The sequence below is a fragment of the Notechis scutatus genome, chromosome 1 (genome assembly GCF_049901735.1).
Source record: "Notechis scutatus isolate UNSWTSFEM ecotype Mainland chromosome 1, rNotScu1.2, whole genome shotgun sequence".
Classification (NCBI taxonomy): Eukaryota; Metazoa; Chordata; class Lepidosauria; order Squamata; family Elapidae; genus Notechis; species Notechis scutatus.
Window position 1 is genome coordinate 48,857,092 of NC_142009.1, and position 144,179 is coordinate 49,001,270.

Sequence of the window (144,179 nt, forward strand, 5' to 3'; positions counted from 1 at the left end):
AGCGTATTCTTCAAGTATTTGTAATTATATTTTATTTTGCATTAGTCAGATATTATCTCAAAGACTTTGTCTAGATCTGGGATGACATTTTAAGGATTCAGACCAGGTGGAATAGTAAATAAAACAGCAAAGATAATAATGCATTTGTAAACTATGTGTAATGATTGCAACCTATGCATTTTTAACTCTGCGATACAATAGCCAACAGATGAAGGGAGTATCACAAATAAAATCCCAACATTAGGGAAAAAAAGAAGCATATTCTCAAGTTAGTTTAATTTCTATTGATTGAATTGCCAGAAATCTGAAGTTTTCTTTACAACAATAGTTATTTATTGGGCTTATATGTTGGTCCAATCATCACCGCCTTTGAGCAGTTTGCATGCCCGCTTCTGTAAAATAAGATAAGGAATTATTCATAAAGTTTAAATGAGCAATAACCAACTCAGAATTTCACACTGGTAACAATAAACAAGTACAGTTAACAGACCAGAACAATCACATTACAACAAAGTAAACCACAACACTACAATAAAATTAGTATTTTAGAATAATAAAAAAGTGGGAAAAAGATGAAAGATAAAATTGCAAAAATCAAAGAAAAATCAATATAAATTATTATTGATTATAAAGAAATTATTTCCAATTTTTTTACAGCAATTGTAAATATATGTTGGAAAGAAAATCTAGCACTTTTTTTTTATATATATCAGTAGCAAGGTTGCTATATGCCCAAAGATGGAAAGAGAAATATATATCGACAATAGTAGAATGGGTTCTGAAATTAATGGAGCTAGTCCAATGATGAAATTGACTATTTTGCTTAGAGATCATAACTTGACTATATTTCTTATTCTTAAGAGCCTTGGTGGCGCATAGAGTGCAGTACTGCAAACTACTACTTCTGACAGCCAGCTGCCTGCAATTTGGCAGATCGAATCCCACCAGGCTAAAGGTTGACTCAGCCTTCCATCCTTCTGAGATGGGTAAAATGAGGACCCAGATTGTTGGGGGCAATATGCTGACTCTGTAAACTGCTTAGAGAGGGCTGTAAAGCACTATAAAGTGGTATATATGTCTAAGTGCTATTGCTATTGCTATTCTTGTGACCTGGAGACCCCTATTAGATTGCTTACAAGACAAGGAGAAAAATCAGGTTTTGATTACAGGATTTGAGGATTAGATTGAACTAGAGAAATATTGTAGCTTTTCAAACATAAGGTTATTTACATTTGACTTACTATATGTTAAGATTAAAATTAAGAGAATATTTTATGAATATTGTTATTTTAGAAGGTTGATTATTAATATTTTGTTTTAAAGATTAGCATTGTTTGTGTAAAGCTAGACAAGTTGTACTGTTATTTCTGGACTAAAAGAAACTCAGAAATCATCTTTGTTATAAATTTGATATATTTTTGGTTACTTTGTTTTGCTGTTCCCTTTCCCTTTTCTGATATTTGACTGTGAAATTTAATAGATATTTAAAAAATAAGGGGTTTCCAAACATTATTAAACCTAAATAATATTTTATCTCTAATTAAAACCATTTGTCCATCTTGGCAAGTTCCATCTTTAGTATTGATTCCTCCATTATGGGTAAAGTTTATTTTTTCCACTTTTGTGCATTACATAGTCTCATTGCAGTTGTCATACATGAAAATAAATATGTTTTCCAGCTGCTTAAAAAACAATCCCAAAATCAAAGTCTCAGGTTTTAAACGCTTGAGTCTTTAGAATCTTTTGTATTATTATATGTAATTGATTCCAACATTTTACAAGTTCACCAAAACCATGATAAAATGTCCCTTCTTGTTGGTTTATAGTTCCAGCATAAGTTTGAAGAACATTTATACTTTCTGGACAGTTGTTCCAAGATATATGTACCAATAATACATTTTATAAAACTTATCTTTAAGACCATAACATAGTATAAATTTCAATCCTTTCAACCATATATATATTCTCCTACTGATCCATATGTGTATTGTAACCAAAGTTTTAGCCCATTTTACCATACATTTTCACTTCTTCGTTTCATATTTCAATAAAAATTGATACATTTTAGCAATAAAATCTTCATTTGTATACAATTCCATTTCAAATTTTGTCTTACATTGTTCAAAACCAACTTATTTTATCTAGTTTAAATCTTTCTAATAATTACCAGTAACATGAATATACTTCTACTGCCAACTCTCATTTTTATTTTACATTCTCCTTAACAAAAGTCTAATGTATCAAAGCAAGTCAACCATTTATGTCTAGTAATCATTTCTATTCTATAAAATGCTTCCTGTGCTGAGATTCACCAAGGCACAGCCTAGGTTTATATCTGTTTCGTATTGTGTGGAACATCTAACAAAATGAATCTTAAAATCTACATTCACCTTAGTTTTAAGGTATTTTAGATATCCATGCCACACAAATATCAAACCATTCCCTTATTCCCTTCTGTAACTCCAAGACAACATCCATTCTTTCATTTTAGACCAACCAGGCTTTAATGTCCTAAACCCCAGGAAAAAAAAAACTTCATATGGCTTTCTGGGGAATTCAGAGCGAAAGTCAAAAGTTTCATCTAGAATATTTTGTTTTGTCTTCCCAGACTACTTTTGCCATTCCTTTGGAGATCTTCTAGACAGGTAATATACATGGGCCCAATTCCGCTTAGTTTCAAAGCCTGAACAAGATCAGCCAGGAGTTGTTAACTGGTCAGACAAAACACCAAGTGCCAGATACAGAAAAATGGTTTCAGTTATGACATATGGAATGTTAGGAATAAAATCTGTTCCTAAATCAGTAGAAAAAAGTTTGGCAGCAGAACTACTTACCAAGAAAAGTGGTGTGTTCCCCTTATGGGGCTGAGTTCAAGCAGGTGGGCATCTGCCTGGGGTACTTTTGAGTTCCTACCCTGAACAGCAGTTGGATCCCATCCCAATGGATTCATTTCACACGTGCCTATCATTCAGCAACGTTGAAATTATAGGTACTCAGCCCAAAGGATACATGCTTAAGCATATCTTCAAAAACTCCAGGTTTTTTTTAAATGGCGGATTGTAACTATTTCCCTGTAACCCCATGGAGAGGATTCCCGCCGCCCCCCACAATGTTTCCGCCCCCCACTCTTTTCACCACTCCCGGGAATCTGAAAGGAAGGTTTCAATCCTCCTCTTCCCTTTTTCTTCGTGGCAATAATCCCAATCGTATCAAGTTCACGCCTAATAATTTAAAACAATGAAGCATAAAAATACAGGGTGACCAATGTTGAAGTAATGAAAGAATCGCCGGAACGAGAGAGGCCAAAGAACATCAATCCTCGCTCGCCAAAGGCACGCTCGAAGCGGCAGTGCAAGCTCAGTTTAACCCGGGAGCAAATCCTTCGATACGAGAGAAACCAACGTGCGCACGGGCGGGTCCACACGAGGGGTCCCGCCGAGCTGAAAGAAAGCAGCCTCGGCGCTCGGTTTCCGATAGGTGCGGAGGGACCGGGCCTGCCAACTCCGCGCGGCAGAAGACGAGCAGCAAAGCGCTGCCGCCTTCGCCGAACGTTCCCAACGTGTGAGGCTAGATCCGGCTAGGCTGCCGCGGAGGGATCCCAAATCCGTGGGCGGAGGAGACGAGTAAAGGGGGAGAGAAGGAAGGAGGCGCCGGCACCGCGGCGGCCCGAGCCGCGGGGGGGCGGGGGCACCAACATGGCGCCTCCATATTAACTTTTCCCCCCTTCGGCAGTGGCTGCCACCGCCGGTCGCCCCTCTCTTGGGTAGCCGTCATGCCGGGCATGATGGAGAAAGGAGCCGAGCTCCTGGTGGGCGCCAAGAGCAGGGCGGCCCCCAACGGCACCAAGAACGGCGGTGGCGGCAGCAGCCCCGGTTCCAACGGGAACTTTTTCGAGCCGGAAAGCGGCGGTGGCGGCGGCGGTGACAGCGGCGACGAGCACGGTGCGGGCTTTATCTTCCCCCACCCTTTTTCTCCCGAGCGGGTAGATTTGGGCCTAGTCCCGTCGCCCCTGTGTACTGGCTGGCTGGTGGCAACTGCACTGAGCTTCTATAGGTCTCTCTGTACTGGGGTATATGTGCACGCGCGCGCGTGCAAAACTGAGGTGCGCTCGTGATAGGGTCTACACAGGGTGCGGATAACGCGAGTATGGGGGGCGCGTACGTGTACACGCGCGCGTCCTCGATTTCGCGCGGCCGCGCTGTATGTGTGCCGGCTTGTCCGTCTGTCCATCATCTATCCCGTGGAGAGTGGGTGTGCATTTTCACAATGGGCACACGTGTATTGCAACCGCACTTCAGGCGCGGTACTGCACGGCATTTTACGTGTGTGTACAACTGTACACGTTTAGTGGCATATATCCTTGCAAACGAGTACGTGGTGGGTGTCTGGACTATGAAAAGATTGCCATGAAGAGTGGTGCACGCAGGTCTAGCTACGTGCAGCCCTTTCTGTCTTGTTTTTCTCTGCTAGAAATGCACTCGAGACATACACCCACGCAACGTTGTGCTGTATCAGCACAATAAAGTAAAGGGTCCGTTTCTGTTTCTCACTAAATTTAATTTAGCACAATTGTTGCCTTTCTGGAAATTAATCCCCACCTGGAATGTTAAAGGGAAGTAGGCATTTCTTTTTCCGGTGTATATGTGGTGGGGGGAGTTATCTCTTTTTTTCTTCTTTCTGTCTGTCTGTCTCTCCCTACTTGTTCAAGGCTTTGAGGCTATCAAAGCAGCAAGACTTGTGCTTATTGGTAATTGTCTATTGCATTGTCTGTGATGCTTCTAGATCACAATCTCCACATTTTAATTTGTAATGACTATACTTCAATCATTGAAGAGAAAGGCGTCCTTTCTCTTCCGCCCCTCTAAGAGATGCATTTATTTTTTCTTCCATTGCAGATGTAGGAATGAGGGTCGGAGCAGACTATCAAGCTCGCATCCCTGACTTTGATCCTGGTAAATATTTGTATATGTATATTTAAAATATATTTGTAACTTGATATCTCTATGCTGTTTTCAAAAATGGGAGTTTATTGCATGTGTTCATTATAATGAGAATGTAATTGAATGCATTCTGTTGAATATTATGTGAGAGTGAAAGGAGGAGAGTTGCTTTTGTGAAGGTTAAAGGTGTAGGATTTTCTTTGGCACCCCTCCCCCAAGGCTTTGTGCAGCTTGTTCCTGGTCACTGAAGGTTTGCAGAGCCAGCTTTTAATGTTTGGAAGTTGAAATAAGCAGGCCTTGTGTTTGGAGAAGGTAGCTCTTGTCTTCTAAGTAAGAAAGGAAGGGTTTTAAATTTTCAAAAACTTACCTATCTTGCGTCTACAGTAGTTTGAAAAGAGTATTTTATTCCAAGAATATTGAAAGACTATGCTTCCTTGATTTTCCAATATTTAAAAGTGAGGAGTAATGAAGATTTCAATATAATAAGTAATACTTCTGTTCACCATGTGATAGAATAGACAAACTTGCACTTCTTCATACTGATTTATCTCAGTCTTAATTTGCATGTACTATATTAGCAAGTCATTATTATCCAAACAGTCTTATTTCTAGCCAGATCTACAAGGAAACTCTTCTGTAGACCTGGACAATCTGTGTCAGTTGATTACTGCTGCTAATAATGGTGCCCTTCTATTGAAACTTATTATTTCACTCTAAGATGATTCTGAATCTTTTGTTTTAAAGAAGAAGCAAATTGATTATCTTTTTTAGAAATATTTTATTGTTGCTATTAAAATCTTATCAATTATAAATGTTTAATTTTATAGCTAGAAAACTGGTTTCAACAATAAAAAAGCTTTGGATTTAGTTTTGTTGTACCTGTCATATATACTATTAAAATATTGTCAGTGGTTGACAGAATTTGTGGCTGGATTCTTGATTTTTGCATATTTAATATAAATTAAATAATACTCTAAACAATGCTCGTAAAAGAAGAATTTGCAGTTGAAGTATTGTCCATTCTTGGTTTGTTGCATTTCTTCTTGTCCACAGAAGTTTCTTTGACATTTCATGTAGACATTTAACAAAAGTCACACCTTTTTTACAACCTATTTGCCACTTCATAGGTGTTACTGTTCCTCTATGATGATAAAGATCCCAGTATTTGGTATGATTGTACATAATTTAGGATTGTCATTTGTTTACAATTCATCCATTTGATCTCAATCAGTGATACAACTATAAGAGAAGCATAATCTATCAGATAGGTTGCTGAGGGCTAAAATGTGGAACACCATCTCATAATCACCTAACTTTGATTAATAATTTCGCAGAAGTGGGTATTTATAAGAAACAGCAGTAGATGACAACAACCTATCTTATAGCTTTTTCATTCTGACCAACTTAAGTTCCAGAATTATCATGTTTGTCATTTTAAAATACATGACAGAAATATTATATCTGGAATTTATCATTGATCTATCATGTAAAATGTGGTATAAGTGGTTTATACTATCACATCCAAATTTCCTCTCAATCTTTCAAATACCCACGGCTAGGATTAACATTTTGAGCTACCCACCCATGCTACAGTGCTTCTTAAGCAATGTTATTAAAGATTTATAGAACATCTTAAGGATGGATTGCCATTAGTATTTGGTGCCTATAGTGTACCAGATTATAAGAATTGTCTTGATTTCTCATGTAACCTCTTTTAAGTTTACTTTCATTTTTTTGCTCAATAGATTAAACCTATGGATTTGGTTTTCATATATTTTTCCTAGTTGTTTTCTTTAATTGAATTCTCCCCACTATTTAAATTTTACTTTCACCTTGTTTACTTTTCTTAGTAGAAAAGTATCAATTGAATAGCAGTAACAATAGCACTTAGACTTATATACAGCTTCATAGGGCTTTACAGCCCTCTCTAAGCAGCTTACAGAGTCAGCATGTTGCCCCCAACAATCTGTCTTCATGTTACCCACTCTGTTCAGCATTGAACTCCTGGCAGTGAGCAGAGTCAGCCTGCAATACTGCATTCTAATAACTGCACTACCACAGCTCTTATAGTATTTTATAATATATTTTTCATTTTTTCTGTTCAGTAGGGAATTTGAAGTACCAAAGTCTAAACATTTTCATATGTGAAATCACCCTGTTTGTGTTGGATGACATGTTACCTAAAGATATTTTCTTCATTTGCACTTCATTGGCAATCTTTTTTTTCTTCTCATGACATTGTGTTCATCTTGACCCATACCTGAGATAGTTAAGTTGCCCTCAGCTGTTCCTTGACAAAATAATATTTCCTCTTTAAGCAGACAACAAACTGTGGCAATTTTGCTGTGGAGTAAAATCTGATCTGTTCCATCAACTGAATTCTTTTGGTAGGACTATCAAAAGATAGTTATCAGCATGGCATCTATTGGGCACTTAGGGTGGTATGGAGTGTATGCCTTCTCTGTCTAGCTTTTGGTGTGATTTCAGAGCTATTCTATATTAGGCAGCAGGAAAGTGGCTATCAAATTGGGTCCTTCTCTGCATCCTTGGGTGGGGAGGACAGAACCCAGCTTCAAGGCTTGGATGAGTATAACTAGCAGCTGATCAGCAGTGGAAGCAGAAAAGTTGCAGAATGATGCAGGATAAGCAAGAAAGAGAGGTTCTCTGTGGTGCTTTATGGTAAAACTTCTCCAGTGCCTGTCAACTTTTGTTTGTGCTGCTCTTGAACATGAGTGTAGTGTTCAGGAAGAGTACTGAAGCCATGTCAAAAAGGAGACCAAGTATCAGTTGATAATCAAACTCCCTTTGAATGTGCTTATGGAAAATAATATGTGCAAAATCAGAGCAAATTTCAATAAAAGACTAAACTTACCATTCTTACTTTCCCCTTAAGGTCTAGCACCACGCCATGTTAAGGAGAGAATTTAGAAAATGCTTTCATGTCAACTGGAGATATAATGGAAGAGAAGGAAAAAGAACTTCTTTCGCTCTCCATTTTAAAATGTCCAACATGTCATAAAGAGAATTAAACTGTCCTTTCATTAAAAAATGGGAAATAGAAGTATTTTCTTTGGTGACTTATAAAAAGCCTTCACTAAGAAGGCTTGCAAAGAAGCTAAGGCTAGGTCAGTGATGATGAACCTTTTGGGTACTGAGTGCCCAAAGCATGCACATGCATACCCAAAATGCAAGGTGCGCCTGCGCCCTCGCATGTATGCATGCCCCTCATGAATGTGTGCCACACAAGTGCCCCCCTCACCCATGTGTGGCAGAGACCCGAAAGCCAGCTGGCTGGCCAGTGAAGCTGAGCTGGGGCAATGGTGCGCGTGTCCACAGAGAGGGCTCTGCTTTCCACCAGTGGCATGCGTGCCGTAGGTTCACCACCACTGAGCTAAGTGAAAGGAAAATCCTGGAAAGAACCCAGAAAATGTGGAAAATTAACTTTTCTCTTTTTTTACTGCTGCTGTTGCTGCTACTACAACTACTTTTTACACTGTTGTTTGTGTGTGGGGGAGTGTTTTTTGAAATAGTTGAAGAAATGGAAAGATCATTAATAAAATGTTTCCTAAAAAGTACTTTTCAAATTAAGATAAAAAATGTATTGTGCTTGGAAATATATCAAATCAACAAATATAGTATTAACATTGCTTAACATATTTATGAATAACATAATTAACAAATTAACAAACCATGAAAGGAGAGTGAAGTTCATTCCAGACAAAATACATTTATATGACATTCTAAAAGTTTTTAAAAGGCTCAGAAGTCAAATTGCTGGTAGTAGTTTAGATCAGGGGTCGCCAACCTTTTGGACTTCAGGGACCACCAAACTCATAATTTTAAATCCCAGGGACCACTAACCGGTTCTGTGGGCGTGACCTAATTTGTGGGTGTGGCCAGAGGTGCTATTCAGTAGGTTCTGACCACTTCTGAAGAACCGGTAGTGGAAATTTTGAGTAGTTCAGAGAACCGGCAAATACCACCTCTGACTGGAGATTTTACAGTATCCTTCCCCTGCCACACCCACCAAGCCACGCCCACAGAACCGGTAGTAAAAAGAAATTTGAATCCCACCATTGGGTGTGGCTTGGTGGTCATGTGACTGACTGAGCATGGCTTGTATGTAAATATTATAAATATTGATATAAATGTTGATTTTTTTATAAAAAAGCAACTTTTATCCAAAATCAGGCAAAGCAGACAGACAGGCAGATTAAGTTGCTCACAGAATCATTTCGTGATCATCGGCTAGCTCAGTATCTCAAATTTGCTTGCCATGAGTCTGCACTGAATAATAGAATCTTCAGTCCTAAGGGAGATTCGGCTTTGCTTGAACCGTAACCCTAACCATTTCCTGCTTCCTAGCTAATCTAAATCTCCCAGCACAGCAGAAAAGATGATGGTCAGAAAAAGGAAAAATAGCAATTTAGCAGGCATGTTTGCCGGGTAAGGAGTGGGCGGGGAGGGTTCCTGTGGGCTATGTGGGCGATGCAGCCTTGTGTTTCTGCACAGCCTGGATTAATTGCTTTGGGGGGGGGGTGCTCTGGGGGTGAGATTTCTCTGCGGACCGCCAAAATTTTCTCATGGGCCACCAGTGGGCCACTGCTCGTTTAGATTCAGAAAAACTGGAATGATTAGCTATCACTTTATATAGCAAATATTCCCCCTTTTCTTAGCTTGTTTTGCCTTTGAAATAAATACTTTTTGTATCAGTGTTATAATAGGAAACAAAGTCCACAGTATATAACATTTTTCTTTTAGTGTTTCAATTCCTTGTTTTCAGTTGGTGTCTTTTTTCTGCAACTTGCAATAATAAAATATCCTAAATTCCTGGAACTGCTAGTTGTAACAAAAAATTTAAAAATGTAAAGGTATATTAAATCAATAAATATATAATTACTGCATGATTCAATTATATTTTTTAGTTTTATTTACTAAGGATATTCTACCTATTTTGCAAAGAGTGACTTTATAACTAAAGAATTCTTCCAAACTATTTTTTCCTCAAATTGGAGAAAAAGTTGTTGCTTTGAAATTTCTGGAAATGTATTCCTAGATTAATCCTATGCAATATTTTATCTCCAACATTACCTTATATAATTTTTAGTATCGTATAAAATGTTCTTGAATTTTTAATACTGATATTAAAGTTTTTATAATAAAAATAAAAGTATAATAATTCTGCAGGGTGGTGGTTTCATAATGTTATAGAATAATTTTCCTTCTATTAAGACCAAATTTTATTTTTATTTGTTACCCTCTTTTTGTAATGGCTATAATTTGCCAATGCCGAGAACCCAGCTGGGTGCTTTATCATGTCTTCTCTTTTAGTAATTATCTTCAACGATATTATTTTAATTCCTCAGCTAGAATACAGGTAGGTAGTCCTTGGGCTACATCAGCAGTTGGAACTAGAATTTGTGTCACTGTGACATGGTCAAAAGGGCAATTTCACGTGACCACACTGTTTAGCTGTGGCAATTCCCGCCATCCTGGTGGCTGCCAGTAAGCAAGGACCGCTCATGACTGCGATTTCCAACTTCCTGACAGTATTCCCATTGATTTTGCTTGTGGGAAGCCAGCTGGAAATGTTAGAAATTGTGAACATGACATTTCAACAGCTGGAACTACAAGGATCCATCATAGGTACATTCATTCAGTGCCATCATAAGTTTGAACAGTTACTGAACAAATGCTTGTATTCCAAGGATTGTGGAAGGATTTGTGTCCTGGTTTTCTTCATTGATCTTGTGACCATTTTATTTACTGTCTTGCCAAGTATGGTAATTTTTAGATACCTCTGCAGAAATGATTCTGTGTCACACTTAGATTTCTGTTGTATACCAACTATTTAGTCATTATTAAATGTATAAATAAATGTATATTATTACAGTACAATACATTTATTTATTGCAGTTTATATGGCTGCCATCTCAAATTCATAATTGGGCAGCTAATAAAAATAAAAAATTAATTACAACTTTAATAAATGTTTCCTTTATGTTTTCTGTAGTTATGGTGGTTCTAGATTTTATCTCAGTTTGAAGATATTAGTGCTTGTGATTCTTTATTTCCTTGTTTTGAAAACATTCTTAGGCTCTTTGCTACAAGTTGGTTTCAGAGTTAATCATACTAAAATAGATTCATTTAAATCAACAAGTCATGCCACATCCTTCTGATTTCAGTTGATCTCCTCTGAATGTGATTCCTTCTATATCCAGCAACGCATATATGAGATATTATCTCTATACCCGTGCTTCGTTACGAAACTATGTGATCGGGCTTAGTTTTTGGGGAGGAAAATAAGGGGGGAAGTGTGCTTCTGCCTACCAGCATCCATCAGTGTTCATCTGGCTAGCGTCCTGTCAGTATGTGAGAGAATTGAGGGCTGTTTGGAAACTGAAGCAGTATTTGCTGTGTGAGCAAGAAGGAGACAGCAAGGAGCCTGGGCATGGCTTAGCTCAACTGTTCTGTACTAAAGCTGGTTGCTGCTGTGAAACTGAAACTCCTCTGCTTGTGTTTGCATTTGGAACAGGTTGCTTTTCAGGTGGGGAGGAGGAATAGAACTCCTTAGCATCAACGCGTGTTAATAATAATATACAAAATACTAATGCTCTGATGGTCATTTCGAAAAATCCTTTCTTAGTGAGCACCTAGAAGCCAAGAAGAACATACATGCCAAATTTCAAGTTTGTAGGCTTTACGCTTCTGGAGATTTTGTGATGATGCATGAGTGGTATTTCGCTTTTATATATATATATATCGATTTGTGCTCCAGTGGGGAAAGATTAATCACTGTTCTCACAATCCATGATATCTGCACTTGCGATGGAAGCAGATTTCATCTTTGGTTACCTAATAATACTCATGTTTATACAGTATAACATCCCAAATGCTTGGACTTTTATTGCTGACTGCATTCCACCCCTATTAGATTAGGTGCATGCCACTGAGGCTGAGGTTGACAATCTATTGCCCATGTCTTGTTGACTACATATCCTATCTTAGGCATGATAAGTTTGTTTTTGCTGTTTTTTCATCTGTCTCTTTTGCCTTGGGAGACTTCTTCAGCTTTTCTTCTAGTCACATTTCCACATCATGCTTATATAGATTTATTATTAAGAATAGAATAGAATTTTTTATTGGCCTTGTGATTGGATACACAAGGAATTTGTCTTGGTGCAATGACTGCTAGTCCTTTCCCTGAGTGAATATGGCAAATAAGCTATCTCTGGTATTTTTGCCCTAGGTGGCATGATGTAGGAACACAGGGCTATGATTTCATTTGGTTTCATTAAACCGTAGAATCATTTTTCTTAACTTTCTATGGCTTCATTATCAGGCTTCTAGTTTAATGATGCAACAGTCCAATATTTATGTATCATGCCCAAATGAACTATAGTCAGCATTTTAATCATGCATATAGGAGAAACAGACAGACAAATTTAATGCATAATCATGAACTTGGATAAACAATGTGCAAATCTACCCTTTTTCCCCTATAAGGGACTACTTGATCAGGAACAGTTGTAATTTCTTCTGTCATTTTTTAAAAAATACCTTAAATACGTAACTCTGGACAGCAAACAATAAAAAATCTGTATAAAACTGTATAATAAATCCAAAGCAAAGAAAACCTGAGGCATTATAATTGCACAAAAATAGACAAATGTATGTTGAGCTTGAACTCCACTAACATAACCCTAATGACCTAAGGGGGAAAAAACCCCAGCCCTAACCCCCTAGTTCCTCACAGCCTTTCAGAAGATACCGAGGGTCAAGGTCTTCTGAATCTGAGATGTGTGATAAGGCATGCCTGCTTAGTCCCACAAGATGGCACTATTTAGTAGTGGGAACCTAAGTATGCCCATTTTCTTTGCCCAGTCTCTGCTTTTGCCAGTTACCTGGTGTGAGAACATTTATTTAGTGAATAATATGAGTGACCAAAAAAAAAATTCCTTCTCCCATGAGTGTGGTCACAAAGCTTCCTATTCCCAGTTGGACAATTTTCTTTTCACCTCATAATAGGATAAATTTGGAGTTAGTGGTAATCTTCAGCTCTAACCCTTCACAGCATTTCTATTAATGATGTGGAAAACCAATAGCAGTTCTTCAGGGCGGGTTGAATAGTCTTAAGAGTTGGAAAATTTTGCTTTAAGCAAAGTTTTTTCAGGACATTTTTCATAGCATTTAGTGATGTGAATTAGCATTGATTCCTGGTGACTTCATAAAGTTCTTATTGTTTTCTTGATATCAGTAGAGAAGTGATTTGCTGTTGCCATTTTCTGGGATATTTTTGACTTTCCAATCTAATCTAAAGCTCTGGGTGGTTTTTCTGGTGGTTTCCTATCCAAGTAGTAACCAGAGGTGATGCTTATAGATTTTCAAGATAATCTAGAACAGGGGTCGCCAACCTTTTGGATCCCAGGGACCACCAAATTCATACTTTTAAATCCCGAGGACCACTAATACGATTTTTTAAAAAAAGCTAATATATTTAATATAAAAATATAAAAAAATTACACACACACACACTTATTTAATTATAACAAAAATGTAAATGCTTAATGATAACAAAATAAAAGGTTCCAGACTGAAAGCTTCCCCCCACCTGCACCTTCCAAAGAGACAGAAGAGCCTTTCAGATGCCAGGTGGAGGATTGAGAGAGCTCAGATCTGCAGCCGAGGAAAAGCTGGGGGAGGGAGGTGGCTCTTCCAGCCTCACTTGGAGACAGGCAAGGAAAGGTGTCCCTGAGGGCACTTTGCTCGCTTTAGCATTTTGCTGCCAAACCCAGCCACAGCCAGTGATTATTTGGGGGAGGGGGAGGAGGGAGAGAGAGAGAGAGAGAAAGCATCTCTCGCATTACCAGGGGAGGGAAGGAGGTGAAACAAAATTCAACTCTTTCACCGAGACCTACAAAATGCCAATCTACCGCATTCCAGGAGATCTTAAAAACCACCAAACGCTCCCACTTGCAGTTCCCGCGCCTCCCTGCTCAGGTCCCTGAGATGTACGCTCCCACATGCAATGGCGGCAACAACAGTCCCCTCCCACAGCGCCCGCTGTCAGCTCTCCCCATTAGTTCTCTAGCTTTGAATTGCTCCCAGCTCTCTTTCCTCCCCCATGCCCACGTGCAGGTAGGAAAGGAAAGGGAGACGGAGCTGTGCGCAGCTCTCCGCTTTTCCAGCCCTTGCTGCCTCTCCCAACATCAAAGTCTCGGAAACGCAGGCAAAGCCGCCACAGTGGTAGCGCCTTGAGTTGCTTGCTTCTCCACTACTGCCTCCTCCTTCTCCTCCTCCAGCACCTCTTTCTCTGGGTAGGGCGATTCTTAACTAACCGAGCATGCTAAGGCAACTCAGGATGCTACCACTGCGATGGTTTTGCCTGTGTCTCCGAGGCTTCAATGTTGGGAGAGGCAGCGAGGGCTGGAAAAGCAGAGAGCTGCACTCTGTCTCCCTTTCCTTTCCTGCCTGCACGTGGGGGAGAGGGGGAAGGAAAGAGAGGAGGAAGCAATTCAAAGCTAGAGATCTAATAGGGAAAGCTAACAGTGGGCGCTGGGGGTGGGGACTGTTGTTGCTGCCACCACCGCCGCATGTGGGAGCTGGTTGGTGCATGCATCTCAGGGACCTGACTCTCGGGTCCCTAGAAGAGCCAGGAGGCGAGAGAACTGTGTGGCCCAGATTAATTGCTTTTGGGGGCCATTTCTTCTGCAGCCCAGCAAAAAATTTCCACGGCCCACCGGTTGGCGACCGCTGATCTAGAAGGTGCTACATGCTACAACAATAGTTTGAGAAGCAGTTTCTTATGAATGTAAATAATGCAATATATTCCACAACCTCATAGGACAATAAGTAAGAGGTTCCGTTTGTATTTCAGATTTATTTTTTTTCTTTCACCTCTCTTGTTAATTATTTTGCAAAGATAGATGATAATAGCTATCTCCCATGCACATTAGCTATACCTTCCCTGACATGGTGTTAAGAGCTTTACCTTAAGGTAACTTTTTCCTAATAGGGATAAGAACTAAATTTATTATTCTAAATGCTCAGCATATGAAATTATTGTAGTTGTATCAAGATTGGTTACTTCTGAAAGCAAAGTTCTCATTGGAGTGAATTCCAGCCTATGCTACTTGAACAAGTTTCCATTGTTTCTGTTTCATTACTTACAAGGTGAAAAATACAGGATAGTTTTGTCTAATTGCATATTAGCAATAAAATATTAGATTATACTTCCTTTGACTTAATAAATTTTAATGCTTTTATTATCTGATTAACTGTTATTTGAAGTACTGAATATATTACTTGTCTTTCAGGAGCTACAAAATACACAGATAAAGACAATGGAGGAATGCTTGTGTGGTCTCCTTATCATAGTATTTCTGATGCCAAATGTAAGTTTGATAAACTGCATTAAATAGAATCCTAGGAATTAATATGTATAAGGATTACATCACAGATTATAAGTCACAACTTATAAAACATTTCATTGCACAAATTAATGCGAAACTGATATGCAGGTGATACAAACATAGTTTATATATACATACACACACACACACACACACACACACACACACACACACAATCAGTCAACAATCAAATTACCTCTGTGGATATTGTATTGATTTCTATTTGAAAATGCTACTTGGAATTTTATAATGTGCAGAGCATCACTTGCTAAAAAGAACATCAGTTTTTTTAATGTTAAAATATTTTTTAAAAGGTACATCTTGAGTGCTATTACTATTTTGTGTTTTGACCTCAGTGCAATTAATAAATTAAATTTTCAGAATGTAATTGACCTGTCGAGCAAAAATTATCCAATCTGGTAAAATATTGAATATATATCCCTGCATTTCATATGTATACACTTTCAATCTAGAAGACATATGTTGTGATATAAAATCAGGCATAATGACGAGCAATAAAATAATCTGCAGTAGCATACTGTGAACATGAAGCATCCTGTAACAGTAAACCAAATATATATGTGCTCAGTATTTGGATGCTTATGAATCTGGAGTTTTAGATGAGGCATTGATTGGTTGCAGTGTATGCTGCTGAATTATAATCAATTAATAACAAAATAATTTTGTTCTAATGGTTTAGAACAAAATAAAGTAAAATCACTATCAAAATAAACTGAAGTACCGTATATACTCGAGTATAAGTCAACCCGAATATAAGCCGAGGCACCTAATTTTACCACAAAAAACTGGGAAAACTTATTGACTCGAGTATAAGCCTAGGGTGGGAAATGCAGCAGCTACTGGTAAATTTCAAAAATAAAAATAGATACCAATAAAAACTTTCAATAGGACAGTTGAGAATAAGTTTGATGTTCACAATTTCCTCTTTGAAAGAGACCAGTAAATAGGGAACAAGAAGATGAAGAAAAAGAAGTGTGTTTTTTCACACTTTTCACACTGCAGTGAACAAAAATGGCATCGTAGGAACAGGCTTATTCTCAGTCCAAAGTTTTTTTTGTGATTTCTTCCCTGATTTAAGGGAAATTTGGGAAACGATATCACTATCATGAAAGGTTTAATTGATTCACTAACCCAAAGAAGATGATGATGACAGTGGGAGGCAGGAGTCACTCTCTCCCTTGCAAGAAAAAAGCAAGAGCCGTTCTTATGATCTCTCTCTCTCTCTCTCCCCCGTAATACAGTCAAGCCCTTTCCAGCACGCGATCTGCCGCCGCAGCTTTGTACCTTGCAAATGCAAAATCCGGGGTTTTTGCATTTGCAAGGTGCAAAGCGGCGGGCAGATCGCGCATGCTGAAAGGGCTTGACTGTATTACGGGAGAGAGAGAGATCATAAACGGCTCTTGCTTTTTTGCAAGGGAGAGTGACCCTGCCTCCCACTGTCATCAACATCTTCTTCTTTTGGTTAGTGAATCGATTAATTTGGGAAATGATCTCACTATCATGAAAGTCAGTGTTCTCTGCCCATGGGCGTTTGGAAGAAAACACCCGGCATATCCACGCGTGTGTAAGGGGAATCAGAAATCCCGCGTTCAACGCCTAGTACGCAGCTGTGAGCAAACTGGGAAAACCTGATTGATCAGAAGGAAGGAGGCAAAAGAGGGAGGGGTGGTGGTGGACGGAGGTCCCACTGGTATTTGTGAAACACTTGGTCGGCAGCGCTTAAAGTCAATGTCCTGGCTCCCACCCACCCACCCACCCAAAGCCACGAAGTCCCCCAATCGCGCAGCCCAGAATGCCCTCCACTCAGGGGCAGCAACGACGCCCGGTGTTTCCCGAGACAAGAAGCTCCGCCGTGCAATGAAAGCACCCTGGCTCTAGGCTCGCAGGTTCAGAAAACAACGCGAGCCGAGGTCGCTTTGGCTCCGCTCAGCTTCGTTTCCTCAGCCCCAGCTGCTTTCAGTCCGCTCGGGAGGAGGAGGAGGAAGCGAAGCTGAGCGGGCAGGCGACCTCGGCTCACGTTGTTTTCTGAGCCCTAGAGCCTAGAGCTCAGAAAACAACGCGAGCCGCCGCCACCACCTCCTCCCGAGAGGACTGTAAGCAGCTGAGGCTGAGGAAATGAAGCTGAGCGGAGCCGGCGACCTCGGCTCGCGTTGTTTTCTGAGCCCGCGAGCCTAGAGCCAGGGCGCTTTCATTGCACGGCGGAGTTTCTTGTCTCGGGAAACACCGGGCGTCCTTGCTGCCCCTGAGGGAGGGCGATTCTGGGCTGCGCGATTGGGGACTTCGTGGCTTTGGGTGGGTGGGAGTGAGGACGGACGGAGTCCGTGAAGTGGGGCTTGCCTGCCCTTGCTGGCTGCCTCTGCTTCCTTAGGGGCGGGGAAGGGGGCTCATCTGGACCAAGGGTGAGTCTCCCCCTCAGTTTCCCCTGCAGGATCTTCCGTCGCTTTTGCCTTCTCCCTACATCTTCCCTCTGTTAAAAATCCCCACACACACACACACACTTATTTTCGGGCGGATAGATTTCGTGTCTGATCATTCTCACATGGCGGTGGGTCTTTCCCCCCTCCTAAAAACAGTTAGAAAAAGAAAAAAACAATATATCTTCATGCAAGAACTTTTCTGCTTCCGATTACCCCCATGCTTAAAAGTTGCAAAGGAAACACGGAAGCAGGGAAGCGGCTGCCCAGCTCCGGAGCTCCACACCATTTTTTTTTCAGAGGGGAATCTGACTCGAGTATAAGCCGAGGGGGTTTTTTTCAGCACAAAAAATGTGCTGAAAAACTTGGCTTATACTCAAGTATATACGGTAAATAAAACATCCTAATAGATAATTACCAAATAAATTTTATTCCAGGTGGCACTCAATCAGTTCCCAGGGGTTCTTTGAAAGGAAATAGCCTATATTAGCTTCCAGAATAAATAAATGTATTAATCCAAGATAAATATACATGTACCAGAGATGGTATTCAGCAGGTTCTGACCAGTTCTGGAGAACCAGTAGTGGAAATTTTGAGTAATTCAGAGAACCGGCAAATACCACCTCTGACTGGAGATTTTACAGTATCCTGCCATGCCCACCAAGCCACGTCTACAGAATCGGTAGTAAAAAAAATTGAATCTCACCACTGATGTGTACATACTGTTATCATCTAGATACTTAGAATTTTTATGCAGTTTATGTCTGCCATGGTAACTTAAGAGTACTCTTTTGGTCAGAGGTTCATATATCTAGTATGGTGTCCTTGCATGTTACTGTGTATAGCCAATTCTATATATTGCATGATTGGCTTATGGATTCATGAATCTCTGTTCAACAGTTCCTTGCTTCAAAAAAAACAACTTATAGTTTCATGAATCCATGTTGCTATATTTTTCAGTTACCAAAAAAGGGCGTTGGTACTTACCTGATACGCCCGTTCTCTGTGAGCTGTGAAGAGCATCCAGAAGTGGAGGTGCTTCAGTCTCTTCTGGAAAGGCTGGGCTTAAAACTCTGGGACGCTCCTCCTCCTCCACGGGACACCTCCTCAGCGTCCCCCAGTTTTGCGAAGACTGAGTGCCAAAGTCCGGGACTCATCACCTAATCTAGATCCCTGACTGGAACGGAACCCCACCAGATGGAAAGAAATGGGTGGGGCTGGATGCTCTTCACAGCTCACAGAGAACGGGCGTATCAGGTAAGTACCAATGCCCTTTCTCCCATGAGCTGTTCAGAGCATCCAGAAGTGGGATGTACCAAAGTTTGGCCTGTCCTTAGGGAGGGACTCCGTCTGGATCGAAATCCACTCCTAAATTCTGTGGACCCTCTGCAGGACTCTTCTGCCAAATGAAGTGTCCGCTGAGGCATAGACATCAATTTTATAATTTCTGACAAAGGGAGATGGTGAAGCCCAAGTTGCCACTCTGCAAATTTCGTCTATGGAAGCCCGTGTGGCCCGTGCTGCTGATGTTGCCGCACTCCTTGTTGAGTGGGCTGTAATGCCTTTAGGAACTGAGATGGACTGGCATTCGTAACTTTTAGCTATGGTGGCTCTCAACCATCTACCGATGGTCTTCAACGACACCTTTGGCCCTAAAGTGGACGGGTTGAAGGATAGGAATAGAGCCTCAGATTTTCGAAATGCCGCCATGCGGTCTAGATAAATGCTTAAGGCCCTTCGAACGTCAAGTCGATGCCATTGATGCTCCAGTCTATGAGATGGTTTCGGACAAAAATTTGGAAGCACCAACTCCTGCGCTCTGTGGAAGGCTGAATTTACTTTAGGAGTGAACGATGGATCCAATAGGAGAATCACTCTGTCCGCATGAAACACGCACCAGTCCTTTCTCATTAACAGTGCCGCCAATTCGGAAATCCTCCTTGCTGATGTGATTGCAATTAGGAAATCCACCTTATATGTCAGGAATTTAAGACTAGCGGTTCTTAAAGGCTCGAACTGGCCAGTTGTAAGTGCAGTTAACACCTTGTTGAGGTCCCAGGTGGGATAGCGGTGAATTACAGGAGGTCGTAAGCACCCTTAAGAAAGCTGCGGACATGTGGATAGTGCGCTATGGAACGGAGGTCACCCCAGGCTATCACCGAGGCTAAAGCCACCACCTTTCTGTGTAAAGTATTTGGAGATAGGCCCTTGGTCAACCCCTCCTGTAAAAAGGCCAATAATTGTCCTATTGATGGGGCAGTTGGGTCGATGTTAGACCCCTGGCACCAGCGACAGAAGGCAGACCACGTGGCCTCCTATATACGATTTGTTGAGGACCGTCTGGATGCTTGAATGGTGGCAATAGCATCCTCTGAAATCTCTTGGGCCTTTAAACGGCTCCTCTCAACCTCCATATGGCTAGACTGAGCCATTGTGAGTTCGGGTGAAGTATTGGCCCTTGGGAGAGGGAAACCTTTGACGGTGGAATTTTCCAAGGTTGTTCTCTTGACAGGTCCTGTAAATCTGTGAACCACGTTCGCCTGGGCCAGTAAAGGGCGACCAATATCAATTCCGCTTGTTCCTCCAATAACTTCTGGATCAACCTGGGTATTACCGGGAGTGGAGGAAACGCATATAGAGGCCACTGACATCGCAGGGCATTGACGGCCTCCGCCGCCTGAGTCGGGTACCTTGAAATATACGGGGTAATTGGGCATTGCGGGGAGAGGCAAATAGATCGATCACCGGTTTCCCAAACCTCCGCACTGCTTCCTGGAAGACAGACGGGTGTAGGCGCCACTATACCTGATCTATCGTGGCCCTGCTGAGCCAGTCTGCTTGTGTGTTTAAGGCCCCTGCTATGTGTTCTGCCTTGAGCGAAAACAGATTGGCCTTGGCCCACTTGAACAACTTGGCCATCTCCAGCATCAGAAGTTTGGAGTGGGTACCCCCCTGTCTGTTTACGTGGGCCTTGGTTGTGATATTGCCTGTCAAGACCAGAACATGGCGTGATTGGAAAAGGGGTATAAAACTGCGTAACACCAGATGAACTGCTCGCAGCTCCAACAGGTTGATGCTTTGTGATTGTTCGGAAATAGTCCAAATTCCCTGTGCAGTGTGGGATTGGAAGTGAGCTCCCCATCCTACCAGGCTGGCATTGGTTGTGATTGTTGCCCTGTAAGGTTCCTTGAAAGGACACCCCTTGTTTATTGTTTTTTCCGACCACCAGCGGAGCGATCGGAGAACATTGTGTGGTACCTTTATCCGGATGTTGGAAGTGGCTCTTCCGGATCACTGGAAAGGTATCAGGAACCATTGTAGCTCTCTAGAATGGTATCGAGCCCAAGGCACAATGGAAATACAAGAAATCAGTTTCCCTAACAGTTGAGACAGCACTGCCAGGGAAACCCTCTTTAAGGCTCTGATCTCTCTGGCCAAAGACTGGATACTGTTTAACCTGTCCTGAGAGAGAAAGACCTTGCCCTCCACGGTATCTATCACTGCCCCTAAATGAACTAACCTAGTTGTAGGGATCAAATGGCTTTTATCCCAATTTATGGAAAAGCCGTGACCTTGAAGGGTCTCCAGAGTAATCTTGGTATCCAATTTTGCTTGATGTCTGGAAGATGACAAAATTAAAATATCATCCAGATAACATTGTAAGCGAATAGATTTGATCCTGAGTGTGGCAGCCAAAGCCGCGAGGACCTTGGTAAAAGTCCTAGGGGCCGAAGCCAGACCAAATGGTAGGGCGATATATTCGTAGTGCCGATCACAATAGCAAAATCTAAGATATTTGTAGTGAGCAGGTCTAATTGGTATATGTAGATAAGCCTCTGAGATCTATAGAGGTCAGGACATCGTTCTCTCTGATGCTGAGCAGAATGGACTGGAGAGTAGTCATCTTGAATTTTCGATAAACCAACGTTCAGACGTTTGAGGTCCAGAATTGCCCTCCAGCCCCCCGAACTCTTTGGGACCACAAACAATAGAGAGTAACAGCCTTGACCCCGCTGTTCAGATGGGTCCTCTCTAATGGCCCGAATATGTAGAAGATGATTGATAGCCTCCTGCATCAACGGGGGCCGTGGACCTAGGGCTCCTAATGAAAAAGTTTGGGGGGGGGGAGGATTGAAACTCTAGCACCAAACCAAACCTAATAGTGTTTTTGACCCACGCATCAGAGGTGGAGCTGTCCCATTGATCAGCAAACAATTTTAGCCGCCCTCCAATGGGAACTGCTGTCAAGGACTCACTTGGGGCGACAAAAAAATTGGCCTCCGGTGCCTCTGGGGTTTCTTCTGTTTTGGCCTCCCCGCTGACCTCTATCGGAAGATTCAGACCTATCCTGTCTAAAACGGCCTGTAGCCTGATGTTCCCTGAGATCTGGGAACTTATGGGCCTTAATAGTAGGGCCGAAAGGAACCCCTTCAAAACAACTGGGGCGTTCTTTTTTCAGACCTCCGAAAAAGAGGGGGAAGCACTTTTTTCTTGTTTCTATTCTCTATAAGGAGGGGCTCCAAGACACTGCCAAATAATTTATCCCCCAATATTGGGGCTGATGCCAACTTGCATTTATGCTTGGTATCCGCCTGCCAATGCCTGAGCCATAGCAGTCTCCGTGCTGATACGTGAGATGCTATGGCCCTAGACGAGAATTTGACTGCATTAAATGTGGCGTCGGCGGAGAATTCTACTGCTGCAATAATTTTAGCTATGTCCTGGTGGGCTCTGACATTTGACGCCGGCAATATATCCCTCAAGTGGAAGATCCATCGTAGGGAGGACCGTGTAAAAAAGGACGCTGCTGTAGCTGCCCTCATGGCCCAGGCGTCAGAAATGTGTGCCCTACGGAGTGCCAACTCTGCTCTCTTTTCTTCCGGTCTCAGGACTTCCTCGGCCTCGTTGGGAAAGGTTGAAGAAGAGGCCAGTGCCACAATGGGCTCATCCACCTCCGGCGTTTTGAGAAAATTTGAAAACTCTGGTGCCAAATTATAATATCGTTTATCGTACCCTGTTGGGGCTGGGTATGATACTGCTGATGCCCATTGATTTTGTACTAATTCAGCAAACATACGAGGGAGAGGAATGGTTTCCGCCTCATTAGCCGGTTGTGAGAATATTAGATCCCCGGATTCGTCCTGAGACCCTGTTGACAATGGATGAGGGTTTGATGTGCCTAGTTTAGCGGTGTTCTTTGCCTTGAACAATAAGGATTTAAAGAGGTGCGAGCGAAAAAGGCCAGAAAAGGTAGGTTGGTCTGGAATGAGGCCTTCGTCGTCCGACATTCCCCGTTCTAGTGGGTCAGCCTCTGACAACCCCAAGTCCATCTGATGGATCCATGGAAACATCCTGATCCTCAAATTCCACCTCCTCCCGAAGACCCTGGGCTGGTATGTTAGGAATATTGGGGAATACCTGAGTTTGATGTTGTCCCATATGCACAAAGGATCGAGCGGACAGGGATCCCTCATCCGAAGCGGCCGAGAAGTGTCATCCTGATGGATTGCTGAACTCCAGCCGCAGTGCCCCTTTGAATCGCCATCTCCATCCATTTCCTCATTTCGATGCGGATAGTCTCAGGTAGGCCGGCTACTGTAGGGGTGAAGGTTGCCTCTGGGATTAGCCAGGCAGTGCTCATTGGAGGAGATGTGCCTATGGGAGGTTGTCCAGAAACAGCCTGCCTGGGCTGGGTAGATAAGTCAAAGGGCCCCATCAATGGACTTGGGTCCTGATCAGATTGTTGTGTCATAGCCATCTTGTCTGCCTCCCTGGCTCGTTTCTGCAATTGCCTTTCCAAAGCTAGGTGCCATCTATGGGCATCCTTATCTGCCGCCTTAGAGGCCTTTTTGGGGCCCACTGGCTTATCTCGGGACTTATTTGACTTGGAGCGGAAAGAGTTGTCACCTTCCATTGTGGATGACTGATTCTCTTGCCTCTGACTTTAATTTTTAATTAATGTTTTTAAAATTATTATTATTATTATTATTATTATTATTATTATTATTATTATTATTATTATTATTATTATTATTATTATTATTATTATTTGTACTTTGGGGTGATGCCTTCCCCTGTGGTTGAAAGTAGAACGCTCCTCCAGGAGAGTAAGTCTATATATATCTATATATATACATGCCCATATACAGGTGCCTATATCTATATGTAAAACTGTGCATATGGTAAACAGTATCTAAGGGTCCCCAACAAGGGAAACCCCCAAGCGCTCCAAGCGAGAACTTTCTGGATCCCTGGTCCCCAACAAGGGAAACCAGCTATACAGGATCTGAGGTGGATTCTTTCCTGTCAAAACAAAACGTCCCGCTGTTTAAAATGGCACTTGGGGCTTCACTCCAAAGAAATGATCCAAAGGCAATTGCAAGGAAATTCCTGTTTAATGACTAGCCTGCTTATCCAACGTCAGCCAGACAAGGGAAAGCTAAACCCAGGGAGAACGAAGTGGGAAGGTACTGCCCCGGTCCCCAAAAAGGGAAACAGCGGGAAATGGCACCTGTGATATTTAGGCGCGAACTTGAACCAGCCATTGAAAAAGGCGGGAAGCCAGAATCTCCGCTGCTAATGTCTGAGAATTCTAACGAGCCGCTGCTGCTGAGGCTTTAACTTGCGAGTTAAATGCTCCTGTCAGACGAAACGGCAAGGCGAAGTGAGCCGTGGCTGCGAGCACTCCGCTACGATCGCAGAGAAGACGATCGGAAAGTTAGATAAGGTAATTGCCTGAGGCAGTCACCTCAGGCTGCCCACGGAGTGGCAGGCACCACTAGTTACAAAGAAACTGTTTTTAAACTGATCGAGGCAACCTAATAGAGGCACAAGCCTGAAAAAAGCCAAATTAAATGGGAAAGATTTTTACAAGCCGAAATAACCCAAGAGCAAACCTGAATCAGAAAACCGTTCCAGTCAGGGAGTGCACAACCTCTTACCACGAAGGCTGAGCTAAAACTGGGGGACGCTGAGGAGGTGTCCCGTGGAGGAGGAGGAGCGTCCCGGAGTTTTAAGCCCAGCCTTTCAAGAAGAGACTGAAGCACCTCCACTTCTGGATGCTCTGAACAACTTATGGGAGAAAGAAAGGATTCCTAATTGTATGACAGTAGGATTTAATTCTTTTAAGAATTAGATTAAGAGCAAAATGTTTTAAAAATGGGGGAAATGACAGTTGAAACCATTGCAGTTTTGTTCTAGATTGTTAAATATCTGCATCTCAATTCAGAAAATTAGTTGTTCCAATGTTTGAGAAATGGCATCAAATTAACAAATATATCACATTTTCATGTTGCATATTTCAGGGCTTAAATAAAATCTGCCCTTCTAAATGAAATATTCTTGCTCCCTGTTTTTTATCAGACTTTTTGAACATGTCACATTTATCTCTCCACATTAGTTTTATACTTCTAGCTCTCTTCATCTGATTCTTCTTCTCTTTCCTTACTACCTTTATTTAACCAAACAGAGATCTAACCTGTTTTTCAATAAAGATCAACAGTGCAAAAAAATAAACACTGCATTGAATCTCTTTGTATTGCACTCATATTTGAGTGTAATATTATTACATTGAAGCAGAAAAGAGGCTTGAAGGAAGAAAATTCAAAGTACCTATACAACTGATGAAAAGGTGTTACAAAGCTCTGGGGCAGTAATGAATTGGATTTTAGACTTTCCATAGATTATTTCAAGATGGGCATTTTTGTGCTTATTGTTGGATTATTATTTTTTTACTACACTTGAATCAATGTAGGATTGCAGTTTTGATCAATAGCTTTTTTCCATTTCTATAGAATGTTTTCGGTATATGCATGTTTAGAGATTGAATTGAGAAATGTATAATTGAAGCAGGATATAAAGATAAATAAAATAATACTTAACATGAGCACAAATATATATTTCAGTATTTAAATAAACCAGAATGAAATAATATGGGTGCAATGTAATCAAGAATCCAGGATCCTAAAATGTTTTTTTTTCTATGAATATATTAGAAAATAATTCTAGCATCCTTCTGTTACACAGTGGATGAATACATTGCTATAGCAAAGGAAAAACATGGATACAATGTGGAACAGGTAAGAATTTAAAAAGATTAATTAGTACAAGACAATTTAGCATTTTTCTTTGCAGGGCTTTGATCAGTAAAACTATACAATTATAAAATAGCGTGTATTGTTTGAGAAAACAGAGGAAATAAGGAATGTTTCATCTTTTGTTCCTTCTGAAGGAAGTAAAGGGGAAAAGAGGGCCCTTCAAATATCCCCAGGGAAGAGCTCTATAATAAAAGGGGTCACTGGTAAAAGTCTCACTTCTGATATCAGCTAACCTAACTTCCGAAATGAGTGGAAAGTAGTGTTAAACGTCAGGTTTGGTTTGGATATGAAAGGGAAGATCTTCAAATTACCTCAGTGTCAGCTTATTTAGAGAATGAATGAAGCCTGTGGCCCTCTGGACAATTAAAATGTCAACTCCCATTAGATCCAGCCAGAATTGTCAGAGATGATGGAGCTGAATATTTTAGTCCCAAATTATCGTTTTTATTTATTTAAACAAGTGTAGTTATTTCAGTGTAAATATTACTTGCATACTGTAGCATAACAGATACTGTTCAACAATGTACTTGAAACTTCTCCTTTGTGAGAATAATTCAATAATTTGGAAAAGGCAAAAATCCTTTTTTTTAAAAGTAAACTCTTTGAACTTGATTATAGTTCAGTGCAGGCTACAGAATACGGAATATAAGCAGAAGAAAGGGATTAAATGGCAGTTATGTTGTTGTTTGCAACAATATATTGTACAATGAGAAACTTTCCATTTCTTTTTTTTTTACATCAGAATATATAGTTTGTATTGGAGAAAGTATTAAAAACGTTAAATGTAGCTAGGTGGATAAAATGTGCCTTCTGACAAACCTGGATGTGCTCTTGCACATCATTAAGATAACATAAGAAAGTAAAAGGTCAATATGGCACATCATGAAACTTATACCTGTTTGGTTTTTTTTAAAAGGCACTTGGCATGTTGTTCTGGCATAAGCACAACATTGAGAAATCCCTTGCAGATCTCCCGAATTTTACTCCTTTTCCAGATGAATGGACGGTTGAAGATAAAGTCCTTTTTGAACAAGCATTCAGTTTCCATGGAAAAAGCTTTCACAGAATTCAACAAATGGTAAGGAAATAAATGGCTGCTCCACCCCCTTCAGAGTATTTCACAAGTGTCAAGAGAGTAAATGGTATATGATTGAAGACAGTGGCTAAGACAAACTACGCTAAGAATCATATTTTTCTTTCCCAGATAAAAATTTAATCTGTTTTATTTTGATCTAGAGGGCATATACAGAAACTACACCAAAGGGAAAAATTCAAATTCATTGAAATAATACAATAGCCATAGAAAAACAGTTCCCCCAAATTCAAGATTCTCCAGATAGAAGTTGAGAAATATTCAGAATAAGTGACGTAAAATATGGAAATTAATTTTAAAAATGTACAAATTTTAAAAGAAGTGTTTAAAAAATTACAAAATGGATGAAAAGATACAAAGTCATATTTCCTGTTGATTTTGTTTATAAGAGCATGAGAACAAAAGGTGTAGTGAAATAGTAAATAAGTTATTGTTAGGAAAATTCGCACACTAAAAGTACTTGTCTCTGTTCTGGAGAAAGGGAGCAGGATCATTGCACAAAGTTGTAAAATTCAAATTTTACAGATTAACAGAGTTGGAAGGAACCTTGTAGATCATCTAGTCCACCCCCCCGTCCACCCAAGCGGGAGACCCTACACCATTTCTGACAAATGGCAGCCCAATCTCTTCTTGAAAGTCTCAAGTGATGAAGCTCCCACAACTTCCAAAGCAAACTGTTCCATTTATTATCTTTTCCAGTATCTTCCCGGGTATTGAAGTTAGGCTGATTGGTCTGTAGTTTCCTGGGTCTGGTGTTTGTTTTTGTTTTTTGTTTTCCCTTTTTTGAAGATGGGAACCACACCAGCTCTTTTCCAGTCCTCTGGTGGTTCCCTGGTGCTCCTGGATTATTGAAAGATGCCAGTCTTTTATTAAAAGCAGCCATATGTGTGTGTATATATAGACAAATACACAGAGAGTGAGACAGATTATATTGATATATAATATTTCCAATGATTACTATATTTCCAATGATTAGTTATTGGTTAAATTGTGCATTTGGTGCTAATTAAAGCTGACCCTATACATAACTAATTAGTGGAATATATGTTGGTGTGTTATTTATTCTTGTTCATTTATAAAATTACACCTTATGATTTAAGTTATTTTCCACGCATACTAAACTATGTGCCAATATTTTCATAGTATTTATAACTAGTGTCTGCATACTCTTACCATGTTTCAGCTTCCAGACAAGACTATTGCAAGCCTTGTAAAATATTACTATTCCTGGAAGAAAACACGTTCTAGAACAAGTTTAATGGACCGCCAGGCTAGAAAACTAGCTAATAGAAATACTCAAGGTGATAGGTAAGCAATGCAATATGTGTTTTAAACAAGTAACTGTTTAGAGAGAGTAAGCGTTCTGTTTGTTTTCCTTTGACTGTTTCCAGTTTAAGGGAATAGGTTTTATGCCAGTTTGGTACTTTCAAGTTTGTTGAAATTGTAAGTCCCAGCACTGCAAACACTGAAAATCTGGGACTTTCCAATATTTCTGGAGCACATCCAGTTGGGGAAAACTGTTCTATTTATCTCTACCTGTTTTTGTTAAGCAGATGGGAAACCCACTTCTTTATATCAGAGCATAGAATTTGTTAAATTGTAGCCACATATATTTTTGTGTTATTATAACCAATGAAAATAAAATGACATGCCATATACAGCATTTTTGACCTGGTGATCTCACATATATAGTTCTTTTATTGTTAATAGCTGAACAGACATCTCTTAAAGTAGCGGGGGAGGGGGGGCGCTTGACTTTTTAAAATATTTAGATATTTCTAGATATCTTGCAAGATAGAGAAGGGTTCTTTAAGATTTTTTTACAGAGCCTATTTCTAAAATTATGTGGATTTGTTTTGGTCATTGATAAACAATATAATTTTTAAAAAAACCTTACACATGAAGACAATTCACATTTTCTTTCCAATGCATGCAAACAAGACCACAACAATCTATTGTGACTGTAGTGAATGTAGTCAACATTTCTGTTTCACACTAGACTTCATCTGTAACTGATTCAGATTTCTGAACAGATAAACATATCCATAGTTTAGGGAATACTGCTAATACAGATACTGATTTTTCCTTCAACCTATTTGTTAGTTTTGACAAGGCAAAAGTGAATGTTTTTTCCTATCCACCTCAATATTTCTGATTGCAGCAGGGCACATGACATTGTATTAGAAACTAAGTATTTCAACCATTTTTTAGCCATTCCAAAGCAGGTATTTTCGTAGGAAAATTATTAGATGATTGTGTGAAGTCTCTATTACGTTAGAGAAGGTATGCTTAATTGTAGATTTCTTATAAAATAAGTAGAGGTTTTTAACAGTCTTGCACATGGGACTAACACGCTTTAAATAGGATATGTTTTAATTTACTTAGTATGGATATATTGCTTAAAATTATTTTAAATCTTAATAAAGATATAAAATAAAGACATGAAATTTTAATAATTTGTAGTTGTGTATTTAAAAATAACTGAATTAGTTATATTTAAAATTAAAGTGACATTTTAACATGTAGAATACAATAAACACAAAGTTTATTTGAGCACTTAGGGCAGAAACTGAGTTGTGAAAGTAAATATTGACTAATCATTTTCAATCCTCAGCGATGATGAAGTTGAAGAACCTCACCCTATGGATGGAAATGATAGTGATTATGATCCCAAAAAGGAAAGTAAAAAAGAGGTAACACAAACTGAAGTTAAATTTGTCACCTGAATTAGAGGTCCAATTTAATTACTATATTTTGGTCTTCAGGTATTGCTATCAGTGATAAGGATATTATGACATCGTAAAGGAACTTTAGCAGGGATTTTCGTTCTCTCCCTCACCCTGCATTTATGAGCAGAATTTAAATTTTATGAGGTTGCTGAGTGTCAGATTTAATGTAATTAATTTCTTTTCCTGAAAACACATTGGAATTCATTCATTTAGAAGATGGATATCTGTATCATTGGTTTATTTAGAACATGAATAGCTATCATGAATATACATATCATATAAATATACATATCATGTAAATATACATTGATATTTACACTGTATTTAAAATGCATTTAAATAACACCTATAATTATACTTCCTGCCCACTTATAATGCAAATATAGTTATTCATACAGAAATCTGACAAACTACTTATCATTTTAGGGGGTCATGGCAATATAAAGTTTGAGAACTCCCAGCTTATCTGATTATATGTCATCCATGTGGCCTGTTTTTGCCAAGGAAAACCTATACAGCTGATTTTATTGCATTGTCTGATCATATGTGATATGAAAAGTATGTGTTAAGAAAGATTTTAGAAAATTTGAATAGTACTGTGATACAATTGTGATAATTTGTTTTTAAAGTACATGCTTAATTTAAAAAATCATGCTTAATTAAAAAAAAACTTTTCAAACATTGCAGGGGAATCATGAGCAGCCTGTGCAGTCCAGCAAAATAGGATTAGGTAGAAGAGAATATCAAAGTTTGCAACATCGTCATCATTCTCAGCGCTCTAAATGCCGTCCTCCAAAAGGCATGTACTTAACTCAAGAAGACGTGGTAGCAGTTTCATGTAGCCCCAACGCCGCCAATACACTTCTTAGGCAGCTGGATATGGAGTTGATCTCACTGAAGCGACAGGTATTTTAATTACCAGGTTTACTGGGGGGAGGTTGTGTTTTTAATATTTTAGGTTCTAGTAAACAGCAAAATCTGAAACATACCTATTAAAATGAAATGGTAGATTAAAAATACATTAAGTGTGTGAGTCTCTGCTTATTACAATAGATTAATGAGTTGAGACTTCAGCATAATTGTTGGTTTTCTCAAGACTATAAGTAATAGCAAGAGTATTTAGACATCCATATTACTTCACACTGCTTTACAACCCTCTATAAGCGATTTACAGAGTCAGCATACTACCCCCAACAATCTGGGCCCTCATTTTACCAACTTCAAAAGGATGGAAGGCTGAGTTAACTTTGAACTTATTAAGATCAAATTCCTAGGAGTGGGCAGAGTTAACCTGCAATATTGCATTCTAACCACCACGACTCTTATCCAAACTTATTGACTTCAGTAAAAGTAAATTCATTGTTTCAGTTTTACAGTGCGGTTTTATCAGTCTCTTAATCCTGTATTGAACTTTTAGGAGTTAAGGCAGCAGTCTAGAAACCAGAAGGTTTTGTGTTCTCGTCCCGCCTAAGCCATTAAAGTCAACTGGGTGAACTTGGGGCTGTGTGTGTGTGTCTCTCCCTCCCTCCATCTCTCCCTCCTGTGAAAAAGAGGAGGAAAGTGTTGGACTTGAGTTATTTATAAAAACAATAAAGGCAGGATATAAATAAATAAATAATTTTATATAGTAGAAGTTTCCAAATTTTCTTGGTTCATGGAATCTTTAGGGTTTTAGTAATTTTTTCACAGCACTCTTAGTCTTGTAGTATGCACAGTGTCTAACAAATGTCAAGTATCACTTTGTTATTCCACAGAACCCCTTTGAGTTTGCTGTGGTGTCCAGGAGTGTCATGCTAAAGTTTGGAACCATGTAGCCTTTTGATTTCTATTAGACTCAGTCCCTTTAAACTGGAAAAAATGGTCTAAAAAAGATAATAAATAAAAGTAAACTTGTTCTAATGCTTTCCCTATTTTCAGCAAGATAAATGTTTAAATGGAGTTTACGAAAATACAAAATAGCAAAGGATGGTAAAACCTGGAGAAAGAAAACAAGTGGTGATTCTATTCTGTATACTTATTCATGAGAACTTAATGAGGCTCCCCAATGGTTGAAATGAATAGCCCTGATTCTCAACTAGGTAAAAGCAGATAATAATGTTGGTCTCAGGTTTTACACCAGGAATTCAACATCTCATGTATATGCCACCTCAATTAATATAGATTCTAGATGGTACATCTACAGAAAATATAATCCTAAATATACATTGAAACAAACAATACTAATAATGTTTAGATAATCACACCCATTTTACTAACCAGGTTTATTTTTTGTGCATGGAAGCAGGTAATTGCTTTGCTCCTTGAAACAAGCTTCATCTCTTCAGAATTTTATTTCATTTCATTTCTGCTTAGGGCCTTTGGTTTTAATTTTCAAGTAATCACTTTGCAGGGGATATTTACTCTATTTTGTAGCAGCTAATTTTCATTCCTGTTTTATTCATTGGACAAGGTCCAGAATGCTAAACAAGTAAACAGTGCACTTAAGCAGAAAATTGAAGGTGGAATAGATGAATTCAAACCTCCTGAGGTGAGTCACTGAAATGTAGGTGAATTTTCAGTATCGTTATTCTGCTGGGAACTGAAGAGAATTCTGAAAGTATTTGCTTTAGTGGAAAAAACATCAATAGGAACCCTATATTTTAAAGCAAGTTTAAAAGTTTAAAATGTATCTAAAATATTTTACATGTTTTATTGAGTGACAACATTTCATTCAAAGCAAGTTCAAAAGCAAATTTCATACTGTCATAAAACAAAGATGTAAACAGAATTTAACACTTAATTACTTTTTGAAAGGATTGCTCCAATTGTACTTTCGCCCTAGATTGTAGTCATTAGTTGGCATACAAAAATCCAGTGAAATTTTCAGTGTACTTGCTAGTCTGTATCAGTGATTGTCTCATTTATTTCAACTCTGAAGTGGGCTAGACCAGACATGATATTCTTCCGATTAAAATTGGAATTCTGATTTTTTTGGGAATCGCCGCGAGCGGAGCCCAGGCAGGCGGTGCAAGCGGCGGGCGGTGCGAGCGGAGCCCGGGCGGGCGTGCGGGCTGTGGAGCGGAGCCCAGGCGGGCGGGCGGTGCGAATGGAGGCCGCTGAGCGGCAGGAAAAGGGAGCTGGGCAGCAATTTCTTGGCGCGCGGTGGGGGGTCTCTTTTGGCCGGCCCCGATTTTTTTTTCAGAGGGGAATATCATGCCTGGCTAGACCTACAAGATCTACTACATTAAAAAAGAATGGAGGCAGCACCTTCTTACAAGAAGGGCAAAATGTCCCTATCATTTTCATGTAAAAGTTTCAAAAAATTCTGGTTTAAACTTTGAAAAATCACTGCTAGCTTTGGATGTCAGCTGTTATTACTTTAGCTAGCATGCCCCCAGTAGCAAGAGTTTGTGGTTCAGAATATCTATAAAGCATCAGTTTGCCTATCCCAGAGTTAGACCAAGAATCTAATGTTTTAAAAGATATTTTTGTATTCCTAATTCAGTTCATGAATTCTGGGGAAAACATTAAACTACTGAAATTGGTAAATGTAAATCTAGGTAATTGAAAGGTGGCCTTGTGGCTGAAATTTTCACTGTTGTTTTCAGATATTTAATGGTTTGCTATGTGCTGTCATTCTTTATTTCTTAATAGACAAATCAAAAAATAAATGCCCGTTGGACAACAGAAGAACAACTTCTTGCAGTTCAAGGTAGTTTAGTGTTACGTATATTTTTTTTTTCAGGTTGTAATGCTTGACATTCTGAAAGCATTTTTAATGTGGCCATATATACATACTTGTGTTTGTTGGGGCAGGAAAGAGTAGCAAGTAAGGAAATTACATATGATACAAATACCACAAAAATACAAATATTTGCATTCAAATTTTTAATAAGGATGGACTTTGCACTGTGACATAATTTCATCATTTTAAAGTCAGAAAACATGGATAATGTGACTAATTTAAAATAGAATTAAGGAGGATTTTTGTATGCTGCTTATTAATACAAACACTTTTAAACCAGTCAGGCATTAAATTTTATTTAAAAAATGTAAATAAAATGAAAATAACAAGTTGAAAGATAAAATAGAGAGCATAGATTCAGAGCGACTCACCTATCACCCATTGTGAGAACCCTCTGCTTAAAAGGAGGTAGCCAACTGCAAAGAGACTTTCCCAGTGGAAAAGCTGGAAAAGTTGAGATGTAGACATTGTTTTGAGAAAGAATCTCATTAGAGAGCATTCTGTTAAAAAAATTGTCACTGAAAGCTTTAATCTTATTTTTAAAATACAATTTAAGCATATTTATCTGGAATATTAACTTTAATCTTATTTATTTATTCTTTTTAAGGTGTCCGCAAATATGGTAAAGATTTTCAAGCTATTGCTGATGTAATTGGCAATAAGACTGTTGGTCAAGTGAAGAACTTCTTTGTAAACTACAGGCGTCGTTTTAACTTAGAGGAGGTATTGCAGGAGTGGGAAGCAGAACAAGGAACCCTGGCTTCTAATGGTGATGCTTCTGCTTTAGGGGAGGACACAAAAAACACTAATGTGTCATCAGGAAAAAGTACAGATGAAGAAGATGAGGTGTGTTTCTGTTTACCAAATTTTAAATAAGCATGAGTTCGGAAATGGCATTTACATTTCCTATCACAAAATGTAATATTTAACTTAAAGTAGAATGCTCAATCAACAGCGTTGGAAGCTTAATGCCTCCTGATTTGTAGAGCTCTCTCATCATTGAGATTGTGTTAGCCAAACATTTCCAATCTGGGCTGCCTCTGGTTCTTCCCACACTTCTAGTGATACTACTGAACTGAATAATTCTTAGTATTATTCAATTTTCTTTTTTTACATTGAATATTTTATTTCCTTACATTGCTAAATAATTTAGAAATGGTTGTTTTCAAAAAAGGGTTTCTTAGCTACAAATATGGCCCACTAACAGTGTTTTCCTGTTTCTGGAGGTAGCAGCAACCAAACTGAGATAATGAAGAATGGCTGCTTTTACATATTTTATCACTTTATTTATAGGCCCAGATCCCACAGACTCCTCATTGTGTAGGGTCTTCTCCACCAGCCCAGGCATCTACTCCAACACCAGTAACCCCTGTAACAACTTTGAACCAGCCTCCTCCACTGCTTCGTCCCACCCTTCCGGCTGCTCCAGCTCTTCATCGTCAGCCTCCACCACTACAGCAACAAGCTCGATTTATTCAACCAAGGCCAACCCTAAACCAGCCCCCTCCACCACTCATCCGTCCAGCTAATTCCATGCCTCCTCGCCTAAACCCAAGACCAGCACTGTCCTCCACTGGCGGGCCACAGCCACCTTCACTTATTGGAATCCAGACAGAATCACAGTCACCGCTGCATTAAACAAATAGAACAGAACTATGGTAATTAAAGTAGTATCAGTGTTTATTCTCCTCAGCTAATGAAGAGGTGAAGGAAGGGAAAGCAAGCTTTCCACAATATTGAACTGTCACAAAGAAGAAGGTGGAAATGGATATGTAACATGTGAACGATCTTCTGAGTGAGAGAAACTTCAGTGCAGTAGATTATTACAAAGAAAACCATGTCTACAAAGTCAGCATTTTACAAAGCTAACTTCTTTTTAAAAAAGAAAAAGAAAAAAAAATTCACTGCACTATGACTTCAACTGATTTTTAGTCTATTTATTTTATAAAATCCTTTGTATTCAACTTCATGAAAGTAAACCATCTGGATAGTGTAAGAGTTTCAATTTAAGATTCAAACAGGGCTGTAAATGTGATAAACTGGGGAAATTATTTTTACATTTTCCTATGTTAGGAGCGCAAGTATTATTGATAAGCCATTCAGATTTTGACAGATACCACCACTTCTTACATTTTTCTAGGCTTGTATTTTCTATATTTCTTCATAAAGTACTTTTCTTCAATCTACTTGTTGGAAAAGTCTTGAAGAATGCAAAGCTAAGGTACTAAAGAGGTTCAACTATATATATGGTCTTCTGATACTGGAAACATGACTTGCTAATGCAAACTCTATGATAGACAGCAACTGAGCTACCATTTGCATCCAACACTAGTAGCCAAATGGCTAACAAAGTCACAGTTGTCTTCTTTTTAGTAAACTTTGTAGTACTACTTCTTACCTGAAATTTTATTCTATTAAGTTCTGGAAATAATTTAGCAAGGAGTGCTGAATTCCATACATATAGGGGCATAGTGAAACAGTCAAATATTAAGAATGTTTCCTGCTTCATTTCTTGGGATATCTCAGTCTCTTTTTGCTGTTCCTTGCCAGTGCATGTCCCCTCTTTTTTTTTCTTGGTATCAAAAAAGATGCCAACTCATGCTTAATCAGTTGGAGTTTAACTGTTTATCATCAAAGTGACATGCTTTTAATTTTGAGCAAGAAATACCAAGCAATGAAAATCTATTTTCTGAAAGATGTGCATCTCTTTAATACAGCTGACTTCCCCACTTCTTACTAAAGCAACAGTGTTTTAACTTTAAAAGTTAAAATTCGGGATGATTTCATGTATAGCAAAGCTGTACTGGTCTCATGTACTGCATTTTACAGCTCAAATATCAAAATTTTTAGACTAACACCTTATCATGATTAAGGTATTAAATAATTTGCCCATTTCATGGTCTTAATTTTTTAAAATTCTTAATTTAAATCAAATTTCATTTGTAGTATATTAAATAGAAATCTCTTCAATGGATGTCTCTTGTACATTATCTGTATCCAACCAGAGTGTTTGGTTTTTAATACTGGCTTTTCAGTGGGGGTGGGTGGAAGCATCACTATCCCTTGTCATAATTCTTGGTACTTCACTATATTTGACCTTTGGTTCCAATGTCAATATTAATCCACTGGAATTCTTCCAATCTGCCATAGTCCTGTTTGTGCATTTTGGCATAACTCTCTAAATACCAAACTATTAACAATGCATCTTCAATATTTAAATATGTAGATCAGGTTTCCCAGTGACTGTATTGTCTTTTTTTTTTTTTTTTGGCTAACTTTTGTCTTGTCTCTTGTTGCTAGAACTTCAGTATGCAGAAGATTGGGTGCTGCCATTTAAATGGCAATTTTAGACTATCGAAACTATAACTGGGCACTTGTGTGTTTGGGTATGATGGTATAGTATGTAGTATAATACTGCTTTACATACGCTATGCCACACAGTGACAAAATGTTTAGCATTTGTAGTACTGAATATGTACATAGCAAAATGTTGTCCTTTAAAAAATTGTGTGCTTTCCAGATTATGTGCATACAGCTTGCACGTCCTGTTTTGGGTAGGGGGTTGTGTTAAGCAGTGTTTTTGCCTGGAGGAGTGAAATGCTTGCTGCTTAATCAAAGAATTAAAGTTTCCAAGGAATCTGTGTCTATTTTTATGTACCTTGTAATGGTTTAAGATACTTAGGCCCTATACTGTGATTCTCTTCTAAATTCATTTATATTTTTTTAATGATTAGAAATAAAACTATACAATTTTTTTTCATTTCAAAGAAGTTTTCTTTTTGGGCAATATTATAAAAATCTAGTTTGACTTTGTACCATTTCTACAAACCATAATCTTCATCTTGGTTTATTTTTGTCACTTTATGAAATGTTAAAAAAATTTGCACTCCCTTTTAAGTTGGGCAAAAATTTATTTCTTACAGTGGTTATGACAAATGTAACTTTGCATCTTCTTTTTATGTACAGTTTTCAGTTACAATAAAGAAATATAAAAACTTTTAAATGAATGGCCATCTATAAGGCCTATGTGTATATTTGGAGAAAACATTTCTAGGCTGAATTATTACGTGGTTGGAAAAGAGGTTTGTGACTATATATGCAGACACCAGATACTTCAATTATAAATTAAAAATGATGGAACAGTAAATTCTTGATACTGCAGTTATAATATATTCTTAAACAGGAAAAACGTAATGCCTGTAAGACAGGTATATGGGACACACATTGTATAGCTTTTAGAATATAGGATTACATAATTTTGAAATGGTTAGATGTACTCTTTGATCCATTAATCTGTCACATCTGAATAACATATATAATAATAATAAAAATCAAAGATTATAGAAAAGTATAAACTATTCTGAGGTTAAGGTAATTGATAAAAGTTAAGAATACATTTAGAACAATCTTGAACGTTCCCAAAATATTTTTTGTCTAAGCATAGAAAGACTTCCATCAAATAGCTTTCTAATACTCCCGAGCAAATCATTCAAAGACTTGTGGCAATCTTGGGTTTACAAATTCATTTGCAGCACACATTTCTTTTTCATATTTTGCTTTCTATATTCTATCTTCTCTCAAAGATACTGAAGCTAACATGTATAATCTCTGATCATTATGCAAATAGATTTTAAAAAGAAGAGAAAATTGAAATAATAAAAAAATATTGTGTTATCAACATTTTCTTCCATATTTTTTCTTTACTTCTTTTCCAAGCCCAGTTATGAACATGGTAGATAACTGGTTGTTTATTCATGCATATTTATATTGTTTATACCCTGTCTTTTTATTGTTTTGTACAAATAAGGTGGCAAACATCCACCTCCTATTTTCCCCACAATTAACCTATTGGGTTGAGAGAGAGTGACTGGTCAAGATAATCCAGCTGACATTTATGGTTAAGACGGGACTGGAACTCACAGTCTCTTGCTGTCTAGTCCGATGCCTTAACCACCAGGCCAAATTATATTGCTTTTGTTAACAATAATTTGGCACTTTAGTGCTGAAATATTTATTTATTAAAGGTATATATCTTGCTATCCAAAGAGACTAGGTGGCTTGCAATAGGAGTATGAAACCCAGGAATGTCTTACCAAGTTCTTTTTGTATTAACCAACCATTTAATAATTTCCATAATCCAATCTAAATCAAGATTGGGAGCCTATATACCTTTGCATATTTATATTTCAGAAATCATGACAAATACATTACCTACCAATAATCTGGTTGAAAAACTCTGCATGTTTTCACTATGCCATAGAAAAAGGTTCCCTTTAGTTCATTTAGTTCTAGAAATCCATCTCGCACACATTATTATCCAAACAACACACACACACACAATACATATGCAGTAAAACAGTGAATCAAAGAAAATTTCTGGTACTTCAATCAAAATGACAAAAATAGAACTGAATGCAGCAGCAAACTCCACCCTTTTTGTATATGGGTGCGTATTCCATTGCTTTCAAAGTAAACTTGACCCTAAACTTCTATTTCCACTGCTTATGTGTCAGTGGTAAACAAATAAACTTGGACAATTGTCACATTAAAAGATTCTCCGTGAAGCTTATTTGACATCAGTTGATCATTAACCAAGTCTTTCATATATCCTTTGTTTCTATGGTGTTTCACAACACCATTGTGAAAAGTGATGCAGACAAATTTTTATAAAATATATGTCAAAAAATGGAAGGGAAAAACCCAACATGCTTTTAGAATAAGTTATGGTTCAAGAGGTAAAACCAAGGCTGAACGTTTTAGGCATAAAGCCTGGCGATTGAGCAAAGACTTTCAGCACCAGGTAAGGGCAGAGAAAGATGCCTGAATCATGAATACCAACAACTAGAGAAAACCAAGTAAAAGAAAAATTGTTTTTAAAAATACAGAACTCACTGATAAATTTACAGATAAGGTAGGAATACTTAAGCTCTACAAGAAAAACTTCTAATAATAGGCAAATGGCTACCCTTCAACTTACGACCACAATTGAGCCCAACATTTCTGTTCTTAAGTGAGACATTTGTTAAGTGAGCTTTGTCCCATTTTACCACATTTCTTGCCTCAGTTGTTAAGTGAATCACTGCAGTTGATATAAATTAGCAACCCCACTGTTCGGGCGCCCTAATCTGGCTGCCCTATTGACTTTGCTTATCAGAAGGTTGCAAAGGTGATCACATGACCTGGGACCCAGCACCGCGCGCCATAAGTATGAATCAATTGCCAAGCATCTGAATTTTGATCACATGATCATGGAGATGCTGCAAAGGTCCGAACTGAAAAACGGTCATAAGAGACTTCAGTGCTGTTGTAATTTTGAATGGTCACTAAAGGAACTGTTGTAAGTCAATGACTAGATGTACTAAAACTTCTGCACAGGAGACTGTAGGTTTGCAGAAACATTTTTAGAGATAATGCAAATATAGCATCTGATTCCATTTTAAAAATGACATACGAGAATCAATAGTGATCTCAGGCCAAGGCTGCTGTCTACACTGTATTTGCTTCCATGACTAGAACTATATAGATTTAAGTGTCCAGTGCAGGGATGGTCCACTGTCCATTCCTAACAGCATGTGGCAATGTAATCTTCACTGTTTGAAAACCTTAAGGCAGATGGAGTTTCCCACTCTTCTAGGCAGCCTATTCCTCTGCTTGGAAACTTTTAGTGTCAGGAGATTCCCCTCAATATTCACCCAGATCGACACACACACACAAATTTCAACTCTTGACTCTAGAGTGAAGGAATGTGTGTGTGTGTGTGTTTTATTTTTATAGTTATAATATACACTGAAGATGGCATTTAATTTCGTTGTAGGAGATGCAATGACAATAAAGTAAACTAAGTCTTTCTTTTGATCCTGTTCTCCCAGAGGAAAACACATCCGCTCTCTTCTGCACCTAAGAGCCTTTCAGATGCCTGCAGACCATTATGCTACTTGCTCTTAAATATTAACTTTTGCCAGCTATAAACACGCCCACGTCTTGCCATACAGTCAAGGTTTGCTTCAGGCAGAGATCTCCAAACTTGGCAGCTTTAAGACGTGTGGACTTCAACTCCCAGAATTCCTCAGCCAGCCAGCTGGAAGTTGAAGTCCACACGTCTTAAAGTTGCCAAGTCTGGGGACTCCTGACTTAAGGAAACCCGCTCCCTATCCCGACTGAGTAACCTAACCGGAGTCGCGCGTACACAGTACTGTACTTCGCCGCCCACAGAACCGAAGGCTGAACGCGGCCTCGCGCATGCTTACCTTCGGGAGTCAGTGAAGTAACTCTCAGTTCACACTTCTGAGAAAGAATGTCGCCGATTGGCTGAAACCGAAGTTTCGCTTGCTGCCTTTTTTTTTAAACCCACAAAAGGCTCCCAAGCTTCATGAGGAGGAGGAGGGGGGCCAGGAGGGGGAAAAAGGGGCATATTCGCGAGCCCGCCCTTTCCGACGCCTCTCATAGAGCGGCTGCGGGGGGGGAGGGGGAATCCCAAGTGCCTGGAGGCGCGCGTGCCTTTCGTTCAGTTTCTAAGCTGGGTCTCGCTTCGCTTTCCAAGGTTTACCTTCCAAGCGCGTCTCTGGCGGGACGCCTTGAAGGCTGCCGGGGTCGGCGGCCGCTACGGAAGCGAATGCGGGAGTTGTCGCTTCGGGACGCGCGCCGCAGGTAGGTAACCGAAGCGCGTTTTAGAGAGACTTTTAGCCCTGTCCAAGCCAGTTACGGCTCCCTTAACGTTGCGGCTCCTTCTCTTTTTTGGTGTTTTATAGTTGAGCTAGTGGCTTCACAAGGACGCGCGCGGAGCGTGGGGAAAAGGTGCTCAAGGCGTGGCTAATTCTACAGTTTTGTAGGCTGTTAAGTTTAAAATTTTAAAAAAAAAAAGCTTTGCAGGAAGAAAAATCCATCCGGTTCAATAGTTCCAAGCTGGGAGAAAGGCGCTGGGAATAAAATGAAGGCTGATTGGAAGGAAAGTTTTATTGATGAGCAGAACCACAAGCCTGCAGTTCTGGGACAGCTGACAAATTGGCTTGAGGAGTGCAAGGATTTTTCTGCGGTTTCTGAATCACTACATCAACCTGACTCTCTTCAGAGGATTACTTAGGTGTTGTTAGATTAGTGCAGTAAATTGACTTTGCTTGCATGAAAGTTGCTGCATTAGTGTAAAAAATATATATCAATGCAAAAGTAATGTTAAGTAAACTGGACACAATATTGCAGGTCCTCTTATGGTTCCAAATTGTCCTCAGTAATCTACATTTCTTTTTTTCCTTTTTAGATAAATACCATATTTTTTGGACTATAAGACAAACCGGACTATAAGACGCACCTAGCTTTTGGGGAGGAAAACAAGGGGAAAAAACTACCTCTGCCTCCCAGCAATTTGCCTCCTTGCAGCAAACAGCAAACATCCTGGTCAGCTTCAGCACCACCTGATTTAGCACAAGCAGCTGATTGGAGGTTATTCTGCCTCCAGGAATACCACCAATCAGCTGTCCCAGGCTGCTGGGATTGGCGCCACACATCACCACTGCAACCTATCACCTCTTCCGTGTGCCCCATTTTTGGCCTCCAGGTGTCTTATTTTCAGCCTGTTTCAGGCTGCCAGGGATTGCCACCTATCCCCGCTAGAATTAGGCTGTGCTGAAGCTGACCTTGCTGTTTGCTGCAAGGAGGCAAATTGCTGGGAGGCAGAGGCCAAAGGGTGGGGGCCAGCGGATAGGTGGGGCTTCAGCAACATTCGCTCTATAAGATGCACAGATATTTCCCCCCACTTTTGTGGGGGGAAGTGCGTCTTGTCCGAAAAATACAGTAGTTGATTTTTAAATTATAGATTTGATACTATACTAAATTAAAATTGAATAGTATTTTTTAGAGTTAGAAAAGGGAATGGAGAATAGCAATACATGAGGAAGATAGTTATATATGTTTACATATGTGGGTATTTGTACAATTTATACCCACAATTTATACAATTTTCTGTGCTGCATTATATGTTATACTTTTGTACATTTAAAATAATGTTTTTAATACTAAGTCTTGGATTAGTTATTAACTGTCTTTGTAATTCAAGTGATTTTGCTATGAGAAATCAATATTAATTACAAGCAGTTTCAGTATTATGAAAGAAGAATACAGTCTCTGGAGATGCATAACCAATTAAAATAAACTCCAAGAGGTATAGGGGAAAAGTCTTTTTTTTTTTTTTGCAAAACATAGCAAATTTTAATGCTGTTCTTAAACATTTTTGCAGTTGATTAATAAGGGAAAAGGAGCTTTGGTATGCATTCCTAATTCCAAAACAGTGATGTGCTTCTAGCTGCTCTGTTAAGCAAGAGATAGTCATTTAAATCAATTTATTTTTCCCAAAAGTCACTGCTTTACTTTCAAAATGCATGGGGCCTTTGGACCAACATGAACTAGTGTTGCAATAGTTACGTTTGAATCATTTTCTGCTTTAACTTTGCTTTACAAATAAAGTGAATCTCAATAGAACATACTGTGTTTTCCCAAAAATAAGACCCGCTCTTATATTTTTGGGGGCTCCAAAATAAGCACCAGGGCTTATTTTAGGGGGATGTCTTACAATGACATTTAGTACAAACAGCAGGGCATAGCCTGCGCATGGTGTGGAGACACACAACTTCGGAGCGTGGGGGCAGACCAACTAAGAAAGCTTGGGCGGGGATGCACACGTGCCTTTCCTGTGCCACGCCAGCTCCTGCACCCCAGGACGGCCATGCTGGGTAGGGGTGGAAAGAATGGCGAGGCGAGGGGGCAGCCAAGTGGAATTAACTTTTTTTTAACCTTTACCTGCATATCACATATCATATCATATATAGTCTGCTGCTCTTGTGCTTCCAGCATAGAACACAAATAGGAAAGAAATACAACAGCTCATGTGATTATGACATACTTTCCATGTGTCCAGATTAATTTCATCCAGTTCATTTTAACTTCTTGAGGATTTTCCTAGATTTCCTTAAACCAAAACTGTTAGGAGCCGTGGTACCACAGGGATTAGAATGCAATATTGCAGGCTAATTCTGCCGACTACCAGCAGTTAGATTTTGACCAGCTCAAGAATGACTCAGTGTTCCATCCGAGGTCAGTAAAATAACCCCTATTGTTGGGGGCAGATATGGTTTATATTGCTTTAATCACTATCACTTTAATTACTATGGTTCATATCACTTTAATAAACCACAACTGATTAATTGCACCAAACTCAAAACAGGAATGGAAAATCCTAAGCTCCAGTGTAGGCCCATGCTTCTTAACTTCAGCAACTTTAAGGTGCATGGATTTCAATTCCCAGAATTCCCCAGGCAGCATGAAGTCCCATCTTAAACTTGCCAAGATTGAAAAACACTGATCTACAGATAAAGATTTTTCCATTCCTCTTGTCCTGGTTCCTACTTTTATGAGCAATCATAATGCAAAATCCCCATTCCCAACTCACCCTACAGTAATGATCATGCAAAATCCCCATTCCCAACTCATCCCATAGTAATGATAATGCAAAATCCCCATTCCCAACTTGCCCTAGAGCACTGGTTTTGGGCCTGGAAGGCCGCCTGCACCACCCTGGAAGCCAAAACAGGGCGTGGGGGCTGCCCCCCGTGCCCCGTTTTGGACCTGGATGGCCTCTTACACCAACCTGGAAGCAAAATGGGACGCATGGGGGGAGGACTCCTGGGAGGGGTGGGGGGGTGGGGCCAATCTGACTAATGTGGAAGAATTGAGCGGGATAATTTATTTAACGAGGTCAGGCAAAGGTATTGGGTAGCTGAGTGCAGGACAGTTTTGTGATCATTCTGCCTTTTATTACACACACACACACACACACACACACACACTCCTCCACCTATCTTCTGATTACAGGTAGTCTTTAGCAATCGCACTTAGACTTATATATCACTTCATAATGCTTTACAGTCCTCTCTGAGCGGTTTACAGAGTCAGCATATTGCCCCCAACAATCTGGGTCCTCATTTTACTGACCTCGGAAGGATGGAAGTCTGAGTCAAACTTGAGCCAGTCAGGATCGAACTCTTGGCAGGGGCAGAGTTAGCCTGCAGTACTGTATTCTAACCATTGTGCCACCACAGCTCCTTGACTTAGGACCACATTTGGAACTAGAATGTTCTATTACTAACAAGATGGTTGTTAATTGAGTTATGTCTAATTTTACGATATTTTCTGCCATGATATAATCACTGTAGTTATTAAGTGAATCCGGAAGTTAAACATATCCAGCTTCCTATATTGTCTTGTCAGAAGCTGGCTGGGAAGTTTGAAGATGGAAATCACATGACCCCAGGATACTTCTAACCACCACAAATACATGCTAGTTGCCAAGTGCCCAAATCTTGAACACATGGCTATGGAGGTACTACAATCATCAAAAGGGTGTGAACCAGGCACTTTTTTCAATGCCATTGTAACTTTGAGCGTTTGTTAAATATCTGTATTACAATACCATTTGGCATAGCTCAGTATTTCTCAATGTCGGCAAGATTAAGATGGGTAGACTTCAATTCCCAGAATGACTCAGTCAGCTATGGTTGGCTTCTGGGAGTTAAAGTCCACCCAACTTAAATTTGCCAAGGTTGAGAAACACTAACCATATCTCATACAAATGGGTTTGCAACCAAAATAATCTGAATACTATAGAGAAACATCTGAAGCTGGGGAAATGCTTTAATTTAATTGACCTGATGTGAACCATACATGAATGGTGGTGCAGTTAGTAACAGCATGGAACATTTTAATAAGGTACAAAATAAGAGTTTAAAAACAAAAGAATTACAGTATATATTCTGTAGGAATGTTAAACGTTATGAGATACAATGGGTTAGAGGCAGGAAGCACAAATGTAGAAAAGTTGCTTCCTGTCTCACAAACTTAAATTTAGTTTCTGACAAATGCAAGTTGATGGAAATATGCATTATGTTTTTAAAAGTACCACAGCTCTGTGTGGTTTTTAAACTTAATTTCCTCCTTACAGTTACTCTTATATTTGAATCATACTGTAAAAAAGCAGTTTTATGAAACTTAATTTTGGAATGAAAACCTTTTTGGATTTTAATTGCAACAATTAAAAAAATGGAATGATACATTAATTCAGACCCTATGGTTTCTTGATGTACTGTATGAAATCAAAAGAAGTTAAATTTATATTTGGTGTATGTGTTATATCTATTATGATTGTAATTTTAAAAAAACTGTTCCCACTGATGATGGGATCAAAACGAATGTAAATAATTTTCAGCTTCCAGAATGTGGGAGTCTACATATGTGTCTCTTAACCCCAGCAACTTTGAAATGTGTGGACGTGAACTCCCAGAATTCCCCAGACACCAATCGGTAACTGGAGTTGATTAACTGAAAAAGGTCAGAATCTAGACCCATATTCAGTTAATTGGCTCTTTTTATTAATTCTAGTGTTAGGTTAATGTTGGTTTTCTGTCACGTGGCCAAATGTAATCTTCATCTCATTAAATCACAGTATTTTCAGATTCAGATTGTATTTATATAATTGAGGGTACTATCATTTAGTTTGCGTTTAAACTTTCCAGTCATGATTCTCTCTCACAGTGAAAATAATGAAGAGTTTTGCCACGTTTTGAAGAGAAATGCATTTATGTCCTATATTTTTGTAGATGGTCCATTTCATGTGATGCCACTTAGATGCCTGAAGCATCATCCTTGGAAATTTAAAAATATACATTTAACTATTGCTGGGAAAGGGAATGGAAGGAAATACCAAAGGAAAGATGGGAAATATCAACAATTTATTGTAAAAAAATAGTCTATATCTTTAAAATGAGTGCACAGCGTGCTGCCTTTCAAAATGCTAGGAGTCGCCAGTCCGCATATTTTAAAGTTGCCGAGTTTGAAAAGCATTGCTATGGATGAAACAGCCTTAGGCCAGCATTAAAGAGAACAAGGTCCTAATCACTGAGCTGCACTGAGAATTCCTGTCAATCTTTCTCCCTGCTCAGGATGATGTAATTGAGCTATCAAAATAAAAAGAACGTTAATAGGAACAACAATTTTCTTATAGTAAGGGGCTTATATTTGGAGGTTCTCGGAAAGTGGGTTGTAACATGATGATGATAATGGGGAGGAGAATGAAGATGATGATATACAGTACATACAATGTGAAATCACAGCTGCCAGTTCTTTAGCTAGTGTTGGCCTTCATAAGCATCAAGTTCTTCCCAGGAACCTAAAATATCATTTATTTATTTATTGAATTTATATTGCCACCTATTCGCCCATGGTGACTCAAAGCGGCTTACAGAATAACGTAACGTATTATATGTGTGGATTCATGCAGTGTGACCTTTTGTAATTGACAGATGAAAATGTTGTCAATACAGGAACTTCCGGTTTGTCGGCTTCGCGGCGGCAGGGATTTGCGAAGCTGCGCGATCCCTGCCGCGCTAGCACGTTTTGGGGCTCCGACCCAGCCGGGTGCGAGCTAGGCTGCCCTGCAGGGGCAGCTGAAGGTAGGGGGATCCGGAGAAGGGTTTGGGGGTGCTGCAGACCCCCTCCTGGCCGGCAGAACCCCCTTTTCCCAGGACGGTGCAGCGGCGGTCCGTAATGGCCGCCACAAAGAAGCTGGCAGCCGGGTAAGAATGCGCAGGAGGAAGTGGAGAAAGTGATTGAGAGGAGAAAGTTTTTCTTGGCTCCTAGGACTCTAAGACATATTTAATAAAATTCCTGAAAAGTATGACTTTCTGAATAATACCTGCCAGAAGAGGAAAAAAGCGGCTGCTTGAAGGTGCTGAAAGGATAGCTTTCCCTCTTTTCCTACGGAATAAATAACTGGATATTAAGAAACCTATTTTTTTAGGTGGAAATTGGTTTTAAGCGATGAGTGGGAAGAGAGAGGATTAAAAAAGAAAATATTTGTATGCTAAGATTTGTTGGAGCAGATGCCTTAAGGATTTGAAGACTAGAATATATTGTAACAAGACTTTAAACAGATTTGGACTTTCTTTCTCTTTGATTGATATCACCCCAGAAGGAGAAAGTGAGAACTCTGCCTTGGTTTGGACTGATTGATAACTTTGGGACTGTTTTATCTTTTTTATTTTCTTTTGAATATTCTGGTTGTTGTAAGAAGAAAGAAGGAGAAAAGAAAAGAAAAGATTTATAATGGCTCTTTCTGTTGAGGAACTAAGAAATGGTGTGGAAGAAGCTTTCCTTTTCTTAGAAATGACGCTTACTAATTATCAACAAAAATTACAACAGATGAAGACAGCAGAGGAACAAGAAAGAAAGGAAGGAGCCATCTTTAATGAATCTCAGAATTTGATCCAGAAAAAAGGAAGAGAGAAAGAAAAGAAAAGAAGAGAAAAGAAGAAAACTAAAGGATTTAAGGACTTAAGATCTAAAAAACATTTAAGAAAGGGAAAAATAAAGTGCAAAACCAATATGATGATTGTAAACAAAGGGGAAAAGAAATACGACAGAGAAGGGAAGCCGGTAAGGCAGAGGCTAGAAAAGGGGGGTAGAAAGGTTTGTTGGGAAAAGAAAGAAAGGGAAAAGGTGGAGAAAAGCTACAACGTTTTGAAATTAAATGGAAAAAGGAATTTTTATGGATAATGGATAAAGTATAATTTTTTTTAAAAAAAAAAAAGATTTTGCAAGGTACATAAGATGAGATGGTAGTATTGCAATGGTTTAAGAGTTGATAAGAGATTAAAATGTTAAAATGTTTAAAAATGATTGGTTTTAAAACTTAATAATAGGAGAGGTTTAGAATATTGTTTTAATTAAAGAGTTTAATAAAATTATGGTATTGATGTTATTATAAAATTTTTATTATAGTATTTCTTTTAATATTTGGATTTATTCTCTAATTATGCACTTAATTGTGTTGGATGTATTAGTTAGATAGAATGTACCAAGCAAAATCTGATTGGGTATTAGATATTATTTTAAAGATTAATTTGATTAACTTAGGGGGAGATAGAAAGGCATCATACTCTGATTAATGATTTCAGGAGAAACTGATTTTCTTTTTTTTCATAAGGGATGAGACAAAGGGATGATAAAAAATGGACAAAAGATACAAATATAATGATTTAAACTAAGATGATTAATTAAGGTAGAATTAAGAAGTGTGAAATATGTGGAGAAGTTAATATAGAAGGCTTAGAATGGTAAATAAAATAAGTAATGATATGTAAGATGAGCATGAATATAATTGAAGTCCATGAAGAGAGAGACACCTGGGTCCAAGTTACTTTCCAAAAAGATATTTTTTTATGTTTTGTGTGTTGTGTGTATATGTCTTTTTGGGGGAGAATTGGTAAAAACTTGTAGAAATATAGAATGAGAATAATGGTAACTAAGTCAGAAAGAAACAGATGAAATAATAATAATGATATTGAATAAGAGTAAAGAGAAGTAAAGAGAAATTGAATAAGAGGTTTTGGTATATTATATGGAAATGGTTTAAAAACAGAATCATAATTTATCTGACTTGTTAAATTTACAAGGGAAAAAGGTTTAAACATGTAATGAATAATGATAATTTGTGTGTTTAAAAATTAATAAAACTTGTTTTATAAAAAAAAGAAAAGAAAAAGAAAATGTTGTCAATACACAGTGTTGTTCTAAACTTTTTTTTACCAAAAAGTCCAGTGTGCCAAAAACCACCGGGACCACCACAACTAATTTATGCCATAATCCACAAATTTCAATTTTCAGATCTTGATACTTCGTAATCTTCTTCCTATTCTTTGTCTTTTGTTTTACTATTGCCTGGCATTGCAACTGTTTACACTCAGTGTTTTGATTTGTAGACAAATTACTGGCATTTTGTAACATTTTAATTTCCTTACCAAATTTAAGGTAAGGATCAGGAGAAATTTCTTAGTGTTGAGACAAAAAGAGAGGGAAAAGTAACATTACCACTCAAGTATTATATTTCTCTTCATGATTTTATTCATAGTTAAAGCCCATGGCCTCTGAAGATCTTGCAGGCCAGTTACCAAATCTGTACATCCGACAGAACTCCTCAAATGCAGTTTCTCTAGAATTTGACCCCAATGTCAACTATCAGTTTGTGGAAATCTTAGATGAACGATACAAATGTACACGCTGTCACCTAGTCCTCCATAATCCGCACCAGACAGGATGTGGACATAGATTTTGCCAGCATTGCATTGTTTCTTTGAGGTATGAATGGCTTCATTTTCTTACAATATTTGTGCAAATCAATGTTGTCACTGTTCCCTTCATAACAACTATACCATTTGTGATTTTATAGAATGTGCAAGGGTAACCCAGAACTTTAAAAGGATGCTCATTTAATTTTGCTCTTCTGGGGGTGCTCTAGAATTCCAGCAGTCTTATGTGCTGCCTAAAATAAATGAATTTCAGGTATATTTGGAATATATAGGCTATATATTCTATAACATTTCTCCAACCTTAATAATTTTAAGACTTGTGGACTTCAACTCCCAGAATTCCTCAGCCAGCAAAGCTGTAAGATCTTAAATAGCTGTATTTTCCTGTGAAGTTTTTTTTTTTTTCAGTAGTTGAAATAATATGTGACTTTAAGAGCACAAAAACATTACAATGATTGAATCAAGTGTGGCTTTGTGTCATATCTTTACAAAAATAGATATATATTTTTCAAAACTCCCAATCTGTCTTGTTAAAAGTCTCATTTTGATCCACTAGGTTTTCAATAGAAGTTTGCTGTTTTCTTTTTCTGAAATATCCAGAAGCTTCTGGGTATATCTTATAAAAGAAATGAGCATGTAGGTGGTAGCTGTTATCTCAAAGTGACATTAGCTAATTAGGGTGTTACTAATGAACGTGTGAAGATAAAGCTATGTAGAATCATGTCTAGAGATACTGGCCTCACCTGCATCTTTTCTTCCCTTTATTTTGCTGAATAAACAGCTCATACTCATACTCACCTGGTAGTGATACTATCTCACTCAGATCATGTGGAAAACTGTCTGTATCTTTGAACTTCCCACAGTAGCATTTTAAAACTAGAGAAACCTCATTTTGTAAGGATATCTGTCTCTATAGATATAGATATATGGATATATAGATAAAGCTATTCTCATGAAATATACCCTATATTGCAAACTAACAATGCAAAATAGATGTTATGTTACTATTTTTATGCACCAACAACATAAAAATAATAAATACAAAATATAAATACAAAAATTTCAAGTCTGTAACCAACGAAAATTTGTTTCTGTCCTTATAGAGATTTAAATACAGTATCTACATGTCCTATCGACAATGAAATAATAAAACTTCAAGAGGTAAGAAAAATTGTTTATATGACTTTATTCTTATATTCATATTCATATAATCAGTATCATGCTATTTGGAGCAATCTATTTAGTTTTTTTAATGTACTGCTAAATGGAAATTTCTAATCAAAATAAGGGAAATTTAAACCAAATGAAAAAGAAATATAAAAAATTGAAAATGATCCTTGCTAAATAGTATTTTCAAACATGATATAAAGATTGTTCTGAGACTTATAATTAGCATTATTTCCATACAGGAACATCTTATCTTAATAATCTATTTCATTCCCATTTTCTTCATTCCTCATGTAATGTTGCAGTTGTCAGAGAGAGTATTATCATCTGTATAAAAGGCACATAATTAATATATAAAATGTAATAAGTAAGTTTGCCAGGCTGTTTCTTAAAGGCAAAGAATTGTCACGAATTACTTTTTTTTTTGCTTGTGTGTATATCAAAACCATACTTTTCTTTTAAATTTAAGGTTTTCAAAGATAATTGCTGCAAAAGAGAAGTACTCAATTTGCAAGTATTTTGTAAAAATTCACCCGCCTGCGCTGCAAAGTTATGTCTAGGGCGATACCAGGTTTGTATTCCAGTATTATAATGTCAAACAAGTTGAAAATAAATGCTCATAGAAACTGAAAGCCGATCTTTCTTCACTTTTTTATCAAATACTTTTTTAAAGAAAATAACAAATGTTAGGAAACTGCAATTCTTTCTCTATTTATTGCAATTTTTTTTAACTTATTCTCAAGATGCACACAGTTTAGTTTGATAGCCTAAACAAATTCTTCCAAACGTACTATTCAAGAACATGCAAAGACTAGATTTTTTCCCCCTCTAGCTAATGCTGAAATAAAGGTTTAAGCTACATCATTCTAAAATCTATTCTATTGAACTAGATGTTTGTCATTGAGTTAATCAGGAACTTCATGCCATTTGTTGTAGAGTGCCTTTGTTTTGCTCTACAAATGAGCAGCTATGCTCTCCTGACTGGGTAACAAACTGCATATATAAAATATAGTGAGATAATGGTCAAGAATAGCACTCCACTGTTCCTCCTAGTTTTTACTCACAATTGGTTTGAGCAAGACATGCATGCTAAACAGAGCAGAATAGGGATCTGGTTTGGGAACAAATGGCTTCTACGGTAATTTCAGGATGCAGAAACTCCTTTGACTCTGCAGATAGAAGGGAAGGTAATTAGCTGCCCAGGACATCTTCCCTGAGGCCCATTAGGTTCCCTACCCCAAATTTAAAAAAATAAATGGGACATTAGCATGCAGAAATATATCAGCTTTTCCCATAGACCCCTGCCCCAAATATGTGTGGCTGCAACCTAAAGTTTTGCTAGAATAGGACCTTCTCTAGCTTAGAAAAAAAAAGTTAAGCTGAGATAGAGGAAGCATCAAGAAAACGTAGTAGTGAGGAGAAATTTGTCCTTTCTTCCTGTAAATAATTTGGTATTGTCAGCAATTGTTGCTATCTAGGAATTTGCTATAAATTAATGTCACATATGAACATTTTAAAAGTTACCAATCCTAATAAAAATTCTTAAGGGATCCTTGTATTTTTGGCCCTTCATATATAGGAATTTTCATGGATTTCTATTGTCTTTCTGTTTTTTGCAAGAATACAATTTTGCTTAAAAGAATTTGACTTAAAATTATTTTGCAAAAGTTGATATAAAACAATGTCTACCATTCTTATTCGCATAGATCTGAAATGATGAAAGAAGTCTAAAATACACTGAATACAACAGGGGTTTTCAAACTTTTTCAGGATACAGAACCTGTTAAGTTAAAAAAACAATCCAGAATTCCTGATCAAGAGGCAGACTCTAATAATAGAAAATCAGCTGCATTCAAATGAATTTGTTGTTAATCTCTTATTGAATGTCTTAAAGTTCTCACAGAAACCTAGAGTTCTGTGGAACAGTTTAAAATATCCTGTGTTCTTTTTTAAAACTGACAATACTTTGAGAATTTTTGAATACTTTGCTTTTTTTAAAAAGGAAGTTGATAAATACCACTTAGACCAAATTGTTTGTAAGACTGAATGTCTTCCTCTGCCTCTTTCTAAATATGACAGTATAGGCATGATTATGGTTCTTCCATCAATTGTATAGACTTATGTGTAGCTCAGGTGCAATCACTTTACTGTTCTCCATTATCATTTTCCTAAATCATTTCTTAATTCTAAATGTATTCAGATATTTTTATGGATAAACCTAATGGTATTAGTGGTATTCTTGTAAAAATTCTTTTTATGCCTGTTATGGTCTCCTTGCACTTTTATGCAATTTTTCTTTTTTTCTTTTGCTCTTGTTAAAGTTTTCTATTTACTGCATGATTTTTTTCCTGATTCTAATTCTGTTCATATTCTAAAATGTTCTTTCAAAATTCATGCAATTCCTGTCTGTTTTGAATTTATGACAGTGTTTTATTAGTGTAGAAAATATAGTATATATATATATGGAAGCCTTTTCTGTACAGGGAGTAAACTTGTTTAACCTGGTGCTAACAGTTAGTTTTTTCAGCATATAAAAGAAGGTGATTAATGAGGGGACTGATAAACTGAAGAAGTGTACATCATTAGGTACCATCAGTTCTATACTGAGAACAGCTTCTTCAAAAAATAATTAAAAAGAAGTTGTCCAACTCTGCAAAAAAAAAATTGTAGTGCACTAGGAAGTGGTTATAGTTTTACTTTGGGACTATTTTATTGAAAACTTCAAAAGCTTCTATTTTTTGACTTTGATATTTCATGCAAACACAACTTTTATCACCAGCAGCATGAGACAAGAAAAAAGAGGTTTGTTTGCTTGGAGGGAGAAAGATTTGTCACAATTTGTAAGTAGAAACCTAGAGGATATGGCTGCGTTCTCTGCATAGTATAGTAATCTGTCTAATGTGGGTAGACTGTACAATGCATTATACTACTATTCTGTTTACAGGATCACCTACAACAGTGTTTGTTTGAAACTGTACAGTGTACTAATGAAGGCTGTCATGAAAAAATTGTTCTGAAGGATTTAAAAGAACACCTTATTCAGCAATGTAACTTTCGAAAAGAACAGTGCCAATACTGTAAAGAGCCTGTGATATCAATTAATTTAAAGGTTAGATTTATCTAAAATGTTTAAATTGCGTATTTTAAATCACATTATAATTTTATTTTAATAATGCTATGAATTATATATGAAAACACCCAGAAGATACTATATTGGAGAAAGTTTATCTCACAGTCTTGAAAATAATGAAGGCACTCTGGATTATGCTATCATCTATAAACCACATAATTTTGAAAATGCAAATTAGAAGCATTTTGACACTAGTTGAAATTCAGTGGCTGCTAAAGAGCTACCGACTGTGAGATTCTACCATTTCCGTGTCAGACCTTATTAGAACTTCAAAGACTAGTTCATGTTGCCATAACTTTCTCAGAAGTTTCCTGAAATGTTTTTGTATTGCTGTTTCTTAAGTATCAAATCAGTACAGTAATTTCAGGCTGGGAGAGTAGCATTTTTAGTTTATGCTTGGTTTTTTTCCAATCTGCAACTTTTATGGAGTAATTTCTAAAAAAAACTAGAAACAGATACCAGTTTTGTACTTTATAAGCAATTAGTTTATTGCTAGTTGTTTAAACATATTTTCAAATTAAGGACAGCAGAAAATGGAGGAAAATCAAAGCAAGAGAAACCAGTAGCTATAAGGGACCCTCCCTAGTTCTTTGGTAAGTAAAATCCTGGAAGATCAGAAGTGCTTTTAAACATCTGTTACTCTAATCTTATGATAAAGGTAGTGTTAGTACTCAAGGTTTTGGTTTCTTGTGTAAGATATCTTGAAGGGCTGGTATCAATTTTGCAAATCTGAAAGCTCTTTTCCCCTTCCTTACTGTTATTTTCCAGAGAACTATTGAGGGTCCCTTATGAACTATTGAGGGTCCTTTGGTGGGCTGAGATAGCTCTTGTCTAACCACTGACTTGTCTAACTATTGCAGCTCTTCTGTCCCAAAGTTTATTCTCACAGACAATTACAGTGATATAATGATGAAAGATTAGCAGTTTTAAATTGTCTATCATTAATATATTAGTTGTGATATCAATTCTCTGACAGCTTATTTTTTATATAGTCCAATGCACTATCAAACTAGAGGTGTGTTGTGGTTGTGCAGGTGTTTGGGCAGGGTGGGAGGAATTTGCATGCACTCAATCACCATTATATGCTAACTATATTTGGGAGGGAAGGAAATGGAAATAGCTGATTGGCTGGAGCATGAACGGAGACTCCACATTGCTGCATTCTGATATTGTCCTTTAGGAAAGTTCAATATCCACAGATAGAACTTTTGGAAAAAGTAGTTTTCAACTGTATTTCTTCCGATAATGTCAATAATCCCCCTAAGGCAATGATCCCCAACCTTTTTTATGCCGCGCCCGGTACCGGCATCAGCTGGGCGCCGCCATCTTTTGATGAAAAGTGCTTCCGGTGATCTCACGGAAGCACTTTTCATCAAAAAGAGCGGCAGCAAGGCTTGCGGTGAGCTTTTCCGGGTAGAAATGGCTTTCTACCCGGAAAAGCTCACCGAAGCACTTTTATCAAAAAAGATGGCGGCGCCCAGCAACCAGCGGCCCGGTAAGACTTGTTCCGCGGCCCGGTCTTGGTCCGCGGCCCGGTGGTTGGGGACCCCTGCCCTAAGGGACTGTCCTTGTGGATTGTGCCTGTAATTGATTCTATTAGGACTTTAAATAAGCAGTGGTAAATAAACATTTATTTACAATCATTTGTATGCCACCTATTTTCACAAACTGACAAATCTCTTTGTTGTGCTTGTTAAATGTCATCATCACCATCTTCCAATGTATTTTCAGACCCATGAGAAGGTAGATTGCCCGAATTATCCCTGGATTTGTCCCTATGGCTGCATGCAAATGATTCTGATGAAAGAGGTACAATATTATTTTTGGCTCATTAGGAAAATAATTTTAAAATATAATACAATATTTTAATAATTATGCCTACTTTTGCTAGTTTTTATCTGGTATGCAAATAATTGTATTTAGTCTTAGCAAAGTAATTCTATATTTCCATAAATATCACCTAGTATTAAAGTTATTATTGAAATTGTAAATGATCATTAGACAGTTTCCTTATTCCTAGGAAATTGTCTAATTTTGACCAAAGTTTTTATAGAATATTGGTAAAAATTATGCTTATTAACCCTCATTCTCCTACCAAAATATTTCATTAATGCCTACCTTAATCTGTGATTTTTTACAGGCAGAAGATCATGTTTTGGTATGCCCTGAAATGGAAATTGATTGTCCATATAAAATGTGTGGCTGTCCTAAAAAGGTATTGCACAATAAGACAGACATAATTGGTATTACAGTAGAAGCAGATTTTCCAAAACACAAAAGGGAATCAGTTAATCAGTTAATATTTTTCCAGTCCTCTTTGAAGTTTGAGCAATACTGAAGATTTCCCCAAAATCCTAATTACTTTAAAAGCATGCTGAGAATGTACTGATCACATCTATTTTTGTAGGTTAAAAGAAGCAAGCTTTTAGAACATGAGAATATCTTCTTGAGAGAACATATGCTACAGATTGTAGATAAAAACACAAAGCTGGAAGATCAGGTAAAGTTCACATTCTTGTAAATTCCCCAGAGTTGTTTTTAAAAATGAAAGCTGTTTGGGGAATAGATGTAGAATGAGGTTTTTAAAATCACTTCACATCTCATGGAGTACCATCATCAATGTGTAAATTTGCTTTAGTGCGTTTGCATTTAACTTTCTCAGTTTATCTTACTTGGGACATTTTTAGTGGTTTCCCATCTCACTACTAATTAGATTTAAACTATTGAATGCCTGTAGGTTGATTGCATCATGTTTCCTCAGAAGCATATAACACAAACTAACATTAACCTCAGATCATTGTAACAATTCTTTTGAAACAAGAATTTTCAAGGTTCTCCCTTGGCCAAAGGATGGACATAGATACTATTGGCAAGATGAAATAGATTCTAATGTGTTCCAGTGGATGAATTTTTTAATATCTTTTTTAAAGTACAAATTCCATTTTTATAAGTTCTTGGCCCAAAAGATATAAATGATTTTGGCCTGACCAGTTTGGAGCACTATAGTTAGTTTGTTTTGACCAATGACCAAAACTATTATAAAGTAAGAATAAATATAAGAAATACTAATGATGAAAGGATAGAATAGTTATATATACAGTATATATATCAAGTAGCAATATAAATTAATAGATTAACAATTCTGCCATAAACTGACATTCTTCAACAACTGCTTCTGAATAAAATTTAGCATCTTTTTTTCTGATTATGTCAGAAGAGAGGCTTACTAATAGAAAGCATTCATTTCTTCTTCCAGGAGATAAATAGCAGGGATGTTATCAAAACAAGGTTCCGAAATTATTATATGGGACAAGACAACACAATAAATTGATTCAATAGAGTAGAGGCAGACTTTAGGGCAGTGATGGCTAACCTTTTCAGCTTGGTGTGTCGAAAATCGGGAAAAAGTGTAGACTTCCTCGGGTCGTGTGTCACTTCAAGAAATATCAATAATTTGGTTTATGACGGACTGGGCTGGGGTGATCACACAGGGCTGTGAAACTCGTCTCCCTGGTCTCAGGGCTGCAGGTGCAGGATGTGGGGATCGGAAGGCCACCTTACAGGGCTGTGAACCTCATGGATCTCCTTTCCTCCTGTAGCATTCCTGAGGTAATGAAACTGACAAACCTCAGTTTATGGCGGTTAAAACTGTTTCTCTGCTGCAAAGATCTTGCGGCAGCGGTGACACAACGCCTCCACGCAACAAGCAGGGAGCAGGGATTGGAGCAGAGCACAGGTAGCCTCTAAATGTGCAGGTTTTCCCCACACCAACAGGTGTGTTAGTCAAAGTGCCTCGGTGTGTCACGAGTGACACGCGTGTCATAGGTTAGCCATCACTGCTTTAGGGAGATACTGTTTTGCTTTAAAGAACTATAGATTAATTAATTGGTCAGAAAAAAACTCTTCTGTGTTAAGGTTTAAGAATGTTAACTAGTTGGCTAAGATAAACGCATAAATTATCTTTATAGTAATGGTTGGCTAGTCTATGACTATTCTTTAAAACAGTGAGATATGTGGCTGCTTTATCTACGATGATGTTTTCTTATACCTTCACTGAAATAAGTGAACTGAGCTGAAAATCCACAATAATTTAAATGTGGGGTATCATGATACTAGATTGAGTTATCTTGACAAAATGGTACTCCCAAGATGACTAGGGAAGCCTCTCTCAGAATTAAAATAATAACTGGTCAAAAGGACTATAATAACTGGTCAAAATAAAACAACCTCAAATTTACCTGCTGGCCTATCTAGGATAGCTTTTTAAGAAGCCACTGAAAAAGCTAAAAATCCATTCTTTTTGGGATATAGAAGTATTTGCCACTTTTTCATATTTTATGAACTATAGCAAATGTTTGGCACTGAAGCTTATCAAGAGCAGAAATAGATCCTGCTGAAAAAGGCAACCTGGGTGAATAAGTAACTAGCTAGTAAGTTAACACTAATTGAATCTTGACAGAATTTTATGAAATATTGTACAACATATTAAGACAAGAGATCTTTCTATACTGACATCCCCCCAAACACTTTTTTTTTGCATGGGGGAGAGATTCCTTTTCCTTTGTTTGGAGAAATATAGATATTTTATACATAATTCATATGGGGCTACACATTTTTGTAATGTATTTAAATCTTGTTGTTCAGTTCCTCTTCATGAGGTTATATTTCTTAGTGTTTGATAATTCTTTCTGACACAATATGAGTGTTGTGTGTCATCAGGGTTTAAGTTTCTTCTGATATGTAAAAAGATGCAATTACTAGAATGATTTTTAGCAATGATTTTGAAAGGTGTAGTGCCATAATACATATTAATTTCAATTTCTCTTACGATGCAGAAATTATGACATTTACACAATTTGGCAGATGGGCATTCATGGAATTCCTACTTCTGAATTCCCCTTATTCTTCAGATCTATATTAACTACTTTCTGTTGATTAAAATTACTGTGCCTGTAGCATACATCAGAAAACCGTTTTTTAATTAAAAGCAAATACTTTAGACAATATAGTTTTTCAAGATGTGACTGGAAATTAAAGTAGTCAGCAGATTCTATTAATACATGAAAGTGGAAAGTTATATCCTTGCATAGTAATTGAACGGTCTGAGTATCTTCTGACTCAGGATCCAAATCCAGTCCTTTTTCCAGGCATTTAGTTCCAGAAACATTGCTAGGCAATTAGCAATCTAGGAAAAGATTACAGATTTAGAAAGCTACAAGGTGTGGTTTAAGTTTGACAAAATGGTCATAATTCTATTCAGGAAAATGTAAGAATGGAAGGCAGTTAAGTATAAGAACGTGGAATATCCTGTTTCAGTCAAAAAGAGAACATAGGGGATGTTACTACTCTCCCAGGTGAACTTTTCTAGAAAGATGTGAATTACAAGTAGTCCTCCAATTACAAATGTAATTGAGTCTGGCAATTACAGTTGTTAAAGTCATGTGTGTGATAAGTACCTTTTGTGAGGTCCGTCTTAACTTTGAATACTCGCTAAGCAAACACTCTTTAAGTCGAGGACACCTTGTAGTTGGCTTGTTATTTGGTACAGCCAACAGATCCAAGTGGTATATATTTTGTGTTTGTTTGTGTGACTACTGAGGCAAATGTTTGAATACAGCTCCTAACCAAGATGAGCATAAGTTGGGGAAGTTTACTCTAGGCTGTATTGTTGGTGGGTTGGGGTGGGGGTACATATGTGAGAAAACTGTTGTTTTTAATTGTTTACACTGATACTTTGAATCTTTCACTTTGCAGATTTCTGACCTTTATAACAGCCTTAAATATAAAGAGAAAAAAATCTTGCAACTATCAGATATGATTAAAAATTGTGAGAGAGAATTCAGACAATTATCACAGTTATTTTGCAAAAACAGCAATCTGCTGGCAAGCACTCAGGTAAAATAATTCTCCTTTCCTAGCACCTTCCTTACCTCAATGGAAAATCAGTGAGAATCTTTTTGTGAGGAGATTTTAGCTTTGCTATAGTTGATGCATTAGTTTTTTTAAATTTATTTTGTTTTTATTATATATTTACATTCTGAAAACAGTTTTTAATGTTAGTAATGCTTTATTAATGTACTATATTTTACCAATTTGTGTTTTTATCATACTCAAATATCCTAGTCATCTCTTATTAACTGAGATGGAATTTTATATGTCTGAATTTTATGTCATAAATAAAAATTAGTAATTATGCATCTCATTCCCCTATAGAATGTCACAATTTCAAAAATGAACCAAATAGTAGATGAACTGCCTGCATCCCATAGGAACTGCTATAGAAAAAAATGAGAAAGGAAAACCTGGAGGCTCAATTTTCTTAAGCCTCCAAAAGTTGTATGAAAGAAGTCTTGTTACTATGTTACAGTGCTATTGTAGAGGATACAACAGTTAGAGCAGTTAGAATTTAAGACTTCTACCTACTCAACTCATATATGATATTACATTCATAGATCACCACGCTATCTGTAAGAGTTCAGGTATGGAACACTACACTTTCACCATCTTGAATTTTATTATGCAGAATACTAATACAAATAAAATTTCTACTACATTCTCTCTTCTGAGGTATAGAGAATTTTTATTTTCAAGTAGTTAACATTTTGAACAAAGCTCATGGAAAACGTTGACTATTTTTTTCTGCTGAAAAAAATTATTTGGAAAGATTCCAAAAAGAAATTTTGTTCCTAATATATTCATTGAAGGTTTAATAAAATATTAAATAATGGCAGTTGCTGTATTTTCATTTTATTTTAAAATTATGTTCCTCCTCTTACCCTCCCATCAACAATACAACTGAAGACTTTGGCCATTCACATTGATAAAAATACCTTCCTGGAAACACAGTTAAGACAGCTGGTACAAAAGACAAATCAGCAGCAAAGCAAACTGGACCTGAGAACATTACTGGACACCATTGATAACCTAAAGCAGAAAGTTGCTCTTCTTGAATCATATGATCAACGTCTAGGTATTATTGGATTTTCTCATAGATCTGGTTGGCAACCCCATGTAGACGTCAGTAAAGCGGATTATGCAGATAACAGCTCTCAAACTTTTGCTTTTGTCAGGGACAATTCCCAGTTCTTCAAGTTTTTGTTGTCTGATTGTGTAATATTGATCTGTCTGTAGATGAGGGATCCACTTTAGTATATCTTAAATCAAAGCTCAAAAAAGCCAAAATGGGATGTGCCATCTTCTTTATAATGAGTATATCAGTTAACTATATATTAATTCACTTAAACACCCGTTTGGGATCAGTCCAACCCAACCAAGAGTGTTGTTATGGGAAAAACTGCTAGATATTCCCTTTGAGCTCCTGTAGAGATTGGGGATAGACAGCTAATAAAAGAAGACACCCTATCCTATCCTCGCTCAATTTACATGTAGGATATTGGAGGCGAGGGGGAGGAGAAAGAATAGCAGGAACAAATGACTCTTGTGACTAAGAGCAGCACTTCTTCTCTTGGTGTCCTTTGCAACAGGGTAGTAATGACATCGTTTTTCAGTTCCTGCACTAAAGACCCCCTAATGTCTTCACCCTTGATCATTCCTCCTTGTTTTCCTCTGTGTGGTGGAAACACTAATTGTGACCACTCTGAGTTGTCATGGCTAGTTAGTGGCCTACTAATCATCTGCTTTCAACATGTTTCTTCTGGAGTGAAAACACTGCTTGGTTCATTTGTTATTTGTGTGCTATTTGAACCCAACCACTGCAGATTCAACCCACAGCTTGCGATTTTGCCAGTCAAGTTTTATTTAAACATTTTATATGACCACTCTTATCTTCTGTGACTCCACATATAGCTTATTCAGTAAATAAAATTAAGTAAACTTTGGCTCAGTAAAATCTGATAACGTTGCATTTGAGTTTACCTTTACTGATTTCTTTTTCACTAAATATGGGTTTGTACTCTACAACTTAAGCAATTTTCACGGGGACCAATTTTAAGTTGCAAAGCAGTCATATCGATATGTAATTAAAAATTACAAGCTAACTTACTACCCATTTTAAGTACAAAATTGGTTTCAATCAATCAATAGATTGGGTATCAAAAAATATTCTTTATACAGAAAATTTTGTGATGAATTCTAAATAACCAATATAAACAATGGGATATTAATTTGGAACATTTATATTAAAGCAATACAAATGCTGATTCCTAAGTCTGTATGTCATTCTCACCTCACCCATGCCCCCATCCCCCCAAAAGCCACAAAAAGCAAATCCTGAAGTGTACCTCTCTTACTCTTCTAGTTGTTTTAGAAGACTTGGCTACCCAACAAGATACTGTCTTCAGAATGCACGGGACACAACTTGACAAAAATGAAGAACGGTTCAAGATTTTGGAAGGAGCAAGTTACAATGGAAAATTGATCTGGAAAATTATGGACTATAAAATTAAGAAGAAGCAAGCTATAGAAGGGCACAACCTCTCCTTATGTAGTCAACCTTTTTATACCAGCCACTGTGGATATAGATTATCTGCCAGAGCATATTTAAATGGAGATGGCTCAGGACGGGGAACTCATGTTTCATTGTACTTTGTAGTGATGAGAGGAGAATTTGATTCATTATTATCATGGCCTTTCAAGCAAAAGGTTACACTTATGCTTTTGGACCAAAGTGGAAGGAAAAAACATATATGTGAAACTTTCAAAGCTGATCCTAACAACAGCAGCTTCAAAAGGCCAGAAGGAGAAATGAATGTGGCTTCTGGGTGTCCTCGGTTTGTTGCACACTCTGTGTTGGAAAATGCAAAAAATACCTACATCAAAGATGATACACTCTTTCTGAAAGTAATGGTAGATTTGACTGATCTTGAGGCATTATGAGAATACCCATTATAAAACATTAGACTGAACACTTATGTGCTCTGTATTCTTTCAAATCTATGAAAGCTGCTCTGTGGTCTACCAAGCTTTTTTGTACCGTTTTAAGACTTCTGTGTTTTTTGTACTTTTAAAATGTTGTTTTAATAAAACATGTTAATAGTTCAGTGAATTATGAACATCCAGCAAAATCTGATATTGTGATTATTATGCTCTATTACTTTTTCAGTTTAATACCTTAGAAAGCTTTAATGTCAGTGTTGACTCTTAGGACCACATAGATAGATCTTCTCCAGGGAAATGAGTTCAACTGATTCTTCAGGTCTCTTGATGTACCACTGCTTCTCAGTGCAACAGCATACCTCCAGCCCATCACATTCGGGTTGACCATTAGATATTAACAAAATGATTGTTTTGAAATAAACCAAATCTCTATTTACTCTATATTCTCTGTTCTCTGCATCATTTGAAGCCAAACTCAATTAACTATGAAGAATGGAAAAAATTAATACATTTTCTGGTGCCTTCAGATTTCATTACTTCCAATCTGATCCTTCAAGTCAGATCCTTCATAATAGTCATATTTTCCATAGCATAATGCAAAAGTAGATTTAATGCATACATCATTCCAATGTTTAAGCGGAACCCATTTGAAATTACTGTCCTAATTTAGATCATTTTTGCCTGCAAGTATAATCCATTTTCAGTAACATACCCATTAATTTTTAGTGCTTTCAAGATACAGATCCGCACGATTTTCTCTAGAGTCCATTTATTGCAAATCGGAGATTGCATCCCATGCGTAGTCACGAATTTGAAGATTATTTACAGTAACCTTGTGCTAAAACATGGAACCAAGTTTTTATGCCAAACCCTGCTAGAGATGGCAATGCAGTGCTTCTCTACACCCGGCCTGTAATCCCATTGCCCCTGATTTATTGCTAGCTTAACTGGTTTAGTCAAACGCAGTTTCCTGAATTCATAAGACACTGAACCCTACTAATCATAAGCGAGCCTTAAAGATGGGTGGGAAGAGTAACAATAGTTTGTGGTTCGCCACCTCCTGCAAGCCCAGGCCAAGCTGCTTAGGACGAAAGCAAACGCCTCCCGCTCCCTTCTCTGCCTACGCGCTTCGTTCGAAACTGCCAAGAGGCGGCGGGACGCGTAGCCACACGGTATTCGCTTACAATCATTTCCGGGATGTGGGCGCCGGCCTGGCCTCGGCAGGCGGCAGAGCTCAACATTGTGGTTCCGGGTTCCTGGAGATCACGGGGCCGCGGCGGCTGTTTCCCGTAAATCGTCGCCGCCGCCGCCGCGTTCGCTTCCAGCTGTGTGCCAGAAACCCCCTCCTGAGAATAGCCGGAGGTGAAGTTGTAGGTGGGCTTCTCTGGACTGCTGGATCAAGTTCGTGCGAGACTCGGTGTTATTGCCTAGTTCTGGGGACGCGTAATGCATCATTCGCAATCCTAATCCCTAAATATTACGAACACCGTCTTCCTGATTGAAAGGGCGACAGGAGTGCAAATAAATCCGAGTGCAAATAAACCCGAGTACAAATAAACCCGAGAGACTGGTTGCGAGGAAAAAAGCCTGGGTAGGGAGAGAGATCGCACAAACGTCTCCTGTAACCCGGAGCCTTTAGAGACGCCCCGCGTGAAATGAATTCGCCGCGTTTGCCACGACCACGCTGATACTTGCATGTAGCTTGTTATCGAAGACAGAGATTTAATCGACTTTTCTATGCACCTGCATTGGGGATAATTTTTTTCCTTTAAAAGAAAAAAGAGGAAAAATAGCGGAGATTCATAATACCTTAAAGAGATTTATTACGCTATAAACGGTTATGATTTGCTGTTTAAAAAAAATATTTGGTGCTTACCTTGCTTGTATATATTCGGTTTGCTGCATCATTTTCTGCCTTCATAGGACACAGTGAAACGTAGTGAAATATACAGACTGGGTTTCTACAATATTCAACTAAAATTGGTTAATTTATTGCTTAGTGAATTTTCTGATTTCAATCAGAAATCTGACAAAATCGTAATTTTTGTATACTGTATAATGGGTCTTTTACTTATTTAATATTTAACTGAACATTTCTATAGATGATTCTTCATAAAATGTAATGCAAAATGTTCATAAAGTAGCATATGTATTAATTGATTAATTGATTCATCAAATAAGACTAAAGGCAATACTTTAGGAATGTGGCAACTCTGGCGCCTTTATGTCTGTGGAGCCTTTATGTCTTAGCCTTTAATGAAAAAAACTACTCCTTAAGGACTAGGGTTCTTGATACTTCTGTTTTGATTTGCTATGATAGATTGATATGGCTATTGGAGGTACTTGGCATTGCCATTCAAAATAAGTTCCCACAACACAATTCATTAATGTGGTTGATTAATTTATGGTTTGATGTCATATAATTTCAACCACTTTTGTGAACTTAACAAATTATGGTAGTAACAAAACCATTGTGAGATAAAACGTAAGTATAGACAACCAATGTACATCTGGTAGAAGTTATAGAGTTGATCTAGAAGTATTTGGCTTATGTATGGAATAACTTCCAAAAATTGGGACAAAGTGTAGTATATTAAGGGGCATTTAATTTGTGCTACTGTGAATTTTTATAAACTCTTATTAAAGATTCATGCCAAATCACTTTATGCAATACAAAGCCACTTTTCAGAAGCCTTCTCTTTAAATTGCATATTTTATTATGATAGCAGATTTATCCTATAAAGAAGCCTATGTAGTTGATTATCACTTTGAAGAATTAGATTACATGTGCATATGTGTCACTGGGTTATTGCATTAACCCAGTTTGAGTTCTCATGACACACTAAATTGTAAGTTAACCAAATTGTGTATGTATAGCCTAAAATGTAATTGGTTAGCTTGTGATTTATTGTATTATGAAAAGATAGTCATAAATTTAAAGCAACTGTGGAGTCAGGACTTACAACCAAGTGCACTGATGGGCTGTTAGAATAATTAGTGTTGTTACACAAGAATTACAAAAGAGTTATGTTGGAACTGGCCTTTAAAGAGTCTCTACAGATTATAATTCAGTAACAGAGTGTATTGGTATTAGAAATAGGCAGTGGAAGTTAACAGGTCATTTTCATTTCTTTAGGAAAAACAACATTTGCAACTGTGTGATTATATGATTTATATAATATCTCACAGATATGGATGACCACCATGAAGCAAAAGATGAGACGCGGTGTGCAACATCACAAGAGAAAACAAAAGTCAGAGGTAAGAATGATTGTTGTCCCTGTAAGAGTAGTGTCAATAAATATATTAGAATTTTGATTCTGGTACAAGGTAAACACTACAGATGGAACTTTTAGTAATAAAAAAAAAACCTACCAAAGTTCATAATGTAGAACCAAAGTTGATAGTGTGGAACCAATTTTCCATTTTCAAACCTCTGACATTCAAAAATAAGCTCAATTTATTTTAAATGTAATTGTGATTGCAAGATGAAGTAATGTTGATGTCTGCCAGACAATTATTGTCTGGAAGTATTTGTCTTGCTGAAGCTAACTTAGTCTAGTTCAGATAAGGTAGTAATACAGCTTTTAATATTGGCGTTACTGTTTTCCTTTGATTTGTTTTAATGTTTTAATGTACCGTGTGTTGTCTATAATTGATGAGTGATTAAAGTGTAATACTTTTTAAAAATAGGATCTAGATATATTGTATATCAATCACTATTCTGTGCTTGTATTCTAGATGGAAAAAGGCAGAATGTACTAAATATATCCATTTGTTTATTTGCTTATTTTTATTTAACTATTACTTAATGTATATTTCAGTCATTCAGTACTAAAGATAGCTGATAAGCATTTAAAGGGGTATCTAACACTAATGTTACTCAGCATGTGAAAAGGGAAACCCTCATCCATCTTCCTGTCCTTTCTGTTTCCTTAGAGGAAAGTAAAAGGAAACGGAAGCGAAGCAGAAGCAGATCCTCCTCCATCTCTTCCTCTACATCTTCTAGTTCTTCTACATCCTCCTCTTCCAGGTCTTCTTCCAGGTCTTCTGCCTCGCAAAGCAGAAGCAGTTCAAGTAGCAGAGGTAGGATTGTGTTGTGAGTTATGAAATTCATTCTTTAGATGCTGCCTTTAGATGTTATATAGTCAATTACAATTATTGATCTAGCAGGAGTAAAGACAGATGGTCCTCCATAAACGTCCATTTATTTAGCCCCTGTTAGAAGTTACTATGGTACTGAAAACATAAATTTATGACTGGTCTTCAAAGTCCTGGCTACTGCAGTGATCCCACAGCCATATGAACAACATTTAGGCCCACTTGCATTTATGGTCACCTGTCCTGCTGTTGCCACACATACACACATCCCTAACTGGCTGCCATCTTTGCTTGCCACTCCTCTGCTGAGTTCACCACCTTGGCTACGCACAGAGTAGACACTGTGAAAATACCCTACAGTGGTAGCTGAGAGCTACACTCAGGTGGGTGTACTTCATACACCACTAACAGCTGGGATCTTCATGCTAGTGCAAAAGAAGGTGAGCATGAAAGAAGGTTCTGGCCAGCAAAAGGAAAAAGGACTAGCAAGCATGTGAAAGAAGGCAGCAGAAAAGAAAAGGTCCAGCTGGTAGTGCTTCAACGATGTGGAAATCACAACAGCAGGCAAGACAGCAGCGTGAAGCCAGGCAGCCAAAAGGGAAGAGCTCAGAGGAAGATGGGTGGGTGAGTGGAGTTGTAGTAGTTCTTTACATTCTTCCAAGGATGGCAATGACTGTATGGGATTCAGATAATAACAGATAATCAGAGTTGGAAGGCCCGGTACCGGCATCAGCTGGGTGCCGCCATCTTGTTTTGATGAAAAAGTGCTTCCGGTGAGCTTTCTACCCGGAAAAGCTCACCGGAAGCACTTTTTTCATCAAAACAAGATGGCGGCGCCCAGCAAACCAGCGGCCCGGTAGGATTTGTTCCACGGACCGGTAGCGGTCCGCGGACCGGTGGTTGGGGACCCCTGCCCTACACCATTTCTGACAAATGGCAATCCAATCTCTTCTTGAAAGTCTCAAGTGATGGCGCTCCCACAACTGCCGAGGGCAAGCCTTTCCATTGGTTGATTGTTCTCACTGTCAGAAAGTTTCTCCTTATTTCCAGGTTAAATCTCTCCTTGTTCAGTTTCCATCCATTATTCCTTGTCTGGCCTACAGGAGCTTTAGAAAATAGATTGACCCCTTCCTCTCTGTGGCAGCCCCTCAAATATTGGAAGACTGCTATCATGTCTTCCCTGGTCCTTCTCTTTACTAGACTAGCCAAGCCCAGTTCCTGAAACTGTTCGTTGTATGTTTTAGCCTCCAGTCCCCTAATCATCCTGGTTGCTCTTCTCTGTACTTTTTCTAGAGTCTCAACATCTTTTTTATAATGTGGTGAACAAATGCACATGCACTTGCCCCTCCCATAAAATCATCAACCTAGCAAGGTTGGGGAACTCCAACCTAACCCTCAGTGACATAAGCAGCATTTTCCAAGATTATATCCTTGGGGAGCAATAATCCAATCCATTACCCTAAGATAATAATTACTTCTAATTGGTGAAACAGTTTCAGCAAATCATTATGGGAGTGAATTTCATAGTAATGTGTCATTCTTTAGCTAGTTGGAATGACAGAGTTAGGGAATACCTGTATATGCAGCCCACTCCTTCACATATCACAGAATAGACCAAAATTATTGTGTGGGTTTTTAAAAAATTTACATCATGCCTCCCCTCCCCTTCAGGAGCTTGGGGCAGTGTGCATAATAATTCCTTCAGTAATTCTTTTCCATAAGAAGAAATCTATGAGGTAGGGTAAACTTAAAAATAATGGCTAGCTAAATTGCAGCAATTAAGTTTCTATAGCTGAGTAAGGATTTGAATCTGGATCTCCCCACTCCTGGCCCAACATATATACATACATACATACATACATACATACATATATATATATATATATATATATATATATATATATATATATATATATATATGTGTATGTGTATATGTATATGTATATGTATATGTATATATATGTATATGTATATGTATATGTATATATATGTATATTTGTTTTTGTAGATTTTCACGGGTACAGGTATGTAGGTCTAGGTGTGTTCGGGTCTTTTCCCGCGTAAGATTAAGAGTATCTTGGTGACGTTTCGGCGAGGTCCCACTCACCATCCTCAGGCTAGTGCTTTCGGCTTCATGCTGCTTGCACTGGCATGAAGCCGAAAGCACCAGCCTGAGGATGGCGAATGGGACCTCGCCGAAACGTGTGTGTGTGTGTGTGTATACATACATACATACATACATACATACATACATTATATTTATTTATTTATTTATTTATTTATTTATTTATTTATTTATTTATTTATTAAAGTTTTCATTTTACACATAAACATACAGATGTACCAAACCTCAAATAAAAAAATCCATATAAACAGGGGACCAAATTATGTTAATCACTGATCCTACATTACCCAGATTTGTTCTAAACAAATCATAATTTTATAAATTATCAAAGATAAAAATAAAATAAAAAGTACATGGCAAGCACCTATGTATTAATATCCATATTTCCTGAAAAAAATTGTATCTCAATTTTAGTGACAAAAATCTATTCAATGTTGTTCAAGACTTAATATGCATTTGTTACATTTTTAATGCTTAGATTCTTCAAAAGTAAAAGCTAAGAAGAGGAAAAAGGAAAAACACAACAAAAAGGTAAAACTAAAATTACTAAAAATATTAAGTAAAAATACAGCAGTGAAGTGAACTATGATTCACATTATAAAGGAAAAGCTGTTACATCATTATTAATTATATCAAAATTATCATTTCTACTTTGGCACCCAAGTATTAATCATGCTGCTTTAAAGCAACTCCCCCTTAACAGATATTGACAATATGAATGGGGCAGGCTTACCCACCACCATCACCACCACCCAAAAAAGCTGTGATCATCAGTTTGGTCTCTTTGAGCCCTGGTGGGACAGTGGTTAAAATTCATTGCAGGCTAATATGCCTACTGCCAGGAGTTCAATCCTGACTGGCTCAAGATTGACTCAGCCTTTCATCCTTCCAAGGTCAGTAAAATGAGGGCCCAGATTGTTGGGGACAATATGCTGTCTATGAAAGCTGCTTACAATATACTGTAAAAACACTATAAAGCGGTACATAAGTCTAAGTGCTATTGCTACTGCTATAGTTATTGGTCTTTTGATGGTTATTTGCTTTTCATTTGACCCAGTGATGTACTTGCATAACCAAATTGATGGGAACAGTATCTCAATATTCAGTCGGTATCTCAATTATGTTGACCAAAGATATTCACGTATATGAGTTGTGTGCCTTTTGTGATAAGCATCTAGCATTGACAGTATTTGTCAATGCCTCTAGAAGAGTTTTTTGATACAATGTATCGTGAGAGACAAAGGAAGTTTCATATGTTATGAATATTATTTTAAAAGTTACCTTTCATTCCTAGGTCACAGTTAAAAAAGTTTGTCTGGGAAGATGTTGAGCACCAAACTCATCATATTATTTCTTTCAGACTGTGAGATTTAAAAACTTCATTCCCGTAGTTAATTTATATTATTTAAATTTATATTATTTTTGTTCAGGTAGCATGCATATTGTTGTCTTCTATTTTTTTTCCCATAACAACAATCCTGTGAAACAGGTTGGGCTGACTGGTTCAAAGCCACTTATCCTTTGTTCTTTCTCATTTTGGAACAAATCACAATGCCAGAAGGAGCCTGGGCAGAATATCAAGGGACTACAAGAAACTAGGCAGGAAAGCAAAACAATTTGGAGTAAAGATGATGTTTCCATCGATAAATTCAACTAAAGGTTTTAGCTTAAAGAAGGAATGAAAGATTCTAGAGGTGAACTGCTGGCCTTGAAGAACATTGTCATTATGAAAACCTGCACCGTGTACAGGCAGGCTTGTACTTTGCAAAGACTGGGAAGAATGAAAGAGAGCTTTAATTTAAACTTGGAGGAGGCAGGTCTAAGGGAAGACATGATACTTGAAGACTGTCACAGGAAGGAGAATGTGAATTTATTCTTAGTGCCCGAAGGTAGGTCAAGAATCAGTGAGCGGAAGTTTTAATACTTTGGAATAAATTTTTTGGAGATTCAAACTGGAAATAAGGAGGAATTTCCTGATCACCTGACTCCTGGAATCCAGGAGTGCTCTATCCTTTGAGGTTTTCAAAGAAAAGTTATTTACCTGGAATAGTCTGAGAATTCCTGGTCTCGGCTATAGGTTGAACAAGAAGACTTCCAAGGTAACTTCCAAATATTTGATAAATCATCAGGGGTGCCCTTGATTGAGGGTCAATTTGAATCTCCCTGGGACCATTTCTTCACCTTAACCACTATACCCTGTGGTGTCATGATAGGATGAGAAAATGGATCTATTAATTCATACAATAACTCTAGAACTTATGTGAATATGTTTGAGTTTTCCATGGTCCCTTTCTAATATAAACTTTATATTAACAATATTATTCTCACAGTCAAGTTGCCTTTTTTCTTTAATTGAGGAAAACATCTAAATTGCTATACGCTGGTGATAGGCACTTAGATTTTGGGCCAGGGTAATTGTCAGGTTTCTCCCCACCCAAGTCCTGATGCACTGCTTCATCATGGCAGAGGTGTTCCTGAAGGGTTGAGTCACAAACATTGGGAGAGTTTGCCAGGAATACAGTAGGGTCACTCAAGGCCTGAAAGACTGCCCAAGCAAAGAAGCAAGCACCTATAATGAGGAACAGCAATATAAAAACAAATGCTAGAGGCAGATTATCACTTTCATGACAATAGAAAAGAAATCAACTCATACAGCATAGGAGAAGGCTGTGAAGGCTCCTGTATTTTTCCAAGAAAACCAAATGGATAAGCAATGATAATCTCTATGGAAGCAAAAGTTGGACTTTGAAGAAGCAGAATTGGAAGAGTATTAGTGCTAGTGTTTGAGAAGATTACTGAGAATATTATGGACAACCAAGAAAGCAAACAGATTATTGGAACAAATCAACCCAGGGTTCTCACTCAAGGCACAAACGAACAGGCTCAGATTATCCTATGTCAGAGACAGTATGTAGAGACCCATTCTCTGGAGAAGACTCTGATGCTTGGAAAAGTCGAAAGAAAGAGAAGAGTGCCACCAGAAGCAAGGTGGATGGAGTCAGTTGAGTGACAAGGAATGCATCGTTTGAAGAGTTGAAGGGCCAGGTTAGGGTCAGATTGTCAAGGGAAAAAATAAATACTGTATGTGGTTGTGAAGAGTAAAAAATGATGACACATAATCAAATTTTCTATCTGTTTATTTTTTATTAGAAAAGGAAAAAAGAGAAGGTGAAAAGAAAGAAAGAAAAGAAGAGAAAGAAAGAGAAATCAAGTCCTGTACAGCTTTCTAAAGTAAGTGCAAAAACTGAATGCAACCCTCTTCTCAGAATTAGACCATTTGTGAAAAGTGAATGGAATGATTTTGATTTCTGTAATTTTCAGATTGTATCTTAATATTATGTTATTTCATGGATATCTTTTCTTCTTTGTTTCCTTATATTTTCTTTTCTGGCATATTTCTTCAAATAATCAAGGGTGGCATATTTGAATCTCCGATCGATCCCCTTTTAGCTTTCAAAACTAATTAGCAGTAATGATTGACGCAAAGTCCTTCAATGAACTTCTAAAGTAGAGATTTCATCCCAATGAAGGTTTTGTGTGTGTGAGAGAGAGAGAGAGAGAGAGAATTTTTTACTTAAATAGCATTTTATTAAAATAAATATGATAAAAATAAAAAAAATCAGATTTAAATCAAAACAATCCAATTTAAATTTTAAAAATCCATTTTTTTATTTTTTTAAAAACATCAATTTTTATCCACCCTGAAAACAACTCAATTTGTGAGCAGAAATCATTATTTTTATTGGATTAATTTACATGCCAGAAGGCTTTCCTAATGGTGACCATATTTGCTAGCACTGTGTGTTTCAGGCTAATAGGAAGAGGAAAAAAGCTAAAATATACTTTTTAGTAAATTGTGGCTTTATGTTACAATTTCATTCTTTCAAGAAAAGTCATGGCCCTATAAATACCATTACTCTCTATTGGCTAACTAAGCCAATAAAATGAAAAAAGAGAGGGAGAGGGAGGGAGAGAGAGAGAGAGATAGATAGATAGATAGATAGATAGATAGATAGATAGATAGATAGATAGATAGATAGATAGATAGATATCCCATGCTTATTGCTTAATATGCTTTACTTTCCATTTCTCAAATTTATTTGAAATTTGCCTAAGGACAAGCAACTAAACAAAAATAGCAGGAGGAGCCTGTTCCTATGAGGGGGAAAAAATCTTCCCTCTTTTTTAAGTTGTTTCCGTGGGAACAGTATTCTTTTGTTTGGGAAACATAGGGTAGCTTTGGTTTCTTGTTCTTTTAATTAAGTTTTATTCAGCACAAATTCACACTTCCTTGGATTGTTGTGACACCAAAACAGGAAATATAATTTATAAGTCCTTACTGATGTAATATAAAATGTACATTTTATTTATAGACCACAATTTTGTATTGTTTTAGTATTTCAAAGATAAAAAGAAGAATCATAACTACAGTATGATCACAGGAAAGAAAATTAAGATGAAAATAAAGAAGAGTAAAAAGGATAAAGAGGTACTGTTTCACATCAATATGTTTAATATTTAAAAAATAAATTTTTAAATGTTTTAAAATGGTGTTACCTGTATTTATAATGCATTAGCATTTAGGGTGTTCAATCATTCAGTAATTATCCTAAAATATAGATAATTTCTTATAAGTGTTTCTTATATGTTCCATCTAATATATTCGAACTTCAGCACGTTTAAATTTGGAAAATAATGACCTCTGAAAAATAAAGATCAGTCCTATGTAATTGGGCTACTTCAAAAATAGGCAAGAATCTTGCCTTTTAAATCTTGATGAGATCAAATATATGTGTGTGTGTGTGTGTGTGTGTGTGCATGTGTGTGTGTATATGTATGGTATTCAGCTTTGTTCGGGTATTTTCCCATGTCATTATAGTTGTGCTTTTAAAGTTGTAGCAACGTTTCGGCAGAATCTCATCTGCCATCATCAGGCTTGTGTGTTGTGTTCGTCTGTGAGTCAGACTTTCACAGCCATTTCTGTTTTAAATTTGGTGCTAGCCTATGCTTTGCCAGAATGGTTTTTTTTCTTCATCCTGATTGGTTGGAAGTCTTGGTCTGTGTTTATTGGTCTTGGAGTTTGCTGTGTTCTGCTTGATTGGTGTTTCTAATATCTTCTGTCTGTTTTGTAGCTTTTTTTTTTGTCTTGATTGGCTGGCAACAGGGGGGAGGGCGACAAAGGAAAGGGTACTTTTAATTCTCTTGCTGCTGAAACTCCACTTTAAAAGATCTGAACAGTCCTACAGAAGTTCTGCCAGGCTTGTCTAGAGACCTCATTACAGAGCAGGAGTAGAGCCTCCACATTGTGTCTATAGAAGCTTCCCCCAGAGGAAGTCTTCCAGAGTAGCATTTCTTGCACATTATTCTGTACAGAAGGACAGAAATGGAGGTGTTTTTCCAAAAAGGTATAGAATAATAATTTCCCTTCCCTTCCTATGGGGAGTGGGAGTGGGGAAGAGGCAGGGAGGTTCTTGTTCAAGACTCAAGGAGCACCCTCTGTTGAAAACTTCCATATGGCCCACATGTGGAATGAGAGAAACTGGTCCTTGGCACAAATTCAGTTTCCCTCTCCTTTGTTAGGAGATGAGATCAAATATACTAAATTTCCCAGTGTTTGTTTATTAAATCTATGCTGGTTGTATATCATTTCCAGTTTTTAATCTGAAACATTATATAAGTGCATACAATTTTAGGAGTACTAATTTGCCCTTGCTACCCTAGATGCAAAGTCATTGTATTTATTAAAGCTTCTTAGCTTAATTTATTCCTTACATGCAGCAGTTAAAAGTTATGAACCTATGAATAACTGGGCAGCAGAATAATTTGAAAATAGTTAATGGGGGTACAATTTATTGGGAATAGTTTTTGAAAATGATCTGCAAAATGGATTTCTGATCACGTAAAATTAGGTTTTTAATGACTGCTTCTTCTTTTTTTTTTCAGCGAGATCGGAACCGGGCAGAACTTCTTGATTTCTTGAACTCTACTTTTTAGTGAAAAAGCTGTTAAATAAGGACCAATAAGTCTGTCAGCTTATTCAGTCATCTTGCTCCTTAAAGCACCAAATACAAGCTCAGGGTGAAGCATGAAAGAACATCTTGATGCATGAGGAGTTGAAATTGTTCCACTATGATGATAATTGACAACTCCTTTAAGAAGGGCAAAATAATTGGTGACATTTTATCAATAAAGAGCCATATTGAAGTTGCAAAGAACCTAACCAAACTAGGACGAAGGCATAACCATTCATTAAAGTGAAAGGATGTGTTGGAATATCCAAATTGCATGCAGAATGCAACTTTATCATCTGTTGTCCTTGGTCATTTTTCTGATTAGCCAAATAATAGCAGAGAAGTTCTTAAAGAAGAATCAGACCCTTGTATATAAATATTTTTAGTATTGAGAATATTTGCAAACAGCAAAATACCTCTTTCTGAGTTGTGTATGTTCTCTAAAGCATTGAATAACATTTTTTAAATCATTTTTCTTTTGTAAAGTGTTTTCTTTTTAAAGTTAGTAAAAAAACACTCTAATTTCAATTTATCTAATGAGGTGCTAGGCATTTCATTTAAAAATTCTGGCGTGGTACAACTATTAAATGAATATGATGAAATTAGTTTATTGCCCACTGCTGCTTGGTTTTTTTCTTATTTTGGGTATGATGACCGTTGATCAGTATTGTGGCCTTTCCTTCAGAGAGGCATGTATCGAAGTCCACATTATGAAAATCTCAGTGGGATACCAATTTCAGTTGAGTGTAATGATATGACTAACAGAGTGCTCAAAAGACTGGTTGTAGTATGTAACCTCACAGTGTGTGAAGTTTCATTTTATCAGAAAAATCCAATAAAAAGCTTCTGAATTTGATGTAAATTGTTTTAGTGAAATATTAACAAGCATGAAGAAAGCCTAGGATTAGAATGATGCTGTTGAGAACTATAGCTACCATATAGGTTTTTCTTTCTCCAAAACACTTAATAAGGAAAATGTCTAATGACTTAACAGTTTGTCTTCATTTTTGCACTTTTTAAACATTACACCCTTAGATGGTTTGTTTACCACGAACACATCCAAAATAGTTACCATATCTTTATAATTTAAAACAATAATTTATTGAAATATTTGTAAATAATTAGTTTAATTTATCAATAATTAAAATATACTTACTATTCACTCTTCAAACTGTCATTGAAAGAACTTTGTGAGGATTTTAAATATAATCAAGGTTGGGGACATCTAGATCTCAGGGTAGAAGAGAGAGAATTCTACAGATGGAATAGTTACCACAACTTCCAAGTTTCTATCCCCTAATTCTTTTAAAGGGGATTCGCAGCATTTTTCTTGGATTGCTTGGATAGCAGAAGCAGATTCTATTTGGAGAGAGAGTTCATTACACAACTTAAGCCCCAGCTATGTATGGCTTTTTAGATCATTATCAACCTCTTTGAACCAGGAACCTATCAGCAGTGCTTGTAATATTGGTGTTGCATTATTGAAGCATCTCTCACCTGTTTACTTACTCCAAACAGTTTCTGGATAGTGTTCATACTCAGGACTAAGAAGAGTGCATTGTAGAAATGCAGTCATAAAGGGTATGTGTGAGTAATTGGTAAAGACACACCTTTTATCTCTGTGCCACCCTAAATCGGGATAACCCCCTCAATGGTTTAATATAGATGATAAGATGAGGAGAGGGAGAGCAGAACTCTGAGCCACCCCATAAATCAATGGCCAAGAGCTAAATCGCTTTCTATTTCTATTGCAAAAAAGTGCTTCCAATTCACCCTCATGTATTCCAGCCTGACCCCTTGATTGCTGGTATCAGATGTTGCTGACTGATATAATAGAATCAGAAGACAACACTCACCAGGTTCTAATAGAGGTCATTGGAAAAATCAATGTAGTTTTATCTCATAACTGGGTCTGAACTCTGCAAACAATCCAGAGAATGTAACTTTTTCAGAGCCCTTTGAAATTGCAGCCCCATCTTCTCCAACCCCTTCTTTAAAGTTGAAGGGGGTTGTTGATTGCCTCAAGTTTACTCCTTTGTGTGCCCTAAGGAGCCAACAAAGGGCATAGGTCAAGGCAAGCACAGATGTAGAGAGCATATTATGCTGCTAATCACGCCGCTTTCTTAAAGAGTCCACAGCATCAGAATTCCAAGTAGGCTTGCAGGAAGTTGTCCAAATAATTTTATTTGATTCTGCTAAGATGGAGATAAGAGCTGAGCAAATGCAAATTAATTTATCTGTGAAATGTTTTACAAACTTAACACAGCAATATGTACATTGGGAACTCATCTTGCCCCAGTCAGGTGCAGATTGCATTGTAGAGTACCTCTAGATGTCAGTTTACTGATGCATTGAAGTTCCAGTGATGGTTGCCATGTGAGAGGGAAAATGGTATATACTTATTTGTGATTGCAATGTTTATAGTCCCCTACTTGTGCATGATTCTGGGCACCCAGTAAATGCAGTGTAACAAAAGAGGAATAAAACAGCTATACAGGGAAAAGAAACAATTCAAATTAGTAGAGCTCATTCTCAGTGGTAGTTGTGTGCCTAGTATCCCAGTTGAATAATCATGGAAAGAGCCAGGTTTTCAAGGCAAGGTCAGAGTTCTGTGAATTTCTTAGGCTCTACAAGATGATCCTGCTTAGTAGGACTCAAAGCATGCAAATTCTGTTTATTATTTATTTATTACATTTATATGCCACCCATTTCACTGTAAAAAGATTATTGGATTTCACTGGACAGAGACACAGTAGAAGGCAGGCAGACCTACAAATTGATCCATATGGGGCTTATAGATGACAACCAGTACTTTAAATTGCATTTGGAAGCCAAGACGATTGACCCCTGGAAGCATAAGCATGGTGGGCGCTTATTAAAATGCCGTTAAATAGGCATTTGGTTGATGTTTTTACTCTTCTGTGATTTGCCTGGATAATATATATTTGTTCAAATAATGATTATAATACATAGTGTTGCTGTCCCTAGGATTTGACCCACTTGGTTGCAAAATTCACATTTTGCATTGTTCCTGCTTTCATTCTCATAGAAAAGCTATTAGCACATAATGCAATTATTTTTCAGTTGGCTTCTTACAAACTGGCTTCCATGTGACTAGAACATGGGATTTCCTACTCCTAATCCAGCACCATAACCACTACAACATATTGGCTCTCCACAATTCAAACCTGGTGTAGTACAAAAGTAACATCTTGGAGTTGAGCTGCTAATGCCATGCACTGCAATAATAGATGACTTCTTCCAGGGTATCTAAAGGTTGATGCAACCCTTAAAGTAACACCAGAGGGCACCCTGGCCACCTGTAAATTTGCCAAGGATTGATAATCAACATGAAGAATTTTAAAAACCAGTACAGTATCTTGTTATTATTCACTGCCAATTTTAGCTGTCAGAGCATAATAATGAGAAGCTCTGTTTAAGTACTTACTTCTACAGAATTGGCAATGAGTTTATATATAATGCATCCAATATATTTAGAATGTGCGTTTGAATGTGTATCTGAATGAATACAACTATTCCTTTATGCATCTTTGGGTCATTCTGGTGTAGAGGCTACTGCAACATAGATTTCATATTCCCAAACCCATAGTTCCTGAAGGCCTCAGACAGTGAAACAGAAGCCGGGGGTCACCACGTGTATCAATCCAGAGTGTGTTTCTCAGCTGCAGAGGCCTTTCCTGAAGGGCTCTGATGGCAAAAGAGAGACTGGAGGTGGTGCGCGCAAGCAGTGGCAAGTGTCCACAGAAGTAGGCCAGCAAGGCGAAGATGGCGGAGCATGGGAGGCCTGGCTACAATTGTCCTAAAGTAAGCTGATGCGGGGCACATGGAGCAGCTCCACCCTCTCCCCGCCCTAGCTTGATTTTTATCCACACGCCTCTCACCCCACCTCCTGCAACCAGGTGCAACGGTGTGGGCAGGGTCTTTTTTTTTTTTAATAAAGTTTTATTTGGGTTTTCACACATACAAAATACAAGTAAAACATATTTTTTGAAAATAGCATGGTCCCAGGTTGAATTTCTTTATACAGACACAAAATTCAATTTCATGCTCCTTTTTGTGTTCTATTCCATATCTTATTCTACATTTTCTATATAGTTTTTTCCCTCTTTTAATTTCTCAATTTTATTTTATCTCATCTCAATTCAAATCATTATATTTATACTTTTGTCTGTTCTGTTTCAATTTCATATTATCTTTTCTCATTAAATTTTCTCCTGTAGTTACTAATTGGAGTATGACACCTTTATATCTTTTAATTACATCCATTCAACTCTTATTTAAACTTCAATACATACCTTAAGTTTATGACCTTCAATATAATACATAATACATAACTTCCCATCGAATTCTGCTTGGCACATTCTTATAATACACACTATATTCTTTTTTTAAAAAAAAGAAAGATTGTAAATATATGTAATTATAAACCCTAATTCCATTCCAGTTCAGTTCTATCATTAATAATCATTAAAACCATAACATCTTTAACACTTCTTTTCAATTAAATATCATACTTCCTTAAAAACACATGTAATCTCCATAATTAATTTTTCCCTTATTTCTCTTCACATATGTTTTATAAATCATTAAATATACCTTTTGTTACATTTATTTATTGACAAGCATTCCACTGAATTACGATATTTATTTTATCAGACATTTTAATCATACATTGTTTCATATTTTCTAAAATTATTTCTGCTTCTAATATAACCATACTATCTTATGTACCTTTGCAGAATCCCTTTTTCCATTAAATTTTCACCCATTATCTCTAAATAGGCCCTGTTTCTCTATATTTTGTTTCTGTCCTTTATAACTTCTTTTCCTTTCTTTCTTCCCTCTCATCTTCTCCCTCCCCTTTTTACCCCCTTGTCTCCCTACTTCTAATTCTCTCTTCTGCATTTCCCTCTTCTGTTGCTTTCTGATTTTATACTTATTTTTCACTCTGTGTTTTTTTTTTTTTTTTTTGGAGTTGTTTTTCCAAATCTTAAACTTTCCATTCTCTTTACCCCCTTTCCTTTTTGTCCCCCACCTAAGATTACTCATTCATTAAAGATGGCTTCTTCTTTGTCACAATCTTCTTGTTCTGCAGGCATTTCTTGTTGTTTCTCAGAATTCCAAATCTCCATTTCTAAAAACTGAAATACGAAGCCAAAAGAACCTCTCCCTTCTTGTGCATCTTCTTTGTACTTTTTAAGTTCCATTTTCAGTTCTTCTAAAAGTGGAGCCTTTTAAAACAGTTTTAAAAAACCACCTGATTGATTTTAGTCATTCAAATACAATAACCAAAAATCCAGAAATCATCAAGTAATCCAAATAGTCCCAAGTTATTTCTTCTAATTTCTTTTTCCACTTTCTCTTCCTGGGGTTTTTGTTGTGATATTTCAGTTAAAATGTATCTTTTGGAAGTCTTGTTGAGATTTTGCTGTAAGTTCCTTTTATTACGAGGCAGTCTCCTCCCTTCCAGATCCCGCCCTTTTATTCTTTTTCTTCTTTCCTGTTTTCAAAAGCTTTTGATTATCCAGAAATCTTTATTATCCCTTTGACTTTTTATTTTCAGCATTAAATGCCTGTTAATGTCAAAGTGGATTTTTTTCCAATTTCTTGCTTAAGTCTATTAGCTGTCAGTACAGGAAAAGGAGAAAAAAAACCAAATCTTTTCCCTTTTCTCTCTCCTTCGCAGATTAAAAATCTTCTTAGGGAACAATGTTATTGGTTTTTTTTTTTTTTAATAATTTCAATTCCAGGGTACCTTATTTGTTGCTTTTGCTGTTTGACCCGGTCAACCAAAACTTTCTCTTCTTATCTTCCTCCTGCACATTCTTTTCCGGTCGAGTTTTTCTTTGTGGTGGCCATTTCTGACCACTGCTACAACCGCCTTTGGGAAAGGGAGTAATGACCAGCTGGGGAGGAGAGATGCGGCTCTCCTCAACCCTGCAGGCAGTCTCCCCCCTCTTCACCACCTCTACGGGGTGGCTTAGCCCTGAAACCAGCCAGCTCGGGGCACTCCAGCGGCGAGCATGGATCGAAGCCTCGCAGAGACGAGGTTTCGGTCTGTCGTCGAAGAAGCTCAAACCGGAAGTTCCCGGCATGGTCTTAACTAGCTTGTTTTGGGGGTAGGGCTTATATTGGGTGCACATGTAAAAAAATCAGGCTAGGGCTTATTTTTGGGATAGGTCTTATTTTCTGGAAAATACAGTATCTCTAAATCTATTTGAAATATTTATTTTATTCAGGTAACACATAACCAACTGGATTTATTATTTGGTCTTGGTATCCTTCCTTTTGCTCTTTTTTCCTGAATAAACATTTTTATACCTGGATAAATGAAGAGTCATAAAAATCTCCCTATTACAGAGAACTGCATAGTTACCCCCTTTTTTGAGGGGGAGTGTTAAAGAGGTTGTTTTTTAAAAAAATGAAATTACAATTTTTTAAAGCTGTGAAATTGGCTTTGGCACTCATATATAGGCTAAAATATAGGGTTCCTGGTAGAAGAGCTTCACCCAGCAACAGCAAGCTTTCATTTCTTTCCTCCTACCCCCCCCCCAATGCCACCAAGACACCCTCAGAGAGAAGGATCTGCCAGTGAGAAAATGACATTTTTCTATGATTTATAACAAATTCAAGAATAAAAGCCAGGTAGCATTACAATGAAACCTATTTAATTCCAAATAAAAATCATAATTGTTCCAATGCTTTATACAGTTTTCTTTCAACAAATTTAATCAATCAGCTAGATAAACAAAAATGCAGGTATTAGCACAATCCCCAGGGTAATGTTTAAAAGGATAACCTGGTGAAGAAAGCAGCTTGATCTTTGGACAATAATTTACTTCATGAGTGCAGATAAAATTTGGGGAGGAAATCTCATTGCTCTTCGTACTTCCATTTTCTTAGACTTTCAGTGAGAAACAATTCAAAATATTTTTAAAAGCCCAACTATATCAATAGATAGATCACCTCACCAAAGAAAATTCAGATAACAAGATTGACTTTTCTTTGTGAAAGCCATGCCAATTCTTCAGCATGCCATCTGGTTTTCTGTTTCATAGATATTTATTTGTTAAATTGGTATGTCTCCCATCTTAACTCTTAAACAACTCTGGGTGACTTATACTATCAGAAAACAGTAATATAAAATAATAAAACATTTAAACATTAAAAGTTCACAAACATCAAAAGTTAACAAAAAAACCCTATATAACAAAGGAACCAACACATAAATTGGATAAAGATGGAATCTTCTTCTTGGTCTAATAAACACATCCAGAGTCGATGCGTATTTTTAATCAACCATTTAATAGGAATGTTTTCTGCTAAATCAAAAGTTAAAGTTTTTCTTTCCACTTTACCCACCCTTCTTCCAGTTGTTTAATTTAGCAATTAGCACTGGAATCCTATGAGTATATACAGCTCCGCTGTCTTCCGTGGAATTTTCCTGAGGAGGTAGGAATATGGGATGCAACCTGAGTGATACATAAAATCTTTCAGTCCTGTGTGTGTGTCAACCACACAATTGTTCAATACTACTCACCCTCAGGTAAGAGTGGACACTACAGTCAGATATAACTATATAACTCCTGAACACATACAGTCTCTATTTTGCTTACTAAAGAAATTGCATTTTAATAGTAGTAGAAAAGCATTTCTAATTGTAGTCAATGTATATAAATTGGATAACTAAAGTAACACTGAAACAGTTAATAAACAGAACACGGCATATCTGTATCTATCACAATCAATCACAAGGCAGTTAAAATTAAGGAAAGCACTTTTGTAATTGAATGCAAAGAGCTTTTCACTCTTAGATACAAAAGTGATCATGTGACTTGATAGGAAATGGGCTTTCTGTTTTTGTAGTTTTCTCCACAAATTGGGTCCTAATGCAAAAAGGATCAGGCATTCAAAACACTAGACACAGCAAAGGGGGAAGATTTAAATATTTACCATGTTCAAAATGTGCTCTATAAAACACGGGTCCAATATAGACAGAGAGGATTCACCAGCAAATTCCCCAAATTCTCAGGCTGCCTCAGCAGAGAGAGAGAAGACAGTCTCACAAGTTTCTGCTCTTGGCCTTTAAATCATCCTGGACTGATGTAGTACCCCCCCAGACACACACTCAGTATATTGGGTGTATAACTCATCATATGGCTAGGAATTGCAATTCCAGTCTATTTGTAGTTCATGAGATTTGACCAGGCTATTTTAGAGATTACAATTATATATGTGCCAATCTTTCAAACTGGAGATACGGTATAGAAATGTCACAATGCAATGCAAATTGTTTTCTTAGACGGCTGAAGCCCTAAATCCATTTGGTATTAAACTGCCATTTGCTGGTGTCTTTGTCAAAAACATTTGAGAAAGAAGGGAAGCAGGAGTAGAGAAAATTCTTCAGTGCATACTCTGCTTACTTACAGGAAATCCAAAAGCATTCTGAAATAAAGCTAAAGCCACCAAAAAGAAAAGAACCCAAACTGTTTTTTCTTGGAATTTGTGTTCTGCAAGCAGCACAGAACCCTCTTAAGTGCTCCATTAATTTTCAAGAATTGGTCTGAAGCTCTAATCATAAACCACCGCCTGTTCCTGTATCAACAAGATATCTAGCAGAAACAGAAACACATTCTTCTTTACATAGACGACTGAAATATCACAGTGTACAATTTGCACAAAAGACTATGGCATAAGTAAGACAGTCAAATCCTCCAATCTTCAACACTAATGTTATATAGTCTGTAGGGCTGTAAAACACTGAAAAGGACTTAACCTTGGAGTTGTGCCTCCGGTATGAAGAGAGTATGCAAGTAAGAAGCTATGTAAAGAAGTGACCATTGATAAAGTGAGTTTATGGCTTTTAAATATTACACAAAAGCCCAGTAAAATTCAGGTTTGGAGATACATTCCATCATGGTCATGGCAGCACTGTATTTCATAACAAAAAAAACAAACCCAAAATATATATACATCCAAGTGACAAATTTGTTTCTTCTTCAACCAGTGGTGTAAAAATGTGAGTAATAAGAATAAAAATAAGAGAAATAGCAATAGCAATTAAGACTTATGTACCATTTCACAGTATTTTATAGCCCTCTCAAAGTGGTTTGCAGAGTCAGCCTATTGCCCCCAACAATCTGGGTCCTCATTTTACCCACCTAGGAAAGCTGAGTCAACCTTGAGCCTGGTGAGACTTGAACTGCCAAATTGCAAGCAGCTGGCAGTTGGCAGAAGTAACCTGCAGTACTGCATTGTAACCATTGCACCATCATGGCTCCTCCAAGAAATACATTTTCTTGCATCTATTTTTAAAAAGTTCAGCGCAGGGGAGGGAAAACTGCTTTGTTGATACATCTTGAAAATGGTGTTTCAAAGCATTCCTTTTTCCCCTAAACATAGGAGCCCACTGCTTTCTTCATTTTCAGTTTTAAATAAAATTTTGCCTTAAAATATCTACAGAGGTCCCTGTTTTTTTCAGGACAGAGATAACATGGCCTGTCCATGGTAGTCACTGATTAGCCAAGATATATATAGTTAAGGCTATTTAGCAACTAATTACCAAAAAGGGAGAAACTTTAAGTGCTAAAATGTTTCAACCATTTGTGTATGCCTCCCTCCTCTCAAATTTTGTACCTAAAGTACTCTGTAAGGCCCACCTTTCTATTTAGAAGTTATTGGCATTCCTCCAGCTGATGATATTGACAGCAATAACCTAGAATATTTTGGCAAAAAGAAAAAAAGAATAAACTACTGCCATCTTTTTAATATTTACCTTTGTTTCAAATTTAATGCTGGGAAATACTAAATAAGATATTTCTGCCTTTTTGTGCATGGATCCTTGCATATGGCTGGTTAGGGTTTGTGGTTGTGTGTTGTGTGGTGCATGCCAATTTGTGTGCGGTCATGGGCAAAATGATTGAAAGCCAAAACCCAAAAGAAAGCTAAAATAAACAAACATGCATTATTCCCTGGACTTCTCTTTTAGGTGACAAAAAGCAAACTTCAAATAAAAGTTGGTTATAAGACAGGTAGCTATAGAAATGTTTTAAATAACAAACACATACCCAGGCTGAGATATGTGCAGTTTTTCATGCAAGCTCATAGCATAATAAACTGATAAAAGGTGAGGCTAATCTGCCTGAGTGGTTTCTTATGTACTTGCCCAAGGAAAATAGGAACCTACAAGCATAAATGCATAAATGCATAAATGCAAATAAATGTATTTAAAAAGAATTCATGTGAATTCCTCCCAACACAAAAACAATTGGAAACAGGACAAAAACAATCATCCTGATCCCCAAATAAATAAAATAGTCTGTTTCTAAAAAAAGGCTAATGTTACAAATAAAGTCAGTAGTCCTTGTTATCCCTGAATTCAGGCATGCTCCACATTCTTCTGGTCGGTTCCATGCCCTTTTCCACGTCTTCTGAAATGGTCTTGATATCACTGCTGAAGGGGGAAATCCTGATGCGGGATCTGAATGTAGTGAGGGAGAGGCTGGTTTTGTTCTTAGTATTCCATTGTCTTGCAAGTTTCTTGGCCTCCTCTTCCTCTTTAATCTTCTCAGTGGCATCGTGCAGAACAGAACGGAAAAGCCGAGGTATTTCTCCAGGCTCTGGTTCATATTCAGCAATAAGTTGCCGAAATCTAAGAAATAAATGAGCAAAAGATTCTAGCCTTAGGAGGGCATATACAGTCCACCTTCACTTAAATCCTCAGAGCATAGAGATACAGGTGTTATGTCATTCTCTCATATATCAGGATTTACCCAACCATCTTCTACCACCATCCCTTTTGGAGCAATGTATATATTCTGTGTGGCATTCTGTGTATCTGATCTGTACTGTTTTTACTTATTATAGTAGTTATACTTATTTATTTCTATTTCATAATTCAGCTCCTTCCCTCCCTTACACTGTTTCCTGGTGGTCAATATAAATGAAGGAAATAATAGCTCATCACCTATTTCCATCATTTGAATTTCCCCATCTATATAAACTATCACTTGGCATTATAAATTATATGCAGTGATGTTAACTTGGTTAAATTCATAGCAGGCAGTGAGTTATCCTATCCAAATTTTTGCCAAGCAAAGTATTATAATAATCAGACTCCCGGATAAAACCCATTAGACAACTGCAAACTTTTGCATGGAAAAATAGAACATGGACTTGAATGTACTGGTTGCATTTGTGATATTTCTACAAGCTATTCCCAGAAAGAGTTTCTAAACAGGCTCTCAGTACTGAATTCTTCATACATACAAAACAGAATCGGTATTCAGTAATTGATTCTAGATGTGTCATTTAGAAATCAGCGAATCATTTTTGAATTATTCATAAACACTTTTTAAAAATAGAAAACAATGGTTTACTCTGCTTCTTTTAATCCAGTTCAGCTACAAGGGAAAATCAATTAAGTTTCAGTGCTAGATATTCTACCCAATTCCCTGCATCTGGTGTGCTCTAAATGTGATGCATTTCAAAATCTATAATCTCCAGCCAGAACAGTCTTTTGGATTAAGTTATTGTTACTTCACACTGTATGTACAATGTATGACAGATTCCAAGCAAATACCTAATAATGATTGGTCCACAATAGGATGGATGTATTTTGGAACAGATATCCTCCAGCTGCAGACGCTCCCCTGGACTGATATCACAGCCATGCTTAGGATAGCTAACCAGCCAGCCATAATCAACTCCTGTTTTGATCTTGCGATACTCGTTTTCTTTCTCCCGCTGTTGTTTCTCAGCTTCTTTGATCTGCCAGTCAAGCTCCATCATCAGGGTTTCAGTCACCATTTCCATTGGGCTTCTTTGAGAAATACGACTGGAAGGTTCATTCCATCCAAACCAGGATGCCAATGCCATGTTCTCCTTTTTTTTCTTCCTTTATCTGAAAAGAGCAAGTGAAAACATAATGTTCATGTTTCATGTTTACAACCAATAGGGTGGACAACTTATATGTCTATTCATAGATACATAAATACAGAGGGGGAGAGAGAGGCATTCACATACAATATATACCTACACAGCAGAACTTTGAATTCTACACAATTCTTATAGTCCTATTAACCTGCAATGGACATCTCAGGGAGGGGGGGGAGGGAGGGGAGGGAGGAAGGAAGGAAGGAGGGAAGGAAGGAAGGAAATATCTTTAATGAACTGGAACAGGGCTACCTGGACATGCTTATCCAGAATCAAATTAATATTTAATTGTTATTTCAGAAAGTGGAAACTTTAAAGAAAATTGCCATTCTCACATCAAACATTGCTCCATACTCAACAACCACCTCCCACAGAAGTAGCCTTTTCTGGAAATGGATGCACCGATTTTCATGCTCGATACCTCTGTTGCTCAGGATTTTTCATGCTACCTCACAAAACAAGAAGCTACTTGCAGCTCGTCCCACTTCGGAAGGAAGGACTTGAAAGATCAGCCATTCTCTCAAGGTTAAAAGGTTCAACATTGTCTTAAGAAATTCAAGCATCTATAAAGTAAAACACGAAAATTTCTCAGCTAGATCAGCTTCTTGTTGTCCAAACTACGAGGTTAAGGCAGATGAAAAGGAATAGAAAATATGCTTTAAAGATAAATCACCCTAAATAAAATGTTTAGAGACTACAAATTAAATAATTTAGTAATAATAAACAATAAACAATAAACATAATAAACATAATAAACATAATAATAATAATAATAATAATAATAATAATAATAATAATAATGATGATGATGATGATGATGATGATAAGTATATACAATTCAGGTTTCCAAGAGTGTCTTTTGGAAATGGAATGCTTCTGGAGGGACAAAATGATTGTCATATCAGTTTTCAACTGTTTCAAACAAGTGGCATTGACTATCCATTTAGGAGACCTCCACATTTTCAGCAGCATATGAGGGACTAATGAAAATTTCCTATTTAATCAATATATAATCATCCTAATGACAAAGCAAACATGCCAACACAGAACTTACCTACAACATAATTGTAAAGTCTTATAATGCTAATATAAATACAGTACCTCAAAATACAAATATTTTTGAGAAAAGAAAACATAGCAAATACAGATAGTCTTCAATGAGCCCACAATTTATGTTGCTAAGTGAGAAATTTGTTAAGTGACTTTTGCCCCATTTTATGACTTTTCTTGCCACATTTATTGAATGAATCACTGTAGTTGTTAAATTAGCAACACCGCTGTCAAGTGAATTTGGCTTCCCCATTGACTTTGCTTGTCAGAAGATTGCAAAATATGATCACATGACCCTGGGACACTGCAACCGTCATAAATATGAACCAACTGTCAAGCATCTGAATGTAAATCACTGACCATTTCTTGTTGTTTCTCATAATACCAAATCTCCATTTCTAAAAACTGAAATATGAAGCCAAAAGAACCTCTCCCTTCTTGTGCATCTTCTTTGTACTTTTTAAGTTCCATTTTCAGTTCTTCTAAAAGTGGAGCCATTTTAAAAAGTTTTAAACAACCACCCGATTGATTTTACTCATTCAAAACAATAACCAAGAATCCAGAAATCATCAAGTAATCCAGATAGTCCCGAGTTATATCTTCTTATTTCTTTCTCTTCCTGGGGTTTTTGTTGCGATATTTCAGTTCAGATGTATCTTTTGGAAGTCTTGTTGAGATTTTGCTGTAAGTTCCTTTTATTACCAGGCAGTCTCCTCCCTTCCAGATCCCGCCCTTTTATTCTTTTTCTTCTTTCCTGTTTTCAAAAGCTTTTGATTATCCAGAAATCTTTATTATCCCTTTGACTTTTTATTTTCAGCATTAAATGCCTGTTAATGTCAAAGTGGATTTTTTTCCAATTTCTTGCTTAAGTCTATTAGCTGTCAGTATAGGAAAAGGAGAAAACCAAATCTTTTCCCTTTTCTCTCTCCTTTGCAGCTTAAAAATCTTCTTAGGGAACAATGTTATTGTTTTTTAACAGTTTCAATTCCAGGGTACCTTATTTGTTGCTTTTGCTGTTTGACCCGGTCAACCAAAACTTTCTCTTCTTATCTTCCTCCTGCACATTCTTTTCCGGTCGAGTTCTTCTTTGTAGTGGCCATTTCTGATCACTGCTGCAACCGCCTTCGGGAAAGGGAGTAATGGCCAGCTGGGGAGGAGAGATGCGGCTCTCCTCGACCCTGCTGGCCGTCTCCCCCCTCTTCACCACCTCTACGGGGTGGCTTAGCCCTGAAACCAGCCAGCTCAGGGCGCTCCAGCGGCGAGCATGGATTGAAGCCTCGCAGAGACGAGGTTTTGGTCTGTCGCTGAAGAAGCTCAAACCGGAAGTCCCGGTTGTGTGACTTACTTTTGATACAGTCAGCATGGTAGTCAGTGTACAGGTCCTTCTCTCCATTGTCTAGACATTTTTTGAGTTCAGTGCGGAGTACACGGGAGTGGGCACGTTGCTGTATGGTTAGGTCAGGGCGACATCGGAGGTTCTTATGGTTGGTGTTGGCGAGTGAATTTATAGTGTAAATGAATTTACGTTTGCTTGATTCATTTTTGCAAATGACCCTGCAAACGCATGAGGCCACAGAGCCGTCTCTGTTTTTGAGCTCTCAGCCAATGCGGGAAATGTCAAGTATTTCATCAGGGGAGATGGTTGATGCTTGATAATCACTGATGATGTTTCGGACAATTGTTATGTCATCATTATCATTTATGTCCTCTAGACCAAATAAGTTGGCGTTTGGATGTTTCCGTTCACGCTCAACAGCTTCTCTGATGAGGATTGGGATATCATTATTTGTCTGGCTTATGTTTTTTTGTGGATTGGGTTGTGGATTGGATTGTGGTTGTTGGGTAGAGATGTGGTTTGTAGCTATTGGATGTTCATGTTTTTGTGTTGTGTCTTTCTTTTCAAGGTTGGATAATCTTTCTTTTAAGGCATCCAGGGATGCTACTATGGTGTCAAGGGATGTTATTCGTGTTTCTATGGTATCAACTCTTTCAAACAGATCCAGTTTGGGTCTGCATGATTTGCAGAGATATGGAAACTCATTGGATGATTCTAGGTATTGAATCATTTGCTCGGATAATCCCAAGCAGTCATGATGAGCGTATTTGTTACAGAGAGAACATTTGATGGAGTTTTCATTATCCTTTAGAGTTTTATAGCAATTAAGGCATGTGCAGGAGTCTTGTGGTTCATTGGTGGGGATTACTTTCTCTTTAGGTTGGATTTTTTTCTTGGCATGGTAGGTTTGTTAAGATGGTACGTTGATTAAATTAATTAATGGAACAATTTTGGGTAATCAATATAGCTAATATCACACCAATCAATCAATTACAGTAATCTTTCAAATAATTTTCCTAAGCAACAATCAGCCTAATCAATTAATTACACTAATCGCTAATCAATTAATTACACTAATCATCAATCACACTGTTCAATTAAATTCACTAAATCACTGATTTTACTAATCAATTAAATTACATGAATCTTGATCTTTTAAACTAATCAGTAATCACACTATTTGCACTAAACACTCTAATCACACAAATCAATTAAAACAATAAATCAATTAAACCATTAATGAAATATTTTATAGAAATTGATTATCTAACCATTAATGAAATATTTTATAGAAATTGATTATCTACCGTGTTTCTCATATAATAAGGCCGGGTCTTATTTTTTTTTTTAGCCCCGAAAAAATGGCTAGGCCGTCTTTTCAGGGATGACTTAATCCCCCCCGCATCTTCGGGCAGGCGGGTGGTGGCGGCTTGATGTTGACCTCGGCATTGGTGGGGAACTTTGTATCAGGGTCAACGCAGGCAGCACCATATCCGGTGTGCAACAAAAGTACTTCCTAATGGCAACCCCCCGCCATTTCCCCCATTTCGCATGTTTTAATATAGGCCTTAATTTGGGGGGAGGGCTTAATTTCATTTCATGCCTATAAAACATGGTAGGACTTCCTATTGGGGGAGGCCGTATTGTTGGAGAAACAGGGTAATCATTGATATAGGTGATGAGGTAGAAAAGTTGTAAGTTTTGAGGTAATGAATTAATCAGTGTTTGATTAAAGTAATGAGGTAGTATTGAGAGTCTGCAAGGAAAGGGTTAATTGTTTTACTAGCAGCTGTGATTTACTGGGTGGGAGGAATTTATTGCTCTGATTGCTGCTGCTATTACTCTGTAAACAATAGGCTGTAACAAGATGTTCAAAGCACGCTGGATTTTTGAAAGAGAGCAAAACTTGCTGAATTAAAACACTTTAACTACAATCAATATGTCTCTGAATAAGATTGTTTTCAGAATCCAGCATTTTTGGGCTTGTTTTGGGGGCCATATATTTGGGGGCCATACCATATATGTATGGTATTCAGCTTTGTTTGGGTATTTTTCCATGTCATTGTAGTTTTGCTTTTAAAGTTGTAGCAACGTTTCGGCAGAATCTCATCTGCCATCATCAGGCTTCTGTATTGTGTCCATCTGTGAGTCAGACTTTTACAGTGGTATTGGTTGGCCAGGCCCCCAACCAATAAGAACACCCCCCCCACCCAATCAGAACACAGCCAAGCCCCCACCCAGTCAAGTTGCACTCCCACTGGCAGTTAAAAGAAAAAACAGCTGCAAGCTCACATTACTCCAAGAAGCACAAAGCCGAAGACACAAGCCTGAAGATGACGAATGAGATTTCATCGAAACGTCGCCAAAATACTTCCAATTTTACGTGGGACAAAACCCGAATAACCAAAGATCCACATATATATATATATATATATGTTCTGTCTCACTTGTAGCCACAAGTGAGAGTCCAAATGCCCCAAAGAAATAAACATGAACAAATAATACCAGAAACCACAGAGTTAACTTGTCTCTGTAATCGTCGTTGGCAGCTTTCCCAGAAACTGTCTTCAAGCCGAGATAACGAGCTGCAAAATAAATCAGGAACAGAAACAGAGGCTTCTTCAAAGCTGCGCAGTAATTAACAAAGTTGATCCGGACAAGGATCATTAACTAGCACGCCTCCTTATATTCCTTGAAGGGGCGTGTCAGTCTCTCTAATTAGTCTCTGACTTGACGTTTCTTTTCAAATTGTGCTTGACGTCTCAACCTGCGTCTAGTCCTTGCATCAACCCAACATTCGTCATCACTCAAGGACTCTGGTATGTTCTGTGGATCATCTGCTGACACCTGAGGCATGATTGAAGTGGAAGGTTCTGGAGAGGATGGTGTTTCCGACACTCCCTCATCCTCCTGGCTCACGTCTGCATCTCTCATTAGGGCAGGCTCCATTTCCAATGCCAAACCTTCCTTATCACTCAAACCTGTGTCTTCTGATACATCAGACTCAAAACTCACAGCAGGCTCAAACCTTCCAGTCACAACATATATATATATATATATATATGTTAGTTGACTGGCAAAAAGTAAAGGAAATATATTTTCTGAATTTCAAAACTGTGGCAGTCACACCAAAGTCTTGTTTTTTGGGCACAAAATAATGTTAAGGATTCTTCTATCGCTCTGGATTCTAAATTCTCAGACCTGGGATTTGCATCTTTCCATTCATATGTAGCTTCTTCTGTTCCATCTCCTCATCTCCTAAGCTGCTCCAGGATCATGTGCCAACATTCGGTAATAACATTCTTTTCCCACAGTTCCGGGGTCTGCTTAAACGATCAACAAACACTATTGCACACAGTCAAAAGTAGAAATTAATCTAATTGGGTGATCTTCATGTCCATGTCTATTGTGTTCTGTCATCTTTGTTTTGATCTTCCATGCAGGCATTTGCCTGCAATTTTAAAGTGGTAGATGGTCCTGGCAATGGTGTGAGGTGCTGATATCCATAATCACCGTGGGTGGTTTCCCCAGATTTTCTGTTATTGGTGCAACACCCATATGCTGCTGGACTGTATTGGTGCTAATGGTGTCAAGAAGGGAGATGCCTAATGATCAATAGAGCATTTGAATTTCCATGGAATGCAAAAGGCATTCAGCATTTTAGGTAGTTGGCCAGCACTTAGCACCATACGGTGCTATTGGGCAACCATCATTCTATATATGTTTTCTATTTTAAGTAAATTGACAGGCACTTATTACCAAACACTCCTCATGCACACTGTCTTATTAATGCCACCATCATTTTGCAGATGGAATCCTAAGTAACAGAAGGAGTTTGCTTTAATTAGAACTTTGCAGTTGATCTTGACAATGAGGTGCTCAAGCTGATCTCTAGATAATCAGTTTTCTTGATATTAACTCACAAATTAAATTGGCTAAGACTGTCATTCCATGTCTAGACAAAGCATGCAGTTCTTCCCTGGTGAATAGCTGTAAGCAAAACATCATCAACATAGAGCAAGGCCCAGGGGACATTATAATGCAGATCTTGCATGATGGTATCCATGACGAGCATGAATAGCAATGGGTGATACTGCCTTGGTGCACATTAACTTTCACAGGAAAGCCATTAGAAAGGCCGATTGTGCATCTTAGTCTGGTTATGGTATTCTGATATTCTTTCACAAGTTCACCATGCAGGGTAAAAAAAAAATTCCACATTTCTAATACTGATTAAAAGTATCTTTATATGTCTTAGATAATTTCCCAGGTGCCATATATCAATGGTACATTATTTTGTATCTTTTAAATTGTAACACAGTATGAACCTTAGTCTTTTAAACAACTCCTCTTCTTTTGCTCCATCTGTACGAGCAAAATTCTTAGCCCATTTCATGGTGTACTCTTTAACTTTCTCTTCCATTTCAATTCTCAACAAAAGTTTACACGTTTTAGCAATCACATGTTCATCATCTGTATGTAACTCATTTTCACAGCCATCCTATTTGTATAATTTCAGTTATTCTTATCTGTATTACATCTGCTCTTAATTGTGCTTATGAAAACAAATAAAAACCAAATCCATTTGCACTCAATTATTCTCTTGACTTTATTTAAGTTTCTCACATTCCTGTATGAGCATTAGGCTAGTCGTCATGTAGTGACTATTCATTCAGTGACTGTTCACTGAAGAGACTGGAGAGAAAGTAAATGGTTTGCTCTTCTACACATCTAAAGTTATGCAATCAAGGTGGCAGCAGATACTTGGCATACTAAGATGAAACTGGGAGCAATAAGACAGAAACAATACTCAAGAAAAATGAGGGTACTAGTTAGAGAAATAAACAATGAAACAGCAGCTTATATACCAGCACTGTGCGAGGTGATTCAGCCAGCAATTAGCAAATTATAAAAGGTACGAAAGAAACAATCGCAGCAAAACCCCTAAATCTAGATAGAGAAAGCTCCATGCTCTTGGATTACATGTTGGACCAGCTCTGGATGCAAGTCACGTGAATGGATGGATGAATTACTGCAAAAGTAAAAGTGCATTCAGTGCAAGTTCTATTTCAATAAAACTTAGCAATGTTTGAAACTGTGTCAAGTGGCGCAGTGACCTAGAATGCAAATGCTCGCCTCGTGTTCAGGAGGCTGAGAGTTTAATCCTAGGCAGTAACAGACATTTCTCTGTCAGTGTGCAAAGAGTAAATATCTGTTGTGAACTCTGCATAGGCATCAGGGAGGGCATCTGGCCGGTAAACTCTCAGCTCCATTCAGTAGCTCCAACTCCACTCCGATACAAAGGGATTACAGGGTCGTAAAAAGCAAAAAAAAAAGTTTGAAACTGTGTATATTTATAATTCACTAAAGGATTCTAAACTGATTATTTAATTGTCACCTAGAGAAATTAGGGAAAGGAAGTGCACTGTTTGTGTGTTTTCTCTGAACAATTTACTAGAGCTGTGCAACAATTAGTTCTTTCACAAGGCCTGGTTGTAACTATTTGCAAATTGCTAATCAAAACTTCAGATGCATCACTTTTCAAAGCAATCCATAGATATGAATGCAATATATAATGTTGTTCTTAGACAAGTTACTTGGGGTTTTCACTGATATCTATCCCACCACAATTTACTTTCAACTATTATTCTCAGAATACAGATACTACAGATCTGGTAATCTATAACTGTTTAAAAAAAAACATCAGCTTTAATAACCAAAGGAAGTTTTTGAAAGAATAATGGGAAATTGTTTAAGGCAATGGCCCCCAATCTTTTGGGCACCAAGGACTGGTTCCATGGGGAGAGGTTTTTCCACAGACCAGAGGGGGCAGGGTTTCATGGCTGCCTGCATCCCATTGCTGGGGCTTCGAACACGGCCTGGTTTCCTGCATGCTGTGGACCAGTGACGGTCCATGGACCGGGGGTTGGGGACCCCCTGTATTAAGTATCACATTGGATGTTGAATCAGCTGAATGACAGCTCAACAAGTCAATGTGATATAATTCTTAATATTACAGATAAAAATAATAAATGTGAATCTACAACAGAATAGACTGAAACCTCTTAAGATCTATAACCAACCTGAAATAGAAACTTGCAGAACAGTCTAAACAGGACATTACTTGCTTTTATCTAGGCTGTTTTGCTTTTGGATTTATTACGGATATATTAAATCCGCTCACCACCCAAATCTGTGAGAGACAATAAATTTGGAAGTCAAACTATGTATTCCACATCCATTGTGGTCAAGTCATAGGTTAGCCATAAATTTAACCTATCCTATGCATATAAAGTATCCATATAAACTCAGCAATACTTCTTTCCTTAAGGAGCAAACTAAGCAACGCACAGAAGTCCAAGAAAGAATGCTCCACAATTCTGCTTTTATGTTAAGTGTGTACATTGTATTTCCTACCATCTGTTTTATACCCAAGGTTTCCAAATGGATTACATTTTCCAGGAATAAAGAAATATGTGCTTATCTGGAAAGCTATAGATAAAAGCAACCAAAAAGAGTTTTAAAAATACCATTGCTTTGTTCAAAAGCACAATTTTCCAACTTTCTTTGCCTAGCAAGGAAGCTAACACAGGATACTGTTACTTGCATTTGTTATCATGAACCCAATAAATAACAGTATTTTTTTAGAATGGGATAGAACATAGTGATTCTATTTCCTCTTTCCCATTCATTTCTATGAGGTGTAAAAGGCCTTTCTGTCAATTTATGGCATAAGGTTTGCCTCACTGCCAGTGGAAAACTGCTTTATTTATACATATTCATTCTGGTCCCCATAAATCAGGGGTCTCAAACTCGCGGCCCATGGGCCAATTGCGGCCCGCAGGACAATATCCTGTGGCCCCCACCATGATATGAAAGTATAATATTAGTGCGGCCCACAGGGGGAATGGACCTCTGAAGGAAGTCCAGCCCGCCATTCCTCGTCATGGCTTCTTCTCCACCCTGAACTTTAACAAGTCCAAGTACAGGTCCAGACTTACTGATGATCATCTTCAAGCCATACTGAGGGTCTCAAGTGCCTCCTCTCTCAAGCCAAATGTGGCTCAGATATGTGAGAGGAAGCGTTGTCAAGTCTCTGGCAGCAAGGAGTAAGCTGGAGAAGCCATGTTCTGAGGAACTGTTTATGACCTTCATTCAATGTTCCATTCATGTGTTCAGGACAGTTCATGTATCGGAGAAATCATTAACTGTTGATGACATTTGAGGATATTTTTTTAACAATGTTTTTTGTGGAATCCCTTATGCGGCCCAGCCTCACCCAGACTCTGCCTCCAGCGGCCCCCCAGGTAAATTGAGTTTGAGACCCCTGCCATAAATACTGATTTTGTTACACAGTTAAGAGTTTTAAAACATGTCCAATTCATTTTTAAGTCTGCAACTAAATATACAACCTTTAGTTGCACTTGTGTCCTTTAAAAATCAAAAGTGTTATTATTTAGAAATGCCTAGCATATATTATCCGTGAGATATCTGAGTATATATTCTTTCATACATATTTCAATTTGTCTGCCTGATGACCTTTTGGATGCAGAACAACTGTTAGGAGTCAGTTCTTTACTGTACTTTAAGAGTGTTACTGCAAAGCATGGAAAGAAATATTCATTGATGGAAGGAAATTCACTAGGTAGATAGTATTTGCTTAAACAATAATTCTTTGGTTTCTGCATTTAGGCCAGTCTTCTCCAACATGAAGCCTTTCAAGGTAGGCTACATTCAGATGAGAACAATTTGAATTCTATCCCAATGGGGCTGAAGGGCACAGGAATCTAAAAAGCTAAACTAGGTTATCTTGGAGCACAGAAAAACAACAGACTTAGAAGTACAGTCACCTTCCGAGGATACATGGATTTATCCACAATATTTAAATTTTCTTTCACCAAAAATCAACTGAATTTACAGAGTCCTTAATCTGGAGTTGGTTTTATGAAATATATCTCACATTCTACAATTTGAGGTTCAGTACTTACTGAATGATTCTTTAGGGATAAAAATGGTACTGGTTCTTTAAGGTCTACCAACTCCTCACAAAAATATCCTTTAACTTATTGTGTTGAAAACATTGTTACATATTATTGCATTTTACATTCTAGAAACCTACCATAGGATCCCAATCTGTCATCCATTTAAACCAATGGGTTTTAAAATAGAATATTCTCAGTTACAGCTTTTAAAAAAATTGATTTAGTTTTTCACTAAATATAATAGCTATTAAAATTCAACACTCTCTTAATGCAAATGACATTCTGAAGTCATGTGATAAAGATAGAACTATTTTGCTTGATAGCATAATAAATCATTCCTGGTTTTCAACCTTCTCAAAAAAGCATTGACTAAACTAACCAAGTTCCTATAAACAGCTTTGCAATAATGCTGCTGAACCTTAATACCTATGGGGGTGGAGATTGGGGGTGGAGAACAGCTATGATTAAAATAATGCTAAAAATCCCCATTTTAAAACAAATTGCCAAAAAAAAAATCCTTTACAGCTTAAATGAAATTGAAGTTAATTCACTATCTAATTTTTAATCTTCTTTAACAGATTCCAAATGTTAATAATTGCTGAATGAAAACAATGTATAAATTCAAAATACAAACCTGAAACAATTAAGAGAAATCTGATGTAATCTTCCAGTTGGTCTTTATGCTTAATATAGGAATGGTGACTTCAAGATTCATTCAAATAAACTTAAATAATTTTTCTTATCGGAATACTTCTCAAATCTTCAAACCTCAATAGCAAAGATGATTAAGAGGTAAGATGAGGAGAGGGTGATCCTTTGTACACATGTAGGTTAATTGTGGATAGATTAATGCCTATGTTAGGAGTATTTGCTCCCAACAAATGGCTACTACTTTAAAGTGTGCAAAAAGCAAATAGTATCTTTCGAGTCAATGCCTTCACTATTTCATAGACACAATTGTCATTATCATGAAAGCAGTATAAAAGTGTTTTGGCACTGCCTTCCTTCCAGATTTTTTCCCAAAGTTCTCAAGTCTATTGAACTCCCCCTTTACTCCTTGGAAGGTTCTTCTCCAGCTATTAAATAGGCTAAAGTTTGCTTAGTTTTCAAGAATAAAGTTAGGCAGGTGCTTCCACCTACTGAAACCTCTTCATGGTATAAAATAACAGAAAGAAGGAAAGATAAGGTCACTAAAGTACTGAGCAACGAGCTGTTAGTATTATGTGGAGTCTTTAGTTCTCTCTGAGCTTGATTGTTATTTGCAAACATTTCATTACCCAACTAGGTAATATCATCAGACCAAGTAATGCAGTTCAATCCTGCAAACTATATATTCCCTTCTATTGGAGGTGTTAGTATCAGTTTTAAACCTTAGTATTGGATGTACATTTCCCTCCTTTTCTTGAACTTTGTTGTGCAAAGTCATCTGTTTGGATAGGATCCATGCACATAAGATAATTTCCACTTACTAAAGGCTAGAACGTTTCTGCATAATGCACATTTTGGTATTATTTTCATGACAGTCTCCCAAACACCAGATTCGTTTCCTTCCGCTTGTTAGCTACATCCTTTCACCTGGTCTTCATTAACTTTTCACTTACTAAGAGTTGAACTAAATTCTGACTATAAACAAAATTAGCACCTCCATAGTCAATGTTCCAACTTCCCCTACTAGTATTATTGCTGCCTGAGAATTCTGCCAGTTTTTCTAACCTGTTCAAAACATTCCAGATTCTGGAGAAATCTATACAAGACTTTAAGAAAAGAATAGTCTATGGGAGCTAGACAAAATGTTCTCTACATACAAATTAATTACTTCATGTCTGTAAATTTTTTTAAAAAGGTGTGCATTTAACATTTAAATTTAAACTTAAACATGTTTTATTAAACTTTTAAATTTAACAATTTAAGAAGCAATAGAAACTTAAGCTTTCTTCCCTAACAATACTTAACACTAAAGCAAAGCAAAGGGGTAGGTGAGAAATGAAATGAAATAGTTCAACTGGAATGAAAGCCAATACAGGCATGTATGTGCAAACTCATTTCAAACAAGACTCGAAAGGGAAAAGATAAATTAACTGTTGCTTCCCAGGCTACTAAGTATACATCACAAAATTACAGAGTTGTCTATACTCATCCTGCATCACACACACCCCTCACATTTGTCCATTTGGAATAAACGACTTCATTGCAGAATACAGTTCCCTCCGCATCCAGTTCGAATTGAGCACAATCTGGATGTTCGCACCGTCACCTGCGCTTTACTTCATTCGGAGGACTACTCAGGACGCAGAAATGGAAAGCTAACCTTTGCCTCTTCTCCTGCGTTTCCCTCAAACTTTCTGCAAGTTGTCAACTTACCGGGTGGCTTGGTTCGCACTGAAAAACAAATCCAAGCACAATCCAAAAAAAAAAAAAGTCCCTCGGCCAAGGCGAGAGGGATGCTCTCAGATTGCGCGCCCGCCCGAGCGCCGGTAACCCAATTCAGCGCGAGATTGCACGCAACAACTACTTCTCCACCCCCAGTCCCTTCCTTTGCTTAAATAATCAGGGCGGGCTGAATTATTTTCTCCAAAGAACCCCCGCCTTCCTGGCTTCTGATTGGCTGTTGCTATAGTGACCATCCTAAGCTTCTTTGGCCTGTGGCAGGAGGGAGAGCCGGCTGTAGTAGGACCAGGTGGGAGGGTGGCTGTAGTAGGACCAGGTGGGAGGGAAAAGGCGGGGTGGAGGTGGGGAAGGAGTGTGGAGGGCTCATGCAAAAGAAAAGTAGATGCAGGATGCCACGCTGGAGAGCGCTATTCACCTATCCATGAACAGACAGAAAATGAAATTGACTTGAAATCTGTCCGTTGCTTATTTTTATTCTGTTTTTATTTGCGAGGGACTCCAACTTCCTTCCAAGATGATGGGTGACAAAACCTATGAGATTGTACAAGCCTGTACCGGCTGTTCTCGGATGGTTTTGGAATAAGAGGAAAGTACTTCTGTAAACAATGGCCCAGCTAAGGGCAATTTAAACCTATTGGGCCCTTTCCCTGTTTGTATCAAATCAAGGCACAAACATGGCTGTAGTAAATCTTTTTATCTGCCCAAATTAAAATCAGTGGAGCAAATCAATCATGACTGAATAAGATTACATGACAGTTCAACACAGTATTTTTAATTTGTATAGTTTACATGTATTGTACATCTGTATAATATTTTCTGTAAATCATTTGCATTCTCAGCTGGCATGGCATTGCTTACATATAAAAACATACATTCACATCCTGGGATATTTTTCCATAACTGCATTAAATAACAAAGGGAACATCGCACATTCTTGTTTTACTCTTTATTCAGTACTGAATCATTAATGAAGCATTCTACTTATTTTCAGACCAGCTATAGTGCATTCATGCATGCATGCATCCATTCATATTTATATGGATTTCTATTTCACAAAAAAGTGAGTGGCATACAATGTTTTTTAAAATGATATAACCATGATATAAATACAATTAAGTAAAAATATTAAAATTAATATTAAAAAGCAAGGAGAGGGTAACAAATATTAGCACAATAGAACCACCTCAACAATTCACCATTCCCTTGAGACCCCAGGCCTGATGACTTAACCAAGATTTGAGGGATTGTGGATATTTAATAGGAATTGAACCAATCTCATCTTTGGGGGGTGGGATGATATTCCATAAAGCAGATACTATGGGATAAAAGAACTATTTCCTGGATCCCACTAGATGTACAGAAACTACTTAGCAGATGGAACAATATACCATTTCTGCTAAACCTGATAGGCAGATGTAACTGGGAAGAGATGGTTCCTCAAATAATTCAGCCCTATGCCATGAAGTACTTTACTCAGCACCTTGAATTGGATCTGGAGGCAAAACAGTTTATGAATGTAATAAAACATTTCCTATGCTGATGTTTTACTGTGCTATACAGTTCAACATAGGCTCTTTTCAAGGCAGATAAGTCTCTGAATGTAGTTCTAACTTTTCCAGTGAAGGCAGTACATTAGAAGCTCTGTCAATGTTAAAAGCATTGCTAAGGAAATATCTCTGAAAAGATGATCCAGAAGGTCCAAAATTGTCTAGTATACTACTAAAATTCACATATCAGTAACCTTTAACTGGGCAAAATGGTATGTCATAGGACAAAATATTTTGAACCAAGGTGCCTCAAATGAGCTAATTCACAGAATGTGTCCAAAATCCAGGACCCATAACTCCCATGAAATTTAAATTTAGCCATTTTTAAAAAATATTTTATGACACAAAAACTATCCTAAAACATTTTATGACACTCTTCTTAAAAATCTCCAGTCATGGAGTACCCATAGCTTCTGAAGACAAGCAGTTCCACTGATTAATTGTTCTCACTCTTAAAAAAATTATCTTTAGTTCTAGCTTGGATCTCTCTTTGATAAGTTTCCATCCGTTACTTCTTGTCTTGCCCTCAGGTGCCTTTGAAAATAGATTGTCCTGCTGTTCTTTGTGACAGCCTCTCAAATATTGAAAGACTGCTATCATGTCACCCTTATCTTCATTAGATTAGACATACCCAGTTCCTACAACTGTTTGTCATACATTTTAGTCTCCAGACACCTAAGCATCTTTGTTGCTTTTCTCTGCACACTTTCTAAAGAATACTGTTCAAAATGGACTACTTTCAAGGCAGATTCATCACTTAAAATTACCTGAATTTTTAAAAATTCCAATTTTTCTAGTACATTAGGAGCTCTCTCATTGTTGGAGGCATTGTGGAATCTGGTCCGGAAAGATTTCTATCAGGTTATGGACTTTCTACCATTTCTATAGCAACATCACAACACGTATTTTGTCAATTGCCTGTTCTGGATGTCCCTGCAATGGCAATGATTATGTACAAATAGAGAACCCAGATCAGCTGACTTCAATAAAAACACAGTCCTTGATTTATGACCACAGTTGGGAGCGGAATTTCAGTCATTGAACAAAGCAGTCATTAAGCAAGATACCACATGGCCATTTCACTCAACAACTGCAATCACAGCTCTTCAGGCTGAAGTTGTTAAGTGACCTGGCAGTTTCCCTCTATGTGCAAAAGGAAACTCCTGGGCTGGGCTGGGCAGGAGAAACAAAGCTTGGATCTTCACAATCCCTGCTTCATTTCTCCAACCCAGCACAGGAGTTCTGTTCCTGCAGGAAAACAGAACTCCTCTGCTGAGCTGGGGAATGGAAGTGAGGACCTTGAAGATCCGTTCTTTATTCTGCAGTCCAATGAATGTTGTCTACATGAAAGAGGGATGAAATCCTTTGGCAGGCAGTAGCAGTTTGCAACTTTCCCTGCCAGTTTCCCCACTGACTTTGCAAGGAATCTGGCAGAGAAGATTGTGTTGGGGAACACCAAGCTAGGCAGAAAGAGGCAGAATTAGCCTCAAATCCTTGCACAGTTGCAAGAAGTCCAGAGCTTACTCCTCCTTAGGCTCCATAGAGAGAGTTGAAGTCCTCCAGGCTTAAAGTTGCCAAGGTTGGAGACCCCTGCCATAGAGCATTATCCATCTGTTTTCCTAGACTGAAGCAGGCACTATAATAGAATACTGTATAATAAAGTAGTAAGTTTGAACTGACATGTGGATGTGGTTGCTTGTGCTTGACAGTTTGCAAATGGTTGTCACAAGGTGCTTGGCAACCAGTCATAAGTGAAGACAAGTGGCTAAGGACCATCATGTGACTGGGAAGAAGATTATAATGTTTTATGATGATTTCTGAGCCATCATAAATTTAAACATTAAATGACTGATTGTACAATACTGCTGAAAAATAATAAAACTGGGAAATATATAAATTAAAAATACTGAGTTAAATTTCCAATTAATCCTGTTCAGTCATTATTTGCCCCTCTGGTTTCAATATGGCTCTGTTGCAAGCATTATTATACTACCCATTATGTGCTTTATTTGGTTTCAGCTTAATCTTCTTCATTGTGATTTTTGGTTTAGTGTTATGTAAAACAAACATATGGCTTGTTCAATAAATCATGGATAAATTTAGTAGTTGAATCTAAAATATGTGTGAATATAAACCAATGTAATCTGAAGAAGCAATCATTAAAAAATAGAAGTGTAAACTGCATATTAACCATCTATGGAAATAAACATCACTTAAGTTGGTATAAAAATCGTTAAGAGACCGAGCTAAATCTCTGCCTGGATATTTATACAGCTGCAGAAACACCTCTGAGCTGGTTTTGTTTCTTGTGTATAACCATTACAGGACAAGAGGAAGATGAATAGAGCCTAGCAAATTTCTAAGAGACAAAAAGTTCTTGAGGCAATGAATTCCCAGTCACCCTAACACCATAACAGGAGTCATATTTCTAGCTCATTCAGACAGTACTGAGTTGGGCAATAAATATGTAAAAGTTATGACTACTACTTTAACTTTAGAAACATAGAGGTAATGTGTTTGATTTCTGGATTAAATTAAACCAAAAGGGTTTATTATACAGAGAGTACCGGGTTAGGAAAAGTTAAGAGTTTATCCATGTCAAACTTACAGTGCTTCCAATAAAAAACATTGTTCCAAATGTGCTCCTTAATTAATTTTCATAGTAAAAAAAACAGAATGGAAGAACTGATGAGATAATTTCTAATATCTTCTCTTCCCTTCAGTTCTCAGTTTGGAATAGGGAGAATTACACTGTATAAACTTTGTGTTGGATCAACAAATTGAAAAAAAATTTAAGACAAAAGTCCACGATTTTATATATACTCATGTGAATAGAATAGAATAGAATAGAATAGAATAGAATAGAATAGAATAGAATAGAATAGAATAGAATACTTTATTGGCCAAGTGTGATTGGACACACAAGGAATTTGTCTTGGTGTAAATACTCTCAGTATACATAAAGAAAAGATACATTTATTAAGAATCAAGAATCATAACATACAACACTTAATGATAGTCATAGGGTACAATCAACAATCAAATCATATTAGGAAACAGTCAATATAAATCGTAAGGATACAAGTGACAAAGTTACAGTCCTACAATCACAAGTGGGAGGGGATGGGTGATAAGGAGTGATGAGAAGATTTAACAGTAATAATAGTGCACACTTTGTAAATAGTTGAACAGTGTTGAGGGAATTATTTGTTTAGCAGAGTGATGGCTTTTGAGAAAAAACTGTTCTTATGTCTAGTTGTTCTGATGTGCAGTGCTCTATAGCAGGGGTCCCCAACCACCGGGCCGCGGACCGGGACCGGTCCGTGGAGCACTCTGTACTGGGCCGCAAATAAAAAAAATAAAAAATGGCGGCTTTCTTCGCCTTCGGTGAATGCTGCTGGGATCAGGGATCAAGGACACAAATGAAAGAAGGGGAGGGAGGAAGCAACCAAAGCCTGTCCTGCTCTCCGGCTCAGCGGCTTCGGTTTCCTCCCGCCTCGTTCCTTTCTCAGTCGCTCTCTTGCTCCTCCACCAGCCCAGGAAGAAACTGCTTCAAAGGAGCGGTAGGGTGGCTTTTCCTGTCAGCGCAGCTCCTCCAGCGCCCGTTCACCCCCACCGCCCGCCCGCACGCTGATTCAATCCAGTGCTGCGTTCTGCCTGCCTGCCTGCGTTTCTGGTTGTTTGGGAACAGCTTCGGCTGAGAATAATAACTATTCGCCTCTTTTTATCAGCGAAGCTGCTCCCAAACAACCAGAAACGCAGGCAGGCAGGCGGCGGCAGGCAGGCAGGCAGGCAGAACGGAGCACTGGATTGAACGCGCGGGGCGGGCGGGTGGGGGTGAACGGGCACTCGGAGGAGCTGCGGCGACAGGAAAAGCCACCCCGGCTTCTTTGAAGCAGTTTCTTCCTGGGCTGGATGTTAGAGGTCCATCGTAGCTCTGAATGATCCCTAAACAAGGACTACAGGAGCTTCCTAGGGAAAACACACTGACTAAATGCTCCTCATTCAATTCCTGTTTTCACCAAACAGAGATAAGAGAAACATCTGCATGAAATTTTGTAGCTACACAGCTGGGCAAGACCTAGAACTAGAGAGACTGCAGTCAGGTGTCTTTAATGCTAGTTGTAGGGTAAACATAAAGTTTTGGAAATGGAAAATACAATCCCCCCCCCACCGCCGCCGGTCCTTGAAAAAGTGTTTCTGCTTGAAACTGGTCCCTGGTACAAAAAAGGTTGGGGACCACTGCTCTATAGCACCATTTTGAGGGAAAGAGTTGAAACAGTTTATGTCCAGGGTGTGAGGGGTCTGTAAATATTTTCACAGCCCTCTTTTTGACTCGTACAGTATACAGGTCCTCGATTGAAGGCAGTAATTGTAGTAATTGTTTTTTCTGCAGTCCTAATTATCCTCTGAAGTCTGTGTCTGTCCTGTTGGGTTGCAGAACCAAACCAGACAGTTATAGAGGTGCAGATGATAGTCTCAATGTGACTGTCAAATTTTGCTGGACACAACCATTCAAAAGTGTGATTGAAGTGCTTCAGCCAAAACAAAAGTCAGTTAAGTGCAGCCCAATAAAACAAAGGATAGTTAAGATATTTTCATCTCTCCATTGTTTTCCATTTGTCTTTATTCATTTGTTTTTAGTTTATCTTTCTCCGATTAAAATAGATTAATTTAGGGTAGCCAAATAGCAAAGCTGAGTTACTTTTTAGACCAGCGAAGTTCAGATTTTTTAGGCACTGAATCTTTTTCCCTCAGTTGGTTGATTCCACATTCAACCCTTGGATTTGAAATGAGTTCTTAAAAACAAAATACTTATAAAAATAATAACAGTGTCAAAGCATGGGAAGTTTCTGGAAACATATAGCTGGAAATATCAGGATGAAAAAATGGAGTAGATATGTCTAATTATTAAAAAAACAAGAGATTTAGCAAGAACAGTTTTCATTTCATGTAATTGAAATTGTCTGTCAAGGCAAAAGTAAAAATGGATTTTAACATTTTTATTAAATAATTCTACTAGACTAACCAAGGAGTATAGATTAATGAGGAATTTTCAGCTCCCCATTAATCATGGAAGATTAAGTGTCTGTCGTCATAAATCTCAGCTTTAGTCTGAAAGATTACCCACCCTATCCTGTATATCTCAAATTATATAGTAATTAGTATATAATCTGTGTAGCATAAGCTTGCTAGGTTTTTAATTAAAAAGAACTGAACAGATGATTGGTTGCTATCCAGAAATAACTTATTAGCTCTGATCAACTCAGAAAAATGATTTGTTATGTTCCAAATAATAATTTGGAACATAACAAATGCCAGGAATATTAAGCATCTGAGTAACATTTAATTTGTAGGAATACCTCATAGTTAGTCTGAAATTTGTCTGAAAAGGTATAGGGTTTTGTACCTGAGCAAGGGATTAAGACTAGATGACTTCCAGGGTACCTTCCTGTTGTTCTGTTATTCTGAATTTGTAGTCACAAGACTCCTGACTTCTGCTTCTTATTCAGTTGGGACCTCCATATAAGTTAGCCAGTATGGGAATAACATGGTTTATGAAGATTCCTTGTCTAGGGTAACAATCAGACTCAAAACATCTCTGATATAATTTTTTATGTTCTATAAATCAACAATTCTTCCTTCTCAATCAAGTCATGAAATTGTTTTGTTTTGTTTTTCAAGCCAACTTATAGGCAAGTTGAAGAACATTGGTAGTGAGAAGAGGGAGGAGCACATGGCTTGAATCTTCTACTACCTTCTTCAGTTCCAATCCATTTGCAACTAATTTTAGATCAATACAAAGGCTAATTACATGATTGGAGTTACATATAATTTACTCAATAACTGCAGTAGTACCAGCAGTTATTGGCAGGAAATTGGAGGCTTCTCTGCAAGGTCACCTTTGTTCAAAAAAGAATCACTTTATAACTCATGATTCAGTTATATAATAACTTGTATGTGAAAAGTATGGGTTTCTTTCAAACTACCAACCAACCTAAATTAGTGAGTTAAAAGGTTGCCAACTTCCATAATAGTGTGTCCTTGTCCAAATTCATTAAATATTCAATTTTATGTGAATCAGGCCAAAATGATTTTCCTATCAAGAGGGGCTTCCCCAAAAAATAGTGTTGAAATGGTGAAGCAGAAATAGGATAGTACAATAAATGTATAAAATCTTCTATAATTATATATGTTATACCAAGAAGCCCCTTATAGCTGCTGATGCCATTCATACAAGATGTTCACTATTTATAGTTTTAATGTGATCTGTCTAGAAACCAAGCAGGAAGCAATATAAATCTTTTGCAAATAAAATCAAAAATTAATGTTTTCTGATCAAACTATAGAAATATTGACATGTAAAAGTCTTTAAATACTATCTATTTAAATACTATCTAAATACTTTAAATACTATCTATTTAAATACTTTAAATACTATCTATGTACCCCTCACATCCTGCACACACACTGTTTCAACTCCTACCCTCAAAATGACACTATAGAGCACTGCACACCAGAACAACTAGACACAAGAGCATTTTTCTCTGAACGCTATCACTCTGCTAAACAAATAATTCCCTCAACTATTTACTATTGTCAAACTATTTACTAACTCTTAATTACTATTAATCCTACTATTACTCTCATCCTTCCTTTAACCCATCTCCTCCCACTTATGACTGTATGACTGTAGCCTTGTTGCTTGTATCCTAAATATTTTTATTGACTGTTTCCTAATATGATTTGATCACTTATTGTACCCTATGACTATTATTAAGTGTTGTACCTTATGATTCTTGACTCTTGATGAATGTATCTTTTCTTTTATGTACACTGAGAGCATTTGTACCAAGACAAATTCCTTGTGTGTCCAATCACACTTGGCCAATAAAGAATTCTATTCTATTAGAGAGAGTGAGAGGGGGAGGGAGGGAGGGAGGGAGAGAGAGAGAGAGAGAGAGAGAGAGAGATGCCCTCCAGAAAAGTCAAATACAGGGACTGGCAGTTAAAATTTCTCAGAAAAACTTTTGCTTTTACTCTCTAGTTCTATTAGTAGGCATCTATATTAGTTCCATTTTTAGCTGTCATGTGCTCATCTGCTCTCTGCAATGTTTTCTCATTTTAAAAAGCCATTTACACTCAAAGCCTTCACCACAACCCCCAAAATAAATTCAATATATTAATGTTTCATTTGCATAGAGACGTGTTTTTCATTTGGTTGTTTCGTTTGATCAATTTCATTTAACAACATGACCCTAATTCCCAGTCAGCTGTGAGAGAGGAAGGGGTGTGAATGAGAATCATTGCTCCCTCTGTTAAATTAGCATTAGCTTCACTATCCAGGTGCAAACAGTTGCTAAGAAACATATTCATAAATCTCTTTTCTTCAGGAGATTTTAACCACACTTCCTACTTGTCGACTTTATATGCTGCCTGGCCAGCTTTGTGAGTGTTCTGAAATATAAAGTCTCTGGAACAATTTTGGAAAGATCCTTATCCATATATCTTGAATGCTATACAAAGTAAACATTAGACATATATGATTGTAAATATTCATATACAGCAAAATAATATTCATATTCATGAAGAAAACATTCCTGAGGTTGTGGGTGTTCTATCATTGGAGGTTTTCAAAAATAGACTAGACAATCATTTGACTGAATGGTTCAAGGCTCTTGCCTTGAGCAAGAAGACCTTCAAGGTCCTTTCTAGCCCTATGATTGTATATGCAAAAGAACATATCTCTCTTGCGCTTTCCTCTCTTTTTTTTCCTTCCTGATAAAAATTGCTTAAAATGGATGCTCTTTAAATCAAGTCCTTTGATCTTTCTTGCAATTGTTCCTGGTTCAGTTCATATGGACTTTTTTAATTACAATCCCATCAAAAGATTTTTTATTCATTAATTTCAGATATTTGGCTGCCAATTTTAAGGCATGAAATCTTTCTTGTTGGGAAGGTTCAGTTTAAAAAGAATAATTTCAAGTATTCTCTAGTAACTCCGCAACTATCTGAAATTAGTTCCCTTAAATCTTCTTGCAATAATCTACCTAAACTAGTTATTAATGGTTTGTAGGGGTTGATCTACTTTAATTAGGGCTACTACTGAAAGCATGCATCTCCTGGAAATAATGAAGCAAGTTAAAAGTGGCTGTCTCCATCCACAATGGCATAATTGGGATTGATGTCTCCGGTTAAACTGAACCAGTCTTGATCTTTTCATTGCAATTTGATCATACTAGCTCACACCCAAAGTAGGCAACTGGATGTGTGTGTTTAGTTACTAATCATTACCTAACATCTAAGCTATTTTAAAGGATTTTTGCCTCTCAATACTGAAAATGCTAAATTGGCTATCTGGTCATCTAATCCGTAACTTTTATAATAATGTTGCTCCTATAACCATGTATATGTGTTCCCACTTTGCTCCCTCTTTATTTCTATTGCTATTATTTCTGACTAAAGATTCCCTTTGCTTCATACCTTCCCAGATTAGTATAGTGGTTAAGTGCTAGCTTAGAAACTGTGGGTTTCTAGGCCAGGCTGTGGTTCTAGGCTTTCCTTTGGCATTAAAGCTGGCTGGGTAACTTTGAGCTAGTCACACTCTCTCAGCCAAACACCCTTCACGGGGTTGCTGTTGTTGTGGAGAACATAGGAGGCAAGCAAATGACATATATTTGCCACTGGAGTTTACCTATATAACTATTGCCATTCATGTACTTAATTTACATAAACTAAAAGAGCTCTTGGTACATTCATAATCTTTCTTCATCCCATGATAAGACTATTGTAAAAAAAAAACCTGAGAAACACTAATCATTTAATGAAATGCAAACATTAATACATATTATATGTGTATGTGTTTGTAAATAAGTTAGAAAATTAATATAGGACCCCAGTTGAGAAACATGAGCTTCAGAAATTAAACAATTGGACCTGAGGGTTACTGTTGGGGATATAACACTTTGAGTTATTTATAAAGTAATATAGGCAGGATTTTAAATATTCAAATAAATACAATGAGGAGACAACTTCCATTAAAGTTGTTAGTCACGTTCTACTCTGAATTTTGGATGCAGAACCTACTGTTCCTGCTCTGAAGCCTTTGCACCAATTTTGGAATCAAATCAAGCTGTATGATCTTGTCCAGTGGTTCCCAAACTTTTTCAGTCCACCGGCCCCTTGGTGCTACAAACTCATCCTCAATGCCCCCCACCCAGGGGCGGGATTCAAATTTTTGTGGGCGTGGCCTAGTTTGAAGGTGTGGGTTGCTGGTCATGTGACTGGGTGGGTGTGGCTTGCTGGTCACATGACTGGGTGGGCGTGGTTTGGTGACTGGTAAACCAAATACAAGTGGTCCTCACTTAATGACCGGTTGCTTAGCAAGTGTTCTAATTTATGACTGGCCTCCACAGAGATACTTGACCCATTTTTGGAGTTTTGATACCCATGCACAGACACACACACACACACACACACACACTCCCTTCTAACCCTGCTGGAGCAGGTCATTGGACTAGATTCAGCAAAGCATCTCCGATTAGATTCTAGAAGTGAATAGAATCTAATCAGAGATGCTTTGATGATTCTTGTTGATTTGTTTTATTTGCATTTCTTTATTTTATGTTGCTGAATTACATTGACATGTGTGTCCTTTCTTGTGCACAGCCCAGAATCTTTTATGATTCTTTGCAGCAAAAATTACTGACCTCTGGCTTTGCTCTACTTTTCAAACGTGCTGCCACTGCTGCATTCTAGGTGCCGGCCCCGCAGGTCCACCCTATTGAGCTCGCTGCACTGGAGGGACCTGCCCAAGCAAGTCCGAGCGGAGCAGTGCACCAAATCAATGGGGTGAGCCTGGGAGGGAAAGAAAGAGAGAAAAAAGAAAGAGAGAAAAAGAGAAGGAAGAAAAGAAAGAGAAAAGAGAAAGAAAAAGGGACAAAGAAAGAGGGGGGGTGGAGTGATGGAGGGGGAGGGGGGGGAGAGGGAGAGGGAGAGAGAGAAAGAGAGAGACCTGTAGCATCAGATTGAAATGAGGCCTAGTTTAGAGGCCTTTTTCCACATTGAAACATCTTTGCCAGCATCTTTGCCAGCACATTGAAACATCTTTAGCTTCTATTAATTAAAAGTTTTGTGGACGAAACATGGCCAAGACTATCAGGAAGCTCTCACATTTTGTTGAGGCTTTAAACATGATCCATTGGACCAGACCCCCACCCTAAAAAATTACTTTTCCCCAATGTATTACAGTGCCAATTCTGAAGAAGACAAAACCAAAATGTACTGGTAAATTACAAGAACACACACACACATACTCACACACTCCCTTCTAACCCTGCTGGAGCAGGTGATTGGACTAGAATAGATATCTCATTATATTTCTCCTCCCTCCCTTCTTCTTTATTTCTTTTTCTTACTGTCCCTTCCTTCAATTCCCCCCCCCTTTCTTTGTCTGTCCCATTTTCTTTCTGTCCCATTTATCTTTCTGTTCTTCCTTCTCTCTTTCTCTCTCTCTCTCTTTCCCTCTCTCAGGCTCACCCCATTGACTTCGTGCACCGCTCTATTTGGACTTGCTTGGGCAGGTGCCTCCAGTGCAAGGGACTCAATGGGTTGATCCTGCGGGGCCTTGCCCCGAACGCAGCGTTGGGAAAGGAGAACAAACCAGAGTAGCTTTGCTCTCCTTTTCAAACATCCTGCCACTGCCATGTTTGAGGCAAAGTGTTCTGTACAAGCCCCGCAGGATCACCCCATTGACTTGCATCCCGCGGGGCCTTACCCCGAATGCAGCTTTGGGAACGGAGAGAAAACCAGAGCGGCTTTGTTCTCCTGGATGTTTGAAAAAGAGATGGGGTGATCCTATGGGGCCTTGCCTCAACTGTGGCGGCAGCGGGGGGATTTTTTCTCACCCCTGAATTGTACCCTGCGAGATGCCCTCCTCTAGCACCCCCCTGCTGCCTCTTAGCACCCCCTGTTGGCCACCTTGCCTCTTAGCACCCCCCTAAGGCACCCCCCCCGGGGGGGCAGTACTGCCTACTTTGGGAACCACTAATCTAGTCATTTGTTTTTGTTTTGTTTTTTCTTCCATTCAGTCATGTCTGATTTTCAGAGATTTCTGGGCAACTCTTTGCAGTTTTCTTGGCAAGATTTTTCCAGAAGTGGTTTGCCATTGCCTCATTACATGATTTATACTACTACCCAGTGACAAATTATGTTTTACTTGAGTATTATTATATAAATTACTAAGGTAGGCTTCCTGTTGAACAAATTATCAGAAAATAAATACTGTAGTAAGTAGAATGGATATACAATGAGGTGAAACATCCAAGCATTCATGATTTGATCAAGGATTAAGCAAGCTTTATAAGTGTCACTGGGCAACAAGAAAAAGGATTGCAAGTGGAGTTGCTAATAAGACATTTTTCTTAGTTGATTGGTTTACTTATTTATTATGGAAAGTATCCAGTCAAAACCCCTGGAGAACAACATTCACTGCAGAGTTTTATGAACTAATAAAACTCATTATAAAGCAGCTTCACATGGGCAGTTCTAATCCCTGAAGTGTTCTTTCATAAAGCAAGAAAAAAAGAAATAAGAAAAAGATGTTGCCAACACCTATTTCTACTGTGGTAATGAAGAAGTGGAGAAAGGGTCTGTGGGATGTGTTAGGTAAGCCATTGTGGCTTAATCCAGAAACTATGATTGAGCAACTTATGGCTTACTGCAACAGATGAATTCAGTCAGAAGTTTCACCATTAGTCACTAATGGGGTGAGACTAAGAGAAAAATTAGGGAGAAAAGATGCTGGTGGAAAAAATGTTGCTCTAAAATCACTTCCAAGGAATGTGAAATAATTTATCTGAAATAAAATAACATCTTAATTCAACACTTCTTCCATGTTGTGGGGACATAGAAGTCCTGAACAATTTTTCTAACAATTTTTCAGGCACAGAATCTTCAAATGGAAGTAGCTGCCTTTGGAGTCACCACTGGAAGCTGTGCTCTTCTGAGGTGAAGTTTGCTCTTGTTGTTGCAGTCCATATGAACATTAACTCTTCTCGGAGAACTCCTGAGCCTCATCATGTCTGGGCATGTTCTCAACTGCTGTTAGCTTAAGGTAATGGTCTTGTTCTGTAATTTAGTTGAAAATTTCCTGTGTCTCAACAGTCCCCTGATTAAGAGACTATAATGTAAAATGGAATCACAAGTCCAGAATTTATAAGTGCATGGGATGACAGTTGTGGCTTCTGATGTGGTCCCCGTGTCACCCGTTGCTTTATCCAATTTTAGCACTTATTTGATATCACATGTTCAGGGTGCAACTGCAAGCATTCACACTTAACTAGTGCATTCCAAATCAATAAACCTGCTTAAATATAATTGTAGAGTAGATGGAAAGTTATGTTCCTCTAGAACAGTTCACCTATAATGCTACATAAGTAGGAAAGGCTTTCTATTTTCATAAATAGGTACACTCAAAGGCAGATAGAACTGGGTTTCTTTCTGTAAAAGTAGCAGAACTTGTAAACAAAGCAGTGGTGTCCTCTGGGGTCAAAATCTGCAAGATGGTGAATGCAACATCATAATCCAAGATCCACACCTTTAAAGAAATACCTTTACGAAAGGGGCACTGCCCCACTTCCCACTAGCCATCTTACAGATTTTAACAGGTAACTTGCATTCTTCAACTTCTGCAGAACTTTTTCAGGCTTTTTCCCTGAAATGGCAGCCATATTTCCCAATGATCCAGCCCAGTCTAAACTGCAAGGATACAGTATGTGAGATGGAGAGAGTTTTGCTACCAAAATGTATTTCATCTCCTTCTTTCACTATCATTCTTTCACTATCATTTTTCACACTACCCATTCTTTCACTATCAATTTGATCATAATCCTTTCAACAAATAGCTAGGAAAATGATTTGATGATGATGACGACGATGATATTCATTCAGCTGGAAAAGTATTCAAATACAAAAAAATATTTTTGGAATGGAAAGTGGAGTTCCTTCTATGTCCATCCTGTAGAACCACCAGTTTTTTCCTTCATATACAATTGCTCTTATGACATTTGTTAAATAAACTTATCTTCTGCCTATATTAAGTATTAAGTTAAGTCGCCAAGTACAGTAATTAACTTCTATTGCTAGAGCTGACACAAGAAAGGTTCACATTCATTTTCTTTTTCTACTTATAACAAGAAATGGGTTGCGGCTTTTACCATGTAATAAATGCTTGCCCTTATACTGTTGTTTATGAGTGCAGGATTGTTGCTATTTTTGTTTTTTTAATGGTACATTAAAAAAGGTATGCAGCTATGTTCCAAATAGTAACCTGCAAAAATATGGTTAAATAATAATTAGTGTCATCAAATGTGAGGGAATAAAGATAAATTTAAAATTTCCTGTCAGTATGTTATCTCTATCTTTCCCCACACCCCAAGATTAACAGTAAGGATTTGGAAATAATTTTGCTTGAAAAATTCTATATGTCTCTCTCAATCCATGCTTCAATTAGAACTAACAGACATGCTTAAGGTATAATCATTATAATGTTAGTTTGATCCTATCTTTTCTGCAAAGCATTCTTGGGAAGAATTAGCAGTGAGAAATCTTGACATTTAAGGAGCCCACTTGTACGCACAATACATTCAAAATATATAATCAGACAAGTGCTCTTGTTTAATACCTGTCAACATCTCTAAAAGGATGCTGATTTGTTAGAAAGGTCTTTTTATGGAAATTAAGAACTTTACAACAATGATGCTTTAATAACTCAAGTGAATGACAGAAAACTGACAGGGCAATTTTATGTTTCATTTTAGAGCATTACTCTGATTTATAAGAATAATACTTAGTTAATGCATTAGTTGTTTCCCAGGTTTATTAAAGAGCACATTTAGTGGAGGTGAAGCAAAAAAAATATGTTACTCTGCATGTAAGTATAGGGGTTTTTTTGTACTATGGAATAGAAATTAGACTTTTGCTGTGAACTGTATAAAAGATTATGAAGATTGCAAGTCTACTTTTGGAACTGAAGCAGGGTATAACATGTCAAGAAAAATAATAATTCCTCTTTATTCCATACTGGCCAGACTGCAGCTAGAATATTGCATTCAATTCTGGATAATGCATTTTAGAAAAAAAAAACATTGAAAAACTATTCAATGTTTGAAGGAGAGCAATTAAAATGATAGGAGTCTTGGAAGAAACAGCTTATAAGGAAAGACTGGAGGCATTGAAAACATTTACACTGGAGATTGCAAGGAACCATCATAAGTATCTGAAGGACTGTTATGCAGGAGGCAGGTATAACTGTTCAAAGTTGTTCTGGAAGACAGGACAAAAACCAGTGGTTAGGATTAAAAGGGAATAGAATTCAGGAGGACATTTTCAAAAACCCCATAGTTAAGAACTGTCAACAGTAGAATTGTTTACTTGAAGAGGGGTTGGGTTCTACTTCACTGAAGAGGTTGGATGGCCATTTTTTACTAATGTTATTGTAATGGATTCTGGAATGCATTTAGCAGTAAATAGAATTAGACAAACTCCACAGTCTTGTCTATTCTATAATGCCACACAAGAATCTGGGCTGCAAATGATCAGGTTGAGGAGAAAATTGAAACACAATTTTCAATCTCTCTTTACTACCATCCCACCATCATTGGGACATTTGCAACCCATATTTATTTATTTATTTGATTTGCCAATTGTTTACAAGATAATAAGTATAAGTGTATACATAGTTGTGAATACATGAAATGGGTACATATAAGAAAAATAAAAGAAGAATAAGAGAAACAATAGGACAAGGACGGTAGGCACGTTGGTGCGCTTATGCACGCCCCCTACAGACCTCTTAGGAAAGGGGTGAGGTCAATAGTAGACAGTCTAAGGTTAAAGTTTTTGGGGTTTGGGGAAGAAACTACAGAGTCGGGTAGAGTATTCCAGACATTGACCACTCTATTGCTGAAGTCGTATTTCCTGCAATCAAGTTTGGTATCTGAGAAGCTTATATCACATACCCTTATTATATGATTACCATTATAAATCTTGTTTACACACATTAAACTGGCTTATGGGTGAAGTCAACATCTAGTTAGTTTAACCATGGTTTACTTAATCACAATTGCCTGGGTTTGTACAACACAAGCCATAATTAATGGCTTATCAAGCCTATGAACTGGATTCACAAATCTTTTTAAGTTGAAATGAGGGGCAATTGAGTCTAATTTGTTAGTCAAAGCATACTTGCAGAAAATCCAGGAATTGACTGTTGCAGTGCTAAAGTGTTATGACAGAAGGAGCTGTTGCATAAAAGATGCCTTAAAATAAATACCTGATTGCCTCAGTACATAAGAAGGCTTGTTAATACCTAGCCTGCCTCTCCCTTTGGCTTAATGGAAAACAGATCAGAAGCAGGAAAGCAGATCTCCCATCTCTCTGATTAATTTTCTCAGGAAAGTGTCATGTGACAACATTCAAAGCTTATTTCCTGGATCTTGTTTTTGTGAAAGTGACATGACAGCTGTATTTTTCCGCAGAGGACTTGCACGTAACACATGCTCTCATGACCACATGGCTTGACTCAGCTTAATAAGATAAGCAGAGCTTTAAGCCTCACGTCAATGTCACTTCCAGCTGGTTCTAAAGCAAAATGATATATATACTCTCCAGCTTACGTTTGCTTTGTAATTCAACTGCCCTGAATTCTCCAAGATGCCTGCCTGTATGTACTGAAGTAAATTTGCTGATCTGTTTGTACTCAGAAATTGTTTACCAAGATGATAATTAAGATTTTGACTGTATGATTGATTGCTTATTGTACCCTATAACTATCATTAAGTGTTGTACCTTATGATTCTTGACTCCTGCCAAATGTATCTTTTCTTTTATGTATACTGAGAGTATTTACACCAAGACAAATTCCTTGTGTGTCCAATCACACTAAAGTATTCTATTTATGTCTCATTCAGATACTTTTCCAATTGAATCTCAGTATGGTTTTTAGATGAGATGCACACAATGAAATAATATTATGCTCTTGTTTAGAATAGAATAGATTAAGTTGGAAGGGACCTTGTAGGTCATCTAGTCCAACCCCCTGCTCAAATAGGTGACCCTATACCATTTCTGAAAGATGGTTGTCCAGTCTCTCCTTAAAAGCTTCCAGTGATGAAGTTCCCACAATTTCCGAAGGCAAACCATTCCATTGGTTGATTGTTCTCACTGTCAGAAAATTTCTCCTTATATCTAGATTGAATCTCTCCTTGATCAGTTTCCATCCATTATCCCTTGTCTGGCCTTCAGGTGCTTTGGAAAATAGGTTGACCCCTTCCTTTCTGTGACAGCCCCTCAAATATTGGAACACTGTTGTCATGTCACCTCTGGTCCTTCTCTTCACTAGACTAGCTGTGCCCAGTTCCTGTAACTGTTCATATGTTTTAGCCTTCAGATCCCTAATCATCTTTGTTGCTCTTGTCTGCATTCTTTCTAGGGTTTCAACATCTTTTTTTATAGTGTGGTGACCAAAACTGACTTCAGTATTCTAGGTGCGACCTTACTAAGGCTTTACAGAGTGGTATAGTACCTCACGTGATCTTGATTGAATCCCTCTGTTAATGCAATTTAGGATTGCATTGGCTTTTTTGGCTGCCACCATACTGCTGGCTCATATTTAATTGATTGTCCACTAAGATGCCAAGATCCTGCTCACACTTACTTCTATTAAGCCAGGTTTATAAATGTGTTTTAATAAATAAAAATAAATTTCTGTAATTCCAGGTGATAAGATCCACAGGAACACAATTTTTCCTCTTCCTAAAGTAAAACATGATTAGAAGATGCAACATTATTCAGAGTAGGTGGTAGTCAGTGAGGTTTTGTTTCCAAGGACATCAACATAAATACAAAATAAACAAATCTAATCCTAGGAGTGTGCTTTGAAAGCCAGACCTGAATAAGAGCACAGCTCTTAAAAAAACAAACACTTTTTTGTTGAAATTGCTGTTAATGAAAACTTTAAATGGAATTTTAGAGTAACAAAAATAAAAGCACATAATATATCACATTACTATATATACAGGCACATATCAAAGTAAGATTGTGTAAAACAGTAGAGATTTCATCAGAAAGCTAAGGTGCTATTTAACTGTTTCCGAAACTCAGGTGATTGTTAGGCTTTCTTGGAAGATCTGGAAAACTGGCTCAGCCAAGGTTTGATCCCTTATTACTCAGATGCTAAGAGAATTTAATCTTACTGAACTGAACAGAGCAACATATAAACTGGTTCCCATCTCCTTGTTATTCCAACTCCTTGTTGGAATTGCTACTGCTGCATATTTGCAAACTCCAGCTCTCTGTAAATAAAGTCTCTGTTGTAATGTCTTGTCTCCTCTCTATTATTGAATTGGTTAATATTTTCTTCTTTTACATATGTTTTCTGTTAGATCTACTGAAACTTTGGGACGGCATTGCTGCTACCATTAAAAAGTGAAAATCAGAATCAAGAGAATTTCCAATATCTACTAATTTACTACATGTACATCTGATTGTGTTTTATATAACATTGCTTCTTTATTGTTTGACTCATCCTTAAGTAAAATTGTAAACAAAGATTGAGAGACAATGTAATGTACTGATGAGAGAGCTAGACTGAAACTGGAGAGACACAGTTTATGTTAGTCCAAAGTTAAATTTTAAAAGGACGGGGTATGTGAAAGAAGCATATATGTATATATAAGTTAACTGTAATGTAGTATTAGCTGTTTAAAAACTGTTCACATATCACTGGCAATTACTTAGGCTCTTTATCAAATTTCTTGTTACAAGAAGGAACATGAGAAATTGCTTTGAATCAAAATCACCCATTGGTTTACCTAGATCTTTATTACAGGCAATTCATATCACACATGAAGAAATATTTTTCCATTAAATCAGTACTACACTTTTAATGCTAAGAAAATGAGATGACTCCATGCAGAGACCATCTTATTTCTAAATATCATTCATTCACAACTGAGTGGCTATTATCATAAATCAATCATATTAGAAATATTATTCTATGGCTATGCTATTGGGCTAGATATCTTTTTTTCTTAATATTTATTGTTAGACCTCACACTGCTTAGCAGATCAATTGTAGTTTCTAAAAAAAATCAACTGTCCCTCACAGTTTCTTGGTACAATGAAACATTTAATAAAACCTTGATTATTCATAATTACATTAGTAAGAAAATGTGGATTTGTTTCTGCATTAAGAGATATCACATCCTTTACAAATAGAATTATAACAGGCAGTCTGAAAATGTATCCACATCAAAGAGAAATGGTGGGATCAGAGGCTCATAGACTGAGAACCCGAATATGAAGACTTGAAATTCTCATACAATTATTGTAACAATTATGTCAGACACATCATTAATATACACAAGAGACAGACAATTTATGGCTAGCTTCAGAATCTCCACAAAGGCAGAACTTTGCAGTAGTCCTTGAAATGAACAGATGTTGTGTCTTTAGCTGATGTAGCAAAGTAGTTTATATAAAAGTAGCTTAAAGTAATCCATTTGTAAAAATGAATGCAAAAACTCCATTTGCAGGGGGTTATTTTTATGACAAATTACTCTTCTGTGCATAAGAACGATCACAGGCTCCTTTAACAAGCAGGCTCTAGTCGCAATACAAATTGCATAAGTAAAGAATGCTAAGAAGTTTTGGCCCAAATTGTGTTCAAGCCCAAAATTTATCAGATAACTTTAAGCAAGGTTGCCATGTACAAATTGAGTGGTAAGAACAAAATATTAAAGTGTAAGGTGTTATTGGCCACTCTGTCTTATTTCCCCTTCCCCCAGAATCCTCAATATCTATGGTGATTGAACATGGATTTGTTCTTGAGAACATCTCCCTCAATCCTTTCCTCCTCTGGAGATCTATTAGAAAATTGGGATTTCCTGGACATTCTAGAATGTCCTTCAAGGGCAAGTAAATCTGCTTTGGAGACTAAGGATTGGAAAATTGAGATGACTGTTAGAAGCATTCCAGGAAGCTATTTTGCCTTCCAGGAAAAGTTGGTATGTGACAGATCATGCCTGTTCTGGCAGCCATCTTATGAATGAACATGTCTCCAAGAGAAGCCATTTTGAACATGGGTCCATGTTTTCAATTTTTGAACTATGTCCTTGATCTAATAAGGATACTGACCTCTGATTATTTATATAGATGGTCTTTTTCAAGCAAATTTTATTTTTCTCTAAGTCCCCACGTTCATCAGAGCCATTCTTTATTTGTTTGTTGGTTTGTAAATAGATCATTTATATGTAAATAAATGATGCCATTTTTTAATCTCACCAGTCCCTTCCTTTTATTTTCATTTTTGTTTCCAGAATTACTAGTCCCTTTAAAGCATTTTTAGTGTCATCTAGTGGTGAGAAATGGAATGATACAAGGGAAATGGATGCCTATTGAAGAAATGGGAATACAGGCAGTCCTCGAATTACAACAGTTCCTTTAGTGACCATTCCAAGTTACAAGAGCACTGTAACTTTAGTGTCTTATGACTGTTTTTCACACTTATAACCATTGCAGCATCCCCATGGTCAAGTGATCAAAATTTGGATGCTTGGCAACTGGTTCACCTTTATGACAGTTGCAGTGTCCCGGGATCATGTAATCAACTTTTGCGACCTTCCGACAAGCAAAGTCAATTGGAAAACTGGTTTACTTAACAACCGTGTTACTAACTTAACAATTGTGGTAAGAAAGGTCATAAAATAGGGCAAAATTCACTTAATAACTGTCTCGTTAACAACAGAAATGTTGGGCTCAATTGCGGTCATAAGTCGACAACTCCCTGTACTTCGTCTTTTTTTCCTTTCTTGTATTTTTTTTTTCTATTTCTTTTTCTTTTGAATTTTAATAACACTATCAGAACTGCTACATGGTATCCAGGGGTGGGCTGCTGGGGGGTTCGCAGGGGTTTGGGAGAGCCCCTAGCTAAGATTCTGTGTAGTTTGGAAAAACCCCAAATCCCACTCCTGGCTGTCCCTGCCCACCCCACCCCTCCCAGGAGTCCCCATGTTGCCCATTTTGGATGCAGGTAAGTGCAGGGTGTGCACGGAGGCTCAGGGAGGGCAAAAAAACAGGCCTCCCAGAAGTTTGGGAAGGCTGGAAAAGGGCCTGTTTCCAGCTTCCAGAGAGCCTCTGGAGCCCAGGGAGGTCAAAAATCCCCACCACCACCATGGTGCAGGAGGCCGACTAGGCCACGCCTACCACGGCCACAGCCACCCAGCAACCAGACAAAGAACCCGTTGCTAAAAATTTTGAAGCCCACCCCTCGTGGTATCATTTTATAAGGGGAGCCAATATCATTTGAAGAAAATGGGTAGTCCTGGTGTGTTTCTCCAGCTTTTCCAGACACGGAATTAAGAGAGCTTAGGGTTAATTACTTATTTGTGAGCATTGCAGTCCATAGCATGTTTTAAATATGGATTGCTTGTTTCTTTGCTGACATTGCTTACTCTTGTTAATCTGAATGCAAATCATTTTTTCAGGGATGCTTTATTATCTACACAAGCTGAAGCAATCGGTGACACATGAAATCAGATAATTATATCTCAGTAATATCATTTCTGGCAGGTGTTGAGCACTGTAATGTAACAAAGCCTTGTTTGTGTATTTCTCAAACAACCAAATGAATAGTATACTTTGTTTCCAAGATGTGTGGTCAAAACCGCCTTAGTTAATCCTGGGTTTTGAGTCAGCAGCATTTTTAAAAAGAGACCAGGCTGGCAACAACTTCCAAGGAATGAGAGAGTAAATTGACATTTGCCACACCATTTTCTATATCTATTAGCCTCCTCCAACTCTAAGAAAACAGTTTTTTTAGGGCACCTCAAATGCTGGAATAAGGTGTATTGTGTGGCCTCCAGTTCTACCAAACCCCTGGATACCCACTAGAAAGAAAATTCTGCATGTTTGTGCTGCCATCTACTGGTCATCTGCAGATCTGGTAGTCTTAATAGTGGCTTTTATGCCACAGAGATAACATAAAAAGAGGAGTTCTAAGATATTTTTCTGGGGATACTTTCACTTAGTTATTTCTAATAATAGGTAGAAAATAGGCTTTCTATATTTTAACACTTAATTTCATGAAAATAAATTTACAGTTAAGAATTAAAATTCTGATGTCTTGCCTTTCATTATATAATCTTCCCTCCATAATCTAAACCTGTCTTGGATTCGCATGTTTCCATTTAATCCAAAGGAAATGTATTAAAAGGGAATTTCTCCCATCTGGCTTTTTGCAGCAGTAGTGCTACTGAGTGACATGCCATTAAAGGCTTTTCTATAGTCAGTGGATGCATGTTAACTTTTTTGCGTTTTTTGGCTTTCTCAATTATTCATGGTTCATCAGCAATAATGCATTTTGTTCCTCGTCCTTTTCTAAGGGCATCTTGAACACCTGGCATTTCCCTTTCCATGTACAGCTCTAATCTCTGTCGGATGATCCCAAGTATTACTTTGTTAGCATGTAAAATTAAGGTTATTGCATAATAAATGGCGCACTATTAATCTCCTTTCTTTGATATTGGTACGTAGACTAAACTTTTCCAATCATTTAGCCATTGTTTCTTTCTCCAGACTTGCTAGGAAAGTTTTGCTAGAAACTTTGCAAATTATTCTTCTGTTGCTTGTCATGTTTCTGTAGGTATCCCATTGTTTCCTGCAGCCTCCTTACTTGGTAAAGGCTGGAGTCAGGGGTGGGCTGCAAAAATTTTAGCAACTGGTTCTTTGCCCGGTTCCTGAATGGGCGTGGCCATGGTGGGTGTGGCCTAGTCGGCCTCCTGCACCATGATGTGGGGGGGCATTTTCACCCTCCCCAGGATTTGGAGGCTTTCCTCAAGCCTCCGGGAGGGTGAAAACGTTTCCCTCGGGCTCCAGAGGCCCTCCGGAGGCCAGAAACGGGCCCATTTCCAGCCTTCCAGAACTTCCAGGGGGCCCATTTTTCACCCTCCCTGAGCCTCCACGCAGGCCCTTGTACTTACGTGGCATCCAAAATGGGCCATTTGGGGACTCCTGGGAGGGGAGGGGCAGGCGCAGTCAGGGGTGGGATTTGCGGGTTTGCCGAACTGCACAAAATCTTAGCTAGAGGGTCACCCAAACCCGTGCAAACCCGCAGCAGCCCACCCCTGGATGGAGTGCTAATTTAACGTCATCTTCAAGTACTAGAGAGTCTTTCAAATAACAAATATTGTCTTTATTTCTTTCATTAGATTTCTATCACCCTACCTCAAGATAACTCTGGGTGGCTCACTATAAGAAGCAATATAATAAATATAATAAAGAACACGAGAGGTACAAAACATCAACATCTATCTGAACAGCATGGTCTAAATTTATCACCATCAACTCCCGAATCTATCAAAGCCTGGAAGAATAGCCATGTTTCAAGGCCTTCTTGGACCATTATGAGAAAGGTAGATGCCATGACAGAGGAGATATTATTCCAGGGTTGCAAAAGGTGGCATTGCTTAATCAAAGGGACCCAGGACTGTTATCTCTACCAGCTCTTACCAAATGGGCAAAAATGATGGGAGATAGGTCATCCCTCAAGTAACCTATCCAATGGCATGTAGAATTTAATACATGGCAACCATCAAATTGATCTGGGTCTGGAAACCAGTGCAGCTCACATGGGTGTATCAAAACAGACCCATCATTGTCTAGGCTGCTGCATTCTGAACCAATTGAAACTACTGAGTAATCTTCAAAGACAGCCAGGGTAGAGATCATTGCAGTAGTTGAGCTGTGACGTAACTGGGGCATGAGTAACTATCTGAAGGTCTTCACAATCCAGCCAACAATCCCACAGTCCCCCTGCCATACAATGGGAAAGATCACAAACACGTTGGGCAAGAAGAACAACATCCTCTAAACTGGGAGAATGGCCCCAGTAGGACACTCACTGGAGTTTAAAGTAAAAGCAATGAATCAGGCCCACCTGATACCTCCAAATTGCAAGATGAACTCCTTCAATAAATGCAACATTCCCAGATAGGCACTATCAAGCATCCCCCAATTACTCTCCCCCGACGAGCCATCTTTGAGAATATACTTCTAAAATATCTTGAATGTTAACATCTCTACTTCAGAAAATTGCAGTATACTATATTTATTTGACCTTTGTGTTAGATATTTGCATACGCAGCTCTGATTGGTTGGTCTGCGACAGCGGGAATTTAAAGAGCAGTCACTGGCTGTAACTGAGAGCAGCTCTGCGGTTAAAAGAGCTGCCGCGGCTTCGGCTTGGTCCTGAACAATGCAATAAAGGAGCTAAGCAGTCAGAGCCTCCCGCGTCATCTCTCGCCCACAACTTAACACTTTGTTTGATTCAATTTCAATTACTTTATGTGTCCCTTGATGCCTTGTAACATATCAATTCAAGATTAGATTAGATTAGATTAGATTAGAATAGAATAGAATAGAATAGAATAGAATAGAATAGAATAGAATAGAATAGAATAGAATAGAATCCTGAGATGTTTTGGAAGACTTTTTTGTGTTTTTCTGTGTGTGTTTCCATTTTCAAGGGCTCTTTTAACAGGTCTCTGAAATTCTTTATGAAATTCCTTTCAGAGATCTTTATCTTTCTTGACTTTGGCTTCTCTTCTCTGATTAGCAATTTCCATTGTCTTATCCGATAGTTTGGTTTCTTCTGCTCTAATTTAATGTTTTGTTTAAAACTAATAGATGAGTATGTGAAAATTTTTGACAGAAAAGGATGAAATAAGATGCAAGATGTAATTTATTGTGATGCTATAGCCTGACATCCTTCAAGGTCACAAAAATCTTTGTTTTCACTGACAACTTTTTTTCTATCGTTAATTATAGTTGTAGGCTGTCAAGGAGTAGAAGAGTGTGAGAGAGGAGTTTTTTTTTTGTTTTGTTTTAAAAGAGGTGTGTTGTAACTGAACAATTGTTCGTTTTCATATCTCCACTTGCATCTCACTATGACCTTTGCAATCACCTTATAAGCAACTGCGTCCTCTTCGTGGATGACGTAAAACTATTCAACACCACCGACAATGCTACTGTCCTTCAAAGCGACCTTGATTATGTGTCTGAATGGTCAAACAATTGGCACCTCCAAATCTCGACCAACAAATGCTCTGTCCAACACATCGGTAAAAACAATCAGTACACCAAATATAAGTAAGCAGATATGACCTCGTTGATGACCCTCACTCTGTCAAGGACCTTGGAGTACTCATATCAAATGATCTAAGCGCCAGAGCTCACTGTAACAGCCTTGGCAAAAAGGCATTAAGAGTTGCAAATCTAATCTTACAAAGCTTCTCCTCTGGTAATATTGAATTGCTAGCTACAGCATACAAAACATTTGCCAGACCAATACTCGAATACAGCTCATCTGTCTGAAATCCGCACTGTATATCAGACATTAATATAATTGAGCAAGTCCAGAAGTATTTCACAAGAAGAATATTATACTCCTCTGTTCACAATAGAATACCCTATATCACCAGGCTTGAAATTTTGGGCTTGGACAGCCTTGAACTATGCCACCTATGGTTGGACTTAAGTGTAGTACACAAAATTATCTGCTACAATGTCCTACTTCAGCTTCAACCACAGCAATACAAGAGCACATAACAGATACAAACTCAATGTAAACCGCTCCAAACTTGATTGCAGAAAGTACGACTTCAGCAACAGAGTGGTCAATGCCTGGAATGCACTACCTGACTCTGTTGTTATATCCTCTAACCCCCACTCCTTTAACCTTAAACTATCCACTATTGACCTCACCCCATTCCTAAAAGGTCTGTAAGAGGCATGCATAAGTGTACAATCATGCCTACCATCCCTGTCCATTGTCCCCATTTATTTGTACCTATTTCCTGTATTCTTGCTCATGTTTACACTTATACCTAATATCTTGTAAGCGATTGACAAATCAAATTGAATAAATAAATAAATTACAAGCCCATACACTTCCAATATTTTTCTCACTCATATTCTAATACCTCCATCTAGTCTCAGCCTATATATAGGTCAGGCTCAAGCTATACTTAGTTGTACCAGTATTAAAGTAGTATTTTCCAGCTCTACATTAAATAAATGTTAACTCTCCTCAGATACAGATAGAATTCACAAGATAGAAGTAATACAATTAATACCAATAAAGTTAGGCTACAAGAGTCTCTTTTATCTTAAGGCATGTTGGAAGAGTTTTGATTTGCGTGTAGAATATTTTTACAAGAAAAATACAATAGTACAAATGCAATACAAATTGTACAGGAAAATTTGGAAATTTGGCTGGAAAATTACTAGGACAAAATATCTTTCAGGGTCTGTGTGGTATAGCTTTAGGAGAAAGCTTTGAGCCAATCTTATGTATGTATATTTTAATGTAAAAATAGCTACTTTAATGATGTTAATATCAGCAATTGTTAAACTAACTGCAATCCTATATGTGCATCCTGAAAACAAATCCTAGTTTTAAAAAGCAATATTGCCAAATAAAAGTACATGTCATATAATATTTGTCAATCTGGCAATCTTCAGATTTGTGAGACTAAAGTCCCTTAATCTAAAGGTGACATTGACAGTAGCATCTCTGCCTTCTTCCATTAAACCTTAAGATCTCTCTCATACTGAGGTGCTAATATAAAATGGGTAAACAGTTAAACCACATGTCGATCTATTTAAAGAAATATATATATTTGGATATGGCAAGATTTATTCTTCTGAATGTTAATGTTTGCCAAGCAAACATTGGTTTCATAAACTGAAAATATCCAAATGCAGTGGCCTGGGCAACAGGGGAGACAAACACACCCAAATGATTCTGCGAATTCAAATAACTGTTGAAACTAAAAGGCCTGTCCTATTTCTTAGGGATGGTTAATCCAATTTTGCTTTTTCATTCTCTGTTGGGAAATGTGCCATTGATCTATACCTCCAGGGCTATGAGAACACACATACTAGGCATCCTTCCAGAACTTAGCCTTTAAATGCTGAATACATATTGGATTTCATTCAAGAATATTTTAGCACTCTGTAAGGGTTCAAGGGAAAACAAAGGCCTCGGATTTAAGAAACACCACATGCAATTCCAGAACTGATTGCATAACAGAAGAGGCCAAAACACTGAATATCCCTCTCTGACTACCTTTAAAGTTATAAAAATGTTTTGTGTTTAGGACGGAAGGAATGTCCTTTTCAGCAGTAACTTGCATCAAAATACATAACCATTTTAAAAGCATGTGGGTTTCTAGGAATATCACTTTATAGTTCTGTGCATGATTTAAATACCAAATCTGTACCTGGTAAAATTTTGCTCTGTGAAACTTTTGGAAACTATCAGCAATCAGTGACTGGATTCACAAAATACACTATCCTATTGTTAGTTTAACCAAGGCTTATTGAAAAAATTGTAGTTGACTGGAGTTCTACATTATTTTAAATAACAACAAATGAGGTAATACAAGAACCTAGTCAGGGTCTCAGAACCGAACATGTCAGTTGATTCTATGTTCTGACTTTTATGCAGCTTCCTATGTTATTCTATGAATGTGGAATGTAACAATAAAGTACTGAGTCACTATTATTACAGTTTGACGATATGGGTTAAAACTACAGTACTGGAAAGAGATGACACAAGATTCTTTACTGACATGCACATTTTGGCTCTTGTTAGACTATCAAGGATGATTGTTCTATTTTTAACCCACCCAAGAGTTCTGGATGATTTCCTAAGATTAAAAAGCAATAAAGCAACATTATATAAAAATATCGCAGTCACCCTGGGATGACCCATAAACACCTTCTACATCACCCCCAAGCCAAAGAACCTGAGAAACATCTTAACCCAATGTCTGAAAAAAGTACCAATTTTTAGGGCTCACTTCAAAGGGTGAGGCATACAAGTCCCCAAAAGAATGCTGTTTCAGGGGGCAGGTTCTGTAACAGTAAAATGCCTACTTCCTGGATCCTGCTACATTACAATGTTTGATTAATAAGACCTGAAGCAATCCAGCTCTGTGGCAGGCATTGTGGGAGAGAGAGAGTTCCTCAGCTAGTCTCTGCCAAGTAGGGGTTTATACTGTAAGTAAATAGCATCCTGAATTGCTCCCAGAATTCACTGGCAACAAAACAAAGATATTACATGGCCGTAGCAAGAATTGCTTGTGTCACTGCATTGCAGACCAATGGTAGCTTTTGAGGACAGCCTCATGGACAATTCAATAGCCAACTCAAAACAAGAACAAGACAAGGAAGACTCTTGATCCAGGGATAAACCCAACTGACACACAAGATAAACTTGTACAAAGCTCTTTCAGGCAGGAGTTGCTTCTTACCGTTCAAACATGAGCTGAGAATCCAGTAAGAGAAGACCCCTAGATCCATTCAACCCATCCATTCAATCCATTCACAATCAAAGGTAGAAAATTCTCAGAAATGGAAGGACCAACCATTCACAGCAATTTGGTTTTACCAGGGTTAAGCTTGAACCTGTTCTTCCTAATCCAGATCTCAATAGCCTCCAACACCTCGAAGGATTTATTTCGTCACTAGGATTGAGCTGGGCAATACCCTCATTTTGATAATACATGATTCTGAACCTACAAATAACCTTCCCCAGTGGCCTCATGAAGATATTAAACAAAAAGATGCTAAATATGAGAACATCAAGTCCTATGACACCTCACAAATCAGGGGCTTTAGCTTCAACCTCTGCAAAGTAACTTGGATTTGGGGAAAGGAGAACCACCTTGTTATGGCCAACTCAGACTCAGAAGATAAAGACAAGATAAAGGAGAGTCATCAGCCTGAGGTGATACAACAGGAAGAGTCACAAGCAGGGAAAGCAGCATTGCATAGCAACCAGGAGAGGTAGCTATTGTTGGCCTCAGAAAATGAAGATGAGGAGCTAACAACTCCATCCCCCAATGCAAGGGCCCACAATGAAGACAGGAAGCTGGATACAGGCATTCATCAAGATTATTGGCCAAAAGGAACTCTGTCACTCAAAGGAACAAATCAGAATCACAACACCCATATTTAAAGGAGAGCTGTGCATCTCACAGATCTGTGAGCAATAACATTTACCTCACCAACATGTTCCTCAGATCCTCAGCCTCCTTCCCAAGAAGTGATCCTAGACCATCATACTACTATTTTTTGACTCTCTAGTACCTTGTCTATGATATGTTTTTAAGTTGGTCAAGTTAAGTTGGTCAGGCTGGGTATTTTAAGCATAAGAGACTACAATTGTTTGTTCAACCCTTCTTAGTAAAGATCTAAGACTTGCCTGTAGATCTGGGATTTCCATGGGCTGGGACACAACACATCTTAATACCATGTCCTCACTTCTACTTCCCACAACTAATCCAGGATCCCATAATGAAAAGCTGCTGGGAGATCAAGGAGGACTAGGACAAGCTCTCATATCCATTTATTTGTTGCACAGAGCATCTTAAAACCATATTTTCTTTTTTAAAAAGAATTTTTATTTTTAAAAACAAACATACACATACAAAACATAACAACATAAAACCGTCTTCCATTTTATATACATACAGTGTGTCAGTTGGTTACAAATCTTTTGTGCTATTCTTTTGTAGTCATTTACTCACAATTTATATCAATTTTCACATTGTCGAACTAACATATGCTTGTATATTTATCAGTTATTAATCATCCATGACTAAACTATTTATTCCATCGTTTTATACAAGATGTTCCAAGTTTTATCTTAAAATTTATGTTATACTTTCAACCAATGGTTATATATGTCTATATTATATCTTATATCAATCTATTAAATTTCTATCACAAAATTATCTAGTCTATTACATTACCATGTCTTTTTGTCCAACCATTGATAAAACAAATCCCATATCATATAAAATTGTTTTATCTTTGTTAGGAATAACATAGGTTACCTAACGTAGTTTGGGTAAAATAATATATATAGACTGAGATATATTACTGGACTGATATTTGTAAGTTTACTGACCTCTTTTTCAACACTGGACTTTGCAACTGATTAATCCCCGGACGGACTGAACTAGTGTATGATATATGGACTGTTTGACTATGCTATAAATCTTACTAGGGTGTGTATCCCTAACAATCTTCTTGTTCTCTAATTTCAAATGTCAATTTATTCATTTCAGCACAGTCCATGATTTTCTTAATAACTTCCTCCTGCATAGGTATTTTATCATTTTTCCAATTCTTAGCAAATACAATCCTAGCCACTGTTAGTACATTTACAATCAAATATTTTAACTCTTTGTTGTATATTTCCGGTATAATTCCCAATAAAAAGATCTCTGGTTTAAAGTCTATATGTTGTTTTAACATTTTTTCCAACCATGTGTGGATTTTAGTCCAATATTTCTTTGCATCCGAGCATGTCCACCACATATGGTAATATGAACCAGGTATCTGAGGACACTTCCAACATTTATCCAATTTATTCTTAAACATTCTCACAAGTCTTGTCGGGGGTAGATGCCACCTGTAAAACATCTTATACAAATTTTCTTTATATGCAGTTGACATTGTCATTTTATAATTTTGAGACCACAATTTTTGCCATTTTTCTAAATCAATCCCATATCCAAAATTCCCCCCCCAAGCAATCATCATTTCTTTAAGTTGTTCCTCCTCCAATTTAAACCATATTTTCTTGTCATACTTGTCACCAGTAATAAAATATCTTCCTTACATTGACACAGCTTCCACACTCCATGTTCCAGGTTGCAGTTCTCTACCACTGAAAATGATATGGCCCCTGCTGAGAATAGTATGGCCACTAGTTACACTGCCTTGTCAAACATATCATCACCGATGGAGAAACTTCTAATATACCTTTCCTCTGTTGTTACCAACAATTTCATCACCATCAAGGACAAAATCCCACACTGGACCCCATTGAAGAGATTGAGCCTACAGCCAATCAATCTGCTCAGTCATATCCACAGCTCAATATTCCTAAATTATTCCCAGGAGGTGGGTCTCTGCCTCCTGATGGCTCTGACTCCATAATCAGGTAAGTCCATTGATGACTGGTATGACTCAAAGTGGTGGGTCATAAACACTGATGGGAAAGAGTCCACATTTCAAGTTAGTTATGGTGCCCATCCCTTTTTCAGACAAACTTTGCAGTATTCTAATATAATGTTTCCAAATGTTGACTAGTTATGGCAGTGGGAGGGAGGTTAATCACCATGGGGTTTCTTGGAATGCCTAGGAGGAAAATAAAACATTGCTATGTTATGGAATAATTAAGTAAGGAGTTGTGTGCTGTCTGTTCCATATTTTTAATTAAAATACTCTTGAGTAATCAAGAAAAAATATGTGTATGCTTGCTTGTGTAATTCAAGGAGAAATGTTAAAGAATAATGATCTGGAACAATCATAATTACTAAAGGACCATTGGAAGAAGGACCATTGCCTTCTGTGAGATTTTTTTTTAAATCAGACACCAGCATTCTGTTTTAATAAATATTCCAGGATGTTAAATCCAGAGAAAGTTATGCCACCATAAAAGTGAGGTTGTATGCATTTATCATGCATTTTGCTGTCTTATACTTCCCATCCATGTATTTATACATACTTTACTTAAATAGTAAATATCTACAATGAATCTCTACTTTTGATGATATAATTACTTCCCTCATTTATTGTTTTGAGTTTGACTTTGAAATTAAAATAAAGATATAAAACAAATGTCTTTAGGAGGAAAGTTTTTCTCTCTGTCTCTCCCTCTCCCTTTTTCTGTCTTGCTGTCTCTTTCTCTGTCTCAATCTCTCACTCTCTGTCTCAACATTTTCCCCATCCCCAAACAAAATCCTCATCTTTTTAAAAAATAGCAGTTGTAATATAATCTGTAGGTGCTAATTATTGCAAACCCTGGCATACCTGTTAAGATTTCACAGAACAAGTTTACCTCTTGTTTCTATAGGGAGGTGATACTTTAGGTTATAATCCTACATCCATTATTGTGCATGTAAACACCATTGAGTTCAACAAACTTCAAAGCATATTCACAGACAGTGCAGCAGAAAATGGCTCAAGGACTCTATAGTACAAGGGTATCTGCAGAGCTATATACTACAGCATGGGTGTCAACCTCACAACATCACATTGCTGTCACGTGATGTATCGCAACATTTTTCCCTTTGCGGAGCTGGGGTGGGCGTGGCCTGCACATGATACATCTGGCCCGTGGGCCACCAGTTTGACACTCCCATACTACAGGTATCATATTATGGATTAGCATTTATTTGGTTTTCCATAGACAACCTCACCAGGTTGTCCATCCCATTTCAAACAACCCCAGGTAGAAAGGTAGCAATATTAATGGATTAGCAGGGTCCATTTGGTTTTCCATAGACAACCTCACTATATTGTCCATTTCCATTTCAATACAGACCCCAGGTATTGAAAGGATAGCAAATATCCTAAATATGGTTTAGAGCACTGATTCCCAAACTTTTTCAGTCCACTGCCCCCTTGGTGCTCCAAACTCATTCTCAGTGCCCCCCACCAAGGGGTGGGATTCAAATTCCTTAACAACTGGTTCTGTGGACATGGCCTAATTTGTGGGCATGGCTTGGTGGTCATGTGACTGGGTGGGCGTGGCCAGGTGGCCATGTGACTGGCAAACCAAATATAACTGGTCCTTGCTTAATGGCCGGTTGCTTAGTAAGTGTTCTAATTTATGACTGACCTCCCCTGAGCTACTTGACCTGTTTTTGGAGTTTTGACAGCTATGTAAACACACACACACACACACACACACACACACATATGCTACCTTCTAACCCTGCTGGAGCAGGTGGTTGGACTAGATATCTCATTCACTTTCTCCTCCCTCCCTTTCTTTCTTTTTTCTTTCTTTCTTTCTCTTTCTTTCTGTCTCTTCCTTCCATCTCCCCTTTTGTCTATCCTTTTTCTTCCTTTCTCTCTCTTTTTCTTTCCCTTTTCTCCTTCTTTTCTTTCTTGTCTCTTCCTTCTCTCTCTCTCTCTCTCTCTCCCTCCCTCCATATCCCATTCACTTTCTCCTCCCTCTTTCTTTCTTTCTTTCTTTCTTTCTTTCTTTTTCTTTCTCTCTCTCTCTCTCTCTCATTCCCTCTTTCTTTCACTCTCTCTTTTCCCTCTCTCTCTCTATTTTTCTTTCTGTCACTTCCTTCCATCCCCCCTCTTTCTTTGTCTATCCTCTTTCTTACTTTCTCTTACTTTCTCTCTCCCTTTTTCTTTCTTCACTTTCTTGTCTGTTCCTTCTCTCTTTCCCTCTCTTTCTCTCTCTCTTTTCCACTCTCTCTTTCTTTTTTCTCTCTCTTTCTCGCTTTCCTACTCTCTCTCTCTCTTTTTCTTTTTTCTCTCTCTCTCTTTCTCTCTTTCCCTCTCTATCCCTTCCTTAACCTATCTACCTATTTTCTGCCCAGGCAGGTGTGGCCTAATCTGTCAAAGGCCTGGGCTAATCCTGCATCACCCCGTTTCCCCTTTCAGAGGCCCCAGCCCTTAATCTCCCCGTTTCCTCCCCCACTACTGCCTCTTTCGTCATCCCGCGGCTGTGACTTTACTTTCCTCTTGTGGCTGACTGCCAGGGAAGGCAAGCCAGGGCTGAACCATTGTTGTCGCTGGGCTCCCTGCCAGCCTATATTGCCCTTGTCACAAATGCCTGCGGCTGCCGCATATTTTTTTTGGTGTAGCTGGATTGCAGCTGCACCGAAAAAAACATGCGGCTTCTGGAAGTTTTTGCAGCGAAAATTACTGACCTCTGGCTTTGTTCTGCTTCTCCAATCTGCCACTGCAGCTGCCTTCTAGGCGCCGGCCCCGCAGGTCCACCCCATTGAGCCCACTGCACTGGAGGGACTTGCCCATGCAAGTCCAAGTGGAATGGTGTAGCAGTCAATGGGGTGAGCCTGCATGGCCGGTGCCTAGAATGTGGCAGCAGTGGCACATTGGATAAGCAGAGCAAAGCTGGAGGTCAGTAATTTTCACTGCAAAAAACCTCCAGATGCCACATGGCTTTTTTGGTGTGGCTGGACTCCAGCCGCACCGGAAAAAAAACATGGCGTCTGGATGCTTTTTGCTGCGAAAATTACCGACCTCCAGCTTTGCTTGCTCCGCTTCTCCAATGCACCACTGTGGCCATCAGCGATTGTTGAGCATGCACTGATGTCATGCATGCGCAATAAGGACTAACTGGGTAGGGAATGGAGGAGCAGGCGGAGAGGAGCAGGGCCAGCCAGGGGCCCATTTTGCCGGTTCTCCAAACTACCGGGAACGGTAATGAACCTGTAGAATCTCACCCCTGAATTGCGGCCTGCGAGGGGTCCACCTCCAGCACCCCCCTGTTGCCTCTTAGTACCCCCCTGCCAGCTCCCTTGCCTCTTAGCACCCTCCTAAGGCATCCCCTACTTTGTACCACCCACTTTGGGAACCACTGGTTTAGGGTGTTGCACTAGTTTTATTCTATGATTCCTTCTTTTCAAATATCGCTGTGCTGCAGAATATTGGTGGGGTTGCAGATCTCACATCCAAGAGGAAAAGGGAACCTTAAGCAAACAGAAGTGTGCTCACCACTCCTGTTCACAATGCCTCAAACCAAAGAGAGCATCTATTATATCCTCAGAAAAAATGCAGCTGGGTTAAGAAAGGTGCAAAAAGACAGCATGCACTTCAAATTATTGGAATCATCATTTAATAAGGATGTTGAGCAAAAACTTGCATAACCAACAGGATCTTTACCATCTTTCAAAATCACTGTTATATAAATTTCCTTTAAAAAAAGGTAGAAATGTTTATTTCAAAAAGCATCTTCATAACTCAAATAATATTGGAGCCAAAAAAAAACCATAAAAAAAAAGAAAAAATGCAATAAAAATATTAAAGAAAAGAAAAAAGAAAGAAAAAGAAAAAATCCATATGTATTTTATGTCTCTCAATAGGATAGCCATCTGTACTAAGAGCTTACCTGTTTTCACAAATTTAATAGCATCTATTATTTCCTGAAGATATAAAGGTGTGCCTTGATAAACAGCTTGGTAGTGAATAATCTTGGGAAGGGCTATATTGTATTAAAAACCATTAATTTCTTCCTCAGTGATATTTATCTTGGTATTATAAAACTGCTGAATTCTTAAATCAGAGGCATTACATATTTTACTCCAAGCATTCTTGGCAGTGAAATAATATAGTTTATTTATTTATTTAGATTTAGATTTATACCTTATAATAGAGATTCTAAGTAACTAATAACAGATGAAAACATCTTGTAAAATAGTAAACTCAAATTTATATTGATAATGACCAGCAAGATAAAATCAGATCTAATATATTATGAACATCGCATAAACTGCAGTTAATCTCCCAACCCCCCAATAGCTAGAAATAGATCCAGGTCTTTAAGGCTTTTTGGAAAGCTAGAAGGATTGGAACCAATTTAATCTCAGAGAGTATGGTATTCCAAAGCAAGATTGCTCTGCTGTAATTGTTTCAGGCTAGAAGTTAATAGTCTACAAGATCTTGGTATTCATTCCCAGTGTCTGTGCTTATGTGATTCAATTATTCTCCTCAACTGAGTGCAAAGAGGGAGTTAGGTTTCTGTTTGGAAAACATAAAAGCTTTATATAATTTGAGTGACAGTTGTTTTCCAGGCATATCCACAAGTTCCTTAAGTGTGTTTTTCTTGTTTGTTAATTTTTCTTTTTTCATGAAGCATATAGAATATGACCTACTCTTGCTCATTGTAATTCATGTTTCTTATCATAAATTATGCCTGTAATGTAGACTCTGTAAATAGACTATTTCATACTGAAGGTCTTTGTTTCCAAAACTATTTCCACGTCTGTTATCACAATTTTCAGCTGAGTAATTGTTTCGTATAAATCAATCACTAAGATTTTTAATTCTGTCATTTTTAGATCTAATCTTTGTTTCAGCTTCAAAAGGTACTGTTTCACATCATAACACAACAGTTTTTACCTTATAGACTTCTGGGGAAGAAATGGTGAAATGAAAACAGTTCTGCAAATAGACTGCCTCTTCCCGGCTCATCTTGGTATTATTTCAATAACTGCAAACAAAATGACTGATACAGCTTTTAAAAGAGACGATCAAATGAAAAATTATCAAGTAAGACACAGCCCACCAGAAGACTCTTGGTCCACTACTCCTTCCCACGTAAAGCTACTAACTGTTGCATTGTTGTATTCTTAAGGATGTAAATATGCATTTGAACAGACCAATGTTCCTCTTTACTCTGGGTGTTAATTCTCACAGTGGTTAAATTGATGGTGGTGAGAAGCTATGAGCAGAATAAAAATTCAGTCTAGGTCTCTTAGTCATGTTTTCCACAGCAGGAATTATTGACTGAATTTGAAGCACTTATTTTGTCTAAAACTGTCCCCTAGTTTAACTAGTAAAATTAGACTAACTCACAATCACAGAAAATAAAACAGACCTTGTTATGAATCAATAAAGTAACTAATATAAAATGCAAAGTAGGTTTTGAAGGCCTGCACACCTGATTGGTCCTCAAACAACGAACGAGGATTGGTCAGGATGAGGCCACTTCTTATTGGTTATTATTTGAACTTATCGCAAAGACTATTGGTTAATAGGGCAGCAGCCAACCCTATAAAAGGGTTACTGCTGCCCATAGAGTTTGCTCTGTTCTATTCTATTACTGTTATTATTAAAGAGTTGAAGTCACTGGTCAGATGTCTGGTCTCCTTATTCTCCAAACTTAACACTGGCGACGAGGATGGGATGCGGAGACCGAAGAGCTGACTGATCTACAGAGCAACCAACAGAGCACGTGGTTGAACACGCACTATCAATGGCAACATGGCCAGCGGTGCCGTACCACCCGCTCCATTCAACCCAGAAACCGAAGACTGGGAGTCGTACATGGATAGGTTCCAAATGTTTTTGGAGACCAACAACTTGAAAGATGCAACAGCCAGCAAAAAAGAGCTGTATTTCTAACCCACTGCGGGCCTACCGTGTTTAAAATGGCTGTACTTGCCAAGCCAGCCGAAGTAAAAGCAATGGACTGGGACGCCCCTCGAGCCTTTACTACGGGCCCACTACGCACCCACTGTGCCAACTTTAGTCAGAAGGCACGAATTTTACCAGAGGGGCCAGCAGAAAGGCGAAAGCCTTGCCAACTACGTTGCAGACCTCCGGAACCTTGGAGGCCTCTGCGAATTCTCCAACTTAGAAGAAGCCCTCCGAGACCGCCTAGTTCTGGGTTTAGATGATTGCACAATCCAGAGCAAAATCATGGTTAAGGGGACATCAGCCTTACCGATGCCCTTAAAGAAGCCTCGGCAGCAGAAGCAACTAAGAAGTCGGCAGCCCGAATGCGCCGCACCAGCCCACCGCTTATGCCAACTCGCCAATGATACCTCGCCTCGCCCAGAGAGACACCCGGTATCGACTCACCATGAAGACCTAGAATCCCCATCAGACAGTGACGAGGAAGAGGTCAACCGACTCCGAACCGAACGTGACCAGTTCACACAACGCTCGATTCGACCTTGCGCAGGATGTGGAGCGAGTCACCCACGATCCAGCTGCAAATTCCTCGACGCACTCTGCCACATTTGCGGGAAAAGAGGTCACATCGCAAAGGTTTGCAGAAGCAAACAAACCTCCAACTCCAAACCCCAACAGGCCGAATGCCAGTCTTCAGGATTCCTCGGTACACCCCGAGACAAGCTGAACCACCGATGGGGAAACCACTCCTACAGAAACAACCAATCCACCACTAACCCCAGGCGCGAAGAAACCAGGCGGGAAGAGACCCACCAAACAATCACCATAGGCCACGCTACATCCCTAGACGCCGGGAAAATCCGGGTGGAGGTCGCGATAGAAAACAAACCTTGTGTGATGGAGGTAGACTCAGGATCATCCCTCTCGATGGTATCATGGAAGACGCTCCAGCAGCTCATCCCAACAATCCGCCGCCAAGACCTCAACCCTCAAAGGGTTATACTCAAAGATTACCAGGGTAATCGAATTCCCGTCGTCCGGGTCCTGCCAATTCAGGTCTCTTTTAAGGACCGCACCGTCGCACTGCCACTAACTGTCGTTGACCATGACCGGCCTAGCCTTTTAGGCCTGCAATGGTTCGGGCTGCTCGGGATCACTGTAGCCGGAGTTCACCGGGCCGAAAGCAACGATTGGGAGGAAGCCCTCGTGCAAGAATTCCAAGACGCCTTCGTGAGCGGACTAGGCAAGTACAAGGGGACCCGATATCATTTAATTTGAACCCTGAGGTAGCACCCATCCGCCTTAAGCCGCGTCGGTGCCGTTAGCCTGAAACCTAAAATCGACGAACAACTCGATAAGCTAATAGCACAGGGCGTGCTGGAACCCACCGACCACGCCCGGTGGGAAACTCCAATAGTGACGCCTATCAAGCCTGATGGGTCACTGAGAATTTGCGGAGACTACCGGGCCACCCTAAACCACGCACTTCAGCAAAGTGCATATCCAGTGCCGTAGTGCAGCACCTGCTCCATTCCTTGGGGGCGGAAAATTTTTGCTAAATTAGATCTAGCGCAGGCATATCAGCAATTGCCTGTAGATCCGCCACCGCCGAAGTGCAAACTATCGTCACACATAGGGGTGCGTTTAAATGCAACCGGCTCCAGTTCGGGGTGAGCGTCGCTCCCGGGATCTTTCAGAGTTTAATGGAAAGGCTGTTGCAAGGAATAAGAGGGGTCGTACCGTATTTCGACGATGTACTCATCGCCGCCCCTAACAGAGACATTCTAGAAAAACGGCTCCGAATGGTCTTACAAAGGTTCCAAGACGCCGGTCTCAAAGTCAAAAGAAATAAATGCCACTTTTGTACCGAAAGGGTAGAGTTTTGGGATACCTCCTGGACAGCCAAGGAATCCATCCCACTGAGGACAAATTAAAGGCTATTAAGAGGGCCCCCACTCCAAGGAACAAGGCAGATCTTCAGGCGTTCCTTGGACTTATCAATTTTTATAATGTATTTCTACCCAATAAAGCAACGGTAGCTGAACCACTGCATAGACTCTTAGACAAAAAATCAACGTGGGTTTGGGGACAACGGGAACAAAACGCTTTCCAACAAGTAAAAACTGCTAACTTCTGATTCTGTACTTATGCAGTACAACAAAACTCTTCCATTGACTATTACCTGCGACGCCTCTTTTTGGCGTTGGAGCAATCCTGGCCCACGTGTTGCCGAACGGAGCAGAAGCTCCCGTCGCATTTTTCTCACGAACTCTAGCTAAAGCTGAAAGGAATTATAGTCAGCTGGATAAAGAAGCTTTAGCTATTGTGGCTGCAGTTAAAAGATTTCATGAATATGTGTATGGGCGTGCGTTTACAATAATTACTGATCATAAACCACTATTGGGGATTATTGCGGTAATAAACCAACCCCGTATATATTGTCCCCCAGAATGACTCGTTGGTCTGAATTCTTGGCGGCGTACAACTACACCTTGCAACACCGGCCAGGGAAAGAAATTCTCCACGCTGATGCATTGAGCAGGGCACCACTCCCAGAAGCGGTTGAAGATCCAGCCCCGACCATCACAGCGCTACAGATTGAGGCCCTGCACACGCCGCCATTGACTGTGAGGGACATTGCCCTTGAAACAAAATGAGATCCGGTCCTGCAACACATCCTACACTGGGTTGAGCGTGGGTGGCCAACAGCACAACTATCACCAGAATGGGCGCCCTTTAAAAGCCGCCAAACTGAACTATTTTCCCAAAAGGGCTGCATCTTGTGGGAGATAGAGTCATAATTCCGGACAAACTGCAACGAACTGTGTTAGCGGTATTGCACGACGGACATCCGGCATAGTGCGGATGAAAGCACTCGCACGGAGCTATGCCTGGTGGCCAGGAATCGATAAGAGAATCGAGGCCTGGGTCGCTACTTGTCAACGTTGCCAAGACGTCAGTAATGCCCACCTAAAGCAAGCCCAACCGAATGGGAAACTCCAAGAGGACCATGGTCCCATATTCACATTGACTTTAGGGGGCCTACAAAGGGGCACACTTTCCTTATCACAGTCGACGCCTATTCAAACTGGCTCGAGATCCATCGGATGAATACAACTACAACGGACTCAGTTATCAGCAAATTAAATAGACTATTTGCAACACATGGGTTCCCGGACGTTTTGGTCTCGGACAACGCCCACAGTTCACTGCATTACAATTTGAACAGTATCTTGCTGATCGGGGCATCCGCCATGCGCTAACCTCGCCCGCGCACCCTGCGGCGAACGGACGTGCAGAGCGCATGGTACAGTTTGTAAAAAGACCCTCCACAAAATGGAATTCGCGACATTGATGAAAAAATCAACCGAATTTTATTATTGCAGCACATTACGCCCCACAGCGTCACCAACAAAACGCCCGCCGAACTTCTCATGGGGCGGAAACTTCGATCGCACCTTGACCGACTCCACCCCGCATACGCACCCAAAAAACCTTTCGGCTCCAGCAGCAAATGCCGAGAATTTAAGGTAGGCGATTTAATCTTTGCCAACAACTTTTCCGGCGACCCTTTATGGATACCCGCAACCGTCACCCAACTCACAGGGCCCAGATCTTACCGCCTGCTAACAGAAGATGGGAGGGTGTGGAAACGCCACATAGACCAACTCCGTTCGAGATTACCACCCAGCGCCCAGGGATCCCGGGTTCACCAACTGAAGGGGAGGAAATATCGAGGAAATTGACTTCGATATGACTGATAGCAGGCCAACGGATACCTTACGGCCCAGCGGAGGACCGGCAAGTGAAACGGGAGGGAGTTGATTTCTCCAGGGGACTTGTACATGGGGAAACCGAACTACGAAACCCGAAGAACCATTAGTTAGCAGAGACAATCTCAACGAAAACAGCACGGAAGCACCATGCAGCAAAACGGAACATAATAGAGACTATCCAAATGCTCCACCGGAACCGGACCTCAGGCAAAACCCGGTGGAGCCACGGAAATCATCAAGACAGACCAAACGGCCTGTCTATCTTGAGGATTTTGTTACAGCTCCCTCAAACGGAGCCCAAGGGGGAGGGGTGTTATGAATCAATAAAGTAACTAATATAAAATGCAAAGTAGGTTTTGAAGGCCTGCACACCTGATTGGTCCTCAAACAACGAACGAGGATTGGTCAGGATGAGGCCACTTCTTTTTGGTTATTATTTGAACTTATCGCAAAGACTATTGGTTAATAGGGCAGCAGCCAACCCTATAAAAGGGTTACTGCTGCCCATAGAGTTTGCTCTGTTCTATTCTATTACTGTTATTATTAAAGAGTTGAATGGTCAGATGTCTGGTCTCCTTATTCTCCAAACTTAACAGACCTCCATACACAAATCCTACATTTGTAATCTTCAGGGTCCTCTTGAAATGGGTGAAGCTAACATTTCCATATTTGGGGAAGGCTTTGAGGACCTAAATGACTATCTTATGTCAGGTGCATCTCTGAAGTTGTGGAGGCATGGAAGGTCAAAATGTCAATAAGGCAGCTCTGATTACACAATGCAAGCACTGTCCATTTATCTGCATGTTTTACACATTTTATATGTATGCGATACATTAAAAAATGGCAGTGCCTTTATCAAATAGTCACAGTTGCCATTTTGACTTTAATTTTCTGGACACCCACGCAGACAGCTTATTAATAGCCCACCCTAGCTCCTGGGACAAATGATCCCATTACAAAATTTGTTTATAAAGTGATTTCACTGTTTTTCTTTTTTAAATATTATTTGTACACCAGACTCAACAGATAGAAGCTTCTTTTCTGATTTTTTTAAAAATGTTTGGAGGAAAACTAATCAAAGTATAGCACAGAAATCCCATGTTGCAAAGTGATAGAATTAAAGAAAAAAGCAAATAGCACAGAGCTGTCCAACTCCCAGCCCATGGGCCGGTTGTGTCACAAGCTGGCCATGTCCATGCCTGGTTTAGCGAAGGGAGGGGAAAGTCCCGATACATCACATGATGACACTGTGACAATGTAAGTTTGACACCCCTGAAAACAATTGCCCTGTTAATTATTCTCTGTGATTGTGTCCCCAGACATTTCTCCAGATGCCAGTCCAGATGTGGTAGAGCCAGTTCCAGGGATGTCAGGGTAAGGCATGGAATGTCTGGGGAAGACTATTCAGGGTTTGGGAAGCCTCAATAAGGACTACTAACACTCATACCAGACATGGTATTCAGCAGGTGCTGACCAGTTCTGGAGAACCAGTAGCAGAAATTTTGAGTAGTTCAGAGAATTGGAAAATACCACCTCTGACTGGAGATTTTACAGTATCCTTCCCCAAGCCATGCCCACAGAACAAAATGTCAATATGTAAAAAAATTTGAATCCCACCACTGGTTCATACCATGCGCATGTGTGAGCAAGACAGGACACTCTGCTTAGTATCAGCTGTATGTGGCTTGCCATGACTTGGCATATTACATTAACTTCCTGACTAAGATGAATCATTTTAACTTACTTTTTATATCCTACACAGATATCCTTTCAGCAACTGGAGGCTTGTCATTGGCCTGGTATGGTGCACAGAGCCTGAAAGAATGATATCAGCAGCAGCTAAGGTGTGATTGCATCTCTAACAACCAGGGAGTGGCAAAACTTAAGCTCTCGCATTCAAACAGTGCAAAGGAAGTTGATCCAAGAGATCTGGCATGCTTCCTGCCTCTTAAGGGATATTTGGAAAAGAACAAGTGGTCTATTTGCTTAATTGGTGTGTAGTTACATAATTGGCCCAACAGCTGACTGTGGATAAAATAATTGCTACTGTTTTTTTCCCACTCCCTTTTTCTGAACTACCTGTTCCCTCATCAGAATTTACATGATCATGATAGTGCTAAAATACATTTGGCAGGGGAAGAAAGCAAGAATAAAACTTAAATTGCTACAAGATGAAAGAATAAGAGGAGGATTTGCTTTGCCCAGTTGGGAATTATACTACCAAGCGATGAGTCTGATGTGGGTAAAGGAGTGGATAACACTAAAGAATACTAGACTTTTGAATTTAGAAGGACATGACCTGCTGTTAGGGTGGCATGCCTTCCTCTGGTATAAGGGAACTAAAACTCAGGGGTATTTTAGAAGACATTATATTCGAGAAGCATTGTTTCTAAACTGGGAGAAGATAAAAAAGCAGTATTATTTAAAAATTCCTCTATGGTTATCTAATATTGAAGCTTTTTCCTACCCAATAATATATAAAAAGGAACAACCGGTTAGATATGGTGAGATATTGAATGAAAAGGGTGAACTTAAATCTATGCAAGCGTTGGAAGAACAAGGTGTAAAAATGAATTGGTTTTCATATTTGCAAATACAATCTAGATTTGATAAAGATGTTAAAACAGAAGGTATCTATGATAAGTTGACTGATTTAGATAAAATTTTGACAGGTACTGATGAAAAAGTAATCAAAAAAATTATGGACATTTGCTAGAGTTTAAATTAGAGGAAGAACAAGTAAAAGAAACAATGATTGCATGGGGGGGGAATTTCGGATATGGGATTGACTTAGATAAATGGCAAAAATTGTGGCCTCAAAATTATAAAATGACAATGTCAACTGCATATAAAGAAAATTTGTATAAGATGTTTTACAGGTGGCACTTACCCCCGACGAGAATTGTGAGGATGTTCAAGAATAAATCGGACAATGTTGGAAATGTCATCAAATACCTGGTTCATATTACCACATCTGGTGGACATGCTCGGATGCAAAAAGATATTGGACACACATGGTTGGAAAAAATGACAAAACAACACATAGACTTTAAACCTGAGATATTTTCATTGGGAATTATACCAGAAATATATTGTAAAGAATTGAAATATTTGATTGTAAATGTTTTAACAGTGGCTAAAATTGTATTTGCTAAGAATGGGAAAAATGAAAAAATAC

General features: G+C 38.2%; 4 protein-coding genes and 2 long non-coding RNA genes across 15 annotated transcripts; 3 read left to right on the forward strand and 3 right to left on the reverse strand.

Annotated features, from left to right (window-relative positions):
- Positions 1–311: 311 nt before the first annotated feature.
- LOC148132793 (uncharacterized) lies at positions 312–3,563 on the reverse strand. Its single transcript, XR_015749272.1, has 2 exons — positions 2,835–3,563; positions 312–392 (listed from the first exon to the last, which is right to left on the reverse strand). It is a non-coding gene; the product is annotated as an uncharacterized LOC148132793 (long non-coding RNA).
- Positions 3,564–3,675: 112 nt separating this feature from the next.
- RCOR3 (REST corepressor 3) lies at positions 3,676–37,432 on the forward strand. 3 transcript variants are annotated; one of them, XM_026683029.2, is made up of 12 exons: positions 3,676–3,941; positions 4,896–4,952; positions 15,257–15,334; positions 25,813–25,865; positions 26,800–26,961; positions 28,160–28,284; positions 29,591–29,669; positions 30,393–30,611; positions 32,155–32,232; positions 33,339–33,396; positions 34,037–34,275; positions 34,723–37,432. In XM_026683029.2, the coding sequence occupies exons 1-12, from the start codon at positions 3,773–3,775 to the stop codon at positions 35,065–35,067; spliced, it is 1,662 nt and encodes a 553-aa protein (XP_026538814.1). In that variant the 5' UTR covers positions 3,676–3,772; the 3' UTR covers positions 35,068–37,432. The 3 variants fall into 3 exon arrangements, with proteins under 3 accessions (XP_026538814.1, XP_087819565.1, XP_087819551.1); XM_087963425.1 differs by lacking the exon at positions 3,676–3,941 and adding an exon at positions 4,178–4,377; XM_087963439.1 differs by lacking the exon at positions 34,037–34,275.
- LOC148132794 (uncharacterized) lies at positions 27,091–40,785 on the reverse strand. The gene is made up of 3 exons (XR_015749273.1): positions 40,677–40,785; positions 33,801–33,873; positions 27,091–30,694 (listed from the first exon to the last, which is right to left on the reverse strand). It is a non-coding gene; the product is annotated as an uncharacterized LOC148132794 (long non-coding RNA).
- On the forward strand, positions 40,440–62,876 carry TRAF5 (TNF receptor associated factor 5). 6 transcript variants are annotated; one of them, XM_087963391.1, is made up of 12 exons: positions 40,507–41,076; positions 46,413–46,473; positions 49,379–49,605; positions 50,660–50,717; positions 51,193–51,294; positions 53,668–53,832; positions 55,585–55,662; positions 55,994–56,068; positions 56,261–56,353; positions 59,608–59,748; positions 60,655–60,823; positions 62,111–62,876. In XM_087963391.1, exons 3-12 carry the CDS (start codon positions 49,388–49,390, stop codon positions 62,686–62,688), a joined length of 1,677 nt encoding a protein of 558 aa, XP_087819517.1. In that variant the 5' UTR covers positions 40,507–41,076; positions 46,413–46,473; positions 49,379–49,387; the 3' UTR covers positions 62,689–62,876. The 6 variants fall into 6 exon arrangements, with proteins under 6 accessions (XP_026538826.2, XP_087819517.1, XP_087819533.1 ...); XM_087963372.1 differs by lacking the exon at positions 46,413–46,473 and adding an exon at positions 44,686–44,797 and having other exon boundaries at positions 40,589–41,076; XM_026683041.2 differs by lacking the exon at positions 46,413–46,473 and having other exon boundaries at positions 40,440–41,076.
- A 1,062-nt stretch (positions 62,877–63,938) lies between these two features.
- LOC113422300 (uncharacterized) lies at positions 63,939–75,781 on the forward strand. The gene is made up of 7 exons (XM_087963451.1): positions 63,939–64,089; positions 65,878–65,949; positions 66,628–66,774; positions 69,393–69,445; positions 72,065–72,145; positions 73,311–73,403; positions 74,858–75,781. The coding sequence occupies exons 2-7, from the start codon at positions 65,880–65,882 to the stop codon at positions 74,906–74,908; spliced, it is 495 nt and encodes a 164-aa protein (XP_087819577.1). The 5' UTR covers positions 63,939–64,089; positions 65,878–65,879; the 3' UTR covers positions 74,909–75,781.
- A 5,811-nt stretch (positions 75,782–81,592) lies between these two features.
- Positions 81,593–99,780, reverse strand: RD3 (RD3 regulator of GUCY2D). 3 transcript variants are annotated; one of them, XM_087963480.1, is made up of 3 exons: positions 99,610–99,780; positions 86,528–86,848; positions 81,593–85,597 (listed from the first exon to the last, which is right to left on the reverse strand). In XM_087963480.1, the coding sequence occupies exons 2-3, from the start codon at positions 86,821–86,823 to the stop codon at positions 85,300–85,302; spliced, it is 594 nt and encodes a 197-aa protein (XP_087819606.1). In that variant the 5' UTR covers positions 86,824–86,848; positions 99,610–99,780; the 3' UTR covers positions 81,593–85,299. The 3 variants fall into 3 exon arrangements, with proteins under 3 accessions (XP_087819606.1, XP_087819612.1, XP_087819617.1); XM_087963486.1 differs by lacking the exon at positions 99,610–99,780 and adding an exon at positions 99,402–99,576; XM_087963491.1 differs by lacking the exon at positions 99,610–99,780 and adding an exon at positions 87,216–87,440.
- Between the last annotated feature and the right edge of the window lie 44,399 nt (positions 99,781–144,179).

Excerpts from the sequence above, each read along its gene's own strand:
- RD3 (XM_087963480.1), bottom strand. The coding sequence starts at position 86,823 with ATGGCATTGGCATCCTGGTTTGGATGGAATGAACCTTCCAGTCGTATT. Across the intron at positions 85,598-86,527 it reads TGTGGACCAATCATTATTAG|ATTTCGGCAACTTATTGCTG; the intron begins GTATTTGCTTGG and ends TTTATTTCTTAG.
- LOC113422300 (XM_087963451.1), top strand. The coding sequence starts at position 65,880 with ATGGATGACCACCATGAAGCAAAAGATGAGACGCGGTGTGCAACATCA. Across the intron at positions 66,775-69,392 it reads AAGCAGTTCAAGTAGCAGAG|ATTCTTCAAAAGTAAAAGCT; the intron begins GTAGGATTGTGT and ends TTTAATGCTTAG. Across the intron at positions 72,146-73,310 it reads GTCCTGTACAGCTTTCTAAA|TATTTCAAAGATAAAAAGAA; the intron begins GTAAGTGCAAAA and ends GTATTGTTTTAG.
- RCOR3 (XM_087963425.1), top strand. The coding sequence starts at position 4,203 with ATGTGTGCCGGCTTGTCCGTCTGTCCATCATCTATCCCGTGGAGAGTG. Across the intron at positions 28,285-29,590 it reads AGAAATACTCAAGGTGATAG|CGATGATGAAGTTGAAGAAC; the intron begins GTAAGCAATGCA and ends TTCAATCCTCAG. Across the intron at positions 33,397-34,036 it reads ACAACTTCTTGCAGTTCAAG|GTGTCCGCAAATATGGTAAA; the intron begins GTAGTTTAGTGT and ends ATTCTTTTTAAG.
- TRAF5 (XM_087963372.1), top strand. The coding sequence starts at position 44,753 with ATGCTAGTTGCCAAGTGCCCAAATCTTGAACACATGGCTATGGAG. Across the intron at positions 44,798-49,378 it reads TTGAACACATGGCTATGGAG|TTAAAGCCCATGGCCTCTGA; the intron begins GTACTACAATCA and ends TTTTATTCATAG. Across the intron at positions 60,824-62,110 it reads ATCATATGATCAACGTCTAG|TTGTTTTAGAAGACTTGGCT; the intron begins GTATTATTGGAT and ends TTACTCTTCTAG.